The 117174-nt window shown below is 36.7% G+C and overlaps 2 protein-coding genes across 2 annotated transcripts in view; both read left to right on the top strand.

Annotated features, from left to right (window-relative positions):
• Positions 1–15913: 15913 nt before the first annotated feature.
• On the top strand, positions 15914–81566 carry PREP (prolyl endopeptidase). The gene is made up of 18 exons (XM_072408705.1): positions 15914–16061; positions 16963–17037; positions 18106–18239; positions 18890–19020; positions 19145–19354; positions 21042–21171; positions 23876–23897; positions 34378–34399; positions 36489–36510; positions 36727–36755; positions 43159–43350; positions 51099–51296; positions 54411–54514; positions 69278–69414; positions 70812–70906; positions 72396–72527; positions 76155–76311; positions 80214–81566. Exons 1-18 carry the CDS (start codon positions 16008–16010, stop codon positions 80503–80505), a joined length of 2136 nt encoding a protein of 711 aa, XP_072264806.1. The 5' UTR covers positions 15914–16007; the 3' UTR covers positions 80506–81566.
• Positions 81567–114803: 33237 nt separating this feature from the next.
• Positions 114804–117174, top strand: part of LOC140328830 (popeye domain-containing protein 1-like) — a 69280-nt gene continuing 66909 nt past the window's right edge. Inside the window, exon 1 of the mRNA XM_072408704.1 lies at positions 114804–114944. The gene's annotated coding sequence lies outside the window, so the exon portion shown is untranslated. The remainder of the gene's footprint in view (positions 114945–117174) is intronic.

Genomic DNA, 117174 nt, shown 5'->3' with positions numbered 1-117174 from the left:
GTTCCTAGGACAAATACAAGGGAAGCAGCTTAGTCAGGAACTTTCTGTCTATAATGTGAAATAGGGGCATTTTCAGTAATCCTTTAATGGCACTGTCACCTTCACAGTGCAACTTAACAAACACTGAGATTTATGAGTCTAACTTTGAAGATAGCTCTACTAATCTGCTACAAATGAATCCCTCTCCTTATGACTCAGAACATGAAATCTTATGCAAACACATAAAAGCAAACCTAGATATTACAATTCTCTGTGTAATTATAATGAAACAAGTAGGCCATAGCACAGAAAGTAAAATTATAGGTGCATGGAAGGTATGTAGAGACAGTGGTGTGATCATGGTGATAACACCTCATGCTTCTGGCATGTCTGCAGCAATTAAAAGGGTTTTCCACCTTCAGATGCTTCAATCAACAATTTCCTTTATTTGAAGCTTCTCTTTTATTTGATACAAACTACATGAAGGAGATATTAGCCCTAGCTAAAATGTATTTGGTTTGGTAAAGATTTGTTTGTCATGAACAAATTTTGTGTAACATCGCTTATTTTTTATCTAAATATTTTTTTTCACTTTTTTATTCTTTGTTACATTTCACTGCTGCTGATCTGCTTTAGCCTCTTTGTAGCCTCATCGTGTCTTTATGCACTCCAGTTATGGCTAGGTGCCACTAATCCAGGCAAGTTTCCTGATAGTGTGAGTAGGTTAAGTCTTTGAGGGATTTACAGGTTAAAGGGCTCACTGTGTGGGATAGCTTAAACTAACTTTGGAGGGGGGGGGGGGTTACATGTCGAGGGACAGGTTAGTGTCTAAGTGTTTAAAGTTTGGTTAAGGTCCCATTTTAAGAGTTAACTTATATGTTTAGTGTTTAGGTAGAGCAGGATTAAATGTAAGGTGGGGAGGGAGCTTTGGTAGTAAATTCCTAATTAATTGGAGATCATTCAGTATCCACATGCTACTTGGCACCAGAAGCCTCATGCTGAGAACTACCAGGACCAAACTTCCAAACATAATACTGCACCTTTACAACGAATAAATGAAAACTATTCTTTTGGCCAAAATCCGTGGGTATAGGACTTTGCTATCATTGCTTTTGATGGTATATATTATTCGCATTATTGTTATTGTCTTTATTGATTTATGTTAGCTGTAGAATATTAGTAGCCATATATAAGTATATGGCCAGATATTGTTTAATTAGTATTTCTCACAAACTGATGGTCTTGGTGGAATTAATTTTTTTTTTTTTTTTTTTTTAACAATAATTTTCAAATTCCCCCTCCTTTCCCAGGTAGGTGAAATCTAGATTATGGACTATGCTTCACATATCAGAAACACCTATAAGTAAGGAGGGAAATCATATATATATAATACTTGCTAATAAACTCTGTAGGGTATAGCAGCAACCAGCATTGTCAGCAAATGTAAAGGTATGCCTTGTTGAAAACTAAACTGTAGGAGGCATTTAGGTAGGATAACTTGTATCTGCTGTATAATTCAGTTTTTTCCAGACTGACGTACCAGACCACCCTGCTCTCTTTTTTGGTGATGCTCCAATACCCTTTTCATGATGCTAAAAAAAAACGTGTATATTCCATATTACCATTCACATTCAGAAAGCCTGTCTCAGGAATAAGATGTTTCTTAAAGCCATTAGCAGTATTCAAACCTGCCCTGGTAGTTTGAAAGTGATTGGGGATGCAGTAGGAAGAGGCAGAGGAGGTTACATAGGATTCTGCATGGATACTTTTACTGCCCTATTTGCCCTGTTAGCTGGTCTGTGAAAATATGGCTGCACTGCATTATTGAGAACTTAGCACAGGATAACCATTCATAGCTTACTGATTACTTTCGGCCTTTACCTGGGACTGATATTTGACTAGGAGTCAAGGAGAAGTCTTAGGACAGCTGAGCAAAGTAATAGGCCGGAAGTTTTGATGGTTTGGCTAAGAACAACATACTAGTAAACTGCCCTTAGCCAATTACAGCTTCAGACAATCCCACTGAAACCTGGTTTGATTAGGTGCTTATTAAAAATGCCATATAGTACAAGTTTACAGGTTGTTATAAAGTTAACTTTATATTACTTGAATTATTTCACAAGATGTGTGTGGAGCAATGAACCAATTACAAAACCTTTACAATATAAAATCAATGCAGACTCATTAAGAAACTCAGCAACACAAGTACAAGTTGTGTCTAGACACAGAACTCTGATATAGTATATATTCAATAATAAGGTATTAAATAAACACCTAATCTTTACCGCTGAGTGTTTCATCATTGCTGTGCCTGCCTGAGTTACAAAGGTCATCGTGCTTACTACAGTGTTTATATATCAGGGAGTCAAAGTCTTAAAGTCTTACAAGACAGGGCGGCCTTGCTACAACTTCCAACTCAGACATTAAAAATAGCACGTGAGATATGAATAACCCCGCCAGAAACTTGGAAAAAAGTCTTTAATGATTACAATTTAGTCACACAATATTGCACAACTGCTAGGACGACAAGTTACTTTATAAATGTTGGTTAATACAAACAATTAGCTTGTGCATTGTATGATTTTACACTTTTAGCAAATAATATTAAAGCTAATAATAACACTATGGGGTCTTTTTATAAAACAGTGAAATTCACAGTTACTGAAACATTCACTGCTGAAAAATCAAAGACTGAGGTTGAAACGTGGACTTGAAAGATTCTCCTCCAGCCAATGTCAGATTCACTGCTTTATAAATAGACCCAAGGGCTGACATAGGGAGGTGCAAAGGCTCCGGACCCTCTTCAGCAAACACTGTTGCCTACATCCACCACAAAATAGACCGCTATATGACTAGTCATGTGTGAGTAATATATTACAATGATTTGCACAGTCCCATTTAGGTTTACAAACTATGTAAGAAAAAGGCATACTTTATGTAACATGCGTGGATTATTTAGGCAAGCCATTTATAATACAATTGTAAGAATGTACTTATGTATAAACATGCAGAACAAATCTCATTCCATTGTAATAAAATTATTTTTAGGTTATAGTAATGTAAGTATATTTATTAAGTTGGTGGAAAAATATATGGTGACTTCATGTAAAAGTTGGTGGAAAGATATATGGTGACTTACATTAAATAGGGATTGCAAATGACAGACTAATACAGACAGTGATACAGGAGGAGAGGACCCTGCCCCGAAGAGCTTACAATCTAGTAGACTTCTATCACATATTTAAAAACAAATGGGGGTTATTCCTTATTTAAGTTTAGTGGGTGAAGCCATGCAGTTCAGGCCTTTAAAGTTTGCAGCGCCGATACAGCACATAGGATAATTTATTATTAATATTAATATTATTATTACTATTAATAAACAAGATTTATATAGCCCCAACATATTACGTAGCGCTGTACATTAAATAGAGGTTGCAAATGACAGACTAATACAGACAGTGACAGTGTGGAGGAGAGAACCCTGTCTGAAGAGCTTACAATTCACATCTAGCTGTTTTAGACTTGTTTTCTATTATGCAATGGTACCAAATTTAATTTATTGCAATATAAGTTCATTAGCAAGCCTTCTGTATAAGCTGCTCCACACTACTGACTTCTAAAATCATCCAGCCTGGATATATTTAAATTTAAAGAACTCTGCAATTATATTGATTCATGCTCTGTCTAGTCATTAACTCTTTTTAAAAAGATGCCTTCAATTTGGGGTTTTTAATTAGCTCTCTACTACACAAAGCCTCCTTTCTGAAAGTAAAAATGGGACAGATAAGAATATTTTCAAATAGAAGGCTCTAAGTGAAGACAGTACTAGGCTTTGAGGAAGGTTAGGCAAAGATGTGACATGAAGGACATAGGGGTCTTTGTGATGATAACAGGAAGAGAGCAGAGAGAACACAGAAAGAGATGTGCTGAAGGACACATGCCAGGGAGGGAAGGAAGGTTAGATGGGTGGGGAAAGGTGGACACATGAAGAAGATGAAGGGGTCCTGAAAGTGATTGTTATTTCAAGAGATGGCACTGATAGGCTAGCACTGCAATGTGAAGCGTGGCTGATGACCTTTAGGCGAGTCACAAATGGTTCAAATTACAGCACCTGTCACTCCAAAACAGGGATACATGGCTTTTTAAAATGAACAAAAACTATAATCACTTAATAAAAAAACACATACCGGTCAAATCCTGTATTTCTCTATATTGCAATAAGTGCAATACATTTAATATACTTAATGGAGACAAGATTTTTTTTAGGAAAACCTATACTCAGTAAATAAAAAATGTAGCAAAATGTAGCAAAAAAAATATCTTTTTTTACAGCTTTGAGATTTATATGCCATAATCTATGTATTTTTCTCTCACATTTACTTATAAATATATATATCGTATATCTTTGGCAACAATTAGTTGTACAAAATGTAACATTCTCCGAAATATTATGTCATTTCTGTGTGTTACCAGATAATAATTTTAATTTTTCCTGGAAGCTTTGAGGTTGGGTACAAAGTCATTATCCTAAATTACGTTGTATATTTACAAGTGCAGTTATGACAACAGACCCTAAAGTTTAGGAAAGGCACCAACTTCACAGATAAATGTAGTCACAGTATCATCCACCTATGCAAATATATTTTTGTTGGTATGATTTTGCATTTGCTTTGTTCTGAGAGTTGCTGTCAGTGACCAAAAGAATTCTGTAAACTTAGCTTGTCAAGTCTGAATTATAACTAAAGGGAAAAACAAAGACTAAATACCTGACAAATTGCACAGCGTTATGTTAATACATAATAATAAGAATATCTATTTTATTAATCAGTAATAATAATACCTAGGTAATCTGAATCCTTAAAAACATCAAGATATTCATTAGAGAACACAGAATGATAGTCACTGCATATGTTGCCGATCCACTTATTGTAGACATACAATTGTGATAAATCAAAGTGAACATTTAGAAGGATCCTGATGCAATTCCAAGTCTCAAGAGGTGTATTCTCTACATTGTAACTGAACATCTTGGAGCTACTGGTTCTAGAAGTTTGTGATCTCTATCATTCAGATGTAAGAGGTTATATTATAGTTTCTGTATCAATTAAAAACGTTGAGGTGTTTTTAAAGTTAAGCTTTAAAACATACATGGATGACACTAATCAATATAGATTCCAATAATGGTAATAAATGGTAATAAGAAGATTATGTAAAATTACCACTACAGTAAAGGGTATGGCTGCACCTTCTGGCATGAACAAATGCATATAAGGACAAAGTACTAGGGAAATGTTGAGCCACAGGCAATATTCCCATTGGTGATCACTGTAAGTTGGTCAACAAGACCTGAAAAGTGTCAGTTACTCTACTGTAGAGCTGACATTTTCCTTTAATGATGGATCAGGTGCTCCTACACATGATGGACGAGAGGAAAGGCTATCCCTTAAGAAAGAGGATACACACATTAATCTTATCTTAATTAGGAAGGAACAACCCTACAGGCAAATTACTCCATTTTATTCCAAGAAGTTTCTAAAAAACTTGTAGATAGAATAGAAAATGCTCTTCAATCAAAATCAACAAACAATTGGGTAAAATCAAGGTTTAAAGTTGATATTTTGTAAAAAAACAAGTTTCCATTAGGTAAGAAAAACAATGGAACTTATGATAGTAAATCCGTAGAGGCTTCTGTTTAGAGGATAGAGGCTTCTGTTTATTGAGTTACCACTTTTGGTATTGTAAAAATTCTCCAATAAGAAAGAGGATGTACTTAAAGTTTGGATTTTTACAATATTTAGTTATTTGATTTTTAGATATTATGAAGATTAAAAAAGAGTAAATATATATATATATATATATATATATATGTATTCATTATATAGATCTACAGCAAATCATGACCTAATACACAAAACAAATGAATATTAGCTAAGGAAAAGATCTGAAAGTAATAAAGTAATCTTTTATTTGTGACTGCTAATTGTGTTTGCTTTGATCACCCTTGTGCACCGGAACAGCTTTCTCAGGTATGTGGAGAGATGTGGCCTTTCGGTAACCCCTGGTTTGTGAGACAACCTAATTAGGCTTGACGATACAGATGACCCTTTTAAGTCCTGTAAATTGAGCCTCTATGCCTTATCGCAGGTAGATGCCCATTAATATAACACATATAACAAAAAAAAGGAGAAGAGAAAGGATCTTGTTTATTTTATGTGTTTCAAAGCAGGTTTTCTAACCTGAGGAGAAGCTGAACAATTAAAAAGTTCAGGAATTCACTGTAGTGTATTCAAATAGCCTGAAGACAAAACAAAAAGTGACATTCAATACCTTGTTCAGACAAATGAAATGTTTGTTTGTTGTGCATAATAAGAAAAAGAAAGTCAAAAATAGACAATAAATAGATGTAATAGCAAACACTGTAAAAGTAGTAAATCTAAAGTTTTGCAGAATTTACCATTTATTCATGATTAAGGAAAGTATTGCTATTTTACTGATTTATCAAAGGAGGTGTGGCTTTTAACTTGTAGTGATTTTTTGTATCAAGAAACCGGGAAACCATTTTACTATGCAATTTTATCTCCCAGAAGTTTTTTTTTTTTTTTTTGCTTCTGAAAGTTTTCCTTGCTCTCATTACAGACTCCTCAGTAATCCTACACATGAACATAGAGACTAATCCTTTACATAGCTGATATCACCCGTGCTTCTGTGCCAGCCATGTTTCTTGTTTGCAAACAATGTCCAGTGACACAGGCATTGCCATTACACACTGCGGCTCCATTATGCAGAGTAGAGCCACCATGGCAGCACATAATGAGGGACAAGATAAAAAAAGTCATGATTTCAGACACAATATACTAAAAAATATTAAGAATTACTGCTGCATTGGAAGCTGTACAACAACAATTAATTTTTAGTTTCTGTCTGCTTTATGTAAGGAAGTCATAAACTAGTCTTGCACTATGCAATATTATTCTAGATTAGATGAAAGATTCAACAGAAACATCAACAATTCCATTTGGGATCGTATTTACAATCAGAATATACTGTAGATTATAAAACGGTTGGGGTTTTAGTTGTGTTTTTTCTTAGTTAACAATCATATCAGAATCACCACAACTTTTTGTGTTTTGATCAATATTTTCATTTCATGAAAAAATGTAACGTAATTAAATTATTGAAAAAGTAGTGGTACTTTGCATTTATACTTGCAGTTAATCAACAGAATCACTGTAAACTTTACAATCATACATCTTTGAAAATAACAACATCAGAAAATCACAGCGTATGGGCATGCCAACTACACCAGCTGCACCATTGCTCTGTTTAGGTGCTGGAAACATGGAAAGGTTAGCCTTAATTTTGAATTGACTCCAAGTTTTCAGGATATGTTGTTTGGCAGGAGTGCAGGAAGCCTGGAAGCCATTCCCTAGCTATAGGTTATATCATATGGAGGAAGAAGGCACGTGATGTCTCCACATCAGTCAAAAAATGATTCAAACAAAAAACGCCCCAAATCTCTGGGTATTGGACATATATGGAGATTCTGGCTAGTTACTTTGTCCACAATAATAAGCAAGTACAATCCATTAAATCTGATTAATGTCACCTAACTTGCAGTAACCTGTGAAAGAAAATGTCTGGTGAAATCTCTGAGGTAATCATGCAGGCATCTCTGGAAAATCATTTACCATGTTAGACAATTGAGCAAATGTTCCAGCTAAATGTGAAAAACTACAAGCTATACCATAATCTGGATGGATGAAAACTTTCACATACATACATATAGTTTTATAGTTGGAAACTTGGTGTAAAATGGCAGGTTTAGAATTTGGCACCAATAACATGAAAGCATGGATCCATAAAGCCTGGTATCAACAATTTAGGCTGGTGGTTGTGTGGGGGTATTTTATTGGCACATTTTGGGCTCCAGTTTTTTTTATTTTTATTATCCGTTGAGCATCTTCTAAATGCCCAAAATTACCTTTGTATTATTGCTGACCATGTGCATCTCTTTATGACCACAGTGTACCCGTCTTCTACTTCCAGCAGGGTAATGTGTTATGTCACAAAACCTAAATCATTTCAGACTATTTTTTTAAATATGACCACACATTCACTGAATGGCATCCACAGTCACCAGATCTCCATCCATCAGAGCATCTTTGGAATGTGGTGTAATGGGAGATTCACATCATGGAAGTGCAGTTAACAAATCAGCAAATGCATTATGTTATTATAGCAATATGGACCCAAATTCCTGAAAAATGTTTCCTGCACCTTTGTAAGAATAGAAGTTTTTTTATATACAATAGTTTGTACAAAAATAAGCTGCATAGCCTGCAATTATTATGTAAATAAGAGAAATGGGAAAAGACAGGCTTTGTAAAAGAAATAAACAATTTATTTGTTTAGAAGAGATCTACGATGCTGTCACCTTGACTAGGCATATAGATCCTGGGCTATATAGATAAAAATGGTACACCCATGTTTTACATTGTCCCAAACAGGGTACTCATTCAAAGAAAATTAACAATGTGGATTGTTGGTCTCACTTCCCGACGTGTTTCGCCTATTGGCTTCCTCAGGGGCTTTTTGAGACTTGAATGACCGGTTGTTAATAATCATGAATGTACATAGTAGTAAATAATACTAGTTATCCAAACATAATTGTTGGTAAAGTATAGTAACTTCCAAATTATCAGGCTGTAGACTATGTTTGAACAAATGTTAACACTGCTTGAACAAATTTCTCATCCATTTTGTTAGGGTTTATGATGGGGTCTAAGTATTCTGAACAAATTAAAGTCCTATTGATGGTATAGTGTATAAATGATTCCTCTGCAGGACTGTTGCTTCAAGTCCTGAAGTTAAATTTCTGATAGATATTGCACTTATATGGGGGGCTCTAAGTATGTAGAACTAATTCCGGATATAACAAAATTATATCTTTGATAGGGTAGTGGACACTGACAGAACAAATCAAGCGGGGAATTGTCATATTTTATAGCGTTGGTGTAAAGTGGACCATGCACAGGTATAAAGTAGTTCAGGAGAGGGTTACCCTGTTTTTTAGCGTTAGTATATAGTGGACAAAACACAAAGCCCGGCAGCCAGTCAAGGAAAGGACTGCACCTTGCACCTTGCACCCTGTTTCCTGCACCTTGTTAAACCCATGCCATAGAAAAATAGAATTATGTCAGTTTTCAAGGCAAACAAGGGTCCTTTTTGATACTTTTATATTTTGATATTTTGATAGTATATTAAATAAAGTGGACAATGAATGTATATTGAAGCCTTATTTACATCTGGGCCTAAAATGCCATAACTTAACCCCAGCGGGCGTATTTATAAAGCAGTGATTGGGGCATTCACCAAACAATTACTACAGGGTTATCACTCTTGTTTATGAGCTTTTTAAATAGACCTATATCTATGAATAGATAAGTGTTACATTTCAAACTATTTCATACATTGTGAAAAAAACATCACACAGTAATAATGCATACATTTTTCTTCTACTTGATATAGTAGATTAAAATATCAGCTCTGTTATATATCTTGCATTTAAACAGCACCATTTTTACTCTTTAAAAGTCATTTTATTTTTTCTGTCATTTACTTTTAATCATAGTGTTTTTTTTCATGCTTTGTATGGTGTGCTAATGATTAACCATTCACAATCTTATCCTGTTTGCTCTCTAATTTCTTTACTAGGGTATACTACATATGTCTTCCTGTCCAAATCATGAAGTTTATGGCATGCCCTAAAATTATGTTTTTCATGATAAAGTGATGTCCTTGCACATTATACTTTAGCAAAAGTAAATAAAATGTGTACCTTCTTAAAATGAAAACTGGTTACATGCTCATTTTTAGGCAATTAACTGAAGGTCACTTTTAGTTTAGATCAATCAGTAACTATAAGAAGTGGAAGTGTGAATGTGAGCTGGAGTTTCACCTAAGTAAAAGGTACAAAGTTGCTCTGAGGTATTAAATAGCACAGAGGGTCTAAGTATTATAAAAGTAGAAATGAGCGAGTGTTTTAACCTTTTTACCTCAAGGAACCCTTATAATAATAATTATAATAATTTTCAAGGGAGACCCTGCTAAAACTAAAAAAAACACTTACAGTGGTGACAACAAATGCATACAACCTTCATAGACAACTAGAAACATCATGCAGCTGGACCTAATAATAATAATAAAACATCATGCAGCTGGACCTAATAATAATAATAATAATAATAATTATACCCAGTGATGTGGTTGTAGAACTTTTCAGGTATCATCAAATTGTCAATCACAGTTCAAGGAACCCCCTAGCATCCTCTGGAGGATCCCAGGGGTTCCACATAACCCTGGCTGAGAATCACTGGTTACTTACAGCGTTCCCAGTGCATGCTATATTTTGCACAGTGTGTGAAAGAAGATGGCTGCGTCTGCTGTCCCGTCTGTATCGGAAAGAAGAGAAAAGCTGAAACAGTGTGGGACCTACTGGACTCCATTTGCGGAGGGATTGAGGGCTTTCACCAGTCAAGGTAAGTAGTATTTTATTATTCTGCTTTAATGAAAAAAATATTTCTTACAAGGTGCTTTCGTGACTTTTTGTTCACAGTACACATTGAGTTTTTTAATACCTTATGGCAAAAAAAAAAAACCCAGGTGTAATATAATCTATTTTTCTATACTTTATTTTCTCACACAGATTTAGTTACTGTTTTATCTATTTATGTTTGCATTTACTTATTCTTAGATGTGCTTTCTAAAAAGTCTTTCAAGTAATACAATGGAAACTGGATGATCATAGAAGTGGCATTTTCCTCTTCCCTTCCTACTGAGTAAACACACGCCATAAAAATGTTTTAAATAGAAAGAGAGAAAAGGAAAACAAAAGAATCTAAATGAAAATTTCTTCCATTGCACTCCCTTTAAAGAAAACACAGAATACTTTGTGAATCTAGTGTTAAAGCGGAACTATACTGAAAACAAAAAAATATATACTTACCTTCAATCCTGCAGGTCCCTTGATGGTTCTGGTCTTTCCCACAATCCGATCCTGTGTTGTCCTGAAATTCTTCTTTGTCCTGGCGCTTAAGAAGCGCTGGGCACTGCCATCTTCATTCTTCAACTCCTTCTTCTTGGCACTTCACCTAATCCCACTGCACAGGTGCGGAATCGGGTGACGCAGCCGCTGTAAAGGGGAAAAAAAGAGAGACAATGTCACTGCGCTTGCGGGAGATCGGCATCTCTTTCCCTTAATAGAAAAATTGCCCCTAATCTCGGACATGTGCAGAAAGATCACCCGGAGTCTCCCAGGATGCGTGAGGTAGGTAACTCGAGAGTCTCTGTGCTCCCAAAAAGGCTTGATCGCCGAGGAAAAGGGGGGTGCTGCACTCTTTTTTTTTTTTTAAAAAAAGGGCATTGCATTTAAAAAATAAAAAATGAATACCATTTTTCCTTTACATATAAGGGTTGCCTAACCTTATATGTTAAGTGAAAATGTTGAGTTTAGGTACACTTTAAGAATACACTTCCTCTTTTACCTGTACCTGTAATAATCCCAGACAAGTAAAACTGAACATATGACGAATAATTGCATATGATGCCAATTCCTCACAGTGAAAAAAATCCATGCATTAATGATTGTTATACCCAAAGAGTATATTGGTATTATTTTCACATACAAAAGTTTAGCCAGGGCTTGAGTTGTAATCTCAGCAACAGGTTCATGGACAGAAATAAAAGTTTTACTGATGCATTTACTTTTATCAAGTCTTGACTCAAGTTAGACCTACAGGGAATTCAAGTGATAATGTTTTTATTTATGTCCCATATCTCTAATACTGCACTGATTCTACTCTAGAGTAATTTTAAAAAGGACATTGGATGTGTACAATCAAGGAATTTGGATTTATACATGGGCATGGTGGATCAGAGGTGAGCACTCTGGCCTTTGCAGTGCTAGGTCCCAGGTTTCAATCTCAGCCAGCACTGTCTGCATGGAGTTTGCAGGTTCTCCCTGCGTGTGTGCGGGTTTCCTCCAGGTACTCCCTTCCACATTCCAAAAACATGCAGTTGGGTTAATTGACTTCCCCCCAAAATTGACCTTAGACTGTAATAAAGACATATAACTATGGTAGGGACATTAGATTGTGAGCTCCTTGGAGGGACAGCTAGTGACATGACTATGGATTTTGTACAGTGCTGCATAATATGTCGGCGCTATATAAAAACTGTGTAATAATACTATACAATGAAGGATGATAGGGTAAGTGTGAGATTTTGATAGTGAAAGAAATTCACTTCTTCATGAATGTGCAGTCTCCCTTTTAAACAGTTGTTGAAAGAAAGCTATATGCAGGCAATGTTCATATAAGCAGTGTAACCAGGAACCACAGCCAGCATTAAATTGTCATAAAATGAAGTTAGACACAACCATATTCCATATAACATATACCGTGTTTCCCCGATTTTAAGTCATCCCCATTAAATAAGCCACCCCCGATTTTTGAAAAAATAATTAAAATAAGACATTCACCCGTGAATAAGACATCCCCCGCCAGTGTAAAGCTGCCGGATATGCGCGGCTCCGGCCGCGATCTTTTTCAGTTGCTGAATAGCGCGATCGCGTACGATTCCGGATCGCGAATACGAATGCGCGACCGATAATCCGATTCTGCTTGATGAATCAGGGGCAATGTATGAATGTCTGTAGTACATAAAACTTACCTTTTTGTGTTTATTATTCACAGATTCACTAGAGATTAGTATAAAATACCCAAAATCTACAGCCACATAGAAACTCAATTCATAAAAAGAACTGTTGTATTGTTTTGGTGGAAATAATTTCACCTCTAAATCTCACCAAGGCTGGAGAGGATGCACTTTCATCAGTGAGGCTGGCTGATCCAATAAACCTGGAATGGGTTTCTTAAAAGTAATTTGCTATTTGTTAGATTTCAATCCTGAACCAGATCTATTCTGAGTTTGCTGGATCACCCAGCTTCACTGATGAAGATGTATTCTTTCCAGCCTTGGAGAGCTTCCATAATTAAAGCCCTATGAATAGATTCAAAGTAGATTTTTATCTTTTTACGTGGGGGGGGGGGGGGGGGGGGGGGGTATGGTGCAGCTTTCAAATATCATAAAGATTGTATAGCTTCTTGTATATCAAAATTAAGATCTGGCACCAATATCATTGGTTAGTAACATATTACACATCATTTTGTACAATCAATAAATAGCAGTACAGTAAAGCCAACATTCACCAAATGTTTTCTTCAAAATAAGGACCAGCAGGATGGATATTTAGAAAGTACCTAAGACCAAGGTGCAATAAAAAACATCTTTGCTAAATTTAAAACTTTCCATTACACATAAAGATGTCAGTTGTAAAATGACTGGTAATTTTTCAAGGTGGCTGGCCGACTGGGAGAAACATCCTAAAAACTTTTCCAATCCCTCTGAACCATGCCTTAACTAAGCCAACAGAGACATTTTAATTGCATTTGATGACATTAAGGGTTTTTCCCTGTAAATATTTAACTGACTTTAGATGTTTATAGTATCTAAATCATAAGTAGCATGCTTTATAGGGGTCTTTCTGCCCAATTATCATTTGTGTTTTATGCTTTCAGAAATTTGTTAACAATTTAATTCATACAATTTGAGAACTGATGCTTACTTCACACAGTTCAATTGTCAACACTGAAACATAAAATTACGAAAACCTGTATCCTTTCCTGGGTCCTGATAATAGTCAGCTACACTAACCCTTACTAATACGAGGGGGTACTGAGAAGTTCCTGGCTTTGCCCCCTTCCAGATGAAATTAGAAAATTGAGTGTGGGGGCATATGACAGCCTATTATCTTAAGCTGCGTACACACGTCCAATTTTTATCGTTGGAAATGAACGAAGAACGGACGACGAACGACCGATTGGCCAAAAATCCGTTTGTAAAAAAGTAACCAACGACGCCGACGAACGAGGATAGTCGTTGGAAATGAACGACCGGACCGGCGGATCGGATTGGACGACGATCGTTGACCATCTATCGTGTGTACGGTCGTTCAGTGGTTTACAAACGATAATAATTGGAAGGGTGTACGTAGCTTTAGTATGTAACTGTGCAATTATCAGGTCTTTGTGATTCTTAAAACTGTTTTTTCTTTTAGTGAGAAGCTGTGATAGCAGAGGCACAAGCAAGTTTCACATTGTTGGAGTTACGGGCCGTCATGAAGTTTTTGTTTCTCCAAGGAAAGTCAGCAAAGGACATTCACACTGTGATGTCACTAACACTGGGGGAGAAGTGTCCTTCCTACAGCACTGTGAAAACCTGGATATCTTTCAAGACTGGGCATTTCAACGTTGAAGATGAGCCCAGCAGTGGGCACCCCCCAACCTCTACTGACCCGGCAACCTGCGATGCTGTCCATGAGCTGATTATTGAGGACCGGCGAATATCCGTAAAAAAAGATAGCCCAGATACTATACAGACCGCGGATACAGATCAGATACAGACCACTATCCTAGACGTGTGCAAGCTTTTAGCGAAGTGGATGCCAAAATGTTTTAACAGTGATCAGAAGAAGGAACGAGTTGAAGCATCCAAAGCCATTTTGGCCCATTTTGAAGCTGCACAGGACTTTTTAGCTAGGTTAGTGACTTAGGATGAAACCTGTACATCCAGCAATCAATACAATTGAACCAATCAGTTAGTTTGTGTACTGAGCATCTGATCACCAGAGCCACGGACCATGTCTCCCGTATGGAATTGCAAACTCAGGGCGGTGGGCGGGTTGTGGTATTATGACATCAGAGTTTCTTCCCCTTTGAGTGACACATAGTAGGAGTGTAGTGGGGTGGGGACATTATGGATAGTACTTCTTTTTTTATGACTACACCCCCTGCCAATGCTATTCATCATTAAATGAATGACAGAGAGATCAGCAGGTTGTCTATTCCACCAATACCTGAACAAACGCTTGTAAATCTTTATGGACAAACACTGACACAGTTAGAGGAGGCTGAGTTCATATGTATTTGTGAGGTGGTTACTGCACCACTTATCATCTGTGTCACAACGCAATCTGATTGTCCAATTTTATATATATAGCCATCAATATCTCCATATACAGGTAGTCCCAGAGTTAAGGACATCTGACATATGGACAACTTCTAGATACAACAGGGGCTTCCCTGCGGGACAGAGGCTTGGTGGGGGAGGGGGCGGTTTGCATGACTTGCAGAAGAAAACTTTTGCTAAACACAGCTGAGACTGGGCTTTTTCTGTAACATCTTGTAACTCTTTAATGACCAATACAGACTTTACAATGGTTTCTTTTTGCATATCAAAGCACAGCTTGCTCCAGAAGTTAATAAATGTCTAGGCTTCAAAAAATTGTTTGTTTTTTTTTGCTTTGTTTGTGATTCACTCACAGTGAAGATTTTATACAGTACCTGGCACCATGCTGCTTAATAATATGTTGAGAAAAACATCTGTCCTAATTGCATTTATTAAAATAATGTACCTGTTCCAACTTACATACAATACAAATTCAACTTAAGAACAAACCTACAGTCTCTATGTAACCTGGGGACTACCTGTATATATTTTTATATATGTATAGATGATGATAATGAGGCCTTGTAAGGGTAAGGGTGTTGTTTTTTTTTTGTTTTTGTTTTTCAAGAGGATCACACAGTGCAGTCACTGGATCAGTACAAGGTAATACATGTATAATAAACAGGGTATTACTTTCCAGTTTATTTACATTGGACTTGCTGCAGCTGTGACTTGCAGTGAGGTAGCTGACACCCTGACATGTGTCACTGCTGTGACAGAACCCTGTAACACCCCATGTGACAGCTCCCAGCCATGACTCGGTCCCCCACTGATGACGTCAGTCAGCATTCTGACAGGCAGTGTAGGACTATACGTCATTAGCCGGCAGCTGTGTCAGGCTGAGAGGAGGGGTTGGTCGGTGTATCAGAGCTCTTTGTCTTCTCCTCGCTCCTATAGATAACATGCAGCAGCCGCAGACATTCAGCTATCCGGAGACTTTCCGTGATGAGAGTGCGGTGAGTGCAGCCTGCCCGTCCATCCCTCATAGAGATAATAATACTGTGTGTGTGTGTCAGGATGAGAGGCATGGAGTGCTCTCACCCAGATCCCTGGGTCCCTCACCCAGACGGGGGACCCCTCACCCAGACAGGGGACCCCTCACCCATACAAAGGAACCCTCACCCATGCCAGGCTGATAATGTATCCATGCCGTACCTGTGCAGGTCAGACTGACCATCAACAATGACAGAGAGCCCATAACACTGCCAGGCCTCACATCATCACCTTGTTGTCTGTTTGTATATATAAAGCTGATATCATTGTAGGGCTATGTCTCAGATTTCTGTGGGGTCACCCCATTATGGTGATTTTTTAGTCATTTCCTGATCTGTAGACGCAACAGGAAGTGAGAGCAAATCTCTCCAAGAACCATTCTGCTTTTATCTGTCTATGAAATCAGGTGACAACTTGGAATGTTTTCTCACTCACAGTGGTCACCTGGACACATAGGGAGGGTAAATACCCATAGCAGGGGGAGCAGTAAACACCCCATGGGGGTACAGTGTGTGGTACATGTCATGTTTGTAAACAAGGAGATAAATATCATAAAAGGGTACTGAGTTATGTTTTACCAATATAACACAATATGGTCCATAAGTTTGGTGTTTGGACATTACACGGGAAATTAAAGTGTCACCACATCAGTTTATGATGATTGTAACTTTGTGGTTTTATTGTTGGATTTTTATAATTGTTTTTAATATCAAAAATAAAATATTTAGTTTTGTACCTTTAAAGTCCCATATTTTTTTTTCCCTATATGTGTTTTATATGTGTAGGGATGTTGTACTTTTCAGACTAAAATATTATATTTTTATTTAGTATTATTTTTTTAGTATTTGTTGTTATGTGTTAAAGGTTGATGAATACCATGGTGTAAAGGTACCCGATCCTTACAGATGGCTTGAAGATCCAGACAGTGAACAGACAAAGGTAATTATCTATTTAGATGAATATTATTATTATAGTTTTTGACTCCTTGTTTTTCTTTTATTAAAAAAGGGGAATTTACCAAAAAAAAAAAAAAAAAAAAAGCTCACTTAAAGGGGAACTAAACTCAAAAGTGCCCAAAACAAAAACAATACATTTACCTAGAATCCTGCAGTGCAGTCAATCGGTCGGGAGGTTTCTTCAATTGGAAGAAAGCCCTTGTCTAATAGAAGATTCCAGTATTAGCTCTGCAGCTGAAGACTATTCCTGCAGAATAAAGATTTGGAGGACACATTCACTACATGACAGTGTGTTCATTCTCAGATTCGCTCTCAGAAACCTGTGTGTGCCACCTTGGATCCTGCTGTTAATACATATTTATATAGTAAACTAGCTATTTATACCCGGGATAAATGAACTCCCATGCGGATTTAGGGGGGTAGGTTTATTCAGACCTGGCCATTCAAGGTGACTGGGAAGACAACTAGGTGAAGATGTTGCTGTTGACAGGAGAGATGGAAGGTAAGTTTAGGTTCACTTTAGGTGGGACTATAGAGAAATAAAATTTGTTTACATTCATAACTGTTATAGAAAGCCTCTGTAATCTTTTCCTGAATTGTGGAATATGTGATGTGATCTCAAGAAAAGGAGCTCAGGGACTTATGTTTGGGTTAGGCTGCCGATTGGTGGCTTTTCTAGAATATCATCTGTAAGCCCCTTCAAGCGGAATTAGTGTTTATGAATACCACGATCACAATACCTCCTGAGAATTTTTATTTGGGGGGGGGGGGACCAGGAGGGTTGTAGTGCATTACTTTTCCGTAGGGCCAGAAATTGCACAGATATCTTTGTAATAATTGGTTTTCCACATATACCCCACCATTATCTGTAACTGCAAAATTTGTATCCTTTCTATTGGCACAGTAAGTAATTAGAAAACCCTTCATTGTTTAGCACATTTTCACCTATATTGATGGTAGCAGTAAAGCATGATATGGGTCTAGTCATGGGTGTGTAAATAACCAATGTTTTTGGAGGTTTCACATTATTTTTCTTTTATTTTTTGTTCAGGCATTTGTTGAAGCTCAGAATAACTTGACAATGCCTTTTCTCGAGCAATGTCCCGTTCGAAGGCTGTTTAAGGATCGGATGACTGAGTTGTATGACTATCCCAAGTACAGCTGCCATTTTAAGAAAGGAAAAAGGTACTACATCATTTGTTGAGAAGAAGCAATGCCTGTGTTCTCAAAATTATCCAGTCTTGGTTAATTTAGATACATTAAAGTTGGCATGTGGGTACAAAAATGTTAGCAAAGACTGCTGGAGGAAAGCAGGCGGTAGAAGGTCCCAGATACACTGCGGAAAACCTTACTACTTGGTAAGATTAGTTATGCCAGGGAGGCAAGCTATAACAGTATCTAACTGCTGCCTCTACATTTATGTTTTTATACAGTATCACAGGTTTTGCCTAATTTTTGGCCTTGGCTTATGAAAAAATGTTTTGTGCAGGCAAAGTCAGTAATTTTAGTCTCTTAATTCCCAGTAAATGCTGCCTTAAATAAAGTTTTTTAACAGACCATGTTTTTTTTCCAGTTAGTAGTGCTCATCCTGATTTTATAGGGTCACGACTATATTAAAAAAGCTACAGTTTTAATTTTTAAGTAAGAAACAAAAAAAGTGACAAAACTTCATGACCCAAATCATTAATACCTGCCTGGTATAGAGAGCTTGTATATCATAACTGGAGCTCTGTCAGCATTTGTTTGTCCACCACCGCAGTGTAAATGTATTTTATATTCCTATGGTACTGCATGTTCACTAACATTCTATGTTTGTGTTCTTTGCAAACATTTAGGTATTTTTATTTCTACAATTCTGGCCTTCAAAATCAAAAAGTAATGTATGTTCAAGATTCTCTAGATGATGAACCAAAAGTGTTTCTGGATCCTAATACATTTTCTGAAGATGGCACCGTTGCTCTACGGGGTAAGCTGTTTTCATGGTAAAACATTTTTCCTTGTTTCCAGTTTTACCAAATCTAAACACTGTTGTCCAACCTATTGTAGCTTTTTAGCAACTTTATAAAAGGCATGTTGATTTTTTTTTCCAGGCTATTCTTTCACAGAAGATGGAGAGTATTTTGCATATGGGTTAAGTAACAGTGGCTCAGACTGGGTAACTATCAAGTTTTTGAAAGTTTGCAACCAAGAACAACTTCCAGATGTCCTGGAGAGAGTGAAATTTAGCTGCATGTCTTGGACTCATGATGGTGTTGGAATGTTCTATAATCGCTATCCTGAGCAAGAGGGTAAAAGTGATGGTGAGTATTTTTTTTTTTTTTTTTTTTTTTTTACGGTTGACCTTTCTCAGGATTAATGCGGTTTTATGTCAGTTTGTAAAATATTCAGTGTAAAAAAATTATCCCTTTCCACTTTTTTTGAGTTTCTTGGAACTAAGCTGTAAGAAAAGCGTGCATACTGGGGGCAGAATATTCTGGGATAGGTTGGCATTTTGAATAGCTGGTGGTCTCACTGTTACAATGGCAATTGTGTAGAAGGAAATTACCCACAGATCTGTGTTTGTGTGGAACCTGAAAGATGAGGTTGGTAGTGCTGGATCTCCCATAGCAGCAACAAAAATGGCCCTTTTAGTTTGACACAGTGGAAGCAAAGTAAAGGGACAAGAGTGCTATTGTAACAACTTTTAATTGTAAATTTTAACAGAAAGTGTTATCAGAGAGCAAACATGATGAACAAAACTTTATAAGCTGCAGACTAGGTCCTCTTAAAATATAGTTCCAAGTTCCTATTGATTTGTCTTGGGAGATAAGTGGTACTTATGAAAACATAAAGTCTTACAGGTCACTGTAAGTTGTTGTACATTACATGCAATGCCTGTAACTAAATAAGATTTCTCCACTTATCAGAGGTTGGTTTTGTCTTCCTGAGTAAACTGCTTCAGTTGTGTCAGGTGTGCAGGATGCCCTCCCGGCTCAATTTGTCAGGTCTTTCTTTAAAAGTAGTATATGATTCCAAACAGGACTCATTTGTCACTTAGTGTTTTGGAGAATAGTGTAATATTTTGTTCTTAGCCAATCTCAGGGGCGTTTAGCTGCGTGCTTTGGGTCATTATCCTATTGGAGGACCTGTGACTTGCACAGAGTTTACGAACGCTGATCAGTAGATTTTACTTAAGAATGAGATTTCATCATTCTCTACTTCTACTGCAAAGCAGCCCCAAAACATGTTTCAAAAGAGATATTCTGGCTGTGGACTTAGAGCTGATGTGACTTGCTAGAAAGTTCCAGTTTTGTTCCACTGCCAAAGAACATTCTCCTGGAAGCATTGTCACTTGTCAGTATTCTGATATCAGTCTGGGTATTTTATGTTTTTTATGGTGAAGTACTCCTGGATCTTCTTCCGTTGAGCCTACTGTCACTCTAAAAGCAACAGGTGGTGCAGACACGGATTCACTTTGATAATTCAGCTTTGTCCACCATTCTTACCAGTCTTCTTCCCATTTTGAGGTTGACTTTCCACTTGCGACCCCCAGCCAGGGAGTTCGCTCCAGTACCATGAGCCTTTAACATCTTAATTGTATTTCCAACTGTTGTCGCAGGGACCTCAAGTTGTTTGGAAAATGGTCCTATATCTTTTGCCTTTAACATGCTTGCCTATCATTTTCCTGCTGTACTCCTCAGACAATGTTCAGTGTGGGATACAGAATGATACTAAAAAGCAGAGTGACTACTTTTCGTAATTTAAATTGGCTGAATGGCTGATTGTCTTTCAGTTTTTTTATGCTGTCTATTAGGGGTACCAACAAATACTTTTCAAATATGTGTATATAATTACCAATACTTCAGCACTTTTCACCCAAAAAATGTCCATGTCTGTATAACTATTACCTTTTAGGTGAGGCACTGGGCTTACGTTGTCTTTACAAATTTAATTTCAGTACCATGATGTGTTAATCTGTATTGTGTGTTTTTTTTTTTTTTTTGGAAGGTACGGAAACATCTACCAACCTGCACCAAAAGCTCTATTATCATGTGCTGGGAACAGACCAATCTAAAGACGTTTTATGTGCCGAGTTTCCAGACAACCCCAAATGGATGGGAGGTGCAACGGTGAGAGAGCACTTCATGTTTGGGTTTTAATGTTTGAACACTAAAGAACTTCTGTTGAATTTCTTCTAAATAGTGCGGGTAGACAAATGTATAGGCATTTCAGATCATTTATGCAATGTGTTCCTTCAATATGTTTCCACGTTAGTGCAGCTGAGTTCTGTCCGGTCTCTTATCTCACCTCTGTTAGGGAGCAACAGGGATAAATAAAGCAAATTTAGCCACCACAGGGGAGGACTAGCAGGCTACATTATGCTACATTTTCTTTAGATACATTTGAGGGGAAATATCATGGTCTGGTATCCATTTTAGAGCTGCATGCTTAATTTTATATATGTCAAGTACTCCACTACATGTTAATGCTTGTTTCCACTGTTCAGACGTAGGGTCTGATTTTTTTAAAAACACTCAAAAACTGGAGAGATTAGACTATCATAGGTGAACCTTGGTGATCTTGCAAACCTGAAATGGATTTCATAAAAAAAATATTTTGCTATTAGTTGGGAAATGCTTTCAATCCTGGACCAGATCATTTTAGGTTTGCTGGATCTCCCAGGTTCACCCATTAAAGTCAATCTTCGCCAGTCTTGGGGAGATTTAATAAATCAGGCCCATAGTATCTTGCGTATACACTCTTTTTTTGGAATTCCATTAATACACCAATTTGTCTGCAATATTGAGTCTGTGAAGTCTTAAATGCCAAACTGATGCATGTTTTTTTGTTTTGTAGCATTTGTAATTTTTAGAAGGCTTTTACATTTGCTGTTTGTCCAGCAGAGGGCGCATGATACCATGAAAACATTCTTTTGTTGGGCACAATTTACCATGTTACAGTGTTGTTTTTCTATTTTAGTGTATCCATTTATTTCTTTGCATTAGAAATTATATCTAATGGGCTTTTTTTTCCAAAAATTGGAGACAACATTCTAATACTGGACATCTCCGTTATATATACATATTTTGTAACCATTTTAGCAATATTATTCTTAAATGCTGCTCAGGATGAAGGAGCAAGCATCCTCTTATGGGCAGAATGTTAATCAATCTAATACAGTCTTGTACATTAATTTGTTTGGAAGCTGTGCATGGGAGATGCCATGGGTCTAATAATAGACCACTGATGTCTCCAAAGAGGACCTGTCATCTGGCTTACCATCCTCTTTGTGATCGCAAAGTAGTGAAGTTAAAATAATAAAAATAAAGGATCTGTAACTTTCACTATATTATCAGTGGTTTGTTAACAGTGATAGTCGTCAAAATGTATAGTAATGAATTAATTCAACCATAAAAATTTAGCAGAATACAAAATTTGAAAATGTGTATATATAAAGGAATAGATATAAAAAAATTAAGGAACCCACATCCCCACCACAAATATATGTAAATGTGTGTAGTCATGACAATTGTGCTTAAAGAAATGGCAATTGTTTACCAATTGTTTGTAGATGATGAAGGTAAGAAAGTGAGCACAGTCATATTGACTGCATTGAGAACTATACTAAATTCTATCCCAAAAAATCAGAGAATTGCACATGGAACACATCTTACCTTGACAAATCTGTGCAGTCTTTTTTAATGCCATTGAGATGTGTTCCGTTGATATGACATTGCAGCCAGAAGCCAAACATGGGGACATAAACTCCTGATTACAGGTGCACACATACTCTAGCAACTCTTCTTGGCTAGGAAGATTCCCTCTGTACAACTGTTCCCCTTGATAAGCTGTTGCCAGCAGCATCATCATCTCTACATTAAAATAAAATTGGCAAAACTAAAAATACAATTACACAGAGTGCTGTAGCTGGTAACTGGATTTGATTCCATTTTCCTCCCAGGGGAAACCTACTGCAGGAAAATTTTGGGATTATCAGGTTAGGTTCCTATGCTCTCCTGCAGTTGGTCTTTCCTGTCAATTGCATACATAAGGGAGCCAGGATCTGGCATAAGCATGGAATTCAAAGATCTGTGTGTTCTAGGAGTTAACATAAATTGAGAGCTCTCTAGGATTCCCTAGTTGAGCTGTGTTGGGTTGCTAAGCTGGAATGGGGGGAGTGGGTGGAGAGGTGAAACTAAAAGAGGAACTGGAAAAAACTTATGCTCCTCACTGACAGACATCTCCTCCCAGGCCACCTCTCCTCCACAGATACACATACCTCCCGTTCCCAAATTCTTTCACTGCACACCTCATGCCCTTTGCTGAGATATATTTCCTCCACACTCAAAAAACACTCCCCCCTCCCCCGCCCCCCACGCATATTTCTGAGACACAACATGCCATTCAATTAGAACCAGTATATTTCTGGCTATTTAAATTCCTGCCTGTGGAATAGTTCAGTGTTTCCCAACCTTTCTTAGTCGCGGCACATATTTTACAATTAGAAAAATCCCACGGAACACCACCAAAAAGTCAGACACGTAAATTAGCTACCTGCTGCCATCTAGTGGAAGAGTTTTTTTCGGTTCTGCCTATCACTATACATCGCTGGTATAGACAAATGAAGACAAATTTTTTGCAGTAAATAAATCATTTTGGGACCAATTAACTGAAATTGGATAATTTCCCACGGTACACCCGAAGATCTCTCAAGGCACACTAGTGTGCCGCGGAACAGCGGTTGAAAAACACTGGAATAGTTAAACACAATCTGCAATATCTAAAACCACCACAGGAGGGCGATTATCTGTAAAGTGAATCTGCCATCCACCACCAGAGAGAGATCCTCATAGAATCTTGCTGGTTGCACATCGATTTTTTTGTTCACTTGTTTGTGCATTTAAGGCTGCTTCTCTCTACTGGATCATCTCTATTTTGCCAGCATCTCTTCTGCAACCGGTTTCTTGTTCAGACTTGTGCCTGCTTGACTTTCCTTTTAGACTTTCATTTAACCCTCCCCCAGGTACCTTCCTGGATCTGCCTGGCCTTTTGTTACCATCTTAGCTCTTCACTGATTTCACAATGCAGTCCTCCCTCGCTGTTTTAGTTTGTATAAGAGCCGCTGTGACTGGAGGATATTTAAGTGTTACTTAGACTCCTCATCTCATTTACATTTAGCACCAAACAGGTTAGCTCCTTCAATGGGTTTTACTATTGTCACAGTTTAAACCAATCCTTACACCACTGTAAGGTCTTCCATGCTTGTTTCCTGCGTATACTGCCCTCCATACTCTCAGCAGTCTTTTCTGGCACCATACGCTCTACTTTGCTCCAATCTCCTCTCCTTCAAATGTTACCAACTAAAACAGTTCATCAATATTTGTAATCACCCTAAACTTTTCTATTCTAAAATGGACACTTTGCTATATAGTGTAAATTAAAATATACTAATAACTCATTGGACACAATGTAGGAAAACTTTGTTTTGGATAGGTAAACTTGTATTTACCAGGAGCCCCCTCTATTTCTCAAAGTTATCAGACTTTTTCAAGGTCAGATGTTACTGATAATATATTTAGGTTTATGGACTCTTGATATTTACACATTCTTCTTCTCTTTTACAGATTTAGAGGTTATTGGATGATAAGTTATTTTTCATTTTCCTAGTTATACTGGCCTGCTCTGCTTACTCACCGGGACACTAATTACAAAGTAATACACAGGACAAAGACAAGGTTATTGCCTAGTAGTGGTATTTGTCCTTCACAGCAGGATAAATGTCTCCAATAAATTAATCACTGACATTAACTGTCCCACATTTAAAAAAAGCAAACCATTCTTCAACTTGGCCAATAAACACTTTTTAAAATACTATTTGTGTCTAAAATAGTTGAAGCTCCTTTTTTTATGGAATGAAAAAGGATATTGTCACCCTTCAGACTATTGAGTACGTGTTCAAAATTTATACATGCCAGGTTGCAGGGACTTTATGATTTGTATCAGTGGCATCATTTTCACATAATTTTGTTATGTATGTTTGGGAGATCATTTTAGAATTTGATAGGTGCAGTTGACGACTTTCAGATGTGTTCTCCATATCCGTAAACCCATGTTTGAGAATAAAAAGCTAATCAGCAAAACTTCTGCCCCTTTTTCACTGGAAAGTTTATGCCTTAGGTCAGGAATATGTAAGACCTCTACATTGAGATCACTGCTTTTTTACCCCATAAGGAGCATGGTTCCCAGTCTGCTACTGCAAGGGGACAGCTTTTCTATTTAAATTAGCCTGCTTTAGAAAGAAAAACTGGATGACATTTAACACATTTTATTTTAAAGCATCTGAAATGTGTTTAGCTGCGATTTTGATTGGGCTTTAGGTTATAAGATTTCTTTATCGATTATCTGAAATATTCTACCTATATGTTATCTCATTTTTTTAATTTTTTGCCTCTCTGTACATAGTTGTCTACAGTTAAGTCCATAAAAATTTGGGCAGAGACAACTTTTTTCAAATTTTGGTTCTGTACATTAGCACAATTATTTGTAAATGCAACAACTTTGATGCAGTTGAACTGCAGACTTTCAGCTTTAATTCAGTGGGTTGAACAAAAAGATTGCATAAAAATGTAAGGAATTAAAGCCTTTTTTAACACAATCACTTCATTTCAGGGGCTCAAAAGTAATTGGACAAATTAAAAAGCTGAAAATAAAATGTTCATTTCTAATACTTGGTTGAAAACCCTTTGCTGGCAATGACAGCCTGTAGTCTTGAACTCCCTGAAATGAAGTGATTGTGTAAAAAATGGCTTTAGTTCCTCACATTTTTATACAATATTTTTGTTCAACCCACTGAATTAAAGCTGAAAGTGCAGTCCAACTGGATCTGAATTGTTTCATTTAAAATAATTTTGGTAATGTACAGAACTAAAATTAGAAAAAAGTTGTCTCTGTCCAAATATTGGACCATATTGGTCCATAATATTTATGGACCTAACTGTATATGTTTTTCTCTTGTAGCACACCTAAAACAGAGTCTCATTAGAGACTGTGATAAAACAGTGTCACTGTAGTGATCCTGATGTTCTCCATTGTATTCCATTCTCAAGTGTTGGTGCATTTATAATGATGAACAAACACCTTATTGGCTTTTTCCTAACCAGTAAAGAATACCTGCATCAGCTTGACTAGTACTACTGGTTCCTTTTCCTTATGCCGATAAGAAGTCTTAAATAGAGGCACTGAAATATTTTCTATAAAATAAAAAAAAGAATATTTGCTCTCTGCATGCTCCACATCCCCATTTATTTAAGATGTATGCAGCATTCATGCTTCATGTGAAACTTCCAAAATAAACTGCCTATCTCTATCATCAGTCAGATAAGATTCTTCACTCCAGAGAAATTGGAGTCATCATTCATGTTCAGGCATGGGCTGTGAAATTTTAATTTAATAAAGTTATTTCCTATGAAATGCAAAAACACACAACAAACCTTGTAAGACAGACGACAATGCCAGATTATTACATTCAGAAGTAATCAACACATCATAAATTGTGTGTTCTTCCTTATACAAGAAATGCTGTATGATCATTGCACATATCCGGATCTATGTAACACTGTGTTCTTTATATCATCCATACCCAGAATGACTACTGTTAGAGAACCTACAATGGTTTATGCCTATTTACTACATTTGGCACTAAAAAAAAATAAACAATTGACATTTTTATTTTTCATCTGATAAATGAGAAATATTCTGTATGATTTTTTTTTAAATTATGATTTGCAACACGCAGATAAGTTCTGCAAGTTTTGTACTCTGAAGTCTCTTCCTCACAGATGCTGTGCTGAAACTTGCTTAAAATCCAGTCACAGTGTGGCAAAGAATATATTAAAAACCTGTGTCCCAGCACCTTCTGCCCACATGGTTATCCTACCTGCCTTTGTCCCCAAGTTATGTCATATGTAAGAAAATAAATAAATAAATAGAAATGCTGTATATTAGTGTTGTAAGCAGCCATTTTGTATGGGTAGCAGTGTTTTACCCAGCCTCTTTTAGCTGGGCGCACCACCCAGCACTTTTTAGTGACCACCCTGCTGTTTTTGAGTGGTTACTGAAGCGTTGGACCACAATCCACGGTCTGCCACCCACCTACAATTTCTTCCCACCTGGTTTTAAAAGGTTTCTGGGTTCAACACTGGGTAGGTCATAATTGGTTCAGACGGAGAGCTTTTGTGTCTGCTGGTGGTGTGGGTGTTATTCAGTCTCCTTCAGTTGAACATACAATGCCCTTTCTACCCAGCTGTTTCTCATCTTCACCTCATTTGAAGTACATTCTATCTTTTTCTCCCTTACCGTCCATCAGCCAAACTTCCCTCTATTACCAGCTTATAATTAAGTAGACCTTCCCAGAGCAAAGTTACAAGGCAACATTTTTCTCCTCTTTCCCCTAGATCAGGGGTCGGCAACCCCCAGCTCTTCAGCCTCCTTGTTGTGGCTCCCTTCGGCCACCGACAGGAGATCGCTGATGGGGGATCCCCTTCCTCCCGTAGACATTGCAGGAGGAGGGGGATTCCCTTTAGTGTTCTAACAAAAAAATCTACCTGTGAAAAAAATCTAGCAGGAGGCGTGTAAAAATGGGCATGTACAATGACGTCATCGTTAGGAAAGTTTCACAGCATTTTCTGAATGAATGCTGCATGTCATGTACTGCATGAGATGCAGCATTCATTCACAAACGAACTGCCTTACATCTCTCCCAGTACAAACCTCTATATCTCCTAAACAGTATGTTGTACGTACCTCAAATTTACAGGGTACACAAGTGACCCTCAAAGCTATCAGTACCACAAATTTCATCTCCCTTTTAACAACTTTTAAAATATGGGGGTCATAATTATAAAAAATAGTTAAAATTGAACATCAGGGTTGCTGTTTTAAATGTTAGTGTGTCTAGAATCCCAAAATAAACATAGCAAGGGGGTGCAAACCCTAAATTTATACCTACCTGTCACAAAACTAGAAATGTCACACTACTCTGTCACACTACCCCTTCCATACTTTGAACCCCAATTTCTCTGGAATGGGGAGATGTACAAAACCAAAACAGTAGGTGCAAATGGGGGACACTGTGACTAACACCCCCTAAAATTTCATTGTTAGGCCATCGTCAGAACATAAAGAATCTACTCTGATTTCTCTGGAATGAGGGGGTACGGGTTAACAAAATTTGAGGTACAAGTGGGGGGCACCTGTGGCTAACACCAGCTAAAATTTAATCGCTAAGGCTTTATCAGAACATAAAGAACTCTGCCCATCAAAAAAATCTACTCTGTTCAAATATAAGTTTCTTAAGATTTAATCCTACAATGTAATGTTTGATATACATATTTGTGTATAAATATTTGATATACATAATTATGTAGGCTATATAATAATTTCTTTACGTAACTTTATATTAATATTATTATATATATATATATTTTATTACCTATTAATCTATTGATCAATTACCAAATAAATTGCCTATTATTTTTAGGAAATCTAATTATGATTGCTGGAAATTATGATTGCTCATAGTATATTAAGAGTATATTAAATCCAGTGAAATACAATAAATAATGCACAAATTCATAAATCATGATACTAGGGGCATAGTTCAGTGTTTAATTTGTTTCTAAATAGGCCTTTCACAGGCACACTGCACGTCTGTTTATTGTATTCTGTTGTTGTAACAGGTAAAATTTAAAAAAAAGATTAAAAGTTTATAAGCTGTGTTATGTTTTGTGGCTCCAAACTATTTTTCTTGAGTGAAAGAGGGGGCTTATTTGACAGTAAATGTTGCTGACCCCTGCCTTAGATCTTACATCTGCATTTTACACTGATGATTGTATCCTCTTCTCTGACAATTAATTAACCAGACCCTCTTGATACCATCTATCATGAATTCTGCAGCTAAACGTATCTTTTCTTCTCTCCTTATCTGCTACCTCTCATTGCGAATCTCTACACTAGTTTCTTTTTCACCTAATTATTAAATTCAAGCTCTTGTGATATAGATTGAAATCACACCACAACTCTTTTTTTCTGATTTCATACACAAATACAACCCAAGGTCCCCTCTCCACTCCTTCATTGACTACTAGTGACTTCCTCACTTCTAACCTCTTCCCATGCACAGTGCTAGGACTTCTCCCCCTCTCTAGAATTTGCATTGTCAGCAGATTCCAGGATGTAAACAATGCATTGCATAAATACCAAATAAGGCACATTTTGGTACCACTGGCAGGGATGTGTGTAGTACTGAGGCAGTGAGGTTGAATACCTCTTGGCAAAACTTTTGAGCAGCTGGACAGGACCACCCCAGGCATGTTCCATGGTGACAACAGCACCACATGCTATAAAAACAAAGTAGGGTATGCATCTGGGAGATATCTCACTATTTTGTCTGGGACCAGGTAACATCTCATCTTGGTTTTCTACTTCAGTCAGTGATGCATTGAGAGAGATTTTAGAAAGATTGTTGGCTGTCTTGCACCACTTTTCTTGTTCCCCAGGATGTCACAAAAATAAGACCTCTATCCATAGAAACCCTTTGTTTAGCCACCAGTGAAGGTGGGAAGTATCTAGCCCAGGACAGAACTCAGGATTTCCCCAAAGCAGGGTAAAAGAGGCATGAGCCAAAGAAACTTTTGGGTTGGTCCTTATGTGTTCCCAAACCACACATGTTTTAGAGGATAAAAAAATCTTAGATCCCAGGTGAGCTGGGATCCTCCACATGATTGCTTTAATAGCAAATAATGGAAAGGCTAGGCTAAGGGTTCCAAATCTACCCTCTTGAGGTCTGGTATAGAATAATGAACAACGGCAGAGCTGTTATCTTTGCAGCCCGCAGTAGTAATGTAAGTATTGGACCCACACAGATTTTGGGCACAAACAGTGTTGTTCGTGAGATTCTGCTTATGGCCCCAGATGAAAGCCATGACTTTGGATTAGAGGTTATCTAAGCAATGAGGAGGGGGCTGAATAAATATAGTTTTCTAGGAAGGATATTCATCTTATTGGTAGCTATCTTACCATACCACCTTGAAGGGAGACCATGTGGCTAAATCTGTCTGTATCTTTTTTAAATAAAGGTATATAACTAGCTTGCTAAAGGGACCTGTATTTGAGAGTGAGATGTATTACCAAGTATTGTAGACAATGATGACATGAGTCAAAGTTTTGTTTAAGGGTATTCCCTAGTTCCAGCGGGAGATTTATATTCATTGCAACTTTGAGCGATTTATCTGCTGTCCCGACAAGGAGGCAGTTATCTAGTAATTTTGGCAAGTTTGACAAAGTCAAGAAAGAAGAACAATGCGCATTTGAGCTCCGTACTACCACATTGTATACCCTGGGTATCAGGACTGCAGAGGATCAATATAGCTAAAGACTCAATAGGCAAGGTGAACGTGGAAACAGTGGGCAACCTTGCCTTGTGCCTCTTTTTATTGGGATAAGCTGAGAGATATCCCCCCAAGTGGAACCGATATCCACAAGTAGTTCTGTAAAACACTTTTTGTGGATCGATCAAGAAGAGCATTGATAGATCCTCTAATTTGGTCTGGGGTTTGGCTTTAAGTAATGAAACCCACTTGGTTAGGTGTATATAAGAAGTTAGAAAGGAGTTATATTAAATTACAAATAATTTACAATAAAATTCTTGTAATTTTAGGTTAGGAGTTATTGAGTGGTTCTACCATACTGCAGCCCTAATTTCGATAAAGCATAGAGCTTTGGTTCAAGTTTCAGTGAATTATGAATTTCATCTTTCTTCTACATGGTTTAATTTTTTTTTTCCTGTGAACAGATTAACTATATTTAAAATAATTAATGGTATGAATTTAATGGTTATTGTAAATCTTGATCTGTTATTTTTTATATGGCAGCATGTTGAACTTTGGTTGTTCTTTTCATTTAAAATGACTGCCTCCTCCTGAACACAAGAATACTGGTAAGTGTGTGCTTAATCAGCCGTGCAGCAAGTGGCATAAAAGAAAGCAGCGGGAGCTGATCTTTCACTGATCTTGTACAATGTAACCTGCAGATCACCACCCTGCTTTTAGAAAATGGCTGCATTTTCCACATTAAAATGCTTTTACTTCTGCCACTGCAACTGTAAATTAGGTGATTATCTCATGTACGTGAAGTGAAAGTTAATCAAGTATGATTCTACATGTCAAAGTGTTTTCAGCATGAAGTGATGTCTCTTTTAGCGTTAGTTGGTGTATGTAAAAAGGTAAAAGATTTGATACTCATTGAAATATGACTGCATCATAATGTCTTTGAGAAGCAGTAATGGCTGACCATTTCTTTTCCCACAGTGTCCCGTTTAGAAATGACCCTTTGTACTTACATTATGCTCTTAATTCTGAGTCATTTATACAATGATTGATTGGTCTACTTTAGATATCACCATTGTTGGGCCATCTATAGGTTATGTACACATGAGCAATATAAATTACATCAACAAGTACAAGTAATGGAGGTCACGATCAAATTGAATCCCATCCCTTCTGATGCTTCGCATTATACATTTTTCACTTCCTTGGTGTCTGTTGGGAAAGGTTTTAATTTTCAGATTTGAGTTGGTTTCTTTACTGAAAACCAATCAAAGTCATGAGGAATTACACAAAACTCAAAGACTAGAGGCCCTACTGAGTTGGTCATTGACGTGGTTGTCTATTTTAATTTTAGATGTATCTAATTGTTTAGCTGTACTGAGCCTTAATATAATCAACCTTATAACCTTATCAACCTTAATGTAATCAACCTTAATATAAACCCCACAAGTGCTCCTATGTGTATTTTGGTAAGTGGCCAAAAAAGAGTACACCATTTTAATGCTTTTCTACACAAGGATTTTACATCAAGCCAGTTAAACATGCACACTGCAAGCTCCATAAATCTGCCATCCTTGGTAGCTCTTAGGTGACCATTAGGTTTTTTGGAATGGTAACCTAATGCTCTATAGTCTATGCTATGCTAAGCAATTGTTGAACTGCGAAGCCCCTGAAATTGCAGGCCCAATGCAAGGGATGTAGACTCCTACCTTTTTTGTAGTTTTATTTCTGAACTTCAAGAGATATGCTTGCCTCCAATAGGGAGCCTCCATGCGCTGGATTTTCTTCTTGAATGCGTTTTGAGTTGTCAATGAAAATAAATGGCAACACACCTACACATGGTGTACTACACACACAACTATCTGAAAAATAATGAAAATATTCAGCAAACCAGTAAAATATATATTTTTACAGCTAACAAAAGCATCAAAATAAACCTTTATTATTAGCTGTTTGTATCCTCCTTAACACCAGCACTCAGGCAGAGAAGACAAGCAGAGACATTTAGAGCTCTATTACTTTGCACTGTGCTTTCAAGTCTGAGGCTATGTACGTATGGCAGTTAATTGTTCTGGTCTTGGGCAGGAATCTGATATGGGTATAGATGTTGCCCAAAATCATTCACAGGTCCCTTACAGTGTTCTCCCCAGCCCCTTTTAGCCAGGTGCAACACCCGGCACTTTTCAGGAACCACCCGGCTGTTTTTGGGTTAAGAGTTGGGTTACAATACAGGGGCTTCCATCCACCTCCAATTTTTTCCCATCCAACATAAAAAAAATTTCTGGGTTGAACATTGCCCTAAGGCGGATTCATGATAGGGAATGACCGCTATGCAAGTCAAGGGAGGAAGGCACAGCGGGGTGCTGCTAGCTTGTCCTCCACTTTGCCCTCTCCATAGAACAGAATGGGTGCTGTGTGTTCAATGCTCATTAGTTCATCTGTTAATAAAAGCAATCATGATGGATTGTTACCAGCAACAAAAATCTATAGTGTGCCCAGCCTAATACAGGATACAGAGCATATCAATAAATAAATCAATGTGTTTCTGTTTATTGCTGTTAGGTTTACAAAACTGGACTGAAATTCAGTTTTTTTTTTTTTTGCAGTTCACTTACTTTTTTCCAGCTTTGATTTTAAAGTTTGTTTCGAGTTAGTTAAGTTACTGAAGCTGGCATTTGTGATATCTTTATTTATTACGCATGAAGTGAAATGACATCTCTCCGTCTCTGAGATTTGTTTTTTGTGTGTCGCTTAAAACATTCCTATTTGCCATTAAAGACTTTTATTTGGTGCTGTTATTTCCATGCCAAACTATAGTAATTGAAATCCATTAAAGGAGAAAATTGAATCCCATCCCTTCTGATGCTTTGCATTATGAATTTTTCACTTCCTTGGTGTCTGTTGGGAAAGGTTTTAATTTTTAGATTTGAGTTGGTTTCTTTCTTCACTGAAAACCAATCAAAGTCATCAAGAATTGCACAAAACTTCAATGAATTATTTACTCAGAATCCATTACAAAGTGACATTCGTTAATTATATATTACATTTAAAATATGTGGCTGGGATGTAAGTCACTTTTCATGGATAAAATACAAAAATTGAAACTTTAAAGCAGTTTAATATTGTTTTTCCCATATTTATACAAAGTATTTACAAATCACAGCTTTTATATCATTTTAGATACAGATGTGTGCATACTATGTGAAATAAAAATGTGTAACTATGAGCCAAATCTAAAATGTCCACTGATGTCTTTAAAATAACTGACAAAAGAAATTGGCACTCATCATTGTTTATTCCATGCTTTAGAGCAGCTTTTCCCAACCCCTTTAAAATGGGGGGGACACTTGAAAAACCGTTTAGGTCTTAGGGAACCTCTGACAATTCAAAATTTAGAGCTCACAGTACAAAAGCTTGGTGTTCAGTAAAATGAATATCGCCATTACAGAAAGTCAAAAAGATCATTGGTGTCAGTGGTGACGGACCTGAGAAGCTCAAATTGCTTATTACTTAGCAACCCTTGGAGTAAACTTACTGTTTCCCTGAGCTTTAGAGATTCAACACAATATTTATTTTCAATGATTTTTTTTAAAAAGCACAAAAATAAACACGAAAAAAAAGATACTGATATGAACATTAGCAGTCAATTCACATGGGGCCTGTAGCATTACAGGACCCTACAGGTGTAGGAGTAAATCTACATACGTTGTTGGAAAATAATCTGCATATATTACAAATAATCCCCCACACAGGGTGTCTGCCCCACTGGGTTGCGATTAAGAATCTAGGAGGAGTACAAACCCATATTATATAAACTATTATTTTAGTCCTCAATCAATAAAGTGGGGATATATTTCTGGACCAGTGCAACACAGATCAAAGCAGTGAGACAGAAGAAAAGAGAAGAGAGACCGAGAAAGAGCCTGTAGAGTAGTGTCAGGAGGAGAGGGAAAAAAGAGAGCCGGTTTCAGGGTTGCAGAAGTGTAGGTAGCTGGGGGGTTGGGGGTAAGGAAAGGCATTCTGTTTCTGCCCAGTGTATGTCTGCGTCTTCACTAAATTGAAGGGCAGGGAAGAGTGTTATCATAGTGACATTAGGAATGAGTCAAAAGCAGGCAAAAAGTAGTGATCGAGCCAGGGTGACCATACCCGTTAAAACTTGGTCATGGAATCCTTCCATATAGCCCTCATTTTTTTGTTTACCAAGAACCAGGACATCTCATGTTTAACCTGAGTCATTGTTGGGGTGGCTGATTTCCACACTTTCGCCAACACCATCTTCGCAGCAGTGAAGAGGTACGTCAATAGACAAAATTGCCCCTGGGGGTTGTAGAGCTTCAGCTGTTTTTTTGGGAAACCAGAAGCCCATCACGGTGTAAGCAAACTGATAGACATCAGTGCAGTAGCATCTGATTTTCGTGCATTATCACAAGATGTGAAACATTGTTCACTTGTTTCAACAAAATATTTCTTATAATTCTTCAAATGAAAATGGCATGGGTAAAAACCATGGGATCCTTAACCTCATATTTTGTTGCACATTCTTCAGAGATAATTGGTGCAAACAAGTCATTCCTGTAGGTTTCAATGAGACATTTCTTGTTAACACTTAGTTTGGTCCACTGCTTTTGAGCAAACTTCCCTAGCTGTATCTGGTGTGAATGTTGCCTTCACCACACTGCATGTTTCAGCTCCTTCCATAGATGTTCAATAGAATTCAAATCAGGGGTTTCTGTCTTTCGAGCTGTAGAGGTACCTACAAATTTGTCCATGGACATGTTTTTTGAGTCTCTCCTCAATTTAATTTTAGTATATTTGTTATTTTTCCTCTTACGGGGAGACAAGGCTTTTTATTTTGCAGGGAATTTGCACAGCAGCAGTCATCCTATTGACAGGGTAGTTTTAGTTGGAAGTAGTTTTAAATTGACAAAAAGTAAGCAACAAAGAAATAAAATCTAAAAAAGTCTAAAAAGGTCTAGCTAGCACATTTAAGGCATTACATCAACAGTTTCTTTTTCTTTCGAAAAGAAAAAAAAATGTTTAAACCATATGAATAAAAGATGACTGTTGTAAGCAACACTGGCACAGTTATATTGTTTGCTCCAACCCCGGCAACCATTCCTCTATTTGATGGACAGCTTGGCCTTCATATAGATGTAGTGAAACTATAAACACATGAAATAAAAAAATTATATACAGAATATTTTTTTAGAGGTGTAAATATCATGTGGTTACCGGAATAGCAAATTTTTTTTACAATAGTTTTCCCTTAAAAGGGTATACTTTTGGACAGATAAAGATTGCTTGTCTGTGATTGTTTTGAGCAGTTTCAGACAACTGTTTATGTCTTTATCACATTATGGTAATACAGTGTTCTGGTATATCTGACATATTGCTCTGGGCAGTTTTTCATTTTCCATAATCTGAATACGGATTGACATTTCTGCTCAACAGCACAGAGTGAGCTATAGTTTATAGACTTTCCTTTATTGATATGGAGTTCCAGTTTTCATTTTCTCTTAGCGATACCACTGATTTATTAGAAACAGAAGTTGCTGGATAATTTCATATTTAATGACATCTTTCAACTACTAGAACACAGCTAACGGCCAATATTTTATTCTGCTTTGGCAGCAGGATTAAAACATATTCTGACTCACATGCAGCATATTGATGGTATTGCAATTTTGACCTTTGAAAGGTAACTGCCACAATAGGAAATGGGAGCCGCCATTGCTGGATTTTTGTAATCCCAATCCTTCCTTTACTATGTAATGTGTCGGAAAACTGAATCTATAGGCATCTCCGATAAGGGGCGGATGTATGGAAAATGTGACAAAAAGAAAAATTAGCACACAGCAACTGCCTTTAGCTTTCGTTTCACCTTTAAAAATGGAACAAGGGTTTTTGCTATGGGCAGCAAGATTTGTTTTTTTTTTTTCCTGCACCATCATTTTCATAAACCAGCCACACAGTAACCCAGGATAAGGATGACATGCAACATGAAAATCAATTTAGCAGTTTCTGTATTCCTATCCTGACAGATTCCCTTCAATCAGTTCTAAAATATTAGATTTAAATGTTGTATATTATTGGTGTGGTTAACTGATCTTTTTATAGTTTATTTATTACATAATATATAGTATTTACTGTATTCGTTTTGTAAAGTGGATTAAAAATATATTTTCAAATGGTCGTCATAACTGTTTTAGCAGTCAAAGTATACAAATGCCCAATATATCATTGCTAGCAATTACATTTTGGAACACCTCACATTGAATTGGGTCTTCTCCTTGGTGCCATACCACCAGTAAGATAGAGCAGTTGGCCAATGGAAATGGTGGAGCCAAGATAGCCTGCTGTCCCTGCAATATGGAACACCTCTGTGGTATTTAGGAAAACTATTGTATCCTAGTCACCAAGAAGTGGTTTCTGCATTGTTTCCTGGTCACCAAGAATTGTAGTCTTCACTGTTTTTTAATATTCAGGAAGTGGAGTCTGCATTGTTTCCAAGTCAATACGAAGTAAGTTCTACTTTTATTGCCTAGTCCCAGGAAGTAAAGCTGCGTACACACTTCCAATTTTTGTCGTTGGAAAGGATCTTTCATGATCCTTTCCAATGACAAGGGAGTGCACGATGCATGAACGGTGCTGTACATACAGCACCGTTCATGCTCTATGGAGAGGGGAGGGGGAGAGCGACTGAGCGGCACCCTGCTGCGCACTCTCCCCTTCCCTTTCATTAGGATCGGTTGTCGTCCATCGTCCGTGGATCCGGCAGGTCGGTCGTCCGGACGATGGACGACACCGACTGTACACACGGCAGATTTTCGCCCGATAATTGGCCGATGCCGATTATCGGGCGATAAAAATCTGACGTGTGTACGTAGCTTAAGGCTACGTGCACACGTCAAACGATTCTCGTCCGATAATCGCCTCAGGGCTGATATCGGACGAGAATCTGGTATATGTACCATATGATATATGTAATAAAAGTGAAAGGGAGAGAATGTAACGGGGTGCCGTTTGCTCGTTCTCCCCCCTCCACTCTCCATAGAGCAAAACATAACTGTATGTACAGCGCTCGTTCATGTACCCTTAAGTCTTTTGTCGTTGGAAATAACCTTTTTATTGACAATTATTGCACGTGTGTACCCAAATTCTGCATTTTTTTTCTTTGACCTTTTATCTTGAAAATGATTGTACATTTTGCAATTTTTATATTTTTGTTTTAGGTTAGTTTTAAGCTGTATGGTTGAACAAAATTTAATTTTTTCATTTTGGTCGTGTGCAAATATCTCTTATCACAGTGTTGGTGATAAATTGTTTATTGGAATACCCAGTATTGATGTGGGATAGTGAAAACAACAGAGGAGAATTCAGTATTACATGATTCTGTGAAAAAGGCAAACATGAGGTATTTTATAAATAAATGTGGAATATATAGTCTAAAGCTACGTACACACGTCAGATTTTTATCGCCCGATAATCGGCATCGGCCAATTATCGGGCAAAAATCTGCCGTGTGTACAGTCTGTGTCGTCCATCGTCCGGACGACCGACCTGCCGGATCCACGGACGATGGACGACAGCCGATCCTAATGAAAGGGAAGGGGAGAGCGCGCAGCAGGGTGCCGCTCCGTCGCTCTCCCCCTCCCCTCTCCATAGAGCGTGAACGGTGCTGTATGTACAGCACCGTTCATGCATCGTGCACTCCCTTGTCGTTGGAAAGGATCGTGAAAGATCCTTTCCAACGACAAAAATTGGCAGTGTGTACGCAGCTTAAAATGTGATATTTTTAAGACTTTAATTCAGACTTCAAACACATTTGTAAGTCCTATAAAATGGGCAGTACGACCTTGCAGCATTTTTTATTTTACTTTCTTACAAAGACTTGAGATAAGAACCATAAAATATTTCTTGTTGTGAAATTGTTTTTTTTTCTACATGAATTTGTATTTTCAGTTTGTTCCTCTTTTACGAGCTCTTTGAATGGAAACCTGGAGGTCAACAAGATTTTTATATTAGAGCGTTGCTGAAATGGTCTGACATTTTCCTAGTCAAGTGTCAGGAAAAAAAGAATATTCTGCCAGCTTCAAATTGAGACTTAAAAGACATGACATTGTGGTGTCAGGTGCTATGCTTTGTGTATTTTATATGTCATTCACAGTCATTTTAAAACATTTCAGTTGTATTTCTTGTTGAAAAAGGTAATTGTATTTCTGAAATATGATATATTACATAAACATTACTTTTCTTATTTATTCAAACTTTCATTGTGTGGTAACTGTTTTTGTATGTTATGGTCTCTTTAAGCCTTCCTGTTAAAAAAAAAAAATGTAGAAAGCTTATGGACTCACTTAGCCTGCAGCTTCCTTTTCTTTTATAACTACAGACAGGAATTCATCAAGAAAAGCAGCTCATCTGATTTCTTTGACTCCAGCTTTCTGTCTTCAAGTGGCTACATTGCCTTGCAGCCTCATATAGAACCCCAAATGTAGCCACCAGGACTGCAGACAGTACCAGTAGTACAAAAACAGCAGAAGAGAGCTCAAACAGGCCACGTTCGTCACCACACATTTTTACTTGTGCAGTACAACAAAGCTTAGTAAATGCATCAGAAAATATCTGAATAAGTGCACAGCCTGTAATGTAACTAAACACACCGATCCTCCAGAACCCCCCTATCCTTCCATCTGCATGTGTGCATGGAACTTGTATTGACAACTATTGCTATTGTTTGTAAGGTAAAAGAAAACACTATAGTGGATTAAGATGGGAGAATAAGATATTCTGCAACATATACAATATATTCAAAGGAAGTTCTACTTTGTTCATGAGAGGTTTAACACTACTTTTCTGTATGTCTGCAAATACTTGTGTTTGTCCATCTATTAAAAAACACACATTCTTGGACTTTTTCTTTTTTATAATCGTAGGCATCTGTGAAAATGAATTCTACAGGTTACGTTGCTATCAATGTTAGAATTCTAAGCTAAGTTTCAACTGACTGATCATATGTAGGAGTAATGTACTGTCCCAGATTTAGGTTTGCGGACGAAAGTAGAGCGCAATCCTAAAGGCTACAGAAAGTAGACCTTGTACAACCAGTATGTGGCTCTGAAGGGGCATTTGGCTCTTTTTTTTCCCCCTACCTTGTACAAGTCAAAGTAGTGGTAATGTTATCCATCTTTTTCTGGAAATGCACATGGAAGTTTACAGCTTGGATGCCCCAGAATGGATCAAAGTGCCCTACCTCAATTCCTGCCATAATAATAAAATATTACCACATTTTGGAGTTTTAGGAGTTTTTTTTTTAAAGAGATTTTCTTATCTACTATATCATTTAGGCTAAGCAGTGTAGAACTGAGGCTGTAAATACTTTCCCACAATGTTCTATATATTCATTTGTTCTTCACTTTACATCTCACATCTATACAGACTATTACATTTATATGTGGAGATGAATGTTTTACAAGAGAGAGGTTTTCTGCCAATTTTGTGCTCAACTGACAGATCTGATCAATATTCTGACAAGTAATCAGTCACTTAGAATTCCTATAACGAAACAACTTAATCAGTATTTACCATTGTATTTACATCCAATCTATCTGCATGCGATCAGATTGAAAAAAAAAAGTCTCCTAAATTTGATCTGCTGATGAGTTATTTCAGATTCGATCAGCCTTAGGGTGAAAGAAACATGAAATCTTTTGGGGCTGCAGAGACTACTCTAACCTGTAACAGTCCATCCCATTATAGTTTACTATAGTCAAGGGAAAAGAAGATTATTGGTCTGGCAAGGAGGCAATCAGCAACTATAGTGAAGTGAAAAGGATAGTTTGATAAAACATGTTAACGTAAAGGCAAGAATATATAAAAGTTGTGCATTGGGGTAGATAGCGCAGGTTCGTGTGAACATATTAAGTTTATTATTATGCAGCTCTTGTTTGACCAGAGAAGGACAACTCATCTGTTTTGGAGCATGTTAAGAGTAGTGTTTAATTTGTTGTGTACTTCACTGTTTAAGGGTAATAACAATGTAAATTACATGGAAAGGTAAACTCCTATTGTAACCAAAGCCCAGTCTAACTATTGGGTCTCTGTTTACTATAAGGTATTTTTGGACAAGTTAGAAAAGTCAGCACCAGTGCTCAAAATGTACAAATCGTGATTGCTTTTTTCTGGTTTACTTTTTTAACCTAATAGTCGCATGACATAAGAGGCTACAAAGGAGCATCATAATCTAGGTTTGCCTAGGATAGCATAATACCTAAATACTGGCCTCTCAATCCTCTTCTTTGCCTCCCCTTGCTTATAATTTGTATGGCAAAAGCAACATACCTTTTTCTGTATGTTGGCTCAATCTTGCTTCTCATATGAGGGACACTTTCTAAATTTGACTCATTTAACATGTTGTACAGATTTAATTGACTTTAAAATGCCAGCCGTGTCCACCTAATTGGCAAGCAAAGGAAACTTCTGATCTCTGTCCGCCTCTTTCCCAATTTCCATCTTCTGTTATTTGAATTGATTGAAATGGTAATTTCATGGTAAACCTGCAGTATATTAATAGATTCTGTTTCCTTTCTATGCTCTTAGATTTGCTTGTAACTAGCAAGCAGTGGAGTATTTGATTTACTTTAGCCCAGCAGAGCAATTTTTAGATCTATCATATATTAGACTGTTCCCAAGCACTAATGAAAATCTCAAGAGAAATGTTTGAAAAACGTTTCGTAACCTGTGCATCTTGGTAATTGTGTTCTAAAAATTACTTTGCTGTACACACTGGGATACTTGTGTTTGTTTATTGTGAAAGTAGTTTAGTTTTGTGTTTTACGCAATGTCTAGAATTCATAACAAAAATGTGAAAGGTACCTTTGATCAAAATATTTCTGTTTGGCCTGTTCTGAAGGACTCACCTGTTGGCTTCTATATCTCTGCACCCTTCGTGGAAATGTTTCTATGCTGTAATATTTTCATATGTATCCTACATACCTAATATATTATTGCTATTTTTCGCTAATAAAGTTCCACATTATTAATACATGGTACACTATAAATTGTATATCAGAGAACATAAATAAATCAGATTTGTAATGACTTTGGTAACTAGGAATTCCTGGCACTGGAGTCCTTCAAAAATAATAGCAAATTGCTGCTATGGGCATAGGAGCTGCAAACTGCACTTTGTTAATGTGTATGGACATGTTGCCCTTACATTTGGGGTGCAGTTCTTCCTCCAAAGATGGAATTGCAACCTCACAACCAAACATGTTGCTTCCAGGAACTGTGTTGCAACTCAACCACAGCTGTGTACATAAAGTGGTTCCTGATCCCTCCATTGAAATTGAATAGGAGTGATTGGGCGCGCTGTTCGGAATGAGATACAATGCTGCAACTAAACACAAGGTCTAAGGCAAGCATTTGGGATTTATGAGCTAAAGGACTGCAGGACTTGTTTTTTTTCCAGATTATGGATAAAAGGTCAAAATATGTCCATCTCCTAGCTACCGGCCTATGTGATGACATTTATTGGTTACTAAAGTAAAATCATCTAATGATGCACATACCACTAAACATGACTTTATTAAAATTATTTCCTGAAGTCTGTTTAGAAAAAGACAATTCTGTGAGTGTTGTATTCTTCGGACATCCTCACCTTTAATACCATGTACAGCTTGAATTCAATGATTTTCTTTGGAGAGAATCTTTAAAATGTACCTATAGTTGTAGTTTGTAATAAAACATTCTTGAATGTATTAAACTGATCATGAATACTGTAGGTGTATCGGGGTAAAGGTTTCTTACTGGGTTTTCCGCTAGCCTGTGGTTGTCATTAGGAAGCATGACATTTCTTTATTCACCTTCAGAGTGGTGACAGCTTCTCACTTGGACAGGTTAACTTTACATAAATAAATACTAATCTAGCCCTCCTAAGAAAATCTGCACTAACCCATCATGTCCAAACCTACTCCAGCTACCAAAACATTTCTGTATTACCAGCTTTGATTTTTTTTTATCCTTTATGAAAAATTTTTATAGGACCCACACATTAAGCTCCTATAGAGTTCAGTACATTGACAAGCGATCCTTGTTCCATAAAATTTTCAAATCTCTGGGGACAGATTCTGATCCCATTTGGAAGTCTTCCCTTAAAATTCTGTCCCTGTGACACCAATACAAGTAATGGGGAGGGGCTGTTGTCACCAGTACAATGAGGCACTAATGGCAACAAGAAAAAAGTCAGACATTCCAACTCATCCCCACGCAACTAATTGGAGGAATTTGTCACTTCCTTTCCTACCAAAGTGCAGGGAAATCTCCCCAATAAACATACTGACGGCAATTAAACTGACAGAGGCTCTAACACTGTCCAAATCTGAAAATAATATTTTGGCTCAAGCTGACCTTTAAACTTACAACAGTTTATTTTTTTTATCATATCTGTCAAGAAAAATGTCCTATTTATAGGTGAAAGAAGTTCAGGTTTAGGTCAGCACTGTTCTCATTTTTTTGCACAGCATACAGTTCAGATTATGCAGATACAAGGTGTAAAAGAAAGATGTCAGTGTGTCAGGACTAAGATTTCTATCTTTTAAAGGCAACGCTTAGTTCTGTTTTTACCCCTCTTCAGTGCCCATTCATTAAAATGACACTCATGACAGAATCTCTAGTCTTATGTGTTGTAGAATAGATTTTGATTACTTTATTAATACATAAAATTGTATTGCTTTTCACAGGTATTCTTCCTTGGGTGAAGCTCATAGATAACTTTGATGCAGAATATGATTATATCACCAATGAAGGGACTGTCTTTACTTTCAAGACCAATCGTAATGCCCCAAAATACAAGCTAGTTACCATAGACTTCAATGACCCTGCAGAATCCAGCTGGAAAGAACTTGTTCCAGAGCATGAGAAAGATGTATTGGGTAAGTGAATATTACACTTTGAACATCAATTAAAATTGTTTAATTTGGTTTTAGGGATTGGTTTGTGCTGGAGTATTTGTAACATGTTTCGGTTATTTGGCTGCAACATGAATTGTGTTGCCAGTAGTAACCATGCCACCACTCCTCGTTTTTACAGTGAGGATCATCATATATATATAGGGAATGAGCTAAATTAATATGTAATTTCAGTGATTTAAAAATGTTTTTGTTAGTTTATTGACCTGACTTAACATGAAGCTAGCATACTGTGGATGCTCTTAACTTCTGTATGCTGATGACAAAAATTGTTTATAAAAAATAAAAATACAGCATATGTACATCATCCCTACAATTTCTGTCATTGCCCACAGCTGATTGTTGGGTGACTTAAAAATACAAAATTGCAGTGTTGTAAAAGCCTGATCTCCCACCAAGAATACCAGCCTTATGTATCGGATAATGTGTAAAAATTTATAAAGCAATTCTGCATTCCTAGCAATGTCTGATTTTTTTTTTTTTTTTGATCCCTCATACTCACTAAAATACACTTACAGCCTGTGGGGGTGGGGATGGGATCCTTACCCCCTCCTTTTGTAATTGTGGTGCAGGGGGTGACATCATTCTTCTGCCATCTTGTACGAGAATGATGAAGTCCACATCTTAGAAGAGGGGCTGAAGCACAGTGGGTTTTTTATTCTGGGGTATTGCATTTCAATTGTTGTATCCAGTATAAGGTCCAACCCCAAAAAGGAAGTAAGCTGTACTGAAGCACCACTGCAATGTACAATTTCTGAATGTATATATTTATTTATTTCACATAACCTGAACTTGGCCCACACTACTTATTAACACTACTTATTTTCACTTATAGGAAATATCTGGTTATGACATTTTTCATTAAAATTCCCAGATCCAATATCAAAATCAATTCCCAAATCAATATCCCAATCAAAAAGTTTTTTTTTTTTTGCAAAATTCTTCTTTTAATTTGGAGCTGTGCCTTCAATACTTTTTCTGCTATTAGCTGCCCTTAATCTTGATGATCATTATTGAACCCGTTCATCTGAACTTTGGCTGTCATGGACCTATCTGCACGTTTCATGGTATTAGGTACGGGTGGTTTCGAAAGCTGTTTGAGACAGATTTCCATTAGAAAACATTAAAAGCTTCCCAAGATATTCCAATTAGTGAAAGAGGATTCTGACTAATTGCTTTGTGAATACAAATGTATTCTGCAAAGCCGTATCCACGTTTCATGTAATTTAATTGGACTTTGACGTAGACTCACAGACAGCTATGTTATGCGGAAATAAGCTAACCAGGTTTTTGCTCCCTGTGCAGAGTTTTATCCTAAACTGTCCTGCAAACATTGCAAGAAACAGATATCATTATTATTGGAGAAAACAAATCTAGAAAAATTAGATTTGTTATAAGGAAACTGGTACGCACTATTACAGTGTCTCTGCTATCTAATACATCAGTTGAACAATTCTTACTGTTTAATGCCCATCCACCATTGATATGTACAGCTATACCTTTTTTTTTCTTTCTCATTTTCTGACATTTAACGGATAACTAGTTCAGGGAGTGCAAAGTAAAATGTAGTCTCTCTCTGTCTCGCTTTCTCTTTCACTTTTCTCTCTTGCTGTCTTGCTTTCTCTATCTCTCTCTCTCTCTCTCTCTCTCTCTCTCTCTCTCTCTCTCTCGCTTTCTCTTTATCTCTCTTTCGCTTTTTCTCTCTTGCTTTCTCTTTCGCTTTTTTCTTTTTCTCTCTCGCTTTTCTCTCTTTTTTTCTCTTTATCTCTCTTTCACTTTTCTCCCTTGCTGTCTTGCTTTCTCTTTATCTCTTTCTTTCTCCTCTCTCTCTCTCTCTCTCTCTCTCGCTTTTATCTTTTTTTCTCTTTATCTCTCTTTCTCTCTTCAAATCTAGCGATCCTGTGTGGCTCCCAGCTTGGACACTCGCACCACAGCACTATTCTTGAACCAATGTCTGCACTTTTGATAGTGGGTGGCTGTCTGTGGTGATGACCTGTTGGCTACCAGTTAGCTGTGCTGGAATAAGCTACATGTAGAATGTTGCTCATGGCAGTGGTTCTTTTGCATGAGGAAGCGGTAACCACAATGCAACCTCACCATCAGTCTGAACATAGCCCTAAGGGCCTTCTTTCTATGCAGTTATTGAGGGAGGGGGCAGCACAAGGTAGCCAGCCTAGAGGAGAAAATGGTACAAATCTGGCACTGAATTTAGGCTCTCACCCACCGCCAGTTCAGGAGCTGGTAGAGCAAAAAGCACAAAACCACAATATGAACCTAAACTGATTTTTAAGTACACAAACAGCATGTTTTCATTGGATGTCAGATTTATTTATATATATATATATATATAATATATATATTTTTTTTTTCCTCGTTAAAACATGGTCTGTAGGGTAAAACAAAAAGTAAAGAACTTTAATTTACATATATTTTGAAGAAAATAAATCCAATACCTTGTCTCATTCTACAAAATCAAAAATTTAGTTTGTCCAAAAGCCAAACTTTTCCAGGGTAAATTTTTTTTGTTTTAAACCCTATAGGGGAAATGTTTTCTAGAAGTGGTATGTCCATGGTACACTACACACACTAAAAAAAAAATTCAGATCCAGTTAGCTGTCACTGAGAAGAATGTGTATACACAGAGCAGCCTTAAAGTCATCAAAAGTGCAATTCTTTCAAATGTTGTAGTTTTTCTAAAATCATAATGAGATTATGTGATACATAAAATATTAAATACTCTGGAGGGTCTGTAAAGTCTAGGGCAAACAGTCTGGGTTTTTTAGCAGTCATGTCCTTGCTTGTCATTTAAAAAAATCAAAGATATAACATCATGGTCTTCTATCCCATCTTATCTGCAGGTATATTCAGTAAATATTATGTACATCTTGTGCCTTCCTTATGGAGTGTTTCTGCTTTTGTTTTTGTCATATATAAAATATTCCTAAAAAAAACCTCTGCCGGTAAATTAGAAGAATTATATTTTCCTAATTCGGCAACATACATTTATTATGGATTAAGCAATATTTAAATGTGCAGATTTTAACCATAGTCACATTTTGAAATGACCAGAATTGAAACAATGTACTTCATCCATTAAAGCTTGTGAAAGATATATTCTTATGTTATGTCTTATATTGGAATCTTTACTTTTATGCAACTTTTACTTGCATGCAATGATGGCAGAATGTACAACTAAATCGGTACTTATAGAAAAATAAGAGTGCCACTGCTGAGAATACTAGCCTGGCTTTATGCCGATTCATCGACTTTAAAATTTTAAAATCTTCCAGGTTTATATGTTTTAGTGGCAGTGATTGATTCTTCACCAAGGAATGTTTCAGGGAATGTCAGACACACTACTTTATAAATAGACCCATAAGTCACTGATCTGTAATAGAGTATGCTGATTAAGAGCTTTTACTTTATTGTAGGCTGCATACTTTTTCTGTAATGTAAAGTGACTTTCTAAATACTGAATCTGGAGATGTCCAGACAACTAGCATTTCCAAAAGGTCAGTCTACAGATGCAGATATTTGCAGTTGAAGTAACACTTGTTTGTGCTTTTTTTAAATGTATCATAGCAGGTGAAAGGTTTAATGCCTTTAGATGAGGAACCTGCAAACTTTTTTGCACCACAGTATGATCCAGTCATTGTAATTATATGTGTACATTTTATAAATCAGGACCAAAAATGTACATCTCCTTAGTAAAGCAAAATATATTTGTTTGGACCGGATGAGGTTGGCCTTTAAAAATTTGTCATTTTAACCACTTTAACTACCCTAGTATCAGCATACTAAAACCCTCTTGTTTCCAAACTAGTTTTCACAGTTCTGTGAACTGTAAAAACTTGTTAAATGATTGAAAATAGAAATGTTTCTGTAATTTTACCTACAATTTGTACATATTACACACTAGGACAGTGTATACAGCACTATATATACCACCAAATGATCAGCATTAATTTACACCCACACATGCTGGTTATTTGAAGGGAATAAAATTGTCTAATAACAAAAAAATTGGCAAAGTAACAGTAAGTAAAACCTATATTTGCTACACTGTTCTCTGTCAGGGAAGTACTGTGTCCTAAAAGTGTGATCATTATGATATGTTGTTATAGTGATCACATCAGATCAATGTACAATGCTTCTTCTGATCATTGTTCTGACATGCAAGCTCTCCAGTGACCACATAATCTCTGGTGAGTATGGGTGCGCACACTGACTATTTAAGGGCATTAAATAGAATGGAGGTTTAGGAATAAGTGTGTTCTGATGTTCTGTTATTTATTAATCACAGATACTATAGGGTTAATTTGAATCATAAATGTAAAAAATACCTTGAGATGGGAGTGTAGATGGCTACTTCATGGAAACTTACACCATTTTTTTCTTAAAATTTGCTGTTTATTGCAGAACGCAACAATGTCACCTCATTAGCAGATTCACTTCAAGGTTAATCAAGGGACTAATCATTTGTATTCTCTTGATGGTGAATCAGCCTTTCCAAGGCAATCAGCGTGTTTGGGGTTAATTAAGTCAGTAGAGACTTGGGCTAAATTTAGTACTTTATGGAAATCAATTTCAGAAGGAAACGCTATGTGAAGTTTCCAGATCTTTAAATTGCACACTATTGTTGGTCCAGGTGTATACCCCATTTATTGAAAACAGCTAGCACAGGTAACACTGCACTGAGAATGCACCTAAACAATAAGCTTTTAAACGTTTAACTGTAGTCTTTATGCTGTTCTGCCCTATACCAGCCTTTCTTAACATTTACAACAAGAAAGAAAAATCATTTTCAGGACTTTGTCTACAGCTTATAAAAACTTTTAATCAAAATGAAACCGCATCTTATTATTAAACACCAATAATCACTTTATTTTATCCTGTGGCACATAATTTCAGACCAACATACATATTCATAACAAAGGCACTCAACATCCTTTTTAAAGTTTGTATGCACTGCAACAATGCAGGACTACTTCCCACTCCTTTTTTTTAATACCAAAGAGTATTTTATATTCCTTGTTTCCATGTTTTTTCAGATTCCTTTATGGATAAAATGTTTCAAAAGAGTAAGGTTTTTTTTTTTATTTTGATGGACCAGCAGGTTGCATAGTGACCTTAAAAACAGAACCCAGCTGTATTCTCTGAAATCTCTGCACTATTTTAGAGGTGTCTCTTCCCATGAATAGAACACAAGTTACTAACACCACCACCACTGTCCCTTCATGGGTTTGCTTGTGACTGTTTTTACTGACATTCTGGCTTCTGGGTGACATTCTTGTTAGACCCTTGTTAGGTAGGTATGTCTCTTGAAGTTCCATAGTACCTCTAGTCTCTGGGAACCTCAAGAAATCAAACTGTAAGTTTAGTTTCATTGAGCAGATATGACCTTATATTATTTATTGTTACTAATATATAAAATAATTCTTACATTATTAATTATACAAATATATATATATATATATATATATATATATATATATATATATATATATATATATATAGTGTAAAATATTTTTTCTTCATAGAAACCAAAGATTTTCTATTGTTAGTTTGTCCTAGAAACATTTATATCCAGTGTATTTCACAGGGGAAATTGATGTCTGCTGCTGTGTCTTTTTTGCCTGCTTTGAGGTCAAGGTGAAAGCTAGCAATAAAAGCTAGTAAGCACAGATAAGAATTGGTTTGTCTGTCATTGACCAATCTACAAGTTTGGCTTTTGCCATGTATTCACCCCTTGGCAGATGCTATTGTAGACCACTCATTCTTAGTTTTTATAAATCCCATCCCAGATAAATAGATTTGATTATTTTTTGCAAGGACATTGCCTTTTATCAGGCTTCATCTGGATTCCCTTGTGGAACTAATGTGCCGTCTGCCTTTTTAAAAGATGTGATAAGAAGCAATGAAAAGAGACAAACATATATACAATTGTTTGAACATTCTGTACAGGCACTAGTTGTATATCAGTGTTAAAGGGCTACAGAGTCCAGGTAATATATGTATTCTTTACTAATGTATGTGTTGGTGTTTCACAATACTGTGACAGAACATTATATCTGCTAAATTATTAAGTTTGCTGAAGGGAAATGAAAAGCTTTGTCAGAGTTAGTTATCTGTATCCAACTGGTTGGAGCTTCTATTACTTCCTGTCTCAGGGATGTAGGCGATCACTTACTTTCTGTTCTGGTATCAACTGGCTTTCCCAACACTTTATGTTCCGGTGACAAAGTTATTCTCTGCAATGATACAAAAAGCTGAACATGGCTTCTGATACTTCAATACACAAGTGAACATAAAAGTGTGCTGGGAACCTTATTGCTTTATAAAGTTGCTTGTCATATGTTAACCGTAACACCTTTTGTAGGGAAAAAATGAAGGGTATATGCATGTTCATGCGTGAATACTTCTTTTTATTGTTCATTAGGATGCCATAACTTCATAGGCCTGAACAAGGAAAAAATGTTTCCTATCCAGTAGGGTGATCTACTGTGCTTTGCTTTGTAACACTCAGCTGGAAATCAGGCTGAGCGAGAAGCAATGGGTGAGCCAGAGACATTAGATTTAATTACGGAGGTTGTTAGCTACTGGACTTTATATTAACTGCTCTCCCACTGTGAGAAAAGTAGGTAAAACAGTAAACTGGTTATTTTTAGAGACATTAACAGCTGCTTTGTAATACCACCCTGTTTTTAAATTGGACAAAAGTTCTTTCATATTTGTGGTGTAGCTCTGTGCAGCATAATACACTTGGGGGTTCAGAAGCAGCTGGATAATTTCCTTTTTAAAGGGGTTACACAAAGCAACAACTCTCACTAGATTGCTAAGAGGTTGACTTTCAGTATTTGCAATTTATGAAGTATGGAGAAATAAGGGATATCTAGCACTGTATGCAGGTAGGTTGAGAACTGAAGTCAGATAGCAGTGTCCTTTAGTAAAATACATGCTATAAACACTAGTAAAGTATTGGTTTTGTGTCTTCTGTCTACCTGCTATTTAGACTTAGCAATGTACAGGCTTATTTAGATATATGGAATTACAAGATAAAATGGTACATTCCATCTAATACAATCCCAATCAACTGATGGCAATTCTCCTGGATCTGCTGGCACACATGAGAATATACACTGCCAATTTTGCACTCGACCAACAAATCTGATATATTATTTTGTGATCATTGAGTAGTAAGCCCCAAAACACTGCATCCATATGTACATTTTTACGGTTTTGTGCTATGATGTCATTTGTATTGTAGCAAGTGACAAAGTTGCCTTGTAAAGGGAGTGGCCTATATTTAGTATAACTTGTGAACATATTAGATGGTTCATATGTACATGACAGATACACTACTCCAACTCCCTTTACAGTCCAGCTTTGTCTCTTGTTGTCATACAAACATAAGGTGACATTACAGCACATGATCCTTGAAAAGTCTGATTCTTTCACAACCAGTTAAGGTGTGTAAAATTGATTTGCAATGATTGGTTAGAGGTGCATTTTATTTCAGATTCAATTGTTTTACAACATCAGAAATCGAATTCGAAGTAAATACATTTTTCTGTGTGTGGCAGCCCTTTAATTGACTTTGTACATTTGCTTGTTTCTCTGTTGCAAAAAAAAAACATTTTGTCTCTATTATTAGACCTACAGTAGTTGTAGATTTCTTTTCTAAAAGTTTCCTTATCTTTCTTTTAATTCAGAATGGGTGGCCTGTGTTCATTCCAAGTTTCTTGTTCTGTGCTACCTACATGACGTGAAGAATGTCTTGCAGCTGCATGATCTTGCTACTGGCGGCCATCTTAAAACTTTCCCTTTGGATGTTGGCAGCATTGTGGGATACAGTGGTCAGAAAAAGGATTCAGAGATTTTTTACCAGTTCACATCATTTTTGTCACCAGGTGGGTATTTATTATTTTATTTTTTTTACTACTTCAGATTTCCTTGTAATTCTGCGCTTGTATTTCCTTGGCTCTATTTTCTTTAGATGTGTATTACTGGGAGAATCTATGTTGATATCTGTATCTTTTTATAATTGAGGATTATATAGTTAACAAGGAAAAATACTCATTGCAACCAAGTAGATATACAATTTAGTATCTGAAAACAAGCCTGTTTCTAAAATGCAAAAGGGTAAAGAAAAAGTTACAGTTCCCTTGTTGGCCTACTTCACAAAAAAAAAATCCTCCTCCTCACTGGGTGGTGCAGGTTTTGGACCTGCTACTGATGCAATGCAGTGTGTGAGCAGTAATCCTGGGTCTTTGATTCAGGAATGCCACCTTGTTTCTATATATAAACAATCCTTAGCTAGATTCGTGCATGCCAGAGATCTACTGGTGTTATGTTCAAGTGCAAGAGTTCATGCCATCGGTGGCTTGGCATCGCATTGCTTGGAGGATAAAAGGCTCCATACAGTAGTTTTTGCTCAAATAAAAACCAATCTGAATATGACTTGGCATACCTAATTTTACCTGTAATTAAACAGGAAAAAAAGATACACTGCCTCTCGTATAAACCTAGGGCAAAAAATGTGGCTGGTACTACTAACATTCAAAGCAGTAACCAATACAATGCAAATAATAACAGGGAGGGATATTTCAACACAAGGAACCCTAAAGCCAACAGGAGTAGGGGAAAAACTACTTTGCATACCTCTACCTCCAAGTGATTTTTTTTTTTTAATATATTTAATGTTATTTGTGGCATTTAGCACGTTCACAGTTTACATTTTAATATTTCTTGTATTTATAAATATTGATAGTCATTGCTCTTTGTATAGTTTATTTTTAGGAGGGAGCAACAAAAATGTTTCTCAAAGACAATTATCTGCAAACACATTTCTGGGCTAATATGTCCACCTTCTTTGTCTAGACGAAAATGCAAAGCTTGAATAGTTTCAGTGTATTTTTTTCAAATGAATCTTTTTGTTGTTCTTCGTTGCTCCAGACTCTTAAATCTTCCTCACTTGCAATGTTGTAAGGAAGCTCGAATAACTGTTTAGTGATGCATGTTCAGGCTTTGTGGAATGCATATTTGCTGACAATTCTGCAATGACTGGGCAGAATGTCAATAAATCTTTAGGAATACAGAGAGATGACTTCTGTGGCTTTTCTTTGTGTTTGTAATCAAAAGATTAAGCACAGTGTGCAAGAGAATTCTTTTCCTGATTTGGACACAGTAGATGTGAAATTATTTCGGTCCGGAAGCTCACCCTTTGATTCTAGACAAGAGCTTGGAGCACATTAGCAGGAAAAATAGTATTAAAATGTTCTACACACTTTGCTATGTTTTTCTTTGTTGTCGGAAAAACTACAAACTTTCTAACCTAATTATATCAGTAATGTAATTTACCTGAATCTAGGTGTATTAGTATAGTTTAGCTAAGTTTTGCCAGACAGCATTGTTTTGGGATTGATATTTCTTTGAAATTAGTTCATATTTTTTTATGCTTTGCAGACTTTCAATTATGCAACGTTAAAACCTACTTGTCCGTTTCAAAACTAGGAATGTATTAGTAATAGTATTCTGTAATTAGAAAGAAGAATAGTGCACAGAATTGTACATCAAATAAACTACAGAGCCAAATGTTAACCTGGCCAAGCTAAACATTAATTCCTCTTAAGCTCACAATCTCTAATGTGGCAGCTACCGGTCCATAAAGTTAGAGCTGCCAGAGGGGCAAGGTCGATGGTAGAGTGGGCTTGGTTATGCCATCAAGACGCCCCTGAACGTGACGTCATGATGGCATAACCCCATCCACTCTTCCATCGCAGATCTGAGCCTCTGATGGGAGAGTGGGCGGGGTTGTGTGCAGGGGGGACACAACCCGCCTCACTCTTCCATTGCTGGCTCAGATCCGGGGACGTGTTCCGCAGCTCTGCCCGGGCCTGCTCGGGGTGGCACTGGCCAGAGCCGCTGAACACCCAAAGGGCCGGAGAAACGCCACCATCGGGCCGTATGCGGCCCGCGGGCTGTAGTTTGACCATGCCTGTGCTATACAGTTGTGCACTGGCTCAGAAAACATTTATCAAGGCTGCTGTTTATAATGTTTGACATACAAACTACAAATAAGTAAAGATGTGCATTAATCAGTTAGGCATGTAGAATGTGATATGAAAAATACTTGTGATAAGGCTAAACTCTAGGAAAACCTAAATACACAGAGGAATGCATTTGTGAGAGATGTTTTACCTGCCAAAGGATTTGTGGTTCTGCCCACCCAGTGCTAAGATTTACACTCTGTCTGGCAGTGTGAGATCTTGATTAGCCCATCTCTTTCACTTTGCCCTTTCTAATCTACAAGTTAGTTCAGACATAAGGACTGCAGAACAACCAGTTGAATTATTGTTCTGCACATATAGCTAAATAAATGTTGACTTGTTTCACTGGCTCAAGTTTTCATCTTTAGACTTTAAATAAATTAAAAAAAATGCAACAGGACTTTTCTTTAAAGAAAAGAAAATAATCTAGCAGTCAGTCCAAGAAAATATTGGAGGGAAACTGCTACCATCCTTTTGCATAGGAAGTAAACTTCCAGCAGGTTCTGCAGTATTGCTTAGGCTGTAATGAAAGCATTTAGTACTGCAAGTGTCTAACAGTTTGTGTTTATTTCCACATCTCAAATATATATTAAAAAGTGTATGAATTTAGTGAACAACCTGCCAGGAAAATATCTTATAATTAAATATTAAAATTCTTTAGGAAGAGACACTAGTGAAATCTGTTACTTGGGTTTTAGTTAATGATTTAGGTACTGAAATGTGAAAACCTTTACATTTGCCAGTTACTGGCTACATTTGCAACTGTGTAAAAGAAATAATTGAGCCACCTTTATAACAGGATTCATTTTCCTCTGCATAAGTGCTTATAAATTATTCACTGGATAAATGTACCCAAGGCCGTTTATTAGCGTTCTGCAGCTTTTGTCATTCATTACAGTTCATAGTGCTTTCAGATCCATTGTTCTTCCCATGATGTGTGTGTACTAATCTGATGTTCCTAAACTCTTGTTTTAGGAGTAATTTATCACTATGACCTGACCAAAGGCACAGAAGAGCCAAAAGTTTTCCGGGAAGTGACTGTCAAAGGTTTTAATCCATCGGACTACCAGACAGTGCAGGTGATTACAAGCTTCTTTGTACATTTGCATAAAAAATTATGGCTTTTTTTTCTTTGTCTTTTAGTCCTTTTTAAGCTTCAGTAGCTCTGTTTTGATTAATGTGTCTCATGGTTAGAGGTACATAATCTGTCTCGATGTGGGAAGACAGCTGACTGCATATCCTGATCTGCTACTTCATTTTACTTGGAGCAGCCATTCTCTCAAGTCCTGTCATTTCTGAGGAACACAGTGTGATGATGGGTATAATGACACCTGTCAACTCAGCTCAAGTCACAATAGCTAATAGATCAATGAGTAAGTGTCATAAGGAAATGACTTCTACTATGACACACTCTGGGATGGAAAGTGTCTGAAAGAGGATGAAAGTCAACTAGATCTTTACAGGCCTTTCTTCTGATATTTTCAGCTTCAGTAGATCAATGCTTAGCAGAAAGATGCTGCTAAATATCAGATCTGTTTTAACCTTACGTTCAATTTGGTTTCTGAGTTTTACTTTTATTCATAACCTCCAACCCAAACATTTGTTCTGTTAAGGAAATAACTTACCCTTACCCTAAAGTAGATTGGATAACTCCTTATATCAGCATTCTGCCATGTCTAGTCCACAAAAGAACATTTTACCATGCATGAGATAAATGGAAGAATTGGCCTATTAGTGAAAGGGTATAGAGAATGTGTCGCTCATTGGTTGGGTGTCATGCTGTCTCTAAGACTGCAGTAAGTCAAAACCTTGTACCTATATGCATGTTCCAGGTCAGTGACCCAGGAAACATTTAATTTTTCACCCGGAGGGATTTTTATTGATATTGTTCCTTCTTGTCCCCACTTATGCTTTAAAAGCACACTAAACTGCAGTGCATATAAGTAAATCAGTTCCATGGGAAAGCAATGATAACATTCATTTTACGTAGTCAGAATCATGTGTCTAATGGATCCTTCACACCATCAGTGTTGGGATATGTTAAGCTATGTTTCCCGTTTAATTTTCAATGCCAGGGCAAAAATATAACACGCGTTGCAATTTGTGTTAATAATAAAAAAAACACATTTAGGCATGGTGCAACTTATTGCATGCCAGCACATGAGTGTTTTGAGCATCCTGACACATTCTTCCTGGTGTGAATATTGAAGAAACTGAAAAAAAAAACTGCAGGAAAATAGGCAAGTGTGTTTGTAGTTGTAATTCATAGTTCAGAGCTGGGGTAAATATGACTATTCAATTGAGCTGCATCAAATGTTGGCATATAGCTGACACTTCTTTTGTATTTTCAAGACACACCAATTGGAAAGAGCTATCAGAACAAATATTATTTTAAATATTTTAATAGTCCTCTCTATTTTTGCTGCTTCTTCTAACATTAAGCAGTGTCAAATCTTAAAGAACACATCCACTAATGGCAGACTAACCACAATGCAGTGCAGTGTTGGAGGTGTTGGACGCTATCTAAAAGAAACAATTCATAAAATAACATGTCATAGACATGTTCATAGACTTTCCATTATTTTTAATCATTATAGACATAAATGTACTATTTTTAATGAGGTTAAACTCCAGACACAGAAACTCTAAATATAGTCCTCTATATTCTATATAAAGAATATAGGCGAGCAGAGCTATGGAAGAGAGCCAGAGGTCCACCCACTACAGGGAAGGGGGGTGGATATAAGAACAGTCTTCCAATGCGAGGAGAAAGCTGCAGTAACGGGTCCTAATACAAAAAACTGCTGCATAGTGGCAAATTTTCACACTGGATTGCTGCACAGATCTAGCAGCAATACATAAGTATAAGAGTCAAGTAAATGAATGCATACCTTTTGTATTTTAACAACATTTTATTACCCTGGTGTTCAGCTTTAAACAAACTAGTTTGCAGCATTCACAGATACAAATTTGTTTAAGGGTCATATTTTGAGGTTTTAATAATTCTTTTAAACACCCTACAAATGTAGATCTTTTAAAAGGAAAATGTAAAACACAAACCCCTTAGGAGCAACTGCCAAACAGAACCTATAGCATATAACTTTTATCCTGTCGCTAGAAAACCTTTAGTGTGCTCTAAGCTTTAAACCAGAAACATTTGGAACAATACTATTTGGACTTAAAGCTGAGCTTTATCAGGTCAGGAAATCATATGCCTTGCTGTTGGCCGGTGAAATGTATATGTTGCCTTTTGGGATTCCAGTGATGTATTAAAAACACCAGCTGAAAGCTTTTGGGTTCAGTCTTCTGGGACCCAGGAAATGCTTTCCACAGAAATAAAGATGGATTTAGGCACCTGTTGCCAAGATCCCTTTGGAAACCTAAATTACTGTAAACTATTTTTATGACACATGCTGTTAACAAATCTTTTTTATCATACAGTTTTAGTCCGCTTTTAGATTAAATCTATTTTCTGTTTTTGCTTCTGTTACCTCATAAGATTTTAAACTGAAATAAATGTATTATATGAAATTATACACTTTGTACTATAAACAGAAACATTTCTGTACCAACATGGAGTTGATGTTACCTAAGGCCTATTGTATATTCATATATTTTATATATAGATTTCATTATTGGGATTTAGGTCACAGGCAGCATAAAATATACATTTTCAGCTTAACGGCATGTATCTTCATCTTAAATTATCTTGCACGTACTAGCTATTTAAAAATTATGATGGGTACTCCTTCCAGTTATCAACTCATACAATTTGATGATTGTATGTAATTAGCTTTGTGTATGTAAACCTAAAAATTTACATACACTGAAAAAAAATGTTTTCTCAGTCACAGTGAGATACGATATGTTTAACTTTCTGTTTATTATGTGTGTCAAAGACTAATGAGTTTGTCAGCATCTTTAATCTTGCAGCACTTCTTGTTTTGGTCTTATCTTGCCAACCATGAGCTTTAAAACCCATGGGAGCATTGTCAGCATGCATGCTCTTGCTTGGGTACAGCAAGACACTGTGCTGACACACAGAATGTGTGCATTGCCATTGTCCCAATGTGACATCACAGGCTGTCACAGCCAATGTATTTCATTAAATGATTGACACATGGGAGCTGTGACTTTTAGAGCCAGCAATAATGTCACTCGCAGTGGCTTGACCTTACTTCAATAACCTCATCTTCTGGACAGGTAAGCAGCACAGACAATGGAGACATTGCAGTCACCTCGCCTCTCTTAAAAGGCAGTTAAAAAGCTCTTTAGGACACACGATAGTGACATTGATTTTTAATGACGTTATTGGGATCTCCTCATATGCTTTACTGGATATCTAGTCTTGACTTCACAGATGTTTTAAAAGTCTTTGTATGAGTATAAAATTGTTATGACTGAATTTTAGACAATTTTTTTTAAATTTATTAAAATGAAAAAACTGAAAGATCACATTCACATAAGTATTTAGACCTTTTCCAACAATTGAAATTTATGTCTTAATCACTGCTGAGATGTTTCTGTATCTTGATTGGAGTCCACCTATGGTAAATTAGGTTGATTGAATATGATTTGGCACAAACAGCTCGCTGCCAAGAGCTGGTTGCCTGGTAAACTGAACAATCGATGAAGAAGGGCCTTAGTGAGAGAGATAACCAAGAACCCAAGGTCACTCTGGCTGAGCTCTAGAGATCCTATATGAAGATGTGATTAAGTTTCAGAAGGACAACCATAACTGCGGCCCTCCAACAATCTGGGCTTTAGTGGCTATACGGAACCCTCTTCTTAGTGCAAAACACATAAAAGAACGCTTAGTTTGCAGAGCACCTGAAGGACTCTCAGACTATGGGGAACAAGATTGAACAGTCTGTAGGAAAGCATGCTCTGCCCATTGCCTGCCCAATATCCCAACATTGAAGCATGGTGGTGGCATCATCATGCTGTGGGGTGTTTCTCAGCAGCAAGCTGTACAGAGATCTCTTCAATGAAAACTGTTCACATTTCTTGACCTCAGACTGGACCAAAGGTTCACCTTCCATGACAATGAATGCACACAGCAAAGACAACACAGAATTGGGTTAGGTATAACTCAGTGTCCTTGAGTGGCCCAGCCAGAGCCCTAATTTGAACCCTGTTGAGTATATCTGAAGAGACCTGAAAATGATGGTCCCCATCCATCCTGACTGAGCTTGAGAGGATTTGCAAAGAATAATGGCAGAAATTTCCCTAATCTAAGTGTGCAAAGCTTGTTGTATCATACCCAAAAAGACTTGATGCTGTAATTGCTGCCAAATGTGCTAAAACTAAGTAAATGTGATATTTCAGTTTTTTCCTTATTAATAAATTTGCAATTTGTCTAAAATGCTATTTTCACATCAGGTTGTCATTATGAAACATAACAAAATTCTGAAGCCACTGTAGGTATAGATTTTTTATATATATATATATATATATATATTTTTTTTTTTTATATATATATATATATATATATATAAACTTTTAGTTAGCTTTGTGCACAGTTTTGCAGCTGAAATGTTTTAGTAAGAAAGACTAAAAATGAATAGGCTGCTTTGTTTTGGAAGCAAATCTTTGCACATTTTTTTTGAAGCCATTAAGTCAAATAATTGAAACTGGGATTGTGTAGAGGTATTGCTGTCACATTGCAAGGCAGATAAGCGGTTTGTACATTTTCATTCCCCGGGAAAAAAAACATCCTTTTTACATGAACATTTCTGTTGCTTTCATGTTATTGATCTGCTTTTGTCAAGTTTTCTTCAGAGAAATTCTCCATTCTTTCTCTCTCGAGAGCCAATAAAAACCATGTACCAGTAGTGAAAAGAAGCGCTGCTCAGACAGCAGTTCTTGCCAAAACAAATGCTCCAGTGGTGACAGTATATTTATTTACGATGTCTGCTTTGGCAGCTGAACTATAAATTCTCCTTTATAATATTGTCTACCTACACACTTACAATGTGTTTAGGTTTTTCCAAAATATTTAAAGCTGTACTCTAGGCAAACATAAAGGACACATTCGTGCAGCTGTGTAATTATTATACCTCACTGAATGTATTTTTTTTTTTTTTTTAATGCAAGCATTGAAAAATATTGTTAAGGTAAACCTTGGAAACTCATTGGGAGCATTTGGTTAATAAAGAAACTTTGCAGTAGAGTTGATACATTTTAGCATTTGATAACCAGATACTTAGAAGTTCACTTTGCTGAAATCACATGTCAAAAAACATACTTTTTTATGTAAAATTGTAAACAAAGAAAGGGGAAATACACTATTTTGTTATGAATATTTATTGTGCAACAGTTGGCCTCAGCATTGCCATAGAGAGGTTAGCATTTTTTTTGCATTGTACCAATTGCGGATATAGGGAGGTGCAAAGTGTGCTGTGCTACATGAGGTCCTCACCCAACCGAGGCCCCGGGTCAGTTTTGCACAAGTGCCCACTGTTGGCTACGTCCAACACTGACTGGTAATGTGCTTTCATAGGGGTCCATTCACACTATTACATGGAAGTAAGCCCATTGGTTCAGTGCAGTGCCAATAATTCTTAAAGGCACACCTTGGCAACCCACCTGCATTATAACAAACGGTAATAGAGTTCTGCATATTGGGATTTATTTTCCATCATAAGAAAGGTTGCAGGTCATTTGAGCCATGAGTGGGCTGTGTTACATTCCAAGAAGTAAATCAGATGAGACCAGTACATACCATGAAGAGCTTACATAGAAGTTTTTCTTATGCTTATGTTAACCTCATCATAACATGGCAGCCGTTTCATGCTATTATTTGTCTCTTTCTCCTGCAGGATGACCCCAGTTTCCTGTGACATTGGCATAAATATCTATTTCAATAGCTTGTTGCAGGTCTGCATTAAATACCTAAGTGTATAAAAGCTAGGTGTAAATCTTTTCCATACCTAGCACTTTTTACTCCAGTTTTTTCTTTACAGTTATCATGAAAATACTGCATATAATTTAAACCCCTAATTAATGTAGTTTTATGAGGGAATTTAAAATGATGTATATCTGTGCACAACGTTATAGTACATATAATTCTCTAAGTGGGAGTTTATTTGTATAATTATGCTCTAGTGCATGTGGTTTATGAACATATTTATACAATTGTGATGCTTTTTTTTATTTTGAATATTTGCAGTTTTGAGTGGACAGTGCATCTATTAAAGGTGTGTTTGTTTTTTCCTTATCTTTTTTAAATAGGAGCTTTAAAATGTGTCAGCCTTTTCATGCAAATTCTAATGTAGTTTAGATGTATATTTTAAAAGTTTTCTAATATAAATTCAAATACTTGTTTGTCACTGTAACTAATATGCAGTTTTCCATTCTTTACTTTGACCTGCTGTCCTCTCATCTTCCAAAAGTAACTGATCTTCATACATCTGTTGTTTTATCTCAGTGTACTAGCACATTTTATGTGTACTACCCAAGCTATCATGTGTAAATGAAACCAGGTGGTTATATACATTTTACTATACATTTTTTAAATTGAAGATGAATCTGCTTACATTTTGCCCTGCTTCTTTTAGCCCCTTCATTAACATGCTAATATAAATTTAAAATAAAACCTTTCCATATACATTTCATACTATATTTTAAACCCATAGCTGGCTGCTAATTTTTGATCTACCGGTAATCTAATTTCCACACTTTTATATATAGAGCTTTCATGGAATTTTTCATCACTTGCTATCAGAATATAATACCATTTGGGCAGACAGTCCAGATGCAATATTTGTGCACAAAAAATTATAAGAAAACACTTTTGCTTTTTATCAGTTGTGTTTTTTTGGATTAAGTTTTTCAGTGCTCCTTGGGATTCATTTTAATGTTTTATGAGATGCTGCTAGCTTGAAAATTGCACTGATTGATATTTATTCTAAAACTTAATTTGTTGCTTGTCCTTCTCTCGTTTTCTATCTAAGCTTTTTGTTAAGGCTATTTTGCTACCACAAGCAATCTGTTTTGTAGCTAAATGTAGTTTACATTTCATGTTAATAGAACTGTGCAAGAAGCAGGAATAAGAACTAATGTTTTTTTTATTAGTTGTACCCATTTACACCATGAGTGCTTGGATGTGTTTTGCTATATATTAAGTAATTTGCAACAATCCTTGTTGACTGTCAGGGGCTGGTTGGGAAGTGGATCCTCCATAGGAATGGTCTGCTTATTGGGTGGCCAGCAACACAATGCAATACAAAGTGCAAGTCAGTACACACAATGGGCCTAATTTATTTAGGTTCCCCAGGGCTGGAGAGGATACACTTTCATCGGCGAAGCTGGATGATTCGGCAAACCTGGAATAGATTTGCAATATATTAGCAAATGTTTTCAATCCTGGACCAGATCCATTTCAAGTTTGTGGCATCGCCCAGCACCACTGATAAAATTGTATCTCTCCAGCCTTGGAGAGTTTTAATAAATCAAGCCCAATGTTAGTTGCATTAAATTCAGGTTGAATTGTGTTAAAACACAATGCTCATAGTGTGAATCAAGTAATCTGTGACAAACATTTTTGTGTGAGCTGTAGTGATTTGTAGATTACCCAGTGAATAGGCTGATAGGCTAGCAGAATGTTTCAATTACACTATTCTCTCTTTTAATAACCTTTTAAGTATAATCACTCTTTACTGTCCTGTGACCACAAAAAGAAATTCAGTAAATTAGATTCGATTGTTGTCTTTGTAAGTCTTTCTATTTAAAGATATCTCCTATATTCCTGTTTTGGTGGCACCTTAAAGTTTTGGAAATTTGTCTCCTTTCAAAAGAGTAAATTTCCCTAACTGGAACAATACCCAGACATGGGGTTCTAACCCCTCACTTCTTTTACCAAGCTAAAATGTAAAAAGAAAAAACAAATGTTAAATGCTGAACTCCATGTACAAGAAAAAACTTTCCTTGTTGTTGGCTAGCCCTGCACTGCAAATTTTGTTTCCCATCTATGGAATATAAACAGTGGTTTCAGTGCTCAACCCAGAAATTTTTTTAAGCCGGGTGGGAAGAAATTGTAGGTGGGTGGCAGCCCCTGTATTGTGAACAAACTCTTTAGTAACTACCCAAAAACAGCCGGATGGGTGCTGAAAAGTGCCGGTTGGTGCACCCAGCTAAAAGGGCCTGGGGAGAACCCTGGGTTTTACCTGTCTTCTTGTCTTATTTCCTTGCTCCCACAGACTCCACTTTCATATGACAGGCTAACTGCAGTATCTTTCAAGGGCCAATATGGGCTGCAGGCACTGACATGATCCCCTATAATGTAAAAACAATATCCCCAGCATTGTAAGATGAAGTTCATCCGCAGCCTGTAGAGGTCGGATGTAAAGAGAGTGTAATAGCCACTAGGGGAGCAAAGGATAATGTACATAGATTGCTGCTAATGTACTCCCTAGCCAAAGTTGAGGGGATTTCAGTAATCTTAGTGAATTTGTTCTGATTCCAGTGGTTGTGGTACACAGATCTAGTTTGTCTGGTAGTGGATTCTTCTTAACATCTATCGCTCTGAAAATAGCTGATGTTCTATTTACCATTTGCTTGCTTTAACTGCTTGACTGTGGTCATCCACAACATGCTTGAGGGTCACATCTCATAAGATTTATTACTGTATATGGCATTCCTGCCACTTGCCCGCATCTTTATTTAGGGTATTACACACATCAACCCTTCTAGTCAGGCCAATGTTGTAACAAAGGGACCTGAAACCACCTTTTGTGAAGATTCTGCCCCTAGCATTCTCCTACAAAATAATTTTCCTTTCAGCCACCACTTAGGAATTAAGATTCCTAGCACTGACAGCCTTTTCCTTCAAGCCTCCTTTTTGGTCATTCGTGAGAATAAGTTTGTGCTGCTTCTGAGACTCTTTTCACGCTAAGGTATCAGCCTTCCACATTGTGTTTGCATCACTTTTTTCAAAGCCAGTGAACCCTAAGAACGCTGTTTATGTGCTTTAGATCTAGTCATGACATTAGGGGATATTTCAATGTCACAACACAGTCAATATCACCGGTTAGATTTTTTGGTAATAGAGGACCCATATAGGGGCCCTACAGATCAGCTGCCAATATTTTAAGATAGATAAGGCAAACTAATGTCCAGATGTATGGACAGCACATTCTGCAAGAGAAGTAGGCAATTTCAGGATGTTCTGCCATCAACCATTGATTTCTTTGGCAGTACATGTTGTCCCTGTTTTTATTTGATTAGCCAATAGCGCAAGAGAGAACTGTTCCCAGCTGAACAAAATTACAGAATCAAAAGCAGCTCCTATCAGTACAAAGCAGTGTTTCTCAACCTTTCTAACATGGTAGAGCCCCATGAAATAACTTTGAGGTCTTCGGGGAACCCTTGCTATAATTACTATATCCACAACTCACATTAGTGTGGTGGTCAGTAGGAAGACTGTCTCCTACATTGGTGGCCAGTGGGTAGAATGTCACCCTTACAGATAGCCAAAAAGATCATTGGTGTCTATTAAACTGACCTCAGAGTGACAAACTGTTCTGGGAACCCCCAGCAACCTTTTGAGGAACCCTGATGGACAAATACTGGTATAGAGAGTGCAGCTGACTCTGGAGTCAATCAAGTTTTTTTCTATGATGTGTCGACATTATTCCTAGGGCTTATTTAACCTTTACTTGGAATGAGTTAAGGGTTACTTTGTACCCATGTACTTATTGACTAGGTTAAGGGAGGGGATATCAAGGGGTTTCTTTATCAAAAGAGGGCATTCTGATTCCAAAAGGGCTTCCCATGTGCAAACACCCACAACACAGGGCCTCATGGCTTCTTCCCCTTACAATTTTAATTGCCTCTTCAATATAACCAATCAAAGACTGTTTCTTTGCTCATTTTAGCCATGGTGACAACCATTATGTGGAGCTATAGTGCAGTAAGTAAATATGTAATAAGGCTGTTTACATGTACATATATAATAAAAACTATTATATAAAACAGGATATTTAAAACATTGATTCACATTGATAAAATCACTTAGCCCAGGCAAATATTTTACATATTAAAAAAAAACCTTTCAAATAAACCTTAAAGAGAAAAAAAGCATTGCGCCTTACTGTAAATAAAACAAGTCATGTCTTCAAAAGAGGGCCAAAGCAGCTACTTTATATGTAGTAATATTACACTTTCAAATAAAGAGACTTGTACTTTGATATGGGATTCTCTCTCAGCTTTTCCCTAGAACTTCTGTCATACACAAGGACAAAGCAAGTACAGGTTTTCCTCTGCGTGTAAGGAGCACTTTTGAAGAAGAACAGACCATGGCAGAGGTTTTTTTTAGACTCTCTTGAGGTTTTCTTTCAGTATAATTAGCTCAGTGTGACTTGCCGGACTTTTTTTCACACTAAAAGCATTAACATTGCATAGAATATACTGGAAGGAAATTCTTCAAGGTGTTATTGCTCTTTTTTTTCTCTTTTTTTTTTTTTATACATTTTTTTATTGCAAAATGTTTTTACAGACAAAAGAGGTATACTAAAAGACAACGAAAGAAAGGGGTTGGGGTAAGAAATCAAAAAGAACACAGCAATGTAGTGTTACTGCTTTTAAAAAGCTTGATTATTTATGTGTTCTGATAAAATGCTTAATTATATTAAAATGTAAAACTGTTTTCTTTTTTGAAAAACATTCAACTGTACAGTTTTCTTTAAATAATATTCATTTTCTCAAGGGATATGCCTCTATCGTTTCTTGTAATGTTCCCATTTAGTGGTTTGGCCCCCGCAAAGACAAGTGCTGCCTGCGTACTTGCATTGTGCTAGTGACTAGCAATCGACCCTGAGCACTGGATTGTGGGATTACAGGGGAAGTGTGCACATGAGCCCTATAAAAGGATTTGTGTACCCTGGGCTGGAGTTTTATCAAAGCAAGAATACTGATCAGCCTTTGCTCTGTCTTTGGAGAATCAATTGAAAATGTTTAAGCCAACGCAATAATTCCTTTATATCATATTTTGGTGGAAAATGACAAGATGAGTACGGTTGTTGAAATTAGTCTTGTTTATGGCCAGACCATTAATTTTAACCAAAATCTTTCCGTAAAGTTCTTTGTACATTTAATATATTTTATGCATGATATGTCCCTGTAAGAGCAAACATCAGAAATCTATGCAACTGTTCTAGGCACTGCTGACTTTGGCTATCCTAGCAGACTCAAGTAACACTATATAATATTCCCATTGTATCCTTTCTTGGCAGCTGCATAAAAAGTTAAAGAGGGGAGGGGGCTGAGATGCTAGGCCTTAATATAGTGTAATTTCACACTCCTCACGCCAAGAATTTGACTCTCATTGAACTTGCTAGAAAATTTGACTATCCAAAGTGACATTGCAAGTAACAAAAAAAGTTATTTATATAAAGGAAAGAAAAAATAATCAAGTAAGCAATCACAATACCTTCATTTACTTTACTTTTAACAGCTGTTTTGTAAGTTGGTAACAGAGTCTCCTTAAAACTAAAGCTAGAATTAACAGAATTCATTGAAACAATATTAATACAATGTTTACCTTCAGTCCCTCACTTCCTGTCCTGATGTTGTACTGCGCAACATTGTGTTGCCAGTTGGCTGCTTAGCAGCCAATCCATTTCACTGTTATTAGGTAAGCGTAAGAATGGTTCCCTATAAAATTGAGCACAGTTGGGAAAAAGGCTTGATAAAAAAAATTGATTGGATTTGTTTTAATTTACATATCTTATCTTTCCCCTTAATTTTTTTTAAATATAAATAGACATGGCTTTATCTTATTTATTACAGTTTACATTTCATATTTAAAGTTTCTCACGGAAAGGGGCGAAGCCAGTCTACTTACCTATACATAAAAGATAACTTCTAGTGTTGTTAAGGGTCTGTTCTCACTATGACTATGTGCTGCCTTTTTCAAAAGTAAACTTTTATTTCTCTATACTACATTTATCAGCCCATTCATTTAAATAAGACTCTCAACCCACTACATCACGCATAAAAAAATGCGTGCTGCTCTTTTAGAAAAGGAGCATGCAGCAAGGTATTATTATTATTATTATTATTATTAAACAGGATTTATATAGCGCCAACATATTATGCAGCGCTGTACATTAAATATGGCATATTACACCTGCCTTTAAGGTTGCATTATTGCACACAGTTCTGTGTTTCCTATGCTTTTTCTGCTGTAATACCCCTAATTTAGATAGTAGTAGTTGGTCACATTTAACTTCTTTGTGATTAAATGCTTCTTTGGAAGAACAGACGTCCAGATAAGCATACTCTGTAGCCATCAAAGGATTCCAATATTTTTATCACAGCATTAGAGATTACCTTCTCTTTGGGACTTGCCCTCTTGTTATGTTCTTACTGTACATCTGGGAAATTGAAGCATTTCCCATTATTGCTTATTATATTTTTAACAAAATGCTGGCCAGTATGTGAGGATGTTAGACAAGATTGAATTTGTTTCTGAGAGAGATTAGCTTTGAAGGCTTCTTAAAAGCCTCATATCTCATAGCTAAACCGTAATTGATCTGCTGCTGTATTTTTGTTGGGCAAGATAATCACCACAACACTTTTGGCCAGAACACAAGAGAACTTCTGTTTAAGATAGGGGAGGTCAATTGGAGAACCCCCCTGAAGAACCTCTGAAATATCTAAAGACTTAATTGTTTTTGTTTAGTGAGGCCTAGGGCTATGTGTTTTATAAATAGCTAAAAGGGGAGTGGGTAGATACAAAGCTGGGGATAGGGTCTATGTCAGTAAAAGCAATTAGATTTGCTGGATGTAGAAGAAACACTGCATAGAGGGCATTGTTTTTTTAGGAAAAGTTTTGTTTTTCAGCTTTAAACAAGGTAATGTTTGTTCATGGTAATGGGCTGTAAGCAATGTTTATATATATATATATATATATATATATATATATATATATATATATATATATAGATATATATATATTATTTGTCCTGATTCTAGTGCTTAGTAGACAACAGCATTGGTTCTACGCCTATATACTGATTGGTAATACATAGAAGATGTCCACCTACATGATGATTTGTTGATTTAGTACTGCCATCTTCTGTTTAACAGACTTCCAGTAGATCTTAAATTGGAACTAAAGCTGCACTTTGAAAAATCAACAATCAGCAAGTGGTTATTGTTGAAAGGGACAGGCAATGTCCCTTCTGCAATAACTGTGTTTGCTTGCCTGTTCACTACCCAGCTGTCAAATTTTGCTATTCATGCCCAGCCCAGTGTTGATTGCCAGGGAACCCTTGCATGTGCTGGGAATAAATGAACTTGCGTTACGTCTTCCCGGTGTGGCCAATCAGGATGGCTGAAGATCATTTCCGGGGCAAAAAAAAGGAAGATGGCAACACCCTGTGATGAAATTGGAAAAGGTGGGTTTCACAGGTTTAGTTTCTGTACATTTCCCTGAAAAAAAACTCTGTGATCTAGGTGAAAAAAGCCTGGGAATTTTTTTTGTTCACTGAAATAAAAGATTTAGGGGGTTGGCCCTAATTGGAGATATCTGCAAGTCTATTTAATTTATCTGCTTTAATTGACATTAAACTTTTACAGTTTTTGGATATAGTGGGGAAGTTAGAGGGCAAGTACTGGGAAAGGGAATTATGTAAATGGTGAAATATGTTCTGTGTTTTGCTCTTATGAAAGTACTGGTAATCATGAAAAATCTTGTCACAGGGTTAGGAAAACATTGTTTTCAGTACAGTTTGGTGCAGCAGTGAGGATATGCATTACTTACAAAATAAGCTTCCTTATTTTTAGATATTGATTCTGCTGTATAATACTATTATAGTTTAGCCTGGAGGTCAGCACAACATAAAAGCAGCTTGCTGACTACACAGTTAAAATAAAAACAAAAAAACTTTCATAAAATTACTAATAGAAGTGTACAAATAAGACAATAAATATCTTCAACAAATAAAGAAACTAAAAGAAATACTGACACTATAGTAAAATAGTTTGAATCTGCAAAATAACAGTAAAAATGTTACTTGAATAAAATAAAATTATTGGCAATTTTTGTGCAAATTGCTGTAATTTTTCACTATTGTAAAATAATATAGTATGTGCTTTGATTTTTGCCTGTTTGCATGAATATGGTCTTAACCAAGGGGAAACATGAAGTTGTGCTGTTTTATACAGTAGTAAAAGATAGTTAAGCACTACCTTCAACAAAGTATATGGCCTGTGCTTAAGAGTACATTTGTTATAGGTTTTCATTACATGTGTATGTTACAGTTTCTCCAGCTGTTTTGCTGTTCCCGTGTTGTCTGGGGACAGTGCCCAGAGACGTGCCCTACAGCAGAAACTGAATACAATGATTTTTGTTCAGAACATTCATTTATAAAGCCAAATGGACCTTATCTGTGAGTTTGAAATGACTCTTTCTTTTAACAATCTGCCTACATGATATTATATTTGAGGATCATATGACTACTGGTATGGGACAGACAGACAGATAATATTTCATACAGTTTTATAAATGAGACCTTATGACTTTATCGACCCCTTATCTCAATATTTCATTTTCATTTAGGCCGTCCATATGCTTTTGGCCATCAAATATATGAAAATATTTTAGATGTCTTTCTGATTCAACAAACTTTTTTTGTAATGTTTTACATAATTAAAGGCAACTGTTGTATGGAACTGATTTAACGTTTTATCATAGCTTTCTGCTAACTTTGCAACTATTTAGTAAAGTTAAAATATATTTTGTTAGGTAAAATATACAAGTAGGCTTTTTTTCTGGAATGTTACTTCATATTTAAATTCCCCAAACACATATTTACTGATCAAATATTTATTTTTAGGAGTTTTATACCAGCAAAGATGGAACCCAGATACCAATGTTTATTGTCCATAAAAAGGGTATTAATTTGGATGGATCCCACCCAGCCTTTCTCTATGGCTATGGAGGCTTTAACATATCCATAACACCAAGCTATAGGTAAGATTTTTTATTACCAATTATTTATACAGATTGTGTAAGTGGAAGAAATTGTGTTATAGCTAATTTTTTTATAATTAGTTTATAATTTAAGAAAAAAAATACAAATAATAATTTCAAGTGTTCAGTTAGGACACACAGATCTATATAAAAAAAGCCATCTCATTTACATTAACTTTGCTTACACTATATTAAATGTTGTCAATGTGCTTTAAATGGCAACTCTAGTTTGTAGATCAGAACTTATTATACTCACTGAACAATTCTAATAGGGGTGCTAGTGGGGAGGATATACTTAGGGTTGCAAGTATGGTATCTTGGTTTAGGAAGGTTAGGGAAGTAGGACTAAGGAAGCAAGGATATCCATTTCTCTTACCCCCGGAGCTGAGAGATGAATCACCTTAGGGATCATAGGTCAGCTTGGAGAGCAGTCAGATAGTCTCAGAATTCATGGAACATAGTCCAGTAGAACCATCATTGCCTGGTACCTTCCTTTGTGCCTCTTAACAATACAAAATTATTAGAATTTCCTGCCGCTCCTCCCGCCCGCACCGACGCATGCACCGACGTCACCAGGAAACCCTAGAGAACGTCTCTGCAGTCACCAGGAGAAGATCGAAGAGGGAGGATGCCGCCCGAGGACCTGCAGGGACCAACAAACTTACCTTACCTTGTTTCATTACTGGCACCTTCATCCAGACTTCTTATAGGTTTAGGATCTTTGGCCAGCTTGATTGGCAATGCCGAAATGATGTAACTCTCAAGGCATGCACAAAGTAGTTTGTTTATTCCAAACAGCCATCTATGACAGGATTGTACACTGAGCTGTGAGGATTGTTTTATCGCAGATAAGTAATTGTCTGTCCCTTCTGCAATATATACCGTCTTCTCACAATTTTTAATTTCATTGTTCTGTAACATTGTTTTTTGTTGTTGGGTTGTCCGTTGCAAAGGTATCCCAAGGTACATGGCTTTACTTCAGGTGCACGGACCAACCTGATTTTATTTTCTCCCAGCAGGCTAGCCGACATTGTAACAGGATACATAAACAAAGGGATGCTCTGCAATGGTTTACTTTGAGGATTGTCTTAGAAAGTATTTCACGTTTCCCATACATATAAATGCAATAAAGTATGCAAATTGCAAATGCCCAATACCGTATTGTATGAAAGCCACATACAAGAATATTATAACAGAGCCAACTGGAAAGTTTTAAAGACCGTTTAGTACAGTACAACTCGGGTAGACAGACAAACATGTAATTAGGAATAAAAACCTAGAGACACAACTTATTAGACTACTTTTAGACCAATTATTCATCATTACTATAGCATTGCATATTTTACATTTTGTATAAGAAAAGCTGTAATATTAGCAATTGTATGCTTTTGTTTCAGTGTTTCCAGACTGATATTTGTAAGGCACTTAGGTGGCATACTTGCTATCGCCAACATCCGTGGTGGAGGGGAATATGGGGAAACCTGGCACAAAGGTTAGTAGTTTTATAATCAACTATGGAATGACATTTTATTACTTTTAGGAATTAAATTGTTCCCAAAATCTGTGCCTCTAAATATATACAGCTAGCAGTATAGTTATTTCCTACATTTTTTTTTTTACTTTACTTTTTTACCTACTGGTAATCAAATTTTGCTAGTCCTTTGAAGTCTGAAAGAACATTGACTCATTTGGGAAACAGAACCGTGTTGTATTGAAACTTCTGTGAGATGGTATTTTCTGAACACATATAAGAAGTGTTTCACTTTTTTATTTTAAATAAAGAATTTACATAGCTGATTTAAAATATCCTAATTTCCATTCAGGAAATAGCTTATTATCTACATTCCTGATTCAAGTTTTGCTATGCATCTTTGCATTCTGTTTCCCATCTCTTGATTGCACACCTGTTGTTCTGACTACTGAACAGTTTTAAGACATATTGTTTTATTTCCATCATTGTGTCAGTAAACATTTAGGCTCATGACTTATTTCCTAAAATAGTACTATTTTTTACCACTGAAGCAGTATCATTAAAGTTGAAGTCCAGCATCTTGTAATACAAGACCAATTTACACTTCAGTTTACTAATATTTGTCATGGGAAGAAAAGTCATTTTTTAACAGTTCTATTCTGAAGAGCACCTCCCATGAGGCGCGACTTCCCCGTTGGGCATCTGAGAAATGAATGGCGTCTTGTATGGTGCAGTGTCACTGGCCAGTCTAAATCACTGTAATTTTTTTTGCAAGTCCCAATATGTACTGCAGTCTCAGATGAATCATGAAATCCAAAGGTGATGCCACAAGCATCACAAAGCTTTACCCCACTGAAACACCCACCACTTGGTTTGAGGTATGCTTGTGCAAGGGTTTATTATAGATAATCTTATCCCTGCTTGAGGTCAGTTTTTAATGCTTTTGTAAACCCACAAAGACTGATGAATGTTGGCCTAAATGTAAATAAATGTACACTGATGTTGTATCGCCAGGCACACACATTGATGGAGTATACTAAACTGCTCTGACATGCACATTTTATTGGTCAGTGTTCAACCAGTGTTGCAAAAACAAAAAAATCCTAATTCTGTGAATCCTCCGGTAACTCATTCACTAAATCTGCCCATGTGAATCTCAACACCAACAGTGTAATTATCACTTTATGGATGTCATGCTCTAATTATTTAATAATATTATTATTGCAATCCTTTTGTCCTTCATGTGACGTCACTGCAGTCTCCTGAAATTATTGCTAACATTGCAAAGAACAGCTAGGAAGAGACTGCATTTTTGGTGAAAGATCATATAATATAATAAGTTAAATTGTCAAATTGAATCAAATTGATTGTTTTTTTTCAGTTTAGTGTAGTTGATCTGTTCCCGGAATAACATCAATAGCTCACAAAGAGATTTTGATTGTGTCATCTGAATTTGCTATTTAAAGAAGCATTTTATGCCAACATATGAACACCTGTTTTTATTTTTAAGCTGGCTGCTTAGGTAAGAAGCAAAACTGTTTTGATGACTTCCAGAGCGCAGCTGATTATCTGATTAGGAAAGGATATTCCTCTGCTAAGAACATCACCATCAATGGAGGATCAAACGGTGGCCTTTTAGTAGGTAAGTCGATTTATTTAAATGGGCTTCATTATATATATATGATGTGTGTGTGTATATTTGTGTATATATATGTATATATATATATATATATATATACAGTGTTCTTTACAGTAAAATATTGTATGAATAATAAAAAGCTGAACAGTTTTTTTTGCATGAACTGGAGACATTGAAAAATATCAGTATACAACCTTATAGTGGTTGTTTGACTGAGGAATGGCCATTGACAAAGATTAGCCAAAAACCCAGGGAAATTTGGGATATAGTAACACATTAAACTTAATCCACTGAGTAAATTTAATTCTAACCTACCTGGGAGTATACAATCAGAGTGTCAGTGGCTACAAGTTGAATAGTCTGAATAATGTTTGTTTGATAACCACGACTCCACTGGGTTTCAGCCATAACCTTCATTCTCAACTGGTTTGCGTGTACGTGTATGTACGTGTGTGTGTGTGTGTGTGTGTATATATATATATATATATATATATATATATTACGCAGCGCTGTACATTAAATAGAGTTTTCAAATGACAAACAGACAGGGACACAAGGACACAAGACGAGTGGAGGACCCACCCCGCTCTGAACAGCTTACAATCTAAGAGATTGGTTTCTAGTAGTGCCCCTTTCTCAGTATGAGTGCTCATAAGCAAGGAAGGTGGGTGACAGATTTAGTTACTAATATTAAACAATTCCTTATGTTTACTTTAATTTACAACTGCTTAACATGGAATGTTCGGCTTTAACTAGATCATTTTTCATCATCTTTGTATGAAATTGCATTTATCGAGGATATTTTACTTCACTGAGTGGGAGATTAGCTCTGCTTTACGAATTCTTTATGGAAAACTTAAATAGGGAAATCACTGAGTTAGACAAAAGCTTTATTTTCCTTTTAATTCTGTAGAGAAAAGACCTATATTTTCACTGTGACAAAATTACTCCCTACCTGAGCAGCTGACCTACACATTTTCTGCTTTGACATTCACTGTTCAAGTTTCATTTTTTTTTATTAGGATCCTTGTGTTCCCTTTAGATTTCATTCCATTGTTCTCTTTAAGAACAAAGCTACATATTGACAATTTTCTATTTTTATAAATAAATACATTGCACTTTCCAGTATTTTCATTTCCAGGTATAAGTAATAAGTCCTATTAAAATTTTTATATCACTGAAGTTGTCTGTCTTTTGAAGTACGGTAAGGGAGTGACGGCATTGGATCTTGAGTGATATGTTACAAACCTATTTATGTATATACATGAGATACATTGGCTAGGTTGCCACCCATTAAAATTAATGTATGCATTCAGTTTACTAGACAAGGTTCCTTGGTTAGATGCTCTCTCCATACCAGTCCCTGTGTCTGTTTGTAATTGGATACTAATCACCAGCCATATACTAAAATGTGCTCAAGATAGCAGCATGCTAGAGTGCTTACGGGTGTTACATACCAAGGATATATAAATAAATATATATATATATATATATATATATATATATAATATGCTTGTAATTCACCACCATAGATAGGTCCTTCTTATTCAAGTTTTTCTTTCCATGTGTTTAGGCATATTGGACATAAAATGAAAGATAATTTACCTGCTGCACACCCCATCATTGTCCGACTGCTAATGGTATTACTTGCAACTGTCCTAGCATGATATTGAATATGATTATGCCTTTCCAAGAGCATGATATCATTTTGAATGTTCATGCAGACTAAATATCAGTTTCTTGTGTCAGGATGTACTGTATTGTATAGTACAATCTTAAAATGCTTTCCGCCAGCTGCCTTTTTAGTACATGGGTTAGTAGCAACCAATTAGCTTTTATTTCATGCTCCATGCTTCAGTAGAAAAGTCACAACTGGAATATATTTGTTTTACAAGCTACACCTTCAGTTGCTTGTCTGTATCCGAGCTAAATGAAAAACAATACACTACATGTTTCTGGTATAGCCGAGTCATTTTAAAGTAAACTGTTGTTAGGTGTTATTTGTAATAGTTAACCTTCATGTGTATTGCAATGTACACATTTTCTTAAAAAAGCAGTACACATACAAGCACCAGGAATGTACAACTGCATACAACTATTGGCAGTCTGTCACCACCTTTGCTTGGCTTTGTAATTGCAAAATCTTAGTGTTTACCTATGTATGGCAAGGCACAAGGGATTTTTGCATAATCTGCCAATTCTTTTGAACATGTGATGCCTGCTGAGGGACAGAACCACAGGGGAGCATTAGTTGTAAAGGAATGGTGTCACAAATGAATTAAAACCCTTCTCTCCTAAAACCATTGTCAGGCGCAACACCAAATAGTGCACCATGGCTAAAGCACATGATAGGTGTATCTTGTTCTTGATCTATTCACATGGGAATCAATAAATCACCCTGGCAGCAAAACAATCCTGCAGTTTGATAGGGACATGCTATGCACATGCAATTATGTCTGCAAGTTACATTCGATGGGAGAAGTTCTAATCAGGATTGTGACAATGGGCCTGATTTATTAAAGCTCCTCAAGGCTGGAGAGAATACACTTTCACAAGTGAAGCTAGGTGATCCATTCCAGCAAACCTGGAATGGATTTCATCAATGTCATTTGCTATTTGCTAGCAAATGCTTTGAATCCTGGACCAGATCCATCCCAGGTTTGTTGGATTACCCAGCTTCACTGGTGAAAGTGTATTCTCTCCAGCCTTGGAGAGCTTTAATAAATCAGGGCCAATGTGTAGGGAGTGACACTGTGTAGAGCTTACCTAAATGTCAATAAGGAGACCTAATAATACTACCTATTGTTTGAGTTGTGGTGTACCATATGGTGTAATTCCAAGCAATTGCTTTGGGTGAGCAGGTTTCAGTTTGATTTGTGACACTATTCTTTTCAGCTGATGCTCTTGGGGGTGCACTTGTGTTTTGTTTTTGTATATATGTAAACAAAACCCATTATGAGGTTTTCTGGCCAAAAGCAGGCTTTGGGAATTGCAGTACCCGGGAGCCAAAAGAAAACAGACTTAAGTGTCTAGAGGACATGCAGCAGCTGCAAAAAACAAAACTTACACTACCCACGTGCTATATGTGTTTTTATATAAACCTGTACCTGAATGAGAACAAAACCCAGCCTGGGACATAACAAAGGTATTTCTACTCTTGTAAAGATTAGTCCATGTAATCAAGACGGTCGCTACGTCAGTTAATCCATATTGTGATAGCAGTTATTTAAAGGTTCTACAATAGAAGATTTGCATTAGGTGATACTTTTGACAACTTTTAAATTTTAGGAAATTATTTCAAGATATTGTATGAGGTATAATTTACAAATGACAATGAATTTGTAAGACAATATGCAGTTAAATGCTTATGTTGATTGGTGAGATGAGCATTCTTCTGTTGGAGAAGCTTCTGAGCTGCTTGTGACTTTGTTCGGAGGCTGCTTTTAGTTTCTTTTATTTTTCTTTTGAGAGGAAAGCAATTCTGATGCACGCAAATGACAATCTAAGCCTTTATGGATTAGCTGATGGATGCTGCTGCTGTCCTAAAGTAATTTAATTTCAATATATAATGTATAAGCCTCCTCAGCATCTAATATGTATGTATTAATGTTTGTTTATTTTTTTTTAAAGCTGCCTGTGCAAATCAGCGTCCTGACCTGTTTGGATGTGCTATTGCACAAGTTGGTGTTATGGACATGCTGAAGTTTCACAAGTTTACTATTGGTCATGCTTGGACCACAGACTATGGCTGCTCAGACAAAAAGGAACAATTTGAGTGGCTGTACAAGTAAGTTTTTACTTCTTCATGCAAGTTATCCTTGTGTTAAAGTGGAACTCTAATCGTAACATTTTCATGTTTTGTCCCATTATCACACCAGGAAGTTAGTGGGAATTCCAGCTGTTGGAGCTGCCAGCAAATCCAGTTTTTTACGTTCCATAATAGAAATGATGATCTTTCAGAGGGTGATTTGCAATCTTTGCAGACACAAAGTAATCACTTTTGATCACTTGCAGGCAGTGCCAGGGATGTCTTCTCCACATATAAACATGTATGCTTAGCCAATACAAATGTGTGCTAAAGCCACAGTCATGAGCATAGTGGAACCTAAAGCAAAATCCCCTTCTTTGTAGTATAAAGTACTTTGAGGTAAAGGCTTCCACCCATGAAAAAAAAAGCATCATAAAATATATATTTATTCAACAAAATGTAGTGCATAGCACTGTGTATTTCTGCTTTGTAAGTTGATTAGTTTGTTCTTTTAGAAAAGCTTTGCTTTCAAAGGTACACGTTTCTGTTTGTCATTTAATTATTTTAACCGAACAAGTAGCAATTATTATAGGAAATAGTAATCTGATAGTGGTGTGTATTCTGAACTCTGTGTATGGTAAGACATAAAATGATAATGGGTATGGCTGGATGCAGAGGGTTCGAAATCCTATACCGTAAGCACTTAGTGATTTGATTTAATGGTATACAATAGCACTGATACAGCAGGAAAGAACTCTACTATGCCAGAATGAAAGTGATGTTTTTTATTCTTTTGCATTTGTAATGGCACAGTTTTTATTTACGTATTTTCGTGGTAAATTGAGCTGGACAGGCTCCCTAAAATTTTTTTTACTTGTTTCAGCTTACTTTGAGAACTCTTTTTGTAGTAGCATGTAGATTACATTTCCAATTAGTACTTTGAGATTTATTTAGTTGTATGATGGACACCTCAAGCCTTTGGCAGATGTAGGTAGGCCTAGGGTTAGCTATAACCTAAATTGTGACGGTCTAGTAGGAATTTGTTATCTGCGAGTCAGACCTAATGGAAACCAAACTTGTGTTTGGTCATTACTCCCCTAAGCAGCATATACTTACCTTTGTTTTGCTCTCCTGTCACTCTGTTCAGCTACTGGACCTAAAGGAAATAGCAATTACTCTCAAGTACAGAGTAGAATGTGACAGAACATGACCAAGTATTAGTTTACTGATAACTTCCTTTAAGTTTCCTTTTACTCCTGGAGCTACATGGGAGTAAAATAAAGTAAGTACAAGGTATATACGTATGTGGAGGTCTGCATTAGAGAAAAATGTTTTTTGTTTTTTTTACCATACCGGTACAAAACCAGATTCACTTTAAAGACTGTAGAGGGGCAAATTCAGTGAGCCAGGGTTTTTGCAGATGAAGACATGGTATCATGACCATTCAGAGGGGGTCTTGACAAGGAACAGGTTGAGAAAATGTAACTTCATGACCACATTTACAGTTCTGTTGAAGGATGAATGCGAGAGAAGAGGGTTTGTTTTTTTTGTTGACATTACATTTTTTCACATTGAGTTTTCCCAAAGGGCAATACCAAAAAGTTTAATCAGTAAGAGGTTCGTTTGTAAAGTTTCACAAGTAAGTGGCCCATAAACTCTGCTACTTTTATCACTTGACAGTATTTCTATATGAAATGGATTACTACAAAAGAACATCTACTATTCTGTCACAGCTACTGGGTAATAGATGTACACTCACTGGCCACTTTATTAGCTTAACCTTGCTAGTATCAGGTTAAACACCTTTTTTTCTTCAAATCTACTGTCATTTTTCCTGGCATAGATTCACCAAGGTGCTGGAAACATTCACTCAGGTATTTTGACATTGACATGACAAGATAGCATCTCTAAGTTGCAGCAGATGTTTGGCTGTACAACCTTGAAGCAAATCTTCTGTTCCAATACATCTCAAAGATGTTAACTTGGGATCTGGTGACTGTGGAGGCCATTTGAGTACAGTGACCTCATTGTCACGTTCAAGAAACCAGTTTGAGATGATTTAAGCTTTGTGACATGGCTCTTCACCCTGCTGGAAGTAGCTTTAGATGATGGGTACACTGCAGTCATAAAGGGATGGACATGGTCAGCAACACTAAGGTAAGTTGTGGCATTTAAACAATGCTCAACAAATGCTAAGGGGCTCAATGTGTGACAATAAAATTTACCCCCCAACTATTACATGGCCATCCTGAACTGTTAATTAAAGGATGGATGGATCCATGCTTTTATCCAAATTCAACCAGGCAATATTTTTCCAGTTTTCTCTTGACCAATTTTGGTGAGCTTGTGTCAGTTGTAGCCTTTGGTGACTGTTCTTAGCTAACTGACTAGAGCAGCACTTGGTGCGGTTTCCTACTTTTTAGCATACCCTAGCAGTGGCAAATGAATATTTGAGTTATTGTTGCCTTTCTTTTGGCTAAAACCAGTTTGACCTTTCTGCTTTCACTTGTGGCTTTGACTACCTACAGAAATGCTGCTTGCTGGATATCTACCTTACTCAGACTATTCTTGTAAACCCTAGAGGTGGTTGTGTGTAAAAATCCCAGCAGATTGGAAGTTTTCTGACACCAACAACTATGCTACCTTCAAGTCCCTTCCATTCTCAGCAGGTCATCTTGACAATGGCTTTCCTAAATGCTTTGAGATCCTGCTGTGTGATTGACTGGTTGAATTTGCAATTTACAAGTGGTTGAACAGTTGTACCTATTGAAGTGGCCAGTGATTCTATATAAACTAGAGGCACAACACGGTTTGTCAACTGGGGTTCCTCCAGAGGTTGCTAGGAGTTCCTTGAGCATCGAGAAGTTTGTGCCTCTCATGTCAGTTTAAGTGATACCAATGATTATTTTGGCTATCTGTAAGGATGACATTGTTCCCACTGTCCAGCAATGTATGAGGCATTTTTTCCACTGATCACCATGTACTGTGAGCTGTGGAAGGGGTTACTAAGACCTGAAAGGGTTTCCCCATGTTAAAAAGGTTGAGAAAGTCTGATGTACAGGTAGCCCCAGGGTTACATACAAGATATGGACTGTAGGTTTGTCCTTAAGTTGAATTTGTAAGTCAGAACATGTACAATATTTTAACTGTGAGTTAATCACAAACAAAGCAAAAATACTTTATGGAGCCTAGACATTCATAAACTTCTGGAGCAAGCTGTGCTTTTGCAAAAAAGAAACAACTGCAGAGTTTATCTAGGTCATTAAAGAGTTACAAGAGGTTGCAAAAAAGCAAAAGATTTCTTCTGCAGGTCATGCGAACTGCCCCATTAAGCCTGGTTACTGCACACAAGCGAGCAGGGAAGCCCCATTCATATGTAGGAGTCGTCCTTATGTTGGATGTCCTTAACTCGGGGACTACCTGTAAATATTAGCAAAATGTATTTGAAGCTGCAAGATATACATGTACCTTCAATTTAGTTGTAGAAAAGGTAGAATGTGTTATGAAGGGCCCTTGTCACTAAAATAGAAGTTTAAACTGTATATAACTTTGAAAGAAAATAAAATATGTTCTTTGGGTGTAGCAGATACATATATTAAGATTGAAACAATACTTCTGGAGCTCCTACACCCTGGTGTGACTTTTATTCTGCACATTATATCAGTCAGCTGTACAAGTTGAGAAAATATTAATTATTAAAGTGTACTCATATTTACCCCTTTATTACCTCATTTTTTCCTCTTAGTTAATATTTTACTTCTCATTGTCTTATATTTACATATAAAAGTTTACAACTAATATTTACATTGTTTTAATTTGCGAGTGGGGGGGGTCACAGGATGTGAATTTATTTGACATTTTATTTTGGCAACGTGTTTTTGATGAGTAAGTTCATTATGTTTGTTTGATGTCCTTATGACCATGTTTTGCTCACATTTTAGGTTCTCACCACTTCATAATATCAAAGTGCCTGATGATGGAAAGCAGTACCCATCCACATTGCTTCTCACGGCTGACCATGACGATAGAGTCGTCCCCTTACACTCATTGAAATTCATAGCTACTTTACAGCATGTTGTGGGCAAAAGTCCTAAGCAAACCAATCCCCTTTTTATCCATGTAGACACCAAGGCTGGCCATGGAGCAGGAAAGCCCACCACTAAAGTGATTGAAGAGGTTTCCGACATGTTTGCTTTCATTGCACAGTGCCTAAAACTCAGTTGGATTGAATAAAAAAAAAAACAAGCAAGCTTCCATTTTTTTTTTTTTTTATACAAGGGCTTTTATGTCATAAAAAATAAATCAATGAATTCATAGGTAACAATCAGCAGGATTTGCTATCATATCTGTCATCTATCCTTGTTACTTGAGGTAAATGGAAATATTGGAATTTTATATGTGTATCTGCAATTGAAAAGTGTTTATCTCTGTGTTACAATGTTTTGAAGTTTCAGTCACCATGATATTGTATTTTGTATATTTTGTCCGCACAAACATGTAAAACAAACAAGTAAAAAAAATGCCTGAACAACTATGGTTCATATAGAATAAAACTGGTTTCATGAACTTCTCATTTTATGTGGTACACACATGGTTTATCATTTTTCTTTGCTAAAAAAGAGTTTTCACATTTGTTTTATTATTCTTCAATATACTTCAATGTATATTTTGGAACATATTGTGTATTCATTTGTTTTATTTAAATCTTACATACTGCTTGACAATAGGGAAGGTTACAGTTTTAGATTTTATATGTTGACTGGGGAAGTTATGGGGTGCAGGCTACTCTCCCATCAACCCATCACCCCACCTTATCTTCTTAACTCCACTGCAGAGCTGCAGCCTGGTCAGTGGCTTGAACGGGGTCATATACTGATGAGCACTACATACAAGTAATGAGGACCATTTAGTCTTGGTATACATCTTCACTCAACTGACTGGGGCCTTGGTGCAGAGGTTTAGCCAGCAATTCATTGGCAAAATGTAAATAATGAACTAGGTCAAAGTTCCTCTGCGGTGGAAGGGTTTTAGTGGAGATCAGCTTAGGAGGCCAAGTGAGAGGGCGTTTTTTTTTTGTCCTTTAAAACATTTGTCCTTTAAGAGAAATGAGTGACAGACTGGAAAGAAAATTGGAAAAAACAAGAAATGAAAAATGGAAATACAGTGTTGGCACTGAACAACTTCTTACACTTGTAAATGTTATCAGATGAAATGTTTGGTATTTAATTACTTTACAGTGTAAAACAATTTGCTTTGTTTTTTAATACATTAAACATTATCCTGAAATCTCCAAAGTTTGTTTCATTAACAGAATTGTCGTCTGAACTGATAGCAGAGTAGACATTGCACGCCACAGCAATAATGGTCTACAGTATGTTCAAAGGAAGCAAATATAAATACAAACACTCAAAGGTCCCAAAACCCCATAAGTACTTTGTGTGATTCTAAAGCATAATTTTATCATAAAAATGTTTTGTATATTTAGTAATCATACTTATTAAAATGAGCAATATTTTTACAGTCATGCCTTAGCTTTAACCTAGTCTTAGCTTACATAGGGCTTCCTTTAACTCCTATAATGCCATGCTGATGAAAGGAATTTCAGTCAGTTTTTACTTTTAGATGTTTCTGTCATTGTGTTATGATTTTTTTTCTACTAAAAATGTTTATAGAGTGTGCTTATGACTATTGCTATTTCTGTAACATACTGATTTTTCTTGGGTCAGTCACTGTTCTGACTCCTACTTGGCTAGGCCAAACAGTGTGCTTGCAGAGAAATATTACTCCGATGATAATTTTGGGTCAGATCCCATGCTGTGTAACCAGGGAGCCCCTTGATCTCTGGCACATGGTGTAATATGCTATAATATAATGATGATAACTGTTGGCAGCCCATATACTTTATCACTACTTTCTACTAGGTTACACTAATGTACTATGAGTTGTGAAAATAGTAATTATAGCAGAGGTTCTTTAGGACCTGAAAATTATTTTAGGTGTTCCCTGGGTGAAAAAGGTTGAGACATCGTTCTTGATTATTCATTTTTCCTATATTTGTGTGTGCTTAGCTGAATTTTGGGAAGATATCGTTTCAGTATTCTTTAAATAATGAATGTTAACATTATTGTAGTGCACTTATTGATAAAATGTTAGAGATCACTAAAATGATTTCATGCATTTTTGTGAAATCATTCCCAACAGTTTTAATAAATCTTATCAATACAAACTATTGTATATCATACAAAGCCAGATTTTCCTGTTGTTCAAAGTAAACACTACTTTAGAAACCGCTATCATCCTAAAACTGCAGACACTTTATAAAACAATTTTTTTTTTCCCAAAAATTGATCGGCTATGGGACAAAGAGGCCCCGTCACTTTTAAAAGCATTAAATCATGTTTTGTATTTACATTGTTGTGTATTGGTGTAGCTTTGGGGGAGAATACAAATATTCACTTGTCCTGGTGACCAATTATAACGGACAGATGGTCCAAAATTTTACAGTAGTCAACTGAATGGGAAGTAAGGAGTGACAACAGAAGGGATTTATTAAGAGATTTAAGACAAGAAAGTGAAAGGAAATCTTTCTGATAGAACACAGACATCAACACAATAATTCACATTATTTTAAAAATGGATTACAATACATGAAATGTGCACTTAATGCCGAGCTTACCTTCATGTTATGGAAGTTATAAATCAAACAAATTTGACAATTTTGATTGAGTCAAGGTCTGGACTTTAAAGGTGCGTACACACTTCCAATTTTTATCGTTCCAATCGAACGACGAACGATCGATTGGGCAAAAAATCGTTCGTAAAAAAGTAACCAACGACGCCAACGAACGACCGGACCGGCGGATCGGATTGGCGACGATCGTTGAACATCGTTCGTGTGTACGGTCGTTCATTGATCGTCCATGTTCAGAGCATGCGTGATGAACGAACGTCCGTTCACTTTCCTGTCGTGCACATAGTTCCTCTATCGCTTAAACGATCGTATCTATTGTGTGTACAATATCTACGAACGATCGTGTCGTTACCTCTATGTGCAGTATCGGTGCTATACGATCGTTCATATATATCGTGCAGGAACGTTCGTCGTTCGTTTTGCGACGATAATAATTGGAAGTGTGTACGTAGCTTAACTGACCCATTGCAACACCATCATTCTTTTCTTTTTCAGGCATTCTTTTGTAGACTTGCTGGTGTACTTGGAATCATTGGCCTATTCCATGACCCAGTGTCAGCCAAGATTTAGCTGCCACACAGATGGCCTCACATTTGCCTCTAGAATATTTTGGTATACAGATGAGTTGATGGTCACCTCAATGACTGCAAAAAAAAAATAAGTCTAAATCATCACCCATCCACCATTGTAACAGTTGGTATTAGGTTTTGTGCTTTGGTTTTTGACAAACATTTTGTCCCTTCTGTCTAAAAGACATTGTTCCAGAAGTCCTGTGGTTTGTTCAGATGCAGCTCTACAAACCCATCCATTTAAGATAGGCAACCATCCAGAACAGCCCTACTCGTTCACTCTTTTTTGAATTTAACCTAATTTAAAATGCTAACTGAGGCCTGTGGAGTCTGTGATGTAGCTCTTGAGTTTTTGGAATTTTTCTAAACATTCTATTTAGAGAATTGTTTACTGTCTTGAATGTTTTCCTTTTGTGACTAAGCTTTCTCATTGTAGAATTATGGACTTTAAATTGTTTGGACATCACCTTATACTACTTCCCAGATTGATGGGCAGAACAATTGTATCTCTAGGATCATTGTTGGTATCTTTCCTCCATTGCATTGTGTTAACACACATCCAAATGCTCAAGATCAGCAAACTACCAAAACTTTATACAGGTGTTCAAATTGCTGATGATCAATTCATAACCTGCATTTGATTAGCAACTCCTGGTTTCTACTACCTCTCCATTTTTTGGGAAGTTGTAAGGATGTACTTAACTTTTCACTTTTGGCTTTAGGAGAACGTGTCACAGTCAAATGAGTAGTATACAAATAACAATTACATCAGTCTCCAAGATGCTTCCTTAGTAATGTACATTCCACACTCATACACAAGGGTAAAAGGTTTTTGGTAAACTATTGAAAATTAAACTTTAAAGTTGAGATTGGTTTCATTTGGGGTATTTATTCAGAAAACAATAGATATGCCAGCTCCAAGATGGCGCCTAAGCTGCAGAAATCACAAATTCATAACTAATTGCCACAGTTTTATACCTACCTACATATCTTTTTTTACTCTCCCTGCCTTTTGGGGGGAGCTTGAGGTCCCGTAACAGGTTGCTTGTTGCATGTATGCCCATCAATTTTTCTTTGTCCTAAAGGGGTTTCAGTGATGCAGTGTTTATGATAAAGTCAAATGCCTCCCATTAAAAGAAAACTGAAAGAAATCCAGAGGCTACCATTGTGTACCTTCTTCTGAAACTATCTGTATTTGGTAAAACCAGAAATCATAATTTGCATACTTGTTCTGTATCAGTAAACAGAAGCCACTGGATTGGCATGCCAGTCAGAGATCTGGTAAGGGGAAAGTATGGGACGATAAAATCAATACCCATGTACATTAGAATCATTTAGCTTTGTATGTACTTAGGCAGCTAAAGAGCTATGCTCGTTTATTTTTACAACCCTAGGTTAACCTAAAGGATGTCTTTCACAGTATAACTATGTTTTACCTAAAATATGAATAGTTCCTACCAGTAAATACAGAAATCAATGTTTCATACTTTTAAATCTATTCATAGTATTTTGTTGCATTGTTAATGTAAACTACATATCCAATAACCTGTTAATACCTATTTCTGTTTAGAAATGATTCAGTAAATACACCAAATTTGCGGCAAAATCAGGTCATGCACAAATAAATCTAATTTAGGGATAAAATATTTAGGGCATTTGCAGCCAGTCATTTTTCTACTCCGTTACTTCTTTTGGGTTTTCATGGATCATCTTAGGTGAAATTGTGGTTTTGGAACATTGATCTGTGCAGCCGTGGCACCAATAATAAATCTGCGAACTGTAAGGAAATGGCTCCTTAAAGTGATCTCCACTTCTGTGTGGTTTGCAGAGTTATCAGGAGCTCTTGTTATTAAATCAGACACATTAGTAGTTAAAAAAATTAAATAAAACAAGTTTCTATTTGTTGCTGATTCATGGTGTAATCTAATATATTAGATACATTGTTGCTGATTTTGCTGGATGAAATAGAAAATAACTGCTGATAACAGTGGAACACAAAAAAAAAGTCGCATTTAGGAAAGATTCAGATTAGTTCAGTGACCAAGAGATAAACTTGCACTGGCAGAATCAATACTGGCAGGAAATAACAAGGATGGGGTGACTAATGGCCGCATACAAGAACACAAAGAGGAAAGGGCATGTTTTTATTGTGTGCGATGGAAAAGATTTAGCTCCAAAGTTTCAGGACTTTAAAAACCTTATTTATTGGTATTGTTCTTGGCTAGATATTACACCAGATGGGCTCATTTATCAATAGAAGGAAGGAAAATGTAGCTACTACAGCAGCTATGTTTAACCTGGCTATATCAGGTACAGAAACAAAAGTTGCACAGGTTGCTATGGATAACTAACATTCTGATTGTGACCGGGTCCAGATGTGTGGAGAGGTCACCTGGGAGCCAGAATGTCAGAGATTTTTTTTATGAATACTTCACTATATTTAATTTATTTTTTCAGCATTTGAACATGCAAAGGAAACAGTTATCAGGTAATAAAATCTATCCCAGCAAATCAACTTTATTCCATTCTTACTGACCCTGGGAGCAAAGAAAGTCATAAAGGGGACACTTACAAAAAATCTCAGATCCCTGGCTACACTGAGGGAGCCCAAGATCAAGTTAAATGTTGACAGGTGCCCTGCGATTCATGTAAAATTGTCTCATGGTGAATGCAGGGTGCTTTGTATTACAATGTTTCTGCTAGTTGCTATAGAAAATAAACACATAACACCTGGATATACTAGACAGATCATTAGAAAAGGAAGCATGAATACACCTGCCAAATGTAGAGTCTGCTCTTGACAGCTAAAGTGATTTTTATATTATGCTCATCACATTACCATGGTGCAGGCCGTCTTTATTTAAATTAAACAAAAAGGTAAATCCAGAAAAACAATATTTCAGGACCAAATCATGGTCTCAATAATAGAAGGAAATTAATAGTTTGTGTAAACCTGTATATAGGAAGTGTACATTTAGACTAATAATATATAGGTATAATTCAACATTATAGACATTATGAAGTGTAACAAACAATCAAAAATGCAAATGAACTAGAAATCAAGTAAAAGAAGAAGTTTTTTAGGATAAAAGATTAAAAAAAAGTTGTAGTGGGACTTAAATTGAGCAACCATACATTTGCTACTCCAACCAAAACAAAACAAATATTTAGGAGATTAAAGGAGGTAAGTAATAATGTACTTTTTAGTTGTCTTTTCAGGGACCACTAATGCTGACTGCTAATACAAGTGGCATTTTTTCCACTGACTTCTGATGAACCTGTCTTGTCAGGGGTTTCCCAAGAAATAAAATTTTACTTTGGAGTTGAACAAGTTTTTCAGCCTTCAACCTTTTCTCAGCTTTTCAACATACGCTATTTTTTGTGGGCGGCATGTCACTTTCTAAGTTACTATCTAAGTCTAAGGTTTGGACTCAAGACAGTCCTATTCCACATGAGGCCCAACATGGATGATCACTAACCACTATAGCTACCTACCAGATGAACCATTAAAATAAGAGAACTTAGGACCTATAAGTACTTCATACCTGCATGGCTAAAGCAGAAATGTTCATCAGTCATTTGGAAGTTACATTATCTCCCCTCGATGCTGATATTCAGCTTTTCTAGCAGTCAGCTCTACCCTTCAGAAAGTATCCTGAACACCAAGAAAACTGACTCAGGATCCTTAATATAAGACTGCTGAGATTACTGGAGCAGGCAAAGGACAACCAGTTTGAAATGTTTCTGGATTGCCTGATAACTTCTCTCTTCAGGAAAAGAAAGGCACTTATTTGATCATAAAATAACTCACAGTACCCCTTACCTCACTTCTAAATAAACCTACAATACAGTTTCACCGTGAGTATTTTTTTTTCCTTATCAGTAGACTACAGCTTATACAATTGATATTGGCATATCTTCACATGTCCAGGTACCAGTATGTCATGCTTACCCTCCCTGGGGGTATTCCCAAGTGTGGCTCGGGTGAATTTTCTATACCAAAAGCAGTAACCCCGAGCCACACTTTGGGTGGAATTGCCAGGGAGTTTAAAACTCCTACCTAGTTCCCATCATCCTCCAACGGTGTCCGCGGTATCCTCCAGCAATGCCCGGCATCTTTTTCCCTTGGTGATGCCCGGCCGGCATCTGTGTCCCCGGCGTGTGGAAGCAGATGCCGGCCGGGCTGGCGAGTCTTAGGCTGGAGGGCCAGACCTTAGGCAGGTAGGTGGGACTTGTCGGGAAATTTTAAATAATGGGGATTTATAAAAATGTACCTCTTTTACATTTAAAAATCCTCAATAATCATACCACCAGAGAGGGTAAATTACATGAGTGGATAATATTATTGCTATTAAGCCCTCTCCTTATCTCATTCCTTGCAACTGGGTTCCTGTTACAAGTAGACCCTCCCTTCAAAGGTTACATTACTTGTGACTTAAGCACCAGCTTATCGGTTAACACAATGTCTTTTAGCTGAATAGCTCTCTCATTTTAAAGACATTGATGTTAATGTTGTTGTAAATATGCAGAACAGGATTTGTGTTTCTGTGCAAATTCTTTACATTCAACTGTGATGGTTATAATTATGCTCATACTCACACTTTACTTTGATCAATTCTTGATGCAACTTTGTGTTTTGTTTTTTAGATCCTTATTAAACATTTACAGTTTTGCAGTGTGTCATTTTTTTATAATGCTTTCTTCCACTAAATTTTGGATTAAAAGCAAGTTACAATAACAAATTGAATGTATGACACTGACTAATATTAGGGAAAAAAAAAAATATATATATTTATATATATCCTAATTCCCAAATTGCAACTTTTTGACTGGGTTGTTGTGAAGTAAAACATTGGTGTTATTGCCAGAGATGTGCTGTACTTTCCTTTTATCAGCCATAATTTAGGCAGAAACCCTAGCTGAAATCCTATGTGATGCCTTCAGCCTCTGCAAAAATTGTATAGCACATAATATAATTGCAGGAAATACAGAAATATGGCATCTGGGTATCATAATAACTTTGCTGCTAGCAACGAAATCAAGAAAAGATTTTATTAAGATATTTTAGGAGTAAAATGTTTGACTAATTTTGGATATACTGATGAGGGTTTACATCTTCTGTCAAGTTTTTATTACTGACATTCTTTCTATTTGTCCTAATGACCTATTTCACTGAAACCATTCCTTACTCTAATATAACATAAAAACATAAAATCTAACCTAATGCACAATAGACTAAAAGTAGTTCTTATTTTACAATTGGTAAATTGAAAAGCACAGTGCAGTGATTGAGTGAGCTGAAACTATAAATTTTTGTACCACCACCCAGAAAAAGTACCAAAAGTTTACACAAAGCCCAATTTTTCCCAAGTTCATCTATTTTCAAAACTCCACTCTTCTTTACCCAGAAATACTTCTCAGATACAATTTATTAATAATTTAATAGTTTACTTGTCAGATAAATACATCATGTTTTATGTTTTTAATATAACTGAATAGTGAACCCACGGTTTTGCCTGCTGCACCAATTATTTTACCCTTCTCTTGTTTTCTCCTTGCTGCTTAGCACTTAGATCTTCTACCTTTTTCATCTTCCTGCTATGTCCCTTTGGTATTTCCTTGGTGCCTTTCCTTGTAATCGTTATTTGTGCTCTGCCCTTCTAACCCCCTTCTACCGTTTCTTTGTTATCACCTTCGTGAACCCATCCTTAATACCCCTCTGATACCCTTCCCCTTTTTACCCCCTGCTAATATGGAATTTTTAATATTATGTTACCTTACTCTTGTCATGATTTTTCTGCCCAACTCTTCTTATTCTCTTCCCTTGTTGTTTCCCCTTGTTATTTCCTAGCTGCTTTACTCCTTTGAGATTTCTGTTTCCTTGCCACCTTTTGCCATGCCCATTTTATGCCCCTGCTTCCATGCTTCTTCTTATTACGCTACTACTCTTCCTTAGTTATCTCCCTGTTGCCCTCTCTTGTTATGTCCCTGTTTCCCTGTCCCTTTAATCATGATTCCTTTTCATGGTATCTCTCTGTGCCCTGGCTATGCTTTGCCCCCGCTTTCCTTCCTCACACCATTGACAAAAATAAATCTAGGCAGCTGTACTACGGAGAGGTAGCTCGCATTATTATGGATGTTCACAAGATGAAATCGCTGTGCTAAAATAATCTTTATCGACAAATCATAAAAGTACATAAATCATGTAGTTTTCCATTATCAGCTCAATTTAGCATCCCAATGCTTTCTATTCTTATTTTTGAGTTTGTGGAAATGAAAACATGTAATTTCAGTTGAGGTTTTATGAGAACAATAGCAAGGGAGATGGCAAACACTTCAAAGACTAATGAACTGTTGGTTATAGATATCCCAGGATAATGACCTCTTAGAAAGAAAGCAAATATATCAACAAAGAAAATTACCGTTGTGGTAATTGTGGTAATGTTTTCCTAAATATAAGTTTGTTTTTAATAAATTGTAAGCAGAAATAGATTTAAATAGTATACTTTGTTGTTATGGAATTTAGGTAAATATTAACAGGAGGGGATCCCAGGCAGCCATGATCTCCCAATTTGCAATACCGGCACATCAATTACAAAACGTTACCAGCCAGTGGAGCCAGTGTTCCTTTTTTTTGCCCTGGGTGCAGTTTTGGCATAGGATATAGAAATAAAGTATGGCTAACTACTACTAGTTAAACTATTAAAATTACTAACAAATATGGGCCGTTTTTCTTTATCCCTTTTCTGTTTTAGGTAGATGGTAACACGTTTAACCAATTTTTAACCAATTCCCCATTGGTTAAAAAAAGATAGGTGGTCACAACCTCCTTGTTACCTGCTTGGCTTGCAAATATCCCCCTCATACCCCTTCTGGGTAAGAAGACACCAAAGCCTTGGCAGCACGTGGTTTACTCCCAAACTATAGATAGCAGCTAGCATGGGCAGCTTTACAAGGGCTATCTGTGTTTTGGCAAACCCTTATGGGTTTAGTATGGCAAAGATTTGCCCCTTTCTAGCACTCCAGCCACTGTGTCTGGTATCAAGGGCAAACTGGCAATCACATGATTAGGCTGCACTTATAAAATAATTGGATATATGTAAACAAGAACAGAAAAAGAGGTCCCACAGCCTGATTTATTACAGTATATCCTTATCCCGAACTTCTACTGAGGTTCCATTGGAAAAATACTTTCATTTCTGTTCTTCTAGAAAGGTTGTCTCACCAACAAGTGAAGAAAATAGCAAGAAAAGAGGTGCTAAAGCCTCTGTTAGTTGTTTTTTTGTTTCTTTTCTATTCCCCTATTTCTACCCCCCATTTCCTCTCTGGTTGTCACAAGAAATAAGGGGGAAACTAAAAAAACTATAACTAAAAAATATACTATACCATATACATATACAATACCATTGCTTTCAGAAGGTTCAGTGTAAATAACACCTGAACAGCCCATCTGTTGGTAGAAGTCTGTAGCTCTTGGCCAGTAAAGGTCTGTTCAGGATCCCCATTTGTATCATGGCTTATAAAAAAAATGTACCATGTCTGTCAGCCATTAGAAACATTGGGGCTGATTTATTAAAGCTCATCACGACTGGCAAAGATAGACTATCATGGGGGAATCTGGGTGATGTATCAAACCTAGAATGGATTTGGTCCACAATTAACATTTGCCAAATAATATCAAATTATTTTTAATTGTCCATTCCAGTATTGCTGGATCTCCTAGGTTCTTCCATGATAGTCCACCTTCTGCAGTCTTGGAGAGCTTTAATAAATCAGGCCCAGTGTCATTTCTTTCTCCCTCAGTAATTGTAATATTAATGCACTAGGCATGTATAACAATGCACATATTCAGTATTTGTAGCCTTTAGCATCCCTATTGACTTTATTACATGTGCTGGTTTAATATGGCAAAGGTAATGATGTACTGTAATACATTTGACGATCAGTTATATCAAAATATATTAAATATTCAACCATGGATGGATGATTATTACATTGTAATACACTTAACATTTGCACCTGTTGGAAATTCCCACACTAATCTAGTAGGAAAGCACAGAGGATGGTAGAAGGGGTGCCAAGACAACTAGGGATCTGTAGTAGGTGTTTGCTTCATAGCTTGTGGGGTTTCTGAGACCTGGTAAGAATCATGTATGAAAGCAACCAGTCACTTAGAGGTTCTAAGAACCCGGAGCCATGTTAGTAGGTGAAAACCACCTATAAGTTCCTTTAAAAATCAGAGATTAATGTTATATGTTATTTAGATATTGACTGCTTTTTTAAAAAACAACACATACCTAAAACTCAGCATTAAATTTTTACAATCCATGTATTTTGTCGCATGTCTGAATTATTTTTGACAATAAAGCAAAGCAACAAACATTAATCACAAAGACAGTTTGACATTTTATCAAATTAGGATGTTAGAGGCGGACAAGCTGCAATATTCAACAAACATTAAATGTCTTTCTTCCAGAAAATATCTTCATAATATATGTTGATGTACGTAATATTGTCTATAAGGAGAAATTCATATTTATTGCTTGGCAGTTTACAAACACCAATGAGAATGCCATAAGCTAACTGTATTTGAAAACCAGTATTTCTCTATTTTACAATGTTTAGGAAACATTGGGCCTCATTTAATAAAGCTCTCATAGACTGGAGAAGATAGACTATCATAGGAGACCCTGAGTAATGCAGTAAACCTGGAGCAACCCTTCTGCAATATACCTGCCTAGTTGTATTTTTTTAATTTTTGAGTTTATTTTATTTGCAATCATTTTATTATACCTGATCAAGAACAATCATACAGATTAGAGGTTCTGACTTTGATTGTCGCTTGTTTATTTAAAGTTAGTAGCTCAAAGTGAGCACACTGGGCAAATGCCAGGGGTTTTCATATTCCTAAGGACCTCAGAACCCTCCCGTCTCACCTGCCCATTGCCTCCCATGTACCTGAAGAACTGCCCCATCTGCAACTATCACTGATGACCTTAACCTTAGGCTATGGGTCTGGGAGAAAAGAAGGACATAGCACGGCACCAGAGCATGATATCTACCGTGTTTCCCCGATTATAAGGCATCCCCATTAAATAAGCCACCCCCGATTTTTTATAAAATAATTAAAATAAGGCACTCACCCGTGAAAAAGACATCCTCTGATACCTGATACTGTGTGTGTCTCCTCGATGCTGGCTGCAGTGTGTGTCTCCTCCTGGCTGCAGTGCAGAGCGAAACTGAAAGTAAGAAGCCGGCACACACGCCCCTATGAATGGCACATGAGTGATCATGAGTGACTTTCAACAATAAATGTGTACTGTAGTCTTCTTCATGGAAAAATAAGACATCCCCCTGAAAATAAGACCTAGGGCTTATTTTGGCGTTTCAAAAAATATAAGACAGCGCCTTATAATCGGGGAAACAGGGTAGCAATAGAAAAACTCATCCCAACTATGTAATATCAGAAAAATCCATCAGCAGCAGAGTCATGCAACATTTTGATCACTTATACCAAAAAGTAGACATTGATGCTTTAAGAAAATGCAGAAACCAAGGCTGTATGTGTTTTTTGCTTTATACATGTATGTCAGGGATCTATTCTTTGGCCCCCCAGTTGGTGATAAGTGTTTTTACTGGGGTTTGTACATTTTGTTGATTTAAAAGTTGGTGTTTTATATATCCCTATATTGACAAGTAGGCATTTTTGTGACTTCCCCTGTGTCTACTGATTGAAGACAGTACACAACAGATGCTTATTATAAAAGATAATATGTAACAGTTCAAAAGTGTAATTGCAAATAAGGTTGGTGTGATTAAATTGGCAACCGAATACCATGTGCCTATCCTTTCTGTTTATAATCCAATTAGATGTGCTATATTAGCAGAGGAAAGAAGATCTTTTGTTTTAAGTTTATTTAGTATTACATCTCCAAACAATGTAGGTTACACAATCTTCTGTGACATAAACTAACTAATAAATTACACATACAAGAAAAGTGAAAATCTTCTACCTCTCACAGCACCTATTACATCTATTATAGGGAGCCACTCAATTCTAATGCCTCACATGAATGCTAGATTTCTGTCACACAAGATGATTCATGGTTGTCTTTAGTAAAAACTTAGCATTAGCATGGCTGTCCACCGAACAACCTAAAGCTACGAAACTGTATCAGTTTCATCCCCCATTCCCCTTTCCATGGAACAGAACGGTACTGATACTGACATTCAAAGCCATCAGTAACAATTGTTTCCAGCAACAGTTATTAAGCATGTGCATGTAGCTTAATTCTCACCTTGACAGGCCAAGGTGGCTTCCTCATACACTGTCTGGCCAAAAAGAAAGTCTTATGCTCTAATATTTACTTGGACCACCTTTAACATTGATTATGGCATGCATTTGCCATAGTATAAATTTTATAGGCTTATGCAATGTCACTATATTTTATTCCCCTTCTCTTACTTTTTGACCAGGATCTTGTATCCAGCATATCCTGATCCAGATTCTGAGAGGGGTTAAGGTCTGGACTCTTATACACCCTAAACCAGTCTTTGGCATCATGATAACACAGTATGGTGGAATATACTGTATCCAATTTCAGCAAATGTTCCCTAAAAACAGAATGACCAAAAGTATATAAACACTATTATAAAGCAAGATACTTATAAAAAATAACAAATTTGTTAACAAAATAACAAATCAAAATCTAAACTGAGACCTTTTGATGCAATGTATTCACCCTGTAAATCCATTCAATCTCTTAAAAAACTCTGTTACCCCTTCATTTAGGTTTAATATTTTAACAATGGTCATATATAAAAGCTGGATGCTTTTGTTCAATAAGTTGTCTGTCAAAAGGAAGTTCCATCTGCTTTTTATTACTAGAATCCCTCTGTTTAGCTTTACATTATTTTGCCTTTTGAGTAGTTTCTCCAATGCAGTATAAACAACAAGGGCATTTGAAAAGATATATTAGAAAACTAATTTGACAAGAAAAATATCCATTAAGATACAAAAGTTTCTCCTTTATGAAGTTAGAATATTGATTGCAATTTAAGAATTTTCTCAGTCCTAAAATACTAAAAGGTCTGATGTGTAAAGTCTGTTCTTACAATGTTATTACCTAGCATCTTACCGTGTCTATGGGAATGCAGGGGAGGTAGTTAGAAATTCTTATGTTGTTGTGGGATAATTCCTATGCAGTGAAAGGGATCCCATCTGAAGGTCTACACTAATAATGGTTAACACTCTACAGTTAAACCGATGAAAGGCTAAGGGCACCCATTTTGCAATGTTTAAAAGCCTTAGTCTGAACTATAAGAAACCTACAAATATGAATAAATACATCTATGATGAGCCCTAGCTACAAGTGGCAAAGTTGTTTGAATAAATAGCCAGTAAAGATATGAACATTTTCTACAAGATTCATTAATGTATTAGCATCCGGTGAAGCCATATGATTCCCCATGGTACCTCTATGAGCTCTCAATATTATCAGTCACCAAACATAGGGTTATTTTTCTCTAATATCAATCTAGACAGTTCAGTAGTGAAACTAATTTGTTATTTAGAGAATTTACCTGAAGCAAATAAGTCCGTGCTCACTGCTACTTTCATTATAATTAATGTATGTATATTAACTAGGATGGGATCTGCATGTATAGATATTTTTTTCTTTCTGATGTATTCTTGATATTTGATTTATTTTCAGTAATCAAAGGAGATTCATATCAATCCCATTGTACCTTCAATGCAGCCCCAAGAGGATTGACAAGTTCTATTTTGAGTCATATTATATAAACATATGCCTGGGGATGTTTCCTATTTAGGAAAATATCTTCATAAAGATTTTAACTCAAATGTCTCTTTACAGACTGTAGTTTCCATCCTAGGTGATCCATTAAAGTTAAAGTCTCAACTGCCAATCAGGTTGTATAAATATTTTATTTATGTTATTTGGTATACCCATTAGTTCATTCTTTCTTCAGGTCAAAAGCTCAAACTTCCACACTACCTGTTGTTCCAATTGGAAATTTTATGTATTATGTTTTTTGTCCTCTCTCTTTTGTAGAAGACAACTCTGCTATCTGTTAAATATTCCTTTCAATGTCTTTAACCTCCGCTTCTTATCTTTGCTTGTTGTGCTGTGTTTTGGAAAATAAAGTAGATGGTTCCAATAAACCATAAATGATAAACTGACTAATATTCAAATGGTGTAAATTCCAGAGAGACAGATGCTGGGAATGTGACATAGACAGGGGCACACACTTACACATATTTCGGTCATGTCCTTAACTCAGGCCATTCTGGGACAAGGTGAGTGAAATTATGCAAACGTCCACTGGAATATGGTTTAGTAAAATTAACTAAATTAAGTTCCACAATACCTGGATCTATTAGATGCAATTCCAAGAATCCTCTGCCTACAGAACTTATCTAACTCAGGAAACATAGGAAAAAGCCTTATATATAGAACCTTAGATGCCCCATGTTGACCCATATAACCCTTGATAACACCCACCCCCACTGTTTTCACTTGCCATATGGAGTACACCTGCACTATATTGATTCACATCCCTACACCTTTATCGCACAACCCCATAGTTCCCCAGACTAACCTACCTGATTGTCCCCATCCCACTTTGTTCTGCTTACTTGTATGGTGACATATGTATATATATATATAATGAATGTTTGACTTGTCAAACTAGTTTCGTAATACATCTCATCAAATGCAACTTACACTACATTGATGAAACTACACAAATGCATAATAGTGAATAGCTGGGCTTAAGTATTCGGCTAATGGAAAACAGATGGAGCATTCTATTGCCAGACACTTCACTAAGCAAAAGCATTCATTTGCAGAGTTGAGATATATGACCATTGATTAGGTTTTAAACTACGGTGAGGGGGTGACAGAGAAAGGGTTTTGAAAAAGAAAGAGGTTAAATGGATTCACTGGTTGATTATGTGTGTGAGTACTTTATGTGTTTTATATATATTACAGTGTTGCTATGCTTCATATACCTTTGGATATTCCATTTTTACAGATACATAGTACTAAATTATCATGTGTGCTTTTATGTATTTATGTGATGCCATGTAGATGATACATTGAACGTTAAAGGGTTTGCCTTTGATTAGTGAAGTCTGGTGTTTGGCTATAAGAGATGCTTTATAACATTGGGTATTTGCATACTTAAGCCCCCATGAAGGGCATGTGAGCTGAAACCATCGTTAGGTGCAGTTTTACTTCTATATGAATTCACTGGAACTGAAGAAAACTCTTCACTGGTTTTACAATATTGCTGTGATTTTTTTATGTATCTAGATCTAGGGTAGATCCACATTGTCAAGCACCAACTGGACATCATATCTAACTTCCACTGTACACCAAAGCCAGGTTAATCTGTATTGGACTGCATTTATCTGTACATAGATAAGAAATATAACATTTAATAGTAATATAATGCAATGAAGGGATTCCCATATTTGCTATGAAAAGTCTCAGCAATAGGCAGTGCTTTCTGTGTTCAGATGTAGTTGTTGTACCCATACAGCCTAATCATTGCTTTTTGTTTAAAGAGTACATTTCCTCTAATGGCTTTTCAACTATTTAAGTATTTATATGTGTTGCTTCAGCAAAGACTTAAAGATAACATAATATTGTAGGAAGTGTTTTACTAATATCACATGAACACTTGTATTATTAATATGGTTTGGCAAGAGAATTCATTGTATAGCAACTATATAAATGTATGTTTAATACATGTTGATGCATTACAAGGCAGTAGGATAGACAGGCACTATTAAACAGGCAAAATATTTGGCAGTGATGCATGCTGGGATCCCTGTTACATAAATGGTAATGTCTAATAAGACGGTAAGGGGTAGCAAATTTATTGCTCTTTTTTAAATTAAATCAAATGGTCAAAGGAGTTTGGGATTAGACACACTCTGCTGGTGGCCATGGACATGAGGAAACACATTCAGTATATGTATGATGTCATTTCCTAATTTTGTTGGCAACTTATTGGAAGTTCCATCAACAAATACTATTAGCTAGAATACCTTTACCAGTGCTAGGTTACTGTAAATTATTTTAAATAATGAGTACTTGAAGTCAGGAAATACTTAAATATCATATATGGAGTGCACTATTGGAATAGGAAGGTCTCTTTCTCTGTTCTCCCTAGGGAGTGATGGTTGGCTACCTTTGGTTGCAGGGGAAGAATCCAGCCTTAGCAAAGTAGGAACCAATCACTACTGCATTTATCTGCTGGATCCATTGTGAGGTTCTCCAGAACAAGAGCCCATTGGTGCCAAATTTCCACTCCGGAGGAGAAATGCTTCTCTCAGTGTCCGGTATTTATAAAGAGATCAGTGAGGATGGCAGAGGTTATCTGTTAGTGATTACTGTGATTAATTAGGGCCACTGCTTGATACTCTGCTGTCCTAACCCTCTTTTCTGCTTGTTGAATTTAGGAGCTTCTCTGAAGTTTTTATGCCACATTGTGAGCAAGAGAGCAAGAAACTCTATAAACAGATTTTATAGAAACCTGATATCACCCTTTAAAACACTTGTCAATTTAACTGCAGTACAAATACGAATGAAAGGAAAAATCTGAAAATATGCTTTTGAATAGTTTATTTTTCTGTGCTTTTACCAAAGCATTTTACTTTAAGTCAGTGACAAGATCTCTTCAGGCACAGCAGAAAAAAAAATAATTTGTACTGCACTGGCAGACAGAGGTGCTTTAAAGACAGAAATACAACAGATCAGGTATACAGGTAGTCCCCTAGTTAAGGACATCTGGCATACAGACGCCTCCTAGATACGAACGGGGCTTCCCTACTCGCTTGTGTGCAGGACAGAGGCTTGATGGGATGGAGGGGTCGGTTTGCATGACTTGCAGAAGAAATATTTTGCTAAACACTGCTAAGGTTGTGGGTGATCTTAAAAATAATTTTTTCCTTTTTTGCTTTGTTTGTGATTAACGCACAGTGAGGGTTTTATACAGTAACTGACACCACACTTCCTAATAAAATGATGAAACAAACATCTGTCCTAATTCCAGTTAATAAAATAGTGTACATGTTCTGACTTACATACAAATTCAACTTAAGAACAAACCTACATTCCCTGTCCTGTATGTAACTCGGGGACTACCAGTATGTTTTTTTTATCTGTATTGTGTGACTGCTTTAAACATTCATTAATTGTGGTAACTTTTTTCTAAAAAAACTCACCTGTAGACATGAGACTTTATGTGATTAGGGAAGTTCTTTGTGTGTTAGCAATGGGGTCCTTTACCATACTTTCATGTAATTTGTAATGCTTTTAAATAAGAAATCTAAAACAAAATATAAAAAAATGCATTTCATACAAATAATTTAATACAAAAAACACTAATTAGTTACTTATCATTCCATAAAGAAACTTACATAAATTCTATTTTTTTTATTAATCAAACATCTCATTTCAGAAACATTTGTGAAAAGATGGCTACATGTTTGTGCATTGTAATGCGGTTTTTAATAAGCACAATTAACAAATGGTTAATGAACAGTTGGAATTTTTTCTATCACAGTCCACACAATTGCTGACATTTTATCACTCATAAATATTTATGTTTCATTTATACTAAGAATGGGTTTTAATCTGACTTTTATTGTATAAGTTAATGATAAGCAAATTAGAGAGCTAATGCATTTTGTCTGGCCTCACCATGTGTCAGGAAATGTTAAGAAGATTATGCAAAAGGATTATGTCAAATTAACATGGAGAATAATTAATTGAAATGAAAATATCACAGTTGGTTATTTGTAAAGAGAAAGATGACATGAGACATAAATATCTTGTTTCTTTTTACAAACCATGTCATAGTAAATAAAATGTAACAGGTAAATATCTAATGTGTTCCCCATTAAGCTTATTCATTCTGTTCTGTTTAAACGCAATAGTTGTTTTCAATATGAAATGACAGGAAAACATATTTTTTATATCTGTGAAAGCCTTTGACAAAAGCTGATCCGTCTTGTTCTAAATGGAAATGAATCAAATGTTAGACCGAGTAAGGTGATATTTTTGGGTGTCAATACAATGAAGTTGCAAGAATTGGATTGTTACAGCTAACACAGATGGCAAGACTTGGTTTTACCTCCACCCATTCATGAATTATTTTGTGATAATTATACAAATAATTATATTTTACATTGCCCATGGGTGCATCACCACCATCCCCGGAACTTGTTGGCCTACCTTATGAAATGAGGGCTTGTGCATATCATTCCAATGCTTAGAGAAGCTTCCAATAAACCCTATGTACAGGTACAAGTGAAGGTTCAAACCTGCAACGTGATCCAACAATCCCAGCGTCTGGCACCTTGCCGGCTGCTTATGCTTTGATTTTTAGAGGACCAGCATCTGCAGATTTGACAGCGGGCAGCAGTGAGTAGTACTACCCACTGCCACCCCATGTATTCTCTATGGGGCTAGAAACTACTTGTAGCATTTCTGCAAAGCAGTCCTTCACTGGCATGAGAAAGTGATAGCCACATAGTTTATTTAATGAGGGTGGTCCATATATATACCAGTTGCTAGAACTTGTAGTGTGCATTGGCTTTTGTTTGCTGGTGAAGGCACATGTATGCACACTTTTACTCTGTCTGATTAATATATTCATCCATCATATAAAGGAAATCTAAGGCTTTTCCCAACCCTCACAGCCACAGTAGTTACAGAAACATTCATTTTACTGTCAAGATATTGACATCATTTAGTTATGTGTGTAAATGAATAATGAGCAAAATGTATGTAATTTATCAATTTCACATTAATCAGAATGAGTCCGAGTCTTTGCTTTTGTTGCTGACAGAATAGAAAAGCAGAGTAAAATTTAATAGTTCTGCATATTCCTAAGGCCTAACATTTTTAAAGCAGAACTCTAGGACACAAATGAATATGTCATTAAAAAGTAAAACAAAAAGGTGTGTTGAAATATTTGCAGGGATGCAGGGATTTTAATTGCAGTACATATTTTGTTATTAGATGTCTAATGGTAAATATTATCAAATCACTTACCCATGTCATGGCTGGAAAGTGAATGCAGAAGTACAACAATATGCTTTTTTATCTTTTTTTCTGCCCCTATCAGCATGCTTAGTTCCTTCTTCTGCTTCCTGCTGTTATATTGGTGGCCTGCTCATCATAAACTGCAAGATTACTATTAACAGGTTAAATTCAAATACTTAAAAATCTGTCAACCCCATTACTTTCCAATATTGTTTCGTCCAATTTTTCTGAGCCCATTCAAATATTATCTTTCGGTGGCTGTTTTTTGGTGACTGTTTGGTACCTGGTGTGGTCTTTGTTTAGGTTACTTCTTCAATTTTCTTGAAATGCATATTTCATTTAACATCAGCATACATCCCATTTATTTTAAACCAACTCAGTGGGACAATACCTTATACGAAACAAATGATTACACGATACAAAACATATTCCAAGTATACTGACACTTATAGAAGGTTTAAGGTTTCTCATATCGTAATGATGTGTATGTTGTTGTTCTTTTAATAAGACCTACACTCTCAGTTGTTCAATGCAGTAATCACTCCATATTGTTCCTAATGAACACAAATATTTTCTGGGTGCTTTTAATTATAAAAACACTTTTTATATTATTCAGTGTAGGAATATATCTGCCATGCATGCACTGGTTTGACAAATGACTTTAGTTGACATTTTTACAACTTTTAATTAAGCTTAAAAAAGGATAACACAATCTTTTCTTGTTCACCATGAACAATATTATTTTATAATGCAGTGTGCTAAAAATGTAACAAATTACGCAAGCAATTAGCATATTCTCATTAGCAAAACATATTTTTATATGTGATTATACTAAGTATTATTCTAACGCTGATCCTTTAAGACATTATTTCTTAATAAACAGGCTATGCATGAGTTCACTGATTAATGACTGGGAGTCTCTTACTAATGTGCCAGAAAGCAGTAAGTATTGTAATAATACAAGCTTGTCTTATTGTTTGATATATTCCATTCTGTTGCAGTGGAAAATATTGTATTGTTATTGTTATTCGGTAAAACAGTAACAACACATTTGCAGTACTTTAAGGAAAACACTGAATCATCGCCTGCTTGAAAGAATTGTAATAAATTAAGGAATGGACTAAATTTCCAGGTAAAGAACTGCTGGGAAGAAAAAATGGTTTTGTAAAACCATACCAGATATTTTGGGTTTTGGTTGATGCTTGATGTTGAGTTAAACCACCTTCCATATTCCCGATATCATATCTGCACTTATAGTGGAACTACCAACTAAATAAATATTTAAATACTAGAGCCATGTCTATTCCATCACTTTGTGTCCTTGTATATCTTTTGCAATCTGCGTAGTAATTTTGCCATTGGCAGCAGATACCTGTATTAATGACCATTCGCTGCTGTTCTGTTTCCTTGTGACTGCTCTTGTATCCTTCCCTGGTTGTTTCCGTCAAACAGCCGGTAAATAGAGAACAATAGCCCACATTTCTGCTCTCTGCACTGTCTATGTGTAGCACATTGTCCAAGCAACTTTTACAAGGTCAGATCTAGATTTGCAAAGTCATTTGGTAAACTCAAATTGAATTATTGGCCTTTTGGTATCTAAGAATAATATTTGTGTCTCAGATTTAGGTTTCAGTGTCTACACACCTACAGTGACTAAAGTCCCAAGTTTCCTTTCCTCATGTACCAAGCTAATTATCATATCATCACATTGCATGTTGTGTATAGTCTGACTGGCAGTGTCTGCGGCTGGTGAACCTTTGCACCACCAATGGTTAGTGGTTAGTCAGAGGCAGGCAGAGTATACAATGCCAAGGCAGTGAATACCTAATATTGAGTCAGTAAATTTGCTTTGGACAGGGCAAAGCCATAGTCATGCCCATATCTGCCCCCTTCATTACCATGAAATTTGAATTCCCTGATTGTATGGTAAAATGTTTTGAAAATTATATCCTTCTGTTCCATTACATGTGAAAAATATGGCCGTTTTGACGTTCTCTTATGTTTATATTTTCAAAAAAGCCGTTTCAGAAGTCATCATAAACTCAGTGGTTTGACATACATACAAAACAGCCCCTGAAACCTACTCTATGCTAACCACAGGATTCTTAATGAACATTAGCAGCATACAAGCATTTACTATTTGAAAATGATGAGCCCACGTCATAGCTGTTTTACCGTACGTGTTTTTAAAAGTTCTTGCAGGTATTAAAACTATGTGCTATAGCTGAGCTCCAGTAGTATCCCTGCATCCCTAATTGCATATTTCTGTATTCCAGACAAAAATTAAATGGTATGCAAAATTAAAATTCCTGGTAACAGAAAAGTGCTAGTGCTAGTTTTAATAAAGGAGCTGCTATAATGATTTTCCTTTAAACCTTGTCTTCACTTTGACAGCACCAGTCAGTATATTAAACCAATTAGTGGTATGCATTATGAATTACCATGTTATATGTAATGTTGCATTTATCACTGCAGTGGACAAAAAGAATTAGGAATATCAGTCAAAAGGTGTAAAACTAACATCTTACAAATCAATTACAGAAACAATATACAGCAAATGTGAAAGAGTGCATTTATAATAAAGATCAAGGTAAAATGCCAAATTACATTAGCTCATTACATTTATAATACACCCTCCTAATGCAGCATGTTGCACCAAATAACAATTTGTTTCAACACTCTACTAGGGTTTTTATTAGGAGTAACATGGTGTATAGGTCATCACAGAACACCAGTATATAGGAGATATAAATAGGTGGCATTATAGGTCATTTACTAGGTAAAGGACTCATTATTATGGATGCAAAATGCCAGACACTGCAGAGATTTTAATGGAAGAGGAAGGGGCAAGATGTATGATAGTCAGAAAAGAAAAAGGTATGCAGAAAAATATTCAGGAACCTCAAAGTTTCAAGATGCAATTATCAAAAGAACATGATCATCTTTCAGGCTCAATGGCCCTAATAAGACAGCGTTTATAAGAGCGGTACCAGCCAAGTGTCAGGCCACTTAGTATAAGACTGCTAAAAGATTATTTTTTTAATACATCATACAACAATGCACCTACATCTTGAAATAAAATGAATATAGAAATGAATAAAGAAAGGTCTCTTGATGATAATAAACAACTACTGTAACCGAAGGAGATTATGGCCAGAGGTATAAAAAAATTCCTGAGTAGAAGACAAAGTATCCTACATATGACTAACTGCTATAGATGGATTTTCCTATTTAGGATCCTTTTTTCCTCCTTTTTAGGAACAGTGTACAGATCACGGCATAGTGCATACAATAGATTTTTTACTTTAGTTCCATATGTTACATACTCAGAAGCGATCCACCCTGTAAGAAGTGATCCACCATGTTGTACAATACTTGCTCCTAACCTTTGCATGTGGGCCTGATTTATTAAAGCTCTCCAAGACTGGAGAATATAGACTATCATGCAAAGCTGGAATGGATTTCTTAAAAATAATTTTTTATTAGTTGATAAAATATTTTCTGTTCAATAAATTTGTTTTAGGATTTTACAATTTTTATACATACTACTATAATAATTTTATACATAATAAAGTATACAGACAGTAGCAAACACATAGAACCATAGAAACACATTAAAAAGTAGACTAAAAGCACATCATATGCTAAAAAATCATAAATCACAAATCATAATCATAAAAGTAAGGTACCAATCTAGCTGTAATGGGAAAAACATATAATTTGAACGCCTGGCCATTTTCATAGGATAAAGAAAAATAAATAAGAAAACAGTACATCTGGGGGAGAGAAGAGGAGAGAATGTGGGACAAGGGGGATTGTAGGGGGATAGTAGGTACTAACCCCATGGTCTACAACAAAACCCCTTAATATCTCCAGTATTGTCGTAAGTGTAAAAATCTGTTATCGATATCAGCAGAACTATGATGGTCCAACCAAGGAGACCATATTTAAAAAGTCTCATGATATTTCAGACATTCATTCTAATACCATTGTATCAGTGACTCTAGATATCACCTAATTAAGTTTTTTTTCAGGCTGATGCTATTGTTTGCTCGTGGCAAATAAAAAACCAAAGAAACCAACATATGGGCATTAATGTGGAGAGGGGAGATGGGCATGTGTAGCAGGGCTTCCCATGGATTCCTCCTTAATGTAACCTGTGGGACAGATTGCAAATGGTTGTACACCTTAAACCTATAGGTTTCACAAAACACCTGGAAGATCCCCGCGGAACAAATTTAGCTATACACACACATACATAACAATCCTATATATGTGCATATGTGTATCTGTACATACATCCACACATGAGCATACACATAAAACATGCATTTCATGAATTGATGTAACCCATTGCAAATAACCAAATCTAAAAAAGACCATTCCAAAAGCTATAAAAAATAGGATGAATACTGGAGAAGGGGAATTAAGTTATAGTGTTTGATAACATAGTTAGAAAATGCAACCAGGGAACAAAGATAGACATCTAAAATATGCTAGTACTCACATAGCAGTATAAAAGATGAAAGAGTAGCAAATGGATATTTCCCATAATAGAACAATATAATGAAAAAAATGATGATCAAAATGCCATTTTAAAAAGTTTTTTTTCTTTAAATAAAGACTACGGTATGTTGCTCCAAGGCTCCAATACTTACTATTAGTCAGAATTGTGATATTCTTCAATGTTGTTTTAAAGATGATTGATAAACATATGCCCTGAAAATAGAGAGGACAGTCACTTTAGAAAAACGAACCGAGGAGAATAAACACCTTGCTAAAAATACTAATCAGTTGCAGAAAACAAAAAGAATCAAAAGATTTTGAACCTTTTTGCTGTGGTAGCCAATATATGTGTCTCGTCTGGACGCTAGTTTGCAAATGACAACTGCAGCCATAGCTGTGAATGTTTAAATGTCTCAGCTACTGAGTGACGTCATGTGCGAATTGTCTTTTTAACAATTTTTTATATTGTTATTCATATGAAAATGTGCCAACTAAATAAACTAATTTGAAAGATGAGTTGTTCACTTCTCATCACTATACCCCCTTTTTGAATCCTTGTTGTACTGAAAACACATTTAACATTTTAGACCCCAAATAGAAGTCAACTGATATTCGCAATGTTATTGCTATATGTAATTAAAAAAAAAAAAAAAAGTCAAAGCTTAACCAAAAGAAGCCACCTATAATATACATTAAATATCAGCCATATTGGTTTTATATGTGAAGAAAGTTCACACAAACCACAATTTTTCATTTTGCTGAGTTAAAACAATGGGTTTCCTATATTTTAGGGACTCTGTTGCAGTGTCATGTCTACTTTGGATTGGTTACACGACCTGGATGCCACTGATATAAATGTAATCCCTCACCCTGTGATGTCATTCATTAGAATAATTTCTAATTTACAAAGTTGAGTTGACAAATGGAGCACTCCTGAAATATAGCAAATTCAAAGAGATTAGGATGTTGAAGGGAAGCTCAAAAGAACCAGTCAGTAACCAGATTAAGCTATCTATACCAGGGGATGTGGCCCCTCCTCAGTCAGAGTTTCACTTGGGGAACACCACAAGAGGGGGATATCAATATCCAGATGCAAGCCAGGATTGTTTGAAAGACTGAATTTAAAAGTGTGTCCCATCTACATAATTGAAATTGGATTTCAGGGACGATAGTGAATATTACGATCCAGGTAACACTACAAGCACCTCGACTTGTATAACTGAAAAACTTCAGATAGACCAGGTTAACTGGCTCTAATGAAGCAACTAATTGGAGATTTTTACAGGACATCACTAAGGTAGCAGATCAAAACGCTAAGGCTGCGTTCATACATGCAATTTCTTTCACACAGCGCCGTTCTGTTGTATGGAGACGGGGGGAAGAAGATAGAGCAAGCAGCAGCCCACTGTGCTCTTCCCAGTTGACTTGTACAGTGGTCGCTCTTCATTGGTCATTCATGGAACCGTCAAGATCTATTAACATTGTTGGGTTATTGCTGTACACATGTCAGATTCTCAGCTGAGACAAGCCTGAACATCAGGTGAGAATTATTTCAGGTGTGTGTATATAGCCTGACACAGAACATCTAATCATCCAGAGAAAGATATTGATGACTAAAAATTCACAGGGGTCCATCAGGTCTAAATAAAAGCAAAAAGTTATCCAGTTTTCCACATGGTCATGTATATTAAGGATTTTATTCAATAGTGGTTTCAGATGATGCCACATCTACCGTGATTCCCCGATTATAAGTCATCCCCATTAAATAAGCCACCCCCGATTTTTGATAAAATAATTTAAATAAGGCACTCACCCGTGAATAAGACATCCTCTGATATCCGATCCTGTGTGTGTCTCCTCGATGCTGGCTGCAGTGTGTGTCTCCTCCTGGCTGCAGTGCAGAGTGAAACTGAAAGTAACAAGCCGGCATTCTGCACCAGGAAGCAAGCTGCTGATCCGTGCCCTAACGGAGTTACCTGGCCTAACGGAGATCCCTGCCCTAACGAAGTACCGGTAAGTGAATAGAAGGGAACAATCAATGGCATAGAGTGATCAGAAGGGGACAGTCAATGTCATAGAGTGATCAGAAGGGGAATATAAATGGCACATGAGTGATCAGAAGGGGAATACAGTATGAATGGCACATGAGTGATCAGAAGGGGAATATGAATGGCACATGAGTGATCAGAAGGGAAATATGAATGGCACATGAGTGATCAGAAGGGGAATACGGTATGAATGGCACATGAATGATCAGAAGGGGAATACGGTATGAATGCCACATGAGTGATCAGAAGGGGACAATCAATGGAACATGAGTGATCAGAAGGGGAATATGAATGGCAAATGAGTGATCAGAAGGGGACAATCAATGGCACATGAGTGATCATGAGTGATTTTCAACAATAAATGTGTACTGTAGTCTTCTTCATGGAAAAATAAGACATCCCCCTGAAAATAAGACCTAGGGCATATTTTGGCTTTTCAAAAAATATAAGACAGTGCCTTATAATCGGGGAAACAGGGTAGGGAGATTTATGGGATACGTCATGTAAAAGAGTGATGTAGGCTACATCTAGGTCTGCTGGGTCTTTCTCTCAAGCTGCCCACATGATTTCTTTTTTTTTTAATGTTAAAGTAATGAACTCTGCAAAGAATGTCCTAGGAACTTTTAAGATTCACTAAATGGAGGCCCAAAATACAATGTACTTGTCCAGTACAAGGCATGGGTGTGTAAGTTTCCCCTAGTAACTGAGTATAAGTTTATATTACACTGGTATACAAGAATTCTGCACCATAATCTTCAGGGATACATCACAGTTATATGTTGCTCCTTTGTAATCTAGTTTCGATAGTCAAGGTCAAGGACCATGTTTTCTGTATGGATTGTAGGCTTAGGGTGGTGGGCGGGTTGTGTCTCTGGGGCGGTTCTGGCATCATGACGTCACTCTGGGGGAAGTTTCCTCCCCTTTGAGTGACACACAGCTCCCCGGGCATGTGCGATCCGGAGCTGGTAAGTGGTCCGTGGGTCCAAAAAGGTTGTGACCACTGTCCTAGATTGTATGTAGTGCTGATAGTTCTGTAGAGAACATATACTGACAAATTTCCTGTGCCTCATTCACTGCCCATTATAAGCCTTTGTGCTACGGAGTTTCCCCCTGAAGCTCAAGCACATCCTGCTATGTTTAGGCCTCATCCTTCTACTCATGGTGGACTTTTATTGTTAAATGCATGCTATATGTTATTATCACACTTTGTTACATTTATAACTTAGATGTTTGATCTCGTAACTTTTGATCTTGATTTAATTATTAATGGTGAACCACATAAACAACTTTATATCTTAGGAGATATTAGGTACCTGTATGTGTATACAGAGGTACAATTAAACAAATCAATCTTTAGAGTGCTGCTTACAGCTAAACAGATGCTCATTGGAGGATCCAGAAGATCCAGGAAACGTGTCCTGGTGTCTTTCCTAGTGTCCCAGCACTTCTACTGCTCTTGCAGGAATCATCTATTGTTTATAGTCACTTTTACTATGTAAGGATACATGTCCTCCTAATAAGTTTTTTCTTTGAAAAAGACACTTGTATGGTCACCCGATACCTCTCCTTCCCATACAAAAAGTTAAAAAAAAAAAAAAACTAAGACACTTTAACATCCACTTGATGAAGTAATAAGTCTCCTAGGAACAATTTTTTGTACTAGTTTTCCTAATTTAAAGTTTACCCCTAACAACACCCTTTGACATTCATACCTCCTTTGAAGAAGCCTTTGTGGCAAAATGCCAAATCTGGACTAAAAGGGCAACAATTCCATCATTAATTGTTGCTTTATTAATTGTAAATCAACATATTGTCATAATTAATTTTTCATGATTGTGAGAAACTTCTAGAATAGTAGATCTCTGTTTAGAACAGGTATGTTTGCATATTTATTCTAAACAAAAATTGCAGTATTGCAATGAAAATGATCTTGGCCACAAAGCCCTATTCTTTTGTTTCTCTATCCTTTCTTTATTCATATTTACTTACTCCTGACCTCTGAACTTTGCATTGCATACTACTGACCCCTGCACCTGCATTACTGACTCTTTGGCTAAACCCCACACTCTGTACTATACACTACTAGCCCCCTCATTTTGCTGCTTTAGGCCCTCCACTATCTGGCAACATCCATACATTTCTCCAGCTACACAATCTGGATAGTAAAGCTGTGAAAACATGTGCAATAATTATCGTTGGAAACAAACGACTAACGGCCGTTAGTCCGTTAATCGTTAACAAAAATGTGCACAACGACACCGATGAATGATGATTGTTGCTGGAAACGAACAACGTCCTGGCGGATCTGATTGGGTGACGATCGTTCACTATCTATTGTGTGTACAGTCGTTCAGTGATCGTGGTTGTTTCTGCAGTACTGTTTTTCCTTTACATGTCACTTCCTGCATCGTTCAAACGATCGCATCTAGCGTGTGTACATTATTGGTGGATTAGATTTGAATGATCGTAGCATTACAGCATGTACAGAATTGTGCACAATACGATCATTCAAATGAATCGTGCATAATCGTTAGTCGTTCCTTTTCTAACAACAATTATCGCATGTGTGTACTTTGCTTTACTTTCTTCAGGGTGACCATAGATGCCCATTATCTTTCACAATCTTTGCAACACTAATACATATACTATAAGTGCCATAGCTCATTCTGAGAAAACATAGTTGTTTTTATTGCATTCATAGATGACTGTTAGTGTAAACAAAATTAACAAGTACTTTACACACACAATTCCTATTTGGTCTTGAAAGGTTAGTGCTTGCCTCTTGATGGGAATGTGCAATTTTAATAATTCACAGCAGGCTAATTTGATGATGAACTGCACAGGGCATGCACCAGACATAATGCACTGCATTTAGACAGGAAATTTCCAACTTTGACCACAAAACATTTTGCATCATATTTGCAGGCATTACTCTACAAGTCTCAGGAGCATTGATTACCTTGCCTTGTGAGTTTCTCATTAGAAATACACAATGCTGTTATATTATAGGGGTTGACTTACTTATAGATAACAGAAACTAATTTCTGATTACATTGTTTTATCATAGTATCTTTAAAAAGTAAATAAGATATCTCTGCATCTATGTTAAAATTATTCTGCAAATGTATTTAAACCCAATCACTAAAATCTTATATTCTTGAAGATATTAATGTAACTTCCAAAGCAATTTAATATTGTCTACTAAATGTGCTCTTGCATTGTTAAACTTCAATTGCCATGCAGCTTCTGAGATGCAAATAGGAAAAAAAAAAAAAAAAGAAGAAGGTCCTGCCCTATAGCTCAAAATAATTTGCAGGGTTTTAAAAAGGAATATACAGTGCACGCCCACCTGTGCCCTTTTTAGCAAATGTGATTTGGAAGGTCCTAAACACTCCGTGAAACTCACAAAAATAATTTTGTTAGCCCCCCATAATACTTTGGCTAAATCGTGGAAATCCAAGACGATTTCGCTGGATCCACTATTTGCAAAAATGGATTGGATCATGGTGAACGGTAGGCTAAAATAGGCTAACGATAGGCTAACGCACATACTCTGTATACATGTCAGATTCTTGAGACTCATCTGACGAGAGTACATGGCCTAAAGCTACGTACACACGGCAGATTTTTATCGCCCGATAATCGCATCGGCCAATTATCGGGCGAAAATCTTCCATGTGTACAGTCGGTGTCGTCCATCGTCCGGACGACCGACCTGCCGGATCCACGGACAATGGACGACAGCCGATCGTAATGAAAGGGAAGGGGAGAGCACGCAGCTGGGTGCCGCTCCGTCGCTCTCCCCCCTCCCCTCTCCATACAGCATGAACGGTGCTGTATGTACAGCATCGTTCATGCATCTTGCAGCCCCTTGTCGTTGGAAAGGATCGTGAAAGATCCTTTCCAACGACAAAAATTGCAAGTGTGTACGCAGCTTAAGGGAAGCCAATACTTACTGGCCCATCATTGACACCAGGACACCAGGACATTAGGAAGAATGCCTTGAACAATAACATACAGCTGTTGTTGGTGGAAGAAAATGTAGACAGATAGTGGATGGCAGAGATTAGATGCACTAAGATGCAGAAAAAGAGAAAAAAGTAAAAATTATATTTTCTAAATGAAAAAAACATGACAATTGTTTATGATACACATTTGCTTTGCATTCTTTCAAACTTGAGAGAGAGAGTAGCATCCCAACAGACTGAAGATGTGCTGTTTTGTGTGTGTAGTATATGCTGGGTGAGGCTATATTGCATTGAACATGCGAGTCTCAGTTTACTTGCAGTATGCACCGAATGTAGTCCTTGCCCCACAAAAAACTTCTTAATTACTGTGCCACAGTCGTACATACACAAATAAATGAAACCTTCATCAAATATGCCTTTCTTAACACAAAATATTGGCAAAGAGCTAACACTTTGTTTAGCTTACCTTCAAGCTGTACTCCAGTCATCTTAAAAAATATGCCTAGCTACTCTTCCCCTCCCACACACACAATACAGGCTATATTACTCATTTAGTCTAGGGCAGGGGTCGGCAAACTTTTTGGACTACTAGGCCATTTCAGGAGGTCAAGAAGGCACACTAGGCCAGAGGAAACAAGGTGTCCAAGGAAAGGTTTTTTCCAACCGTGACTGCAAGCTAGCAGCCTCAGTCTTCCGCTCATCCGCGGTGTGGTCTCTGTACTCGTGCACGTGCCTGGCATCGAAATGCCTCTTGGGATTCGACTGCTTGAAAGTGCTGTTGGTGTTGTTGCTCATTAAACACAGGGCTTTGTTGCCGCTTCGGACAAAGAATAATACGTCAGTCCATTCGGGATTGAGGACACAACGTTCGAGGTCAACCTTCCGGAGACTAGTAGCTGCGCGCTGCACATGTACAAGGGGAATAGGAGGCCAAACTGTCCTACACAGAGGCAAATTAATGACCATAAGGCACACATTAACTTATACATACAGTACACATTACCCTCCCTCATAAAAAATTACAATATCCAACAAAAAGTACTTACCTTAGACCTTTTAGGTGACATCAACTTAACTTCAACACACACTCCTGAATTGAGGATCCCAAATCTGGTGTTAATGCTGCAGGTATAAAGTGCATAAACCTGCATCTAATTCCCTGGTTTTATGCCTGGATTACTGGCTGTCACTTCCTCCCTCCTACATATGCCTACTGACCATTGAGGAAGCCCATTACAGTAATGAGCCACTAGAAATGTCTGTGGAGAAGAATACTAATACTAGGTGGAACTGGCAGGGTTTTGTGTCTTAAAAGAGACTTTGCAGGAGTGTTTTTATGGCTGTTTCAGGTATATAGAAGTACTTGTGCGCTTTTATACTTTTATAGTTTTTTTTTAATTCAGTTTTGTGACAAAAATTAAAAATCTCTGTGCTAGCCATAAATTACATCCAGCAGTACCCCAACTATCAAAGCAAAAGTTCAGATTTGTTCTACTTTTTATAGATTGTTTTTATGAATTGTTTTCTTTGGTAAAAGTACAATATCCAAAGCCAGATGTGTCAGTAGGGTGCTATAAATCAATATCAGTACTCTCAGGTGCTTGTTATAACCTAGGTGTTAAAATACACAGTGTCTGGTTTTCACAGACAATGATCAAATTGCTCTCAACATTTGTAGATATTGATCTGTGATCAGCCGACCCAGACACCTTAGCTCTTAATTTCGTAGACCTTTCTCAGACCTGGAAATGAAAACTGAGGAAATGATTACAAATTGTACAGATAATTTCAGCAAGAACAACACTTCAAAATGTGAATTTGTTTTAAAGATAAACACAGCCATAGCTTTATGATGATCCAGGATTTTTCTGTAAAACATCTCTGATTTATTTTAACAGAAAATGGTATTTTCCCAGGTTTGTGACAGGTTTTTAAGGGTGAAAAGAAGGGTATACTCACTAAAATGGGATATTCTTTCCTCTGATAGAAGTGCTACGTGATCTACAGCAGTCATAACAGAACTATAAGCAAGGGTAGTAAAAGGCAGCAAGGGCATCGGACCTGGCACATTTTCTGCACATGTTCTGCCCCAGACCTCCCCATGTACCTCTCCTTGCTATGATTAATATAAATCTTATCCATAGTAAACACAAATATATAACAATTAATGAAATAAAAACAAATATCCCTGCTGAAAAACTATATTTTGTTGTAGTAGCTGTGTCAATACTAAAAATGCAGGGATAGCATTTTATTTATATCATTTACAGTAAGCTCCTAGGTCCTGGGCTTTTGCAAACATATATACTGAAATGTTTTGCATTCCAGTTCTTAATTAATTTTCCTTGGTGCCCCAATTGCATTGATTATATCCACTTTCACAAGCAAATGATTTATTGATGAATACTTCAGTTGCATCTACTTCTAATGTTCTTGTTTTTTTACAACTGTAATAGTACAACTTTAATTGATTCAGCTGCTTTTAAACTTTAAACTGACAAGGCAAATAGTATAGATAGATTTGTAGAATGAAATCAGAGCAAGGATGGATGCTGTTTTTTTCTGGTGGGAGTGCCTAGCTGGGGCTAGTGTTTTAATTGAAAACCCAAGTTCCCAGTCCTAAAATTTAAATCATATAAAGCAAGCAATGTAAAGAAACACTTCTAAAAATGAATAGTCCATTTAATAAAGGATAAAGCCTACTCTGCTTTGCTACAAAACGTAAAAGTATTGATCCATCCTGGCTTGTATTAACAGAGCAAGATAGTGATGGTGTACTGGTATAGGGGATATTTGATTGGCATACTTTGGGCCCCTTAGTCCCAATTTGCATTGTTTAAATGCCACAGCCTACATTATTGTCGCTAACCATGTCCATCCCTTTATGGCCATTGTGTACCCATCTTCCGATGGCTGCTTTATGGAGGATTTTGTGCTATGTCACAAAGCTCAACTCATCTCAAACTGGTTTCTTGAACATGACAATGAGTTCTCTGTACTCAAACTGTCTCCAGAATCACCAGATCTCAATCCTACCAAGCAAATGAGTATGTGGTGGATGTAGTGCTGACAAGAGTGGCGCCTGGTGTTTCCTGCTGTTTCTGTAGTCTGCCTGCTTCATGGTTTAATATGTTGTGCATTTAGAGAACTGCTTCTGCAATCCTTGGTTGTAATGAGTTATTAGTACAAACCAGTACGGGCGTTCAGCTCTAACCTGGCATCAACAAACCATTTTTGCCCAGAAAACTGCACCCCCCCCCCCCCCCATGTGATTGGGTGCTCTGATCTTTGCATTAACAAGCAGATGGAGCGTTGTACCTAATAAAGTTAGTTCATATTGACATGACCATAACATAATCATGCTGTGTAGGAATATTATTATAAGATTATTTTAGTAAATGTAAAGTGCCTTTTGTAGGTAAATTGCTCAGTGTTTCAGGTCCTTGCCCTGTGAGGGTAGGTTATATATGACTAAAAACACAAAGGTCAGACTGTATGGACTACATGGTCTCTTTGTGCTGTCCGTATTTAGTGAAGCTGCCCTCATGTCTGGTGTGAGGACATTATATAGACATTATATAGAGCAATGACTGGACATTGCATGCCACATGCTCAGCTCCTCCCTCCCTGTGTACAAGCCCCGCCCCTACACAGGCCCCGCCCCCCCGGTGTCTCCTCCAGCTGTCAGAGCCGTGCAGGCTGTGCTGGGAGTGAGCTCGGTGCGGCTGCCGCACACTTCTCACTAAACCTATTTCAGTCTCCTCCGTCACCGATCAGCTCGTCAAACTTTCCCGGGACAGCAGAGACAGGTAAGAGGAGATGACCGGAGGGGGTACAGGGGCTGACACATGGCTCTGCTAAACTTCCCATCAAAGTGATCGGTGGTGTCAGATCGCTGCCCCTAGGTATGTCTGCCATTCAGAGATCTGGCACAGCTTTATCAGCGTGGTGGGGAAATCATCATGTGATAAAGCTGATCCGAGGTGTACAGGGAGTGACAGGTATTTCTTCCAGGGATCCCCAGGGTCTGTGCTAGGATTGCTATCTCAGGAAATCCCCCAGTCCCTGGTGACACCTAACCCTGTGTACAGCACTGGCTGCTGCCTATAAATAAATGTGTTTTGTATTGTGTGCATGCATACACCAGTGTGACTGGAGCAGGAGAAGTGTGTGATCAGGGACATTGCCTGTGTACACATCATAGGATCCCATAAGTGATCAGTGTGAAGGATCACACAGCATGTCATCTGGATGACTTATCTGTAAATGTGCCATGCTGTGTGATTGTCTGTATTTAGCTGGAGAGGCAATGTGTGTCATCACCCCCTGCTCCTTCATCATCTGCCATGGAAATTGATATGCCCAGTGCAGGGCAATGTACAATACTTCATTCATTGGCAGGCTGAAACATTAGTATTGAGACCTGCTATAATCTGATCAAGTCAACTTTGTTATCCTTTAGTAGTAATATTCTAATAATTGATGAAGTATCTGGGGAGTTTCTAATGTTGTGGTATTTCCATAAGGCTTTCTGTGCATTAAACATTCATGTACTGTATTGCTTTTTACATTCTGGGCGATCAGCTATAGAAAGTCTTAACTTGTGTAACTTTTTTCTGTAAACTCCATGCACCAGGATCAGAAATGTCCATCCATTCTCTCATGCAGGATATCTGGCTAACACATGTCATATCTTTTTATTAAATATTGATTTTCACATTTTTCGGGCCATTTTGTTTGGGAAAAGGTAAAAATTAAATTTTCACTAAAACATCTTTGTTTTTTGTTTTAATCTTATCAGAATATTATCTAGCCAAATGCCAGCCAGTACCTAAACCACATAACCTGTTATACCAAACTCAGATTCACATATAATTCCAGCATATTATTCTTTTCAGAATTCCAGGTATACAAATGTATTTATTTATAGCTGAAGAAAAGATCCCTACTAATTCAATTTGGGATCCTTTAAGAAGGGTGTATGGACCAGGACCAGTGAACTGATGCCATTATTGTGCTATATATCCTACTAGATTGTAAGCTCTTCGGGGCAGAGTCCTCTCCTCATTCTGTATCACTGTCTGTTTTAGTCTGTCATTTGCAACCCCCATTTAATGTAGAGCGCTGCTTAATATGTTTGCGCTATATAAATCCTGTTTATTATTATTAATAATAATAATAATAATAATAATAATAATAATATGACTGGCTATAGAGGAATGTAGTTACAGGTCTCTATAGGTGACCCATATCATTTAATATTGCATACTTTCCTGAATTCAGGGCAGGCAGTATTAGTTCTGGCATTGTGAAGATTGCTAATAATAATAATAATAATATGACTGGCTATAGAGGAATGTAGTTACAGGTCTCTATAGGTGACCCATATCATTTAATATTGCATACTTTCCTGAATTCAGGGCAGGCAGTATTAGTTCTGGCATTGTGAAGATTGCGTTGTTGTGCCGTGCAGACTACGACCTCCTGCTTTTTTAGAGAGATATGTAGGTCATTTCTAAGCATTACTTGGAGCTTTTTTATGTATTTATTAGAAAGGTGTGTGAGTGCAATCGGTGTGTAAATTGAAGAACAGGATTAGAACAATGTGAATAAGGTGCAGATCTTACATTGATCCTGCATGTCAGGGATTTTCATTTAGATGCTTATTGGAATATAATCAAATTGGGTTGTAAATAATTTCATGAGGTGCTATAATCTGTAACAGCCAATCACAGTTGACTGGGTTCTGATTGGTTGCTGTGAGTATTGTACTTTGTTCTTTGCACTGCTTTAGCCCTAAATCAAATATAATCGAAACAACTGTGTTTCTACAGAGATATCCAGAGCAAATATACATTATAATACCGAGGTAGGTAGCTTTACGTTTGATTTACAGGTAATTGACCCCAATAAGTTGCAACTATCAGGAAGCATTGATCTGGTGAAGTAATAAATGCACCAGAATATGGAGATAAGCAATGTATGATCACATCTACTGTGACCCATGCTAGCTTCAGTATACAATGATCAGGTCACACA

The sequence above is a fragment of the Pyxicephalus adspersus genome, chromosome 4 (assembly GCF_032062135.1).
Source record: "Pyxicephalus adspersus chromosome 4, UCB_Pads_2.0, whole genome shotgun sequence".
Classification (NCBI taxonomy): Eukaryota; Metazoa; Chordata; class Amphibia; order Anura; family Pyxicephalidae; genus Pyxicephalus; species Pyxicephalus adspersus.
The sequence above is the reverse complement of the archived record's forward strand: the minus strand, read 5'-3'. Positions and strand labels throughout refer to the sequence as shown.

Bases quoted from the DNA above. Each gene is read 5' to 3' on its own strand.
- PREP (XM_072408705.1), top strand. From the start codon at position 16,008: ATGCAGCAGCCGCAGACATTCAGCTATCCGGAGACTTTCCGTGATGAG. The intron at 21,172-23,875 runs GCACTTCATGTT...ACCACCAGAGAG, and splicing joins GGAGGTGCAACGGTGAGAGA to AGATCCTCATAGAATCTTGC. The intron at 70,907-72,395 runs GTTAGTAGTTTT...TTTATTTTTAAG, and splicing joins TGGGGAAACCTGGCACAAAG to CTGGCTGCTTAGGTAAGAAG.